The 126,909-nt window shown below is 40.2% G+C and overlaps 4 protein-coding genes and 1 pseudogene across 4 annotated transcripts; all 5 read left to right on the top strand.

Moving 5' to 3' along the window:
- Window positions 1–9,765: 9,765 nt before the first annotated feature.
- On the top strand, window positions 9,766–21,143 carry LOC102779738 (uncharacterized). Its single transcript, XM_087835864.1, has 11 exons — window positions 9,766–9,796; window positions 9,932–9,973; window positions 15,403–15,694; window positions 15,798–15,934; window positions 17,657–17,951; window positions 18,159–18,310; window positions 18,398–18,689; window positions 18,830–18,975; window positions 19,202–19,445; window positions 20,824–21,002; window positions 21,082–21,143. Exons 1-11 carry the CDS (start codon window positions 9,766–9,768, stop codon window positions 21,141–21,143), a joined length of 1,872 nt encoding a protein of 623 aa, XP_087691990.1.
- Window positions 21,144–24,940: 3,797 nt separating this feature from the next.
- LOC148104138 (uncharacterized) lies at window positions 24,941–46,583 on the top strand. The gene is made up of 21 exons (XM_087838259.1): window positions 24,941–24,971; window positions 27,904–28,195; window positions 28,296–28,432; window positions 29,545–29,839; window positions 30,188–30,339; window positions 30,423–30,720; window positions 34,304–34,329; window positions 34,707–34,953; window positions 36,049–36,194; window positions 36,307–36,360; window positions 41,091–41,123; window positions 41,271–41,312; window positions 41,620–41,911; window positions 42,012–42,148; window positions 43,042–43,336; window positions 43,543–43,694; window positions 43,782–44,079; window positions 44,230–44,375; window positions 44,656–44,911; window positions 46,234–46,412; window positions 46,492–46,583. The coding sequence occupies exons 1-21, from the start codon at window positions 24,941–24,943 to the stop codon at window positions 46,581–46,583; spliced, it is 3,600 nt and encodes a 1,199-aa protein (XP_087694385.1).
- A 3,213-nt stretch (window positions 46,584–49,796) lies between these two features.
- Window positions 49,797–58,270, top strand: LOC148104137 (uncharacterized; annotated as a pseudogene).
- A 207-nt stretch (window positions 58,271–58,477) lies between these two features.
- Window positions 58,478–65,148, top strand: LOC102787629 (uncharacterized). Its single transcript, XM_087838258.1, has 10 exons — window positions 58,478–58,629; window positions 58,738–58,883; window positions 59,099–59,354; window positions 62,473–62,534; window positions 62,647–62,725; window positions 63,176–63,373; window positions 63,526–63,671; window positions 63,929–64,184; window positions 64,830–65,008; window positions 65,087–65,148. Exons 1-10 carry the CDS (start codon window positions 58,478–58,480, stop codon window positions 65,146–65,148), a joined length of 1,536 nt encoding a protein of 511 aa, XP_087694384.1.
- A 7,474-nt stretch (window positions 65,149–72,622) lies between these two features.
- On the top strand, window positions 72,623–117,916 carry arhgef40 (Rho guanine nucleotide exchange factor 40). The gene is made up of 27 exons (XM_087835857.1): window positions 72,623–72,849; window positions 84,233–84,322; window positions 86,288–86,395; window positions 89,212–89,497; window positions 89,794–90,934; window positions 91,143–91,381; window positions 91,474–91,647; window positions 92,987–93,101; window positions 93,728–93,821; window positions 93,938–94,024; window positions 95,099–95,215; window positions 96,795–96,893; window positions 97,024–97,175; window positions 98,513–98,651; window positions 98,776–98,895; window positions 100,867–101,058; window positions 101,186–101,707; window positions 101,833–102,212; window positions 102,587–102,836; window positions 103,071–103,160; window positions 105,383–105,589; window positions 108,530–108,709; window positions 109,188–109,368; window positions 111,276–111,386; window positions 114,159–114,268; window positions 117,555–117,598; window positions 117,797–117,916. The coding sequence occupies exons 1-26, from the start codon at window positions 72,847–72,849 to the stop codon at window positions 117,579–117,581; spliced, it is 5,214 nt and encodes a 1,737-aa protein (XP_087691983.1). The 5' UTR covers window positions 72,623–72,846; the 3' UTR covers window positions 117,582–117,598; window positions 117,797–117,916.
- The last annotated feature ends 8,993 nt before the right edge of the window (window positions 117,917–126,909 follow it).

Genomic DNA, 126,909 nt, shown 5'->3' with positions numbered 1-126,909 from the left:
TTGCATCACACCACAAAAACACTAACCCTAACACTAACCCACTAACACCGCGGGCGTGATCTGCAGATGCCATGCAGGTGCGTCCACACGGCACCACAGACCACGCCGAAAGAAAGGGGACGAAAAGCGCACAACTTGAGCTGATCTCTATGTACGACCTTCACTGAGCCACCTCTCTCTGGTTTGATTGTGAACACAGGAATGTCGGGGTGGTTCTGCTTCACCACCAACAGAACCTGGTCACCTGACCGGAGCAGAGCACCGTGGCACTTTCGATCATAGATTCTCTTCCCTTTCTTGGATGCACCCTGTGCAGCTGAGTCTGCTACCTCTACAGCTGGCCTTAGGTTCTTGTGGTGATTGCTGACCCAGCCCCGCACATCTTTGCTCATTGTGGGCCAGTAATAGCTCCTCCTCATCATTCTGAGGGTACTCTTTGCACTGAAATGTCCCCCATGTTTATGTTGGCTTTCATATACTTTACGTTGCAAGGTCTCTGGGACAATGAGCTGCCTGATCTCTTCCCCATCACGGGGGTCTCTAACATGCCTATACAGCACACCTTTATAAAGCCTAAGGCGGTAAAACTGATGGTAAAGTCGCCTTGTACTAGGTGTTGACATGCACAGTTCAGCACGGCTTATTCCAGTGCCCTTCTCAACCACTTGGTAAACCGGCCTAACAATGGGGTCATCTTTCTGTGCCGCCTCCAACTGATCCCAGCTCTGCCCCCTACAAGCTTTCCTACTTGTATTCATCACTCTGAGGGGAATTTTTCCACCAACGGTCTTTGCGAGTATGTTGGCGACTAATGGTCCCCTTGGCATCCCCATTTCTCTCGTCGCCTTGGCCAGCGCTTGGAAGCCTAGCCTTCAGTTCATCAAAGCTCTTTTTCAAATCTTCTAGTTCAGACATCTTTACCTTAGCCTTCTTCAGCTCTATTCTTTATCACAGTGTAACAACTCCAAGCCAATAAGTTGATCCTGTTCGTGACGCCACTTGTGAGGGGCTACTAGCCCCGCTATGTAGGGGTGAAGAGGCGCACAGGTTGCCCTGAACAACTAAAGGGTGGTGGGATCTGAGTCCGTGACCCCCCCTAGTACAGTTGACCCTGATACTTACTTCTGTAAGAATGGTTTTAGCTGTCTGGCTGCTACAGGCACAGAAGAGGGGCTCCAGGATTCAATCTTGAGAAACGATGCCTGCCTGGAGTATACTATACTATCAGACATAAACACAGCTTAGTCTACCTTCCCTACGATTTTCTGTACCCCAACCAGATAGCTAGGGTGCCCCTACTCCAAGGCAACTTGGGTTAGACAAAAACATGAAACGGTCTCTTCTAAGCAATGTTAAACTTTAATTTGCTCAGATGGCCCCTTGAACTTTACCATCCATCAGTTATGATGGGCCCTGAAATCATGGATGGCAAGAAACAAAAAATGCAAAAGAAATAAAAAGAAATCAGGTTCAACGAATGAAACAGGCAATTGTGACCCCACTGTTGTAAAACCCTGGGTTTACACTAGCCACAGACGGGGATCCAAAAAAAATCACGAAACAAATAAAATAATGAAACAAAGAAATTCTCTTCTCCAGAATGATTAACACTGTATCACAAACATAACACAATTTACAATGTTCACAGGGTAATAGTCCCAGTTCCTACGAGTCAGTCCCAACAAAATGTCCTTTGAACATGTAACCATATACAGTCTTTTTTTGAGGTGTAACTGTAGTGAACAGGAGCTGACTGCAGGGTCCCAGTCCGTTAAGCTGACCAAAGCTACAGCAGCCGGAATGAGCAGTCCAGTCTCAGGTTCACGAAAGCAAGGAGAATAGAAACCATACCTTTGTCTCTCGGCGACAGTGCGTGGGAAAAGAACTGGGCTACTTTCATATACAGCGTAACCAGGAGGATGAACAACCAGGACGTTGTCTGGATGTCAGGGTAACCTATTCCTCGGTGACCCACTTTGTCCTCGATGTCGGGTCCGTAGAATACATCCAACCTCAGGCTAGCAACGGGCAACATTAAGTGTCGTGGCTAAAGTCTTCCCATCGGCTCGTCAGCTCCCAGCGAGACAGCTAACTATGCTCCCTCGCTCCGAACGTTCACTTAACGGCCAAACCCAGCCTAATCCAGCAGGAAACGGTGGAGGGTCTTAAAGAAAAGCGCAGCTGGAGTTCGCTCTCGCTCCATCTCCCCAGTCCCAACGCTATCTACCTCGACGGTGGCCTGCAGCAACACCAGTTGCGGCTCGCGGCTACACAAGCCAAGCTTCGCACACAGAGCGAAACTCCGTCTCAGCTTGCTGCAGTCGCGACTTCTGCTTCACTGACCTCAGGGATACCCCTTTTGGGCTCAGTCGAAATGTGAGGCTTTCTTAATGTGGCTAGCCGTGGCAACGCGCGGGAGACGGCTACTTCTCCTCTCCTCGGGTCCACACATCCACACCAGAGCGCACGCACGGGTTCTCTGACTTCTATTTGATTTGATTTCCTGTCGCCTTACCCAGACAGGCCACTTGAGGCACTAGATGGCAGCTACGACCATCTGCATGCATGTGCCCTTACATTTGCCACATTGACTTTTTTTTTGAGAGCTACAAATGTGGAATTTTCAATATATCTTCTAAAAAGAGTTTTACATTGTTTCTAAAACCTTTTTTCATTATTAAAAATTAGAAATAAAAACACAAAACAAAAAAGACACCCTTTTTTGAGGTTAAAGTTCTACATCCAAGCTTCTACTGCAAAGTGAAAAGTCTTGTGCCTTGCACTTCTCTCTTTTTAATTCATGGCTGTCAGTGCAAATTTTGCAAATATATTCCTTTAAGAAACACATCTCTATGTCAAATGTTGCACGTCCTTGTCCTTTCCTATTTGTATTACTGCCATTCCCACATACACATCCATGAATACTTTCCCTATTCAGGCAACACCAACCGGATAGGTCCCAACGTTGATTTGTTTAGTAGTTAAATATGAAGGCTCACGATCTAGGTTCAGGATTCTGGGAGATACTGAAAGGCACTACCCAACTCTCTTCTCATGAACAGTGAATTTTGCAAGTCAAAACATTCTTAGTAGACAAGGTCTTTAAGTCACAAGCTATGTGCCCTTGTATCTTCTCATTTGCATTGTGGCCCTTACCACACAGGAAAAGGCCACAATAGACACTTTGTAAACAGCTTTCACTGAAAATGTGATAAACCTGCTTTAACATAAAGGTTAGTTATTTAACCTCCTGTGCTGATTAACAAGGAATTATCTAGAAAGGAACAGATCCCTCAGAGCAGACGAGTGGTTCTGGCTGTCTGGACAGTCCATGGATTTCTTAAATTGGCCACAGGATTTTGTTCCTGACAACTACTCCAGTACCTGTGGAGGCATGGCCAGCACAGATAACTTGCTCTGGCAGGACTAGCCCTGTGAGGAGAACCTCAACTTCATCTGCCAATCAGGTTTTGCTTGCACTAAAATGATGCATGTGTGCATATGTTTTACAATACCTTAATCAGTTTACCGCATATTCCATCAGCTGCTGAGGATGGTGTGCTGAGGGTGTATTTTTGTTCCCCCAAGCATGCCTCAAGTCCAAAGTTACTTTACTCTTTACACTTAAATGTTTATTTGTTTAGCTAAGCTCCTAGACAGCAGTGGGAAAATCTTTCATCATTATACATTTAGACTTCATGCTCACAGTAATAGTGGGTATACAAATATGTGAACTTGCAGTCCTTGATAATATATCATATTTTTTCAGATTCTTTAGAAGATGTATATATGATGTACATATTTAGTTATAAAGTTCTTTTTTTATTATTTTAAAGACCCCAGTGATGAATTGTTGATTAGGATTGGGAAATTCAGAACTGAACAAACAAAACAGTAATACAAAATAATATATACAAGTGTGTGTACAAGAGTGTTTTTGTTTTTGCAAGCACATTTACCTTCTCTTATTAGTGTTTGGTGAAATCCTCAAAATTATAAATATAGCCTAACAGTGTGAATAAGGCACAATTATTGCACAGTTCAACAGAGGAAGGAATTGCAAGTTTAGCACACAAGGGATCAAGTATCAATGTTACGTAGCATTGGGTATGGCAAAATCCTCTAGTTTCAGGGAAACTGAAGGTGCTGTGTTTGATTAGCAACTACTAACACACCCAAACGGTTAGGCGAGGCTCAGTGGTGATTCACCTGGTTGTACTTGTCCTTCTTGCCTGACGTGAGACTGTTGTTCAACATGGGTTTTAAAGTGACAAATTAAGAGGTTCATTGGAATATGTGTATGGAGGATAAATGACAAGTAAAAGACATCTTTATAAGACAGTTCTATAAATACAATGAGAGCTATCTGAGATAATGAAAAGAGTGACACACAGGTGAAAAAAATGACAGCTGAAGACAATGAGGGCAGAGCAGGCAATCACAATGGAAACAAAGGAACAGAAAGTAAAACGAGTCACACACACCAAAAAAAGAGAAAATGAAAAGGAGACAAAACAACACTGAGTACTTCAGGACCAGAGGTAGCAAAAGTACAGTCTGTACTTAAGTAGAAGTACAGGTACTTGTTTTAAAATATATGATTGGTAAAAGTTGAAGTATTGAATCAACCTCTAAATTAAAAGTGAGAAAGTACAGGATCTTAAATATATTTAAAGTTAAAAAAGTAGCTCTTGATGACGTTTCTATCAGCTATTTTTTGCAAAAGTAACTGAAAATTGTGCTATAATAATGTAATACAATTATATTCATGAGAATATAAAATATTTTAAAAGTCTAGGTTGTAGTTGTAATGAATGAATTTACCTTGAATCAGTAAAATGAGAGGAAAAAGTGATTTTTCAGTTGTCTCAGTTGATTTCCATCCTCTACTCTGACTGTATATGGGTCATATTATTGTTATACTAGACCGTATAATGCTGGTGTAAAGGTGGAATTCAGTGTATGAACCTAAACATCATTAGCTAAAAGTCATATTAATCTTTACTACTGTTAATATAACCTACCACTGACCATGAACATCAAAACCATGACATCAGTCCAACACACCTTTCTTTATTTTAAATCCATCACAGTACAGAAAAGGGATTTGTTTATCCTGCACTAAAAAGCGAGGTTTTTCATGCAAACATTAAATAAGACAAAGTCACTATACCTCTGTTTGTTTTGCAGGATGTTTCAAAATATTTAAAAATAGCTTTGGGTTTCCAGTTTATCAATCACCACTGAGCAGTCCTTAAATAAAAACTCTAATCGCCCTCTCCTGGCCTGTTGACAGGGGAATTCTAAGAATCACCCCACAACTCTTCAGCTGAGATACCTGAGTTAGAAAACACAAACACTGCAGTTGTCTTTACTCGCGAGGACGGTCATAGAGCGCTCGTACTCCAGACTCGCGCTGTATCACTGTCTGCGTTCTTTATTTATACAAGCTTCATCTGGCAGGACCAATTCTGTGGAAAGTACCTCAACATCATCTGCCGGTCTGGCTGGGCTTACAGTACATCATGTTAATGCATGTGTGCAAGTATTGTACGAACATTGCCTACCTAATTCCTTTACCTCTTTTTCCCTTCAGATGCTGTGGCTGACGTGCAAAGAGTATACTTCTACAGCACCAAGAATGCATCAAGTAAATAGTAAAGGAGAATGACATACTAACAATGGAATGCTTAGTTTTATTTAGAAGAACTTTTTTGCACTCCTATAATTATGTAAACTCTTCTGCACAAAAAACATGTTTGTCTGGTTCATAACTCTTGCTCATAGTAATTTTACTTGTACTAAATATGTGTTCTTATTACTAAGTTAAATATCCCTCCGCAGCAAATGTAATACATTGCTATATTCAGCAATATATCACATTATTAACGGGTATCTCTTGTTGTGTTAGAGGCTTTAACATTAAAATGTAGATTACACTTGAGAAATGCAGCAACCAGTGTTGGTCAAGTTACTTGAAAAAAGTAATCAGTAATTAATTACTGATTACTTCCCCAAAGAAGTAATCCCGTTACTTTACTGATTACTTATTTTCAAAAATAATTAATTACTTAGTTACTTAGTTACTTTTTAAAAACATGATTTACAACCTGAATAGGTGATAAAGTGATAGATCTTTCAGCCCAATTCTACTTTTTCTACATAATCCATCATACAAAATGTAATCAAATGGAAAAGTCTCTTTTTAAAACTTGTTTTATTAGTTTTAATCTTTTAACTTTATGCATGAAGCAAAATTTTAATCATATGCACCATTCTCTGACTGGAAGAAATTAGTTTAACATTTAAACCTATTTTCTGTACATTCCAGCACATAATAAATATATATATATATATATATATATATATATATATATATATATATATATATATATATTGTGTTTACACTCACTCTTTCAGATGCAAGTAAAACACAGCAGAAAATAAATAAAGTCAAAGACTAGCGGTCCTTTTGCTCTATTTTCACCTGTAAAGCAGGAGTAGAGTAGGCGGAGGTTTATCCTGGTGCAGGTGTGCCGCAGCGGTCAGTGGAAGGATACCGCAGTTTCTCTGTGAGTTTGTCATTACGTCATAGCTACTCGTGCTTGCTTGGAAGTTTAGGGGGTTTTTTTCGCTGTAAAAAGAAGTTTTCTTCCCACGCACAGCGGACACTAATGTTTTTGTCACTTTTTACGGAATCAAACTCAAAGGTCAGTACTTCCACGCTTTAAACGCTGCACGCTCATACTCTCTCCCGCACTCGATATATTATCCATTGTTGATCTGCACACAGCTGTTGTCACGAACGTCACACTCGCTTACGTCACTGTCATGAGACATTCTCGCAAGAAAATCACGGTTTTAGTAACGCAGTAACGCAGCGTTCCTACGGGAAAGTAACGGTAATCTAATTACCGTTTTTGCAATAGTAATCCCTTACTTTACTCGTTACTTGAAAAAAGTAATCGGATTACAGTAACGCGTTAGCCCATCTCTGGCAACAACACAAATGGATGTTTTTAAAAGGTAATAAAGTTTGCATTTAAACAGCAGCGGATATGGTTGTGTGTAGGGCTGCACGATATTAGGAAAACCTGCAATGTGCGATGTATGTGTTACTGTGATCAATATTGTGATAACAATATGACTTGCGATAAAATAAATAGAAAAAAAACAAATAAAAACACCCCAAATATATAATTTCCGTTTTACTGCAACAGTTTTATTTAAAGAAAGCTGCTCTATTAGCAGTGTAACAACAAAGTGCACTTTAGCATTGAAACATAAAAAAAATTCTGAGGCTTGAATTCTGAAAGACATCCTTTCCGGTGTCTATAATTAGTTTTAAATAAACATAACTTAAATTATACTGCAAATTATCTCAATGCAGTTGTTCATCATTTTACCACTCACCAAGTAGTTATGATGTAAGTCAAAACCGGAGAGGAAACTTTACTAGATTAAACTATAGGTAAGAACTTGTTTGCTGTGGAAACAGACCAAAGAACAATTGTCTACCTTTGTGGTAGTACTGGCCAAGACTAATATTATCAACAATTAAGAACAATGTAGGTAGTGTATGTTTGTACTTTTTTGAAAAAAAAAATGGTTTCCTTATCTTGCATTCATCCTTCCTGAGTGGATGTTTTTTTATGGCAAGTTCTTGGTAAGAAAAAACAAAATGTTTACTTTTCAAGGTTTTAAACATGTGCGCTGACATGTTACTATGTTTCCTGATGTACTAAAAAAGTCTCTCTGAAGGTGAGCTACTTGCAGGTATGCAGAGATACCACCATGCCAAGAGGTCTTCCTTACTGTCTATGGCCGTTGATAGCAAGTGGCTGCTAAGCTCAGCTTCAACAGCTTGTGAAACATGCATAAAAGAGGAAGTAGGGATTGGAGATGCCTTGAAGAAACTGCCCCGTGACTTTTTTGCCTTCTTCAGGGGAGGATTGGGTGGATCATTTGTCTGGGCCTCTGGTTCAGCGGAGCTTCTCTCCTGGAACAGAGAGCAGGATACAGGAAAAGTAAACATTTTGGACTATACATGAATTGAAAGGTTTTATATAAAAGCACGCATGAATACCTTCTCTGCCACTGCTTCCATTTCTGACATCACTCTGGTCTTGATGTCTGAGAGTCGATCAGTGCTGATGTTGCTGACTTTAAATCTGGGATCCATGAAGCACGCCATGTCCAGAAGTTCCTGGGTTTCTGGATTTTCATACTTAGTAATCAGGTAGTCAAGGATTTTCTTCTTAATTCATTTTGTCAAATCACTGTCTTCTTACTTCTCTGCAAGCACCGACGTCTTCATCAGATGAAGCACTGGTTTTACATGTGCTCTGGCAGGTTAAGCTTCTGCTGTGCTTTTTTCAGAGCCGTCTTTGCTTTCCAGCTGTGGCAAAAACGTTTTTCAAAGTCCAATGGCTCGGGCATTGCGGGCATCATCTTTGACAGAATTTTCTGGAGAAAGAAGAGGAAACAAAAAAAACAGTCCTGTTTAAAACCTGTTTGTAAAAACTAATTGAAATGTATAACTAAAGTTGTCTAAAAAAAGTAACATTATCCTTATCAATATTGTCATTACATAAGTTGAAGCTAATAAAAATAATTTGATAGTAACGTACAGCACATTTTCAAAAAACGTTTTGCCTTGAATAAAACTTACTGATTGCTAGGTGCAGCCTGTGTCCAAAACACTGAAGTCTGACCCAGTTGTTTAGCTCCGTGGCTCTCACAACATTGGCACCGTTGTCTGTGGTGATGCACACTTGTCGGACTTCTTTAAGATCCCAGCTGGCTAGCACCTCACATAATACATGGGCTATATTTTCACTAGTGTGAGAGTCTGGAAAATACACAGTGTCTTGTGTGTCAAGTTCCACTTGAAAAACTCTGATACAGAGACGGCTGTTGGACTGCTGTGCTCTTTGTCTTAACATTAGCAACCTTTGTTTGGCTAGCCCTGTCTTTCTGGAACTATTCAAACAGTTCTCTCTGGTTGTCTTGAAGATGATGGTGGAGATTAGTCGTGTTTCCTCTGGTGGTTGCCACGAGTGTTTGGCAAGTTTTGCAGAGTACCTGTGTTTGGAGAAAGTCGTCTTTATCAAATCCAAAGTACCTCCAAATAAGTGAGGTACTATTTTTTTTAGACACAAGTTCATAGTCAGTAGTGTTCTCATTATGCTTCTCGCTCTCAGCCATTACAACTCTGACTCATTGCTGCAGCGTTGTTCGCTCCCCACCTACGTGGGAGACGGGCCTCTAATCCATTTGATTGGTTAATGCTGTGAAGGGCTCTATTTGACTGGTCAAATGTGTAAAGGGGTTTCTTTGATTGGTAAATTCTTTAAAGCACATGTGTAAACATTTTGAGGTACCCAATTATCGCAGTTTATGCCATCTTTTGCGATGGGCCGATCGCACAGGCTGATATCGCACTGACAATAGATTTTCGATTTATGATGCAGGCCTAGTTGTGTATGAAATTAGTGGATTGACCTTGAAATTCTGTAGCCAGTCTTGCTAACCTTTGCAGAACAGAAGAAACAGCAGATATCAATCTGGGTGTGTTTTTTGTTCATGCAAACTTTAGTGACTAAAATTTGCATTGTTTTTTTATCTCAACAAATAAGGGTGTGATTATGAGAGCTTAGTAGAAAGCTACAGAGGCACTAAGTCAATCTAGCTACCAGCTGGAGTGTACCATTAATTAGTATATGTAATGTCAGAATTAATTTGACTTGGATACTTCCCATAACCATGAGGGGCAGTCATATATGGAGCTTCACTGGTAAGTTAAATTTTCTTAAACTGTCTATAAAAAAAGGTAAAATGACAATAGATGGCATTTAATGCACACATCACTAAAACAATTCAAAATAATAATTCATTTTTTAAAATATTTTCAATCTCTATATGTTAACAGGCATTTCCATCATGTTAACATTAACATCTGGAGCACTGGCAGGTAACACTTTTTAGTAATTACAAAAATATAGCATATGGTGAGAACTGGAAAAAAAAGAATATTAAAAAGCTGATTTCAATGACAACCAATGGATTGTACCAAGAGAATCACAAATCAAATCAAAACTCAAAGCACAGCCAAGTGCTGGAGCAAGTTACCTTCAAACCAACATGAAACTGTCTCAGTGCATGGCAGTTGAGATCAATAAGATGAAGCTGAATGAAAATCCATATTTATTTATTTATTTTTAATAAAAGGGCAAATTAATCCTGATAAATCTGACAGCTCAGAACGAATGCATGGTTCTAGAAAAGGCCTACAAACCATTCCAATGTTGGAGTCGGACTGATATCAGTGATGATACTTTGTTTGATCTTTTAGCCTGCTTCACTTTGTCAGACAGCTTCTTTTTAAGTGATTTCATGATTCAGCAGGTCTGGCAGTGCTCAGGTCTGAGTGTGTCCACTGATACTGAACTCAAGTTTCTACAGTGTGCAGTTAATTAAAGTTAATTCATGACTGTCGAAGGAAGAGCCATTACTTTTCACACAGAGAGTGTTCTCTTAATACAGAGGTGTCAAACTCAATTGCACAGGGGGCCAAACCTCAAGGCACACTTTAGGTCGCAGGCCAGACAAGATAAACATTTATTGAACACACTAAAACAATGTTTTTGTAAACATAAATATGAATACAGACAGGAATATAATTCCAGAATAAATAAACTTAAAAAAATAAGCTTTAACTTTAAATATTTTGCTCTCCATAAAAAATATATCCTGTCAAAATTATGCAAGTTAGAAATATGAACATGCTGCCAAAAACCCCAGAAAAAAATAAATGAAAACATACACAAGGTTCGAGACGGGGGCATTGCTTCAGGAATATAACTAATGAACTCTGCGGGCCATTCAGTGTCGTACTTTCCCTTGAGTGTCCCATTAGAATGCAGCTCAATCTGAATCTGCACAGGTACAGTTTCCACATCAACTGTAAATGGTTTGTAATGCAGCTCGAAATTCTCATTTTTTTGATTCAAAGTCACCAAAGCGCCGCAAACTCAGTGCGCTCAGTTTATCAGCCAAGTGCGCATTTGGGAGCACTGTTGCACTGACTTGGTTCAACATTACTTGGCAACAGGGAAAGTGAGGCAAGTTGCACTGGTGCATTTGTGACAGCTTCACTTGAAATGCCTTCACCACATCATACATATCATGTCCATGAACTGACAGATTTCCTTGCTGAGCTCAAAAACTCTATTGAGAACTTTCCCCCAACTCAGCCAACAGACGTATGTATGTCTGATAAGGAATGTCGGCAAACTCTAAATCTTATGAGGGGCCGTACAAGCCAAAATTCATTCTTTCACTCTCACACACATACATTCATATCATATCATATCATCATATCATACATGTATGATAAGGAATGTCGGCAAACTTTTTTACACACACACAAATCTTTTTTAACATACAAATCCTGATTTACAAGTACAAAATATTTATGACCACATTTTGAGCCTATATTCTTTTGATAGTGTTTTCAGTATAAATTGTGAAAAAATAAACCTCTTGAACTTTTAATAAGAGTGTGTTACATGTTAGGAAGACAAGAAGTACAAAAACATTTGTAAACAGCAGCAGTTGCAAAAATCTTTATGTTTTGAAAGTAAACATTTACTCAAGTACCTACTCTATGCTTCATCAAATATTATCAGTGATTTAGAATAGGTGGATCATTAAATAAAAAACATGTTATTTAAAGAAGGATTTTGTTTTACTTTCTAATTATGTGCCACAATACATATATTTGCTTAGTTAATTATTTATTCCAAAATATTAGGATTCGTGCCCTATGGATCGGTTGAACAATTGACAATATAAACACTGTATTTTAGCTTTCTTCAGGAAGAAATTCTCAATATTTTGAGATCTTTTCATTCTTCCTATTCTTTTATCTCTACTGGTTGGCCCTAAAGTAATAAAGCAAAAACTTGTGTCACAAACAACAACTTGTATGTATGACCTTGACAAATTCTGGCCCTCATGGGCCCCTATCCTGCACGTTTTAGATGTTACCTATACCAACATAGCCAATTCAAATCAAATAATCCCTAAACACCTAGTTGTGTACAAGTCTGTAAATGAGTCTTTAAATGAGCTGTGTTGAAGTATGGAAACATCTGAAACCAGGAGGACCAGAACTGCACATCCCTGCATTGAACATGGCACAGCCGTTTCATGGGGTGATTTACACTCTATTCATAACATGAAGCTGGCAGATAGGATAAGTAATGAGATAATATTGATGTATAAAGAACAACACTGGCTGATGATGAAATACAGTCAGCTGGCATGGTGACACTGCCAGTATTAACCTGCAACCAAATCTGCAGCTCCATACAGCAATGTTACGACTTGAATTATATCTTATAACTCATAACTCTTATGTTAGCTCCCCCCAGTAGCCTATTGTCTGAAATATTTGACGGTTGCAATAATTCTTTAAGTGTTATTTTTTCCTTGGTATTCTAATTTCACCGAAGTTTACTAAACTCAACAAACTTAATATTACTTACCGGGACATTTATTCTCTCCTCATTTTCTTTCACCAAAAAATTGTTTTCTGTGGCGCCGTCTTTCGTGCTTGGCTCTCCTTTCTTTGCTAACGTGATGCTCATAGTGCAGAAGCCGATGCTGCATTCACTTTGAGAACATAATTGTACATTTGATATTTGATTGAATTTTATTATTTTAGCTTTGGGGTGGCACCTGTGGTGGGCAGTCTGGTTAGGGGGGGTGGCCTGTGCCCCCCCCGCGCACGCCCCCCAGGCCACATGCCAATGCGGGCCATGCATAATGATAATAATAAATCTAAATAAAATGATCTTGCAGGCCAGACAAAATTTTCCGCCAGGCCAGATGTGCGCTTTGAGTTTGACACATGTCTTAATAAATGAAATGAACTAACTAAATTGCTTTTTGCATTTACTTGTCATCTATGTCTGTTATTAGAATTTGTTTGATGACACAACACATAATTTAGATTATTATACAAAAATTATGAAATCAGGAGACAAATACTTTTCACACCATTATCACAGTGTGTTCACACCAAGCGCGATAGACACGACCAAAACGCGCCAGACGCACGTAACTTGACGCGTGCACATTCGCCACCCACAAACCTTTTTTTTTCTTAATAAATGGAGTTCTACTCCAAAATAAACTAACATGTCTTTATTCTCTTAAATAATTGGTCTTCACTATGTTCCTATATAGTAGTATATTTTTTCATCAGTATATTATGAAATTAATTCCACAGGTTGTGTGCCAACATTTGCTGTGTAGTAGAACTGAGACATAGTCATTGCAAAAACTTATTTCAAATAATATTAAAATTCTCAAAGAGAATAGCATTAAACATAAATATATAAAATATAACTCTTTACAGAGAGACAGGGATAAAAAGCTTAAAGTGGAAGAGCCTCAGGGAGAAGGAGGAGAAAAATAAGAACATTGTTTCTGTCCTGGAGAACCGGCTGCCTCATCAGAAAACTACTGATTGCTAGGGTCCAATGTTTCCAAATTTAACACAGCTGTGCTGTTTTCAAAAACGAATTTATAAATTTGAAATTTGACAAATTCTCTCGTCTGAGGCGGCATGCTCTCCAGAGCAGGAACAAGGCTGAGGAGGAAATGCTCTGTTGGAGACTGGCGTGGCCACAGCCGATTGACCGTCCTGGGACCCGTCCCTGGTCCGTCTTGGAGCTGTCCTCCTCTGTGGGCCTGTAAAACACAGCACAAAACACAAAGAAATGAGAAGGCTGCTACTAGATTTTCATTTTCAACATTGAAAGAAAAACCCAGGACATAATCAGATTGGTTGTAGATATTTAGTAAAGGTGATCACAAGGGAATCCCACCGAGTAAAAAGCTATCAGTGCTTGCTGTACATCTGATGCTACAATTACATACCTGTGGGTGCAGCAGCAGGAGCTCAGGGACCAGGGACTAGAGAAGCAACAGGGGATGCTCTGCTGCAGAATCAGTTGGTTCTATCAAGACAATATTAAATGTTAACAGGTTGAATACAATAGTCATAGAGAAAGAATATACAGTGGTCCCTCATTTATTGCAGCAGGGGTTCTCAGAATAACTAGCCCCTCGCCACGCACTTTATACACTTTTTTTCACACACACATGAAGATTAGTCACAGTTCTCACAATTGATTCTCAAAGTGCAAACCTTTGTAGACTGCAAAACGTAAAAGTATTATTATGCCGCGTTTTGTCTTCACATGCCTGCCACTTTTGTGTGGCTTTTTCCCTCCTGGTGCAGGTGTGTATTTCCGAATGAAGGTCATAGTTATGAGTGTTTTTGTGCTGTTTTTTTCTATTGGACGTGATGGTTATCAAAACCAAACATGATAAATTTGGCAAGCGCAGGAGACACGACACGGAGGAGATTTGTCAATCAGGCTGCAGAATGCAATGCTGTACGGTGCAAAAAAAAAAAAGAATAAAATAATTTTTAAAAAAGCGAGGCAGTGACGGATGAACAGACCACTGTGTTCTGTTTATTAATGAACAATAACATATATTCCTATATGACAACATAAAAGCAGAAAGGTATTTGTACATTAGTGGGAAAATAGCGGGACAGTAGGCGGGCTTGCTAGCATTTGTGCGGCTTCCCCGGGTCAGTCAAAAAATTAAAAAGAGAAATGAATGAACTTACCAGGTTGCCCGATCTCTTCACATATCTTCCTCCAAGCTCGGTCCTTTTTATTCCTGTCTCGGTACAGAAAGCAGCTGGTGTTGTACAGCTCTGGGTGGTTTGCTATGGCATTGATTAACCTTTCTTCCATATTGAATGAAGTATGAAGGGCTTTGGCTGGACCTTCCCCTTTGACCTAGGTCAGAGCCACGATAGACGCGATACACATGAATGCACAAAATGCAACACAAAAACTGAGGCACATATATTTATTCGCGAGTCAAACGCACCAGACACGCTGCTTTGGCGCGCCAGACGCGCTGCTTTGATGCACGTTTGACGCGTTGTTGCCATGCAAATCTGCTTCTGAATTTTCGCGGGTTCCGCGATCGCACATCACCGCGCTTCTCCATTGACTTTACATGTAAACCTGACGCTCTGGTCTTGTCTATCACGTTCGGTGTGAACACACCGTAATTACGCTCCTAGAAGAAATGATCACAAACACAGGTCAAACTACGAGCTGCTATTGTGACTGTACATTCAGTGCAATATGCGGTAAATTGCCTGTTGCAAACCACCACAAATACAAATATAAGAACTCCTAATTTGACACTCGACATGGATATATTTTATTTTATGCTCAATTCAAGAAGAAAATAACAATAATGCCCTCTGTTTTGATTAATAGTTTTTTTTTTTTCATTTAGGTCAACTTCTTTACAACCTGGCACTGAAAAAACCGGCTGTCCAATCTTCAACCAGTGGCCCCTGGGGCACTGCTGGTAGAGCAGTTGATGGAAACAGAGATGCAAGCTATCAAAGAGGGTCTTGCACACTTACCAGTGGACAATCTAATCCCTGGTGGAGAGTAGACCTGGTAAATGTGTATACAATTGGAGCTGTAATGATAATCAATAGAGATGAAATGGAAAACAGGCTGGATGGTGCTGAAATCTGGATTGGAAATTCAACATCAATCAGTAACTCTAAAAGCATCAGGTGAAAGAGCTTGATTTATAACCATAAGTCAGTAATCATCATATCAGTAGGGCTTTTTTATATTCATTCTTATACTTTTTCCATTTGACTGTTTCATACACAGGTGTGCCGTCATCTCTCACATTCCCAAGGGACAAGCGTTTTACTTTCCATGTAACTCTGTGAAGGGACGCTACGTCACTGTGTTCCTACCAGGAAATGCAAAGGCCATAAATCTGTGCGAAGTTGAAGTGTACTACGGTAAACACCTTTAATTCTTTATTTATTCTTTATTTTTTATTTATATCAGTAAGGGGTGTGACCAGGGGTGTGACCAGGGGTGGTCCTGACCCGTTTTGTGCCCTGGGCGAACCCTCCCTCTACCGCCCCCCTTTGAGAACACATTTAATTCTGATTAGTGGTGCAACGGATCACGGTTGATCCGAAATCCGAACTGATCCCACTCCACGGTTCGGTATGCACGTGATCCGAAGATTCGAAAAAGAAAAAAAAAAGTATGTGTATGGTGCGCGTGGTGGGTCTGTCAAGCGGTAGTTATGGTCAGCGCTAGCGGTCCAAGTAGCGGAGTAGAGGAGTTTGCAGCATTTAAGCAGCACTTTGTTGTCCAATCCGACCGGGCTAAAGCTATTACTAAAGCTAATGGGGAGGCCGTATTCCATTGTGCAAAACAAGGGGTTTAAACTGTGATGAACGTGCTTGAGCCACGCTATATATCGTCCACTTCAGTGTGACAAGATCGTTCCAAGCATGAATGAGCAGGAGAAGTTTAAAGTTATGGCTGAACTGTCCCAGGCATCTTCTGTTGCTCTAACTACAAATGGGTGGACCTCCAGCGCAACGGAAAGCCACGTGACCGTGACCGCTTGTTATATCACAGTGGAGTGGTAAATACAAAGCCCTGTACTGCCCTATAGATTACATTAGATTAGATGAAACTTTATTTATCCCTCGGGTGGGTTCCTCTGGGAAATTCAGTTTCCAGTTGCACAGCACCGACAGAAGTTGCAGAATGTGAGCAGAAATATACCATATATACACATATATAAATACAGAGAATACGAAAGGTATAAATAGAATAAATAGGAATAAGAATACAAGGGAACGGCACATTTTAAGTGAGTCTATTGTACATATATTTATTACTTATATTTTGCTTGTTTTATGTTATTGTAATTTTTGCACAACTCTGTTGCTTGTGAAGCTCGCACACAAGAATTTCACTCGCATGTACTGTACCAGTGTACCTGCACATGTGATGTGACAATAAAAGTGATTTCATTTGATTTATTACACCATTGGTTAATAACAAAAACTATTGCACAGTGAAAAGGCACTACAGCTTACTTGTTCCCCCCTCCTTTGTCCCCGTTTCCCCTCCCTCTCCCCTCCAGCGAGGAGTTAAACAGTTTGATGGCGTGTGGGACAAAGGACTTTTTAAGTCTGCTGGTCCTTGACTTTGGGAGAAGCAACCTGTTTCTGAACAGACTCCTCTGGTTGTTTATGGCCATGTGCAGAGGATGCAGAGGCTGCCCAGCATGGTCCATAATGTCCATATGCACCTTAATTTGTTTTTGTATAAGTGAATAGAATGAGTCTTCAGTTGAATGTTTTTTAATAGGCAAAAAATACTTAAATAAATAAATGGCGAGTCGAATTTTTGTCTTTTTTTTCTATTTTTGCTGATCCGAAAATTGATCCTATCATGACTTAAAACCGTGATCCGATCCGAACCGTGAGATTTTTGATCCGTTGCACCACTAATTCTGATGCTGATAAGGAAGACTATAAGTGACTGAGTAAAAGTACAAAAGAAGGCTTTTGTGTCAGGGTGTTTTTGATTACTGAACAAATAAATGATGCTTTAATCCTTATTTGTTTTGGGTTTTTTTGGGTTTTTTTTACCAGTAAGGGTTGTCAGAGCCCAACCAAAAGAAATTATTGTCTTCTTGGTTTTCCTTCAAGGATACCCATTACCCAATGTGGCACTCAAAGGAGAAGCTACCCAGTCATCTACACTCTCCTTTGCCACTGCGTCCAAAGCCATCGATGGCAGACGGAACTCGTTCTATAGCAATGGGTTCTGTAGCCACACGGCTGAAGACGAGACCAACCCCTGGTGGAGGGTGGACCTGCAGCGAAGCTTTACAATCACTGCTGTAAAAGTCACCAACAGAGGAGACTGCTGTGCTGAAAGACTGGATGGAGCTGAGGTCAGAATAGGAAACTCACTGGAGAACAATGGAAACAATAATCCCAGGTAATGATGAATTTATATCAGTCAATGTTCATTGTGAGGTTTTTTCTTTGTTTGTTTTATTTTAGAATAACTTGAACAGCAATGTTTCAGCAATTTCAATATACATATTATCCACCACAGGACTAGTTAATTACTTGATTTTACTTTCTCCTTAACTGGAAGTCCATAGTACTAACATAATACTGCCCCCACACTCTCTGCTGTCAGGTGTGCTTCCATCTCACATATCAAAGCGGGTAAAACCTACACATACCAGTGTGATGGAGGCAGCATGGAGGGTCGCTTTGTGAACGTGTTTCTTCCTGGACAGAAGAAGACTCTCACCCTGTGTGAAGTGGAGGTGTATGCTGCCCCAGCAGGTAGAGCTTTAAGTGACTGGATCTGATCTACTGAAAGACGTCTGCCTTTTACTGATTCATGTCCATTTTTTCCTTTCAACAATTTAGTGGAGCCGCTTCAAAATGTGGCCTTAAACAGAGAAACAGTACAGTCATCCGTTTTTGAGGCATATGGGCCTTCAAAAGGTGTCGATGGGTGCAGAAATGGAAACTTGGACTCAGGATGCTGTACACATACTTTAGAAGATCTGGATCCCTGGTGGAGAGTAGACTTGCTGGCTGTCTATAAAGTTAGTGCTGTCACTATCATCAACAGACAGGATGCTGTTATAGAAAGGATTCTTGGGGCGCAGATCCTGATCGGGAACTCGCTCGAGCAAAATAGTACCCAAAACCCCAGGTGAGATCTGATTTCTGAACATTTCTCCATAACCATTAAGTTTAATTTTTTTCTGTACTTAAACAACAACAAACTAATGTTTGAACATAGATTAGAAATCAAAACTGACATTTTCTTTGTTGTTTCTCTACATCCATCAGTTGTGGCATGATCAAATCATTAGCGGGTACACCAACATACACATTCCAGTGTAATGAAATGGAAGGTCGCTACGTCATTGTGATCATACCAGGAATTAAGAGATATATGACCTTGTGTGAAGTGGAGGTGTTTGCTTCTCTATCTGGTAGGGTCTTGGGATGTTATTTTTGGAAGTTCTTTGGTTGTTGTTTGTGCTCAAATTATGGTAACATTTTTACTGTTGTTACCCTTTTTTTCTAATATTTTATCTTTGCTCACAGTTAGCTTTCGGTGTCCAATTTTAATACAGAACATTGCAATTTAAGATGTTAGAATAAACGGAAAACAATAAAAAACCAAATATGGTTTCTAATAAGAATACTTCCCTGCAGTGCCAGATGTTGTCATTCCTCCACCTCCTCCCACCCCTCCTCCCACTGTGAGCCTGCAGCTTGGTGGCAGGAACGTGACGGTGGTGGGAGAGAGGCTCTGCTGGTCTGATGCTCTGATGTACTGTAGACGTTATTACTGGGACCTGCTCAGCCTTCACAGCCAACAGGAGCAAAGCGAGTTGGAGCAGCTGCTGGGCCTCATTCCTTTCTCTCTCACAGACCACGTCTGGCTGGGACTGCGCAGGTACTGATAGCTATAGATACATTTAGTTGATGTACATCTACAGATCAGTGAATCAGCATGACAAAATATAAATAAGATGGTGGAGCTCTCCAATCACAAGTGTAATAAAAAAAATCTATTAAAGAACTAGAAATAATGTCAGATGACCCCAAGGAAATCAAAGAAATAACAAAATCAAATAACAAAATCAAAACAAGAAAAGCTAGAAAGAAATGTGAACAATGTATGAAGAAAATGAAAATAACTACCAATTGTTCAAAGAAGAAATGATCTCTGATAACAATAAAATTTCTCTTATAGAGCGCTGAATCACAACAACAGCCTCAAGGTGCTTTATATTATAAAGTCGACCCTACAATAATAGGCACAAAGAAAAACCCAACAATCATATGACTCCCTATGAGCAAGCACTTTGGCAACAGTGGGAAGGAAAAACTCCCTTTTAACAGGAAGAAACCTCCGGCAGAACCAGGCTCAGGGAGGGGCGGCCATCTGCTGCGACTGGTTGGGGTGAGAGAAGGAAGACAGGATGAAAGACATGCTGTGGAAGAGAGACAGAGATTAGTAACAGATATGATTCAATGCAGAGACGTCTATTAATACATAGTGAGTGAGAAAGGTGACTGGAAAGGAAAAACTCAATGCATCATGGGAATCCCCGGCAGCCTACGTCTATTGCAGCATAACTAACGGAAGATTCAGGGTCACCTGGTCCAGCCCTAACTATATGCTTTAGCAAAAAGGAAAGTTTTAAGACTAATCTTAAAAGTAGAGATAGTGTCTGTTCCAAACTGGAAGCTGGTTCCTCAGAAGAGGGGCCTGAAAACTGAAGGCTCTCCCTCCCATTCTACTTTTAAATACTCTAGGAACAACAAGTAGGCCTGCAGAGTGGGAGCGAAGTGCTCTAATTGTGTGATATGGTACTGTAAATCTCAGATGCTTTGTTTTGTTGTGTATACTCATTTCCACAGCTGCCTTTCCCAGACAATAGCAAACCTGCTCTAACATAAGGGTGGCAGAAATTTAATTGACATTATTTAATCCACAAGAAATTTGAAAGAAATTTCTATGGATTGATTTGTACACTTTTTTTTTTACATTTTTTTGTAGTGAAATTCTTCTTATTTTGTTTTTTTTTTTACTCCGTTTGGACTGAAGTGTTATACCGGAAAGGCCAGCCTTGAGCTTGCAGAATAACAAAATGTATTTAGTGTCTTCCTGACCATACAAATTAGTAATATATATTGTTCTTTTAAAGATAAATATCAATCATGTAGCTTTTGTGAAACTCAATGTAAACAAGTGCTGCCTATGCTCTATCAATAGCAGTTTATCCATTCAGTTTAAATCTGTTCATATATTTTTCTCTGTCCAACAGATCCCTCAGAGGAGACGAGTGGTTCTGGATGTCTGGATATTCCATGAATTTCTTAAATTGGCCACAAGATTTTGTTCCTGACAGCTACTCCAGCACCTGTGGAGGCGTGGCCAGCACGGACCACTTCCTCTGGCAGGACCAGCCCTGTGGGAAGAACCTCAACTTCATCTGCCAATCAGGTTTTACTTGCACCATGTTAAGGCTTGTGTGCAACCCTTGTGCATTGCCTTAATTTAAATGTAACTCATGTCCTTTCAGGTTCTGATGATGCTGTGCAGAGAGTTTATTTCTCCAGCACCAAGGATCCAACAAATCCATAAAGGAGATGACACAGTATAAACTGTGATGCATAGTTATTTTGTTAGAAATAGTTTATATTTGAATTTGTTTTGCACTCTTTTAAATTCTGGCAAAAATTCAGTAACTGCATAGAACACTGTTTATCTTTTTCATATCGCCAATCCTGATGACGACACATCAAGTTGAAGTCATGTGTAAATAATTTCTGTCTAGACTTTTGCTGCTTGGTTTGTACTATTGCTCATGGGAATTATTATAATTATATTTATAAAAAGCAGGTGAGCTTATTCCTTTGCATTATATATAACAATAAATGCCTGCAAAAATTAGGTCTACGTTATAGTATAGTACACTATAGTATCTGTAGTATGGACCAAAGTGATGAACTTACTCTTGTTTTCTCTTCTATGATCACCTGGGTTGGAAAAATGTTGTTATGTGCAATAAAGATTAGTTTGTGACAAATTGTAATGTGAATGTGTTTTGTTTAACATTGATAAGATGGATTTAATGGATTGATGTGTGTATGTATATATATATATATATATATATATATCAAAATAAGGACAAATAATTACAATAAATCAAATCAATTTACAGTACTAACACGATGGTGAAAGGTTTGAATAAATAACATCAACTTGCATCATTAATGTATCCCCCATCTTGGTTCTTGTCTGCAGACTGATGGTAAGAAGGTAAAGAGCCTTCCAGGCCTAAAGGTGTATAGACGTCTGGGTGAGTCCAACAGATACGGGATATGATGTATGCTGGTGGTAGAAAGGTTTTAAAACTATTGATCTGAACCCTTTTGTTTGTTTGTGGAAGCAATCTGCTTAAACATACATGTGTCATGAATGTGAGTGTGCTCATGAATCAAAACAAATAAAGGAGTCCAGTATGTGATTTGTAATCCTCATAAGAAAACTACAGAAGTAACAAGAAAGTCTGCCTGTCATTTAAAGTGTATCACTAATCGCTGTGTTTAATTTAATATAATAAATATTGCACTAGCTTGGCCCTTGTCCTCATTTTAGCTTTGACAGCGTTTTTTAGTAGATAAAGGCAAATGGCTTAAACATGGACTGAGCTGTGGTTTGGGGAAGGCATCGGAGGGCACAGAACGAGAACAAACAGCTTGTGTAACCTGGGGGGTCATATGATTGGAGGCAATGTTTGGAGGCAAATATGAGTATGGGGCACTTCACTGGTATGTGAAAAATATCTTAAAATGTATTTAATGATGTAATTTTTATAGCAATAATATGAATAAATGTCATCCTAGTAATAGTATGGCTCAGTGGATAGCACTGCTGGATCACAGCAGTAGTGCTAGCACTGATCCCGATCAGGATCTGTGCCCCAAGAATCCTTTCTATGTCTGTTGATAGCACTGATGAGGTTTCTGGGTTGTAAACCTTGGTGGAGCCCTTCTTTGTGGAGTTTGCATGTTCTTTATTCGCCCGTTCTTTCACAGTTTTCTTTCAGGAGTTCCAGTTTCTCCTGGTGCTGAAAACATGCTTGATTGCTGCCTATGTCAGCCTAGCACACTATTACCAAGGAGAATCTCAATCTAAAGAGTTCACTCCCTCATTAAATAAATGCAAAATAAAGGAATAATAAAATTGATGCAGAACAGAGTGAATTCTATACCAGGTTGTTGGAATCTCAGCTGGAAATTCACCAGTGATAAGTGATACTGAAAGTAAAGAAGAAAATCATGAGATCTTTTTATTTACTGTAACACACGTGCCAAATACTGATTCGTGCCTTTTCAAACCTTTCTACAATCTTGTGGAACTGCTTTAGAATGTGCCTTTAAACAGTGAAATAGGCCATTCTATGGGCTCTCCAGAGAGAGGACACTATACTCATACTGCCGAAGATCTGGCTCCCTGGTGGAGAACAGACTTGTTAGCTGTCTATAAAGTCAGTGTTGTCACCGTCGTCAACATACCAGATGGTTTAATGGAAATTATTTTGGGGTCACAGATCCTAATCAGGAACTCACTTGAGCAAAAATGGCAACCAAAACGCACTGTGAGATATAATTTCTGACATTTATGGATAGAATTTATATTTTATAAACATTGACCTAAATATTTATCACTTATTTAAACAGAAACAAATAGTTTTGATTTCTTTTTTTAAATTTGAGTTTTGAATATGAATGAGAAAAAACAAAATTGCATAATTTTCTTTGTTTCTCTAAATCCATCTGGTGTGCCATTATTGAATCATTAGAAGGTACTGTCCATCTGGTGGGAAATGGGCCCCAATACAGTAAGTCTGGATCAGCTCTCTGTTTAAAAAGTCCTAATCCCTGATCCTATGAATGTTACCTAGCAGGCAATACAAAGTTCAGATGGAACTAGTGATGTGCGATCCACTGATTTCCTTTCCAATCCGATACCAAGTAAAATTCAGGGTATTATCGACGATACTGATCCTATACCGATACTTTGTACAAAAACTTTTTTTTTTTACTGTATCTTTTATTGTATCTCAAATTATAGTTTCATAATGATTACAGGACATCAGATTACTTGTTCTTATCACTTAATAATGCAGAATTATCATATAGAAATAAAAAAAAAACTGAAGCCATTTGAGCATGTTGCCTGGCTGCAGCACTAAAGGACTAAAGGATCTGTGAGAGACATCTGTATCACCCTAGCAGCACCTACCCCTCTCCTCTCCTCTTCTTCAGTTCACCTCAACATAAGCTCATCATATTCTGTTACATGATTTAATGTGAGGTGTTTGACGAGGTTAGTGGTGTTGCCACAACACCTCACTGTCTTGCCACATGTATCGCAAACCGTGTCTTGGTGTTTGTGGATGTAAAATACGTCCGCACATGACTCCATTTATACAGCCCTATTTCACACATGACTATGAAAGGCGGAAGAGGAAGTAGTTCCTTCCAATGTAGACAATCCGAATGTTATAGTTTCTTTCCACTCTGTTCATGTTAATGATAAACTACAAATTTACCCCAAATTACTAAAATATCGATATTTTAATATGAGAATCGATTCTAGAACATAAATGACTGGTATCGGAGGAATCGATATTTCAGTATCAATCTGCACATCACTAGATGGAACCAGTTGGGTTAGGGGCTTATTCAAACTAAAATGGTGTCATGTCTAGAGCAGGTGAGCAGGACTCAGAAGTGGGACTCGCATCTAAGAATTAGAGGGTTTATTCACAGATAAAAAGAAGAGTACCTACTGGGGAAACTGGGACCATGTCAGATGGATTTTTCGTCATGTTTTTACCTTTAATGTCACACAAACGGTTGAGAAGAGAATGTCCACAATTTAACCTTTAATTACAGGAGTAGTCTGAGCTGATGGTAGTTTTGTTCTAATAATTAAGAGAGGGGTTAGGAAGAGAACGAGCACACCTTGGCCATCAACTTTCTTATCTCTCCTGTGCATGTATAATTCAATAGGAGAGAAGCCAGGTCCAGTAGATTTTTAGCTTATGTGTCTTTGAAAGTAGTGATCGATGAAAGCAATTAAAATGTTAAATAAGGCGAGTGAAAAAATATAACAAATAAAATAAAATATTTAAACATTAAATCGTAGAAACATGCAGTGGAAGGATTTGGTCTGAAGAAGAAGATGTCAGTTTGGGTGTGTTGTCATTCATGCAAACATTACTGACTAAAAATTTGCATATTCTTGGTGACCAAAACAAGTTAAGGAGTTTAATATGAGACTGGTAGTAAGCCAGTTTAGCTGCCAGTTGGTGTATCAGTAATTACTGTGTTGTAATTAATGCCATAATACATTTGACTTTGAAAGCCATGAGTGGGACTCATATTTGGAGCTTCATTGGTAAGTTAAAATATCTTAAATTTTCTTTAAAAAAAGAAACAAAGTTAAAATAAATAATAAAATAAAATAATAAAAGATGATTGCATTTATGTACACATCAGTGAGATCATTTAAAAATAATTCAGTTATTTAAATGTTTTAATGTCTATATGTCAACAGGCATTTTCATCATGTTAACATTAACATCTGGAACACTGGCAGGTAAACCTTTCTTCTACGATCAGAACATTCTGGTACATATTTACTAAGTTCAAACTACCACATGTCAGTGACTGAACAAAGAAAATAAAAATAAATAAATAAATAAATTTGATTTTGAAAAGCACAGCTGATGATGGAGCAAAGTTACACTCGTAATAAAATGAAGCCGTCTCACCGACAGGGATGAATAAGATGCAGCTGAATAAAAATCTGTATTTTTTAATCTGTTGGAAATTGCTGGAGACTCTTTGAGTTCCTGTTGACTGACAAATCTGTTCTCTTGATAAATTTGACAGCTCAGAAGAAATGCATGCTTCATTCATATAAGGCCTAATAAAATTAAATAAAATAAAAAATGATTTTACAATCAGATCATGGCCAAAACACATAAGTTACTCTGTCACATATGTAACTGTGTGCATTACTTTTTTCACGCTTTACAATGCTACAGGGATTTATTAAAGTCAATATGACCTATTGGAGGAGTCACTCTTTTATACAATAAACTTTTATTATGTTATGTATTAGCTTAAAGCACTCATTTCTGGCAGACGATCAGCTTTTTGGCGCAACAAACAATCGGGGAAAACAATCGCATGAGTGCTGCTGTTTGACGGAGGAAAAATAAAGTAGTCGTGGTAAGCCAATCGCATGACCACTTTAAGATGACAAACCAACAAGGTGATATATACCAGTTTTTAAATTGTGTTGATTTGCCACGTAAAACCAGAGTCATGATAAACAATGTATACGCTGCGTTTTTTCCTGAATAGTTTCATCACGTTTAATGTCTAAGGACCACGCTAGCAAGCATTCTCTGCTTATGAGCAAAAAATAAAAACACAAAACAAAAATCAGGCCTTTCGTGTTGGTGGAAAAATGCACCATGTCGACCAATCAAAAAAGTATATGGCAACATGACATTTGGTTGTTTAGGAAGAGGGGGGAGTTTTAGGAGTGACGGCGAGAGAGAGAGAGAGAGTGTCATGAACTAGCTATGTGGAGGCAGATGAGGACCCAAACGCAAAACTCACGGAGACAGGAACTGAACTCAAAATCACTGCTTTATTGCAGGCCTTAACACGAAACAGAACTAAACTGGGAATACTAACAGAAGACCGAGGGAACACAGAAAGACACACAGGTTCGGGGAGGAGACATTGACGACGCAACACCAAACTGAGGGAGACATGCACATAAATACACAGAGGGTTAACGAGGGAAGTGGAAACACACGGGGAACACAGCTGACACAGATAAACATAATGAGACATGGCAGGAGTAAACAACACTGACGGGAGACTGTCAAAGTAAAACAGGAAGTACACAGAGGTGCAGACAGGAGGAGAGAGAGAGACAGGAAAGCACAGGCATAGCGGGCTGGGGAAACATGGAATAAAACACAAGGAGGGGAGACGAGGACTCACAGATACATAGAGGGGCACACAGGGGATACAAGTCACAAGGGGAAATCAAATAAGGAACAAAAAACAAAAATACATGAATACTAAGACTGCTTGGCCAACAAGGCCCAGGATCATGACAGAGAGTGTGAGAGAGAGAGCAGAAAAAGAGAGAGAGAGAGAGAGAGAGTTTTGAGATGTGTGTTTGGAGTGTGTATTTAATGTGTTGTCTTGTGTAGTTAGTGTGTAGTGTTGTGGATAGTTTTGTGTTGTGTGTTAGAACAATGAGGTGACTGCTGTCTATAGGTAAAAAACGAGTGATACACCTGCTGCTGTCAGACCTGCAGGTATCAGGCTGTGATGTTCTCCTTTATAATGGACAGAAATTATTTTTTCCCGAACGGCACAAATAATTTGTGGCATCTTATTGAATGCAGAACAGCTGATTGTTCTGTAAATAGTTTGAAATGGTTATAAAAACAGAGGTAAAAGGTAAAAGGCTGCAAATAACTTTGTTGTTTGCAGCCATTTACCTTACACACAGGCTGCTGAGTCAACTGGAGGCAAGGAGAAGGCACATTATCACATGAAAGAGCAAAACTGAAGTGGCCTGTTTACTGGCAAATGTGAGAGGAGACTTTGTGTTATTTTTGGTCAGCAGTGGTTTTCTCCTTGCAGTCTCCCATAGATGGCATTTTTTTCAGTCTTTTTCTTATTGATGAATCACAAAATCTGACCTTAACTGAAACAAGTGAAACCTGCAGTTCTTTGTATGTCGTTCTGGGTTCTTTTTTGACATGCAGATGAATGCATATGTACTCTTGGAGTATTTTCTGTTGGCTAGCCAACAGTAAGTGCTCTGAAGAGTAGAAAAGCTTTATATAAGAACCATTCCATTGACATTAAACTCAGCTTAGTACAGTTTATATTTGATCGAAGTTAACTCATGACTGAACAAGGAAGAGCCATGACTTTTAGGCACAAGGCCAGGTAGATTTAGTTAGCTTCTTTTCTCCTAATGAATTAATTCTTAGCTAAATAAACAGTTTCTTGTATTTACTCATTATTTTTGTCTATTGTTACATTTTATTTGATGGCACAAAACATGTAACTGAAATCAGAAAGGGCAGAAATACTTTTCGGGCTGACTCTACATACATTGCAATATGTAGTAAATTGCCTGTTGCAAACCTCCACAAATACAAATATAAGAACTCCTAATTTGACACTTGACCTGGATTTATATTTCATTTCTTGCTCAATCCAAAAATAAAATTTGAATATGTATCTTTGTTTTCATTAATAATCACTTTTTAAAAATCATTTAGGTCAACTTCTTTACAACCTGGCACTGAAAAAAACAGCTGTCCAATCTTCAACCAGTGGCACTGTGGGTATTGCTGGTAAGGCAGTTGATGGAAACAGAGATGCAAACTATCAAAGTGGGTCTTGCACACTTACCAATGCAGAATCTGATCCCTGGTGGAGAGTAGACCTGGTAAATGTGTATACAATTGGGACTGTAATGATAACCAATAGACAGGAATTGGAAAATGGGCTGGATGGTGCCGAAATCTGGATCGGAAATTCAACAACAATCAGTGAACCTGAAAGCATCAGGTGACAGAGCTTGATTTATAACCATAAGTCATTATTTATCATATCAATAGGACTTATTTATATTTATTCTTTACTTTTTCTTTAAATGTTTCATACATAGGTGTGCCATCATCTCTCACATTCCCAAGGGACAAGCGTTTTATTTTCCATGTAACTCTGTGAAGGGACGCTACGTCACTGTGTTTCTACCAGGAAGTGCAAAGGTCCTAAGTCTCTGCGAGGTTGAAGTGTACTATGGTAAATACCTTCAATTCTTTATTTAATTCTTTATTTTTTATTTATATCAGTAAAAGGTGTGACCAGGGGTGGTCCTGACCCGTTTTGTGCCCTGGGCGAACCCTCCCTCTACCGCCCCCCTTTGAGAAAAGCAGACAAATCAACAATACACCTTTTCCAATTAATATGTAATTAATATTATATTGAACACAGTCCAAAAGATTCAATAAACCACATCTGTGTCTACTGTCTGTCTACTGTTTACTATCATAGCCAAATTGCTAACAAACGAACCCCCCTAGAAGTTGATTCTGTTCATCTGGACATAACATTTTCAGTGGGAGAAACATTTCATCACTCATCCAAGTAACTTGTTCAGTCTCAGCTGACTGCAGGTTTCCCCAATCTTATAAATAGTACATTTGCACAATGACTGAAACTAGCCCACTGAAGGAACACTGTCCTGGGAGATCAGTTCCTTGATCATTAATATGCAAATCCTCATGACCATTAAAAAACCAATGATCAAAACTCATTGATCAAAGACCACTGATCAATGGCCATGAGTACCATTCAGAGAGAGTTGGGGAATCGCTGCAATCACAGCATTGTAAGATGGTGAAAGAGATGGCGCTCGGGCCAGCCAGAGAATCCTCATCGCCCCGCCCCTCTCCTCCATGTGCAGCAAACAGCAGGCGCACCAGGCTCACCACGCCAAAATGCAATGGCATGATATTGGGGAAGCATGCGTACGAGCAACTTTTTTTTGTTGTTAATGCCATGATGCCACCCCCACCACAATACTGCTCTGGGCTCCCACCGATGTCGCCCATATCAATAACTTCCACAGGTGGAAAACTCTGCAACTGCACAAAAAACATGTTTGTCTTTTTTAAAAACTCCGTTCTGATAATGCACTGACTTGGACTCATATACAACTGTACCTCTGATTTCTGTTTAAAATACTGCTGGCTGGTTCATAACCATTGCTCATAGTAATATGACTTGTACTAAATATGTCGGATTATTAATTTTTGCCCTTGACAACCGCCCATGTTGCCCATTTCAAAAACTGCCACTGGGTGTGAGAGCCCAACCAAAAGAAATTATTGTCTTCTTGGTTTTCCTTCAAGGATACCCATTACCCAATGTGGCACTCAAAGGAGAAGCTACCCAGTCATCTACACTCTCCTTTGCCACTGCGTCCAAAGCCATCGATGGCAGACGGAACTCGTTCTATAGCAATGGGTTCTGTAGCCACACGGCTGAAGACGAGACCAACCCCTGGTGGAGGGTGGACCTGCAGCGAAGCTTTACAATCACTGCTGTAAAAGTCACCAACAGAGGAGACTGCTGTGCTGAAAGACTGGATGGAGCTGAGATCAGAATAGGAAACTCACTGGAGAACAATGGAAACAATAATCCCAGGTAATGATGAATTTATATCAGTCAGTGTTCATTATGATTTTTGTTTATTTATTTGTTTTATTTTACATTAATTTGAACAGAAATATTTCAGAGATTACAACATAAATATTATCCACCACATGCTGCTCTAGTTCAGGACTCCATGCAATTCATGATCAGGGATTGTAACATCTATTCCTTTTACTGAATCAAAAATAAAACAAACAAGCAAATGTTTCAGAGATTAGAGTCTACATATTATCCACCGCATGCTCATTATTGCTCTTCTAGTTCAGGACTCTATTCTACCTCCTTAACATGAAGTCCATAATACTAACATAATACTGCCCCCACACTCTCTGCTGTCAGGTGTGCTTCCATCTCACATATCAAAGTGGGTAAAACCTACACATACCAGTGTGATGGAGGCAGCATGGAGGGTCGCTTTGTGAACGTGTTTCTTCCTGGACAGAAGAAGACTCTCACCCTGTGTGAAGTGGAGGTGTATGCTGCCCCAGCAGGTAGAGCTTTAAGTGACTGGATCTGATCTACTGAAAGACACCTCCCAAGTACTCATTCATACTTGTTCTTTTTAACACTTTAGTTGAACCGCTTCCAAACGTGGCCTTAGGCAGACAAACAGCACAGTCATCAACTTGGTATGGGCCAGTGTTTGGGCCCTCAAAAGGTGTCGATGGGTGCAAAAATGGAAACTTGGACTCAGGATGCTGTACACACAATGATCAAGACATGGGTCCCTGGTGGAGAGTAGACTTGTTGGCTGTCTATAAAGTCAGTGCTGTCACCATCATCAACAGACAGGATGGTTATATTCCAAGGATCCTTGGGGCACAGATCCTGATCGGGAACTCGCTGGAACAAAATGGAAACCAAAACCCCAGGTGAGATCTGATTTCTGACTAATACAACATTTCTCCATAAACATCAAGTTAATTCTTTTTCCTAATTAAGAAACATATATATATATGCTACAAACATTTCTAGTTATTTGTTTCAATTCAAGTTGTTTAAGTCCAATAAATACCTTTGTACGAAGGTAACTGATGAAACGCAAAACTGAAAAATAATCATACAGAATCATACAAAAAGGCCTTTTTCAGGGAACACAAAATATGCTACCAATTTAAAACTGTTCTGCAGAAATGGAGGTTGATCAAGCCTTGACTGGTGATACTAATTCCTACAGGTTTTCCAACTTTTCTGGATTACTTACAACTCTCTTTGTCTGCATAAAAGCAGTGTTGGAACATGCTGTGGTACCATACCCTTTTGAGGATCAGTTAAACGGTATTATTGTGCACAAAGTAGTGTGTGGCTACAAAAATGGCTAGAAAAAGACACTTAAAAATAAAAGAGAGACAGACCATCATAATATTTAATAATGTAGGTCTCACCTACAGAGAATGTCAAGGTGGCATTGAGTACAGTTTCCTTCACTATCAAAAGACACTCAGAAGCCGGGGCAAACTCTGACAGGAAGATGTCTGGCAGACCCACAGAGGACAAGTTTCTGACAGTTAACAGCTCGCGTGATGGGCAGCTCACAGGAGAACAGCATCAAACAAAGCTTAATAGTGGTTTTAGCAAGCAAGTCTCAGTTTCAACTGTGAAAAGAAGACTTTGATTTAAAGGTTTGACAGGACAAGTTACTAAGATGTCAGAATAAGACAAAGAGGCTTGCCCAGGCCATGGAACACCACCACTGGTCTACCGAAGACTGGAAGAAGATATTATGGACTGAAGAATCAAAATTTGAAATATTTGCTTCAACAAGCAGGATTTTTGAAGAAAAAATGGTAATTAGATTACCGTTACTAAAACCGTGATATTTTTTTTTTGCGAGAGTGTCTCATGACAATGACGTAAGCGACGTAATTCGTGGCAACAGCTGTGTGCAGATCAACAAAGGATAATATATCGAGTGCAGTAGAGAGTATGACCGTGCAGCGTGGAAGTACTGACCTTACTTTGAGTTTGATACCGTAAAAAGTGACAAAAGCATTAGCGTCTGTTGTTCACTACGTGGAAAGAAAACTTATTTTTACAGCGAAAAAAACCCCCAAACTTCCGAGCAAGCACCGACAGTGTTGCCAACTTAGCGACTTTGTCGCTATATTTAGCGTATTTTCAGACCCCCTAGTCGCTAAAAAAAAAGACGTGAAAACGCATATCGCTTTTACTCTCAACAAGCAGCGGGTGCTGTAACGCAGTCAGTTCTTCTTTTACTCTTTTACTCTTATGCTGTTTTGTGGATCACAAGGTTTAAAACTACTTATAAACACACACACACAAAGTAACTCCACCAGAGTGCCTATTTCGGGTCACTTTTGCCGGTCCAAGCCCGGGTAAAGGAGCAGGGTTGGAATTGTGACATTAAAAAAACAATAATTGCTAAAATAAATTTAATTTGTAGTTCTAAATAAATTCTAACTGCATTTAGGACGTTTTTTACTCACTTTGTCTCTTCCACGATGTTATTTCTCTCTCCAACAACATAGATTACAATTACATTAGCATGACCAATTATGCAAATTAGGTGATGACGTCATTTAGCGACTTCTAGCGACTTTTAGGACAGCCAATAGCAATTTTCCTTACTGAGGAGTTGGCAACACTGAGCACCAAGTGCGCCACCACGTAATGGGAAATTTACAGACAAACTTGTGGATTCTTCCACTGACCGCTGCGGCACACCTGCACCAGGGCAAACATCCGCCTGCTATACTGGTGAAAATAGAGCAACAGGACCGCTGAGTCTTTGATTTTATTTATTTTCTGCTGTGTTCTACTTGCATCTATTTTGAAACTGAGTGTAAACAAAAAAAAAAACTATTTTACTTTTTGTGCAGGAATGTGCAGAAAATAGGTTTTGTCACGATTAGCGGAGCGGACTCAGGCGCAGACCACAAGTTCCTTCAAATCAAAAGTGAATTTATTTACAGTGTTCTCCGCAGTGAAATATATATACACACAACGGTGTCTGGGGAAAAGGGGCCGGGGTTCCAGGGTCCGGGAGTGAAAGGGGCAGGAGTCCAGGGAGGGGAGATTCCCATACAGCTCTCGCAAACACACACAGCTCCTCTTCTTTCCTCTACCACTCTTGCTCACGCTCAGTGACAGTGCACAGGGAAACGGGTCCGGGGAGGATGCTGATGGCTCAACGATCCAGCGACGAGTAGAGCAGACTCGCCATCTTAAGTAGGACTCTAATTCTCCTAATCAGCGGCAGGTGTGCTGATCATCCCCAGGTGCGTGGGCCAGGGGCGGGAGCCCATACTGAGCTCCGCCCCGGCAGGAGAAAGAGAGAGTGGGAGAGGACGAGAGAGAAAGAGAGCAGAGGCGAGAGAGGAGAATAAACAAAACAAAACATAGCGCCTGACTGCTGTCAGCTGGCGAGGTGCGGGGACCATGACAGGTTTAAATGTTAAACAAATTTCTTCCAGTCAGAGAATGTTGCATATAATTTAATTTTTGCTTGATGCATAAAGTTAAAAGATTAAAACTAATAAAACAAAATTCCTCCTCCATGGAGGAGGAAAAAAATAACTCTTCTAATGACATAATAAAAATAATGTAAAGAATTTCCAAGTGATTAAATTGTTTTAATTCTGTTGTTCCAACTTAATATACTTGAGTTGGACCAACTTAAATAATAATGATGAATCAACTTACTTACAGCAGTTGAGTCCAACTTAATTCAACCGAACTGATCCAACCCATGCAAATTACGTTAACCCGACAAAGCAACTCATTACTAAAGGAAAGTCATGTTTTAATGTGGAAATGCTTTGCATAATTATTTTAAGTTTATTCTAAAAGTCATTTTTTTTGGCTTGTTCGAAAAGTCTAGAGTCATACAACACATAAATTGTATGGCTTTATAAGAATTTCCACTCCATACATCCATTTATTTTAATCATGGTTGTGGTGGGCTGGGGCCTATCCCAGATGAGATAAGGCCAGAGGTACACCCTGGACAGGTGGCCCGTCTATCACATTGCTAACACAAAAAGATTTATTTATGGATAATTTGGAATCACCAATTAACCTAACTCCAATAACTGCATGACTTTTATTTGTGGGTGGAAAGCAGAGTATCCAAACAAAACCCGCTGCAAACTCTGTCATATTGGGGATTTCAACTCTGGACCTTCTCGCTGTGAGGCAACAGTGCTAACCATTGCACCGCTTACCTGTCATTCCAGACTTTTTTGAGGTCTGGAATGACAGCAAAGTGGTGCCATGGCTTTATGGCTTTAATTTTCTTTATGTTTTTGTCCTTGAAAGGTTTAACCACAATAAATAGCAACAGCATACACATTGTGTGATATATATATATATATATATATATATATATATATATATATATATATATATATATATTGTGTGTGTGTGTGTGTATACAAATTCATTAATTAAAGAAAGCCACCATTTTTCATCTTTTTTTCTCTCTCAATCCATCAGTTGTGGCATGATCAAATCATTAGATGGTACACCAACATACACATTCCAGTGTAATGAAATGGAAGGTCGCTACATCAATGTGAATACCAGGAAAAAAGGCTTACGCAACCCTGTGTGAAGTGGAGGTGTTTGCTTCTCTATCTGGTAGGGTTTGGTGTGTTAGTTCTAGAAGTTCTTAGTTCTTAGGTAGTAGTGTGTGCTAAAATTTTCTATTGTTTTGCCTTTTTCTCATATTTGCTATTAAATAGGACCAGATTAATTTAATGCACTTTGCTCTTTAGCTTTCAGTGTCTAATTTCACTACAGACTATTGTAATTTAACATATTAAAATAAAAGGAAAACAATAACCACCAAATATGGCTTAAACAAACTGAATACTAAGAAAAAATTTATTCACTACAGTGCCAGATGTTATTACGACTCCTCCACCTCCTCCCACCCCTCCTCCCACTGTGAGCCTGCAGCTTGGTGGCAGGAACGTGACGGTGGTGGGAGAGAGGCTCTGCTGGTCTGATGCTCTGATGTACTGTAGACGTTATTACTGGGACCTGCTCAGCCTTCACAGCAAACAGGAGCAAAGCGAGTTGGAGCAGCTGCTGGGCCTCATTCCTTTCTCTCTCACAGACCACGTCTGGCTGGGACTGCGCAGGTACTGATAGCTATAGATACATTTAGTTGATGTACATCTACAGATCAGTGAATCAGCATGACAAAATATAAATAAGATGGTGGAGCTCTCCAATCACAAGTGTAATGGAAAAATCTATTAAAGAACTAGACATAAATATCAAATGAGAACAAAGAAACAGAAGAAACAACCAAATAAATGGAGAAAGAAACAACAGGAAAAGCCAGAAAGAAATGCAAACAACGTACGAAGTGGATGAAAATAACTACAAATGGTTCAAAGAAGAAACCCTGTCTGACAAATGGACTGATTCTTATACAGCACTTTTTTATTCTCCTGAAGTATTCAAAGTGCTTTACACAGCATGCTACACTCACCCAAGCACTTTCTTCTATGATTGTAAGTGCTTACTAACTCACATCCATAATCTGCCGGGTGTATCAAAGGGCAATTTAGGATTAATATCTTGCCCAAGGATATTCGGCATGCAGACCAGAGAGAGCCAGGGATCAAGCCACCGACTGTACGATAAGTATATAAGTAGATGCCCTGCTCTACCCCAAAATGCCTGCAAAAAAGGAAAATATTTACCCATTTTGTGATCATTTTTTTAATTGATGATCATAGAAGCTATCTTTTTACTGTCAGTAAAGCTGACATATGACTTAATTTTACACTGCTGCAAAATACCAAGAGGTCAGATGGCCCACCTTAATGATTTGAATTTAGGAAATATTCTTAGAAAATCAAGATCTTTAAATCAAATGCTTTGTGTTCTTGTGTTTTCTCATTTGCACTGCTGCCTGTCCCAGACACCAACACAGCTGCTGTAACACAAGAAGGGCAGTTCATTTATTCTGTATTATTTAATCCACAAACAAGACTTTTGAAAATTTTGAAAATTACACTGGAAAGGCCAACATTCAGCTTAAAAAAAGTTTTTGTGTCTTTGTGTCTTTCTGACTAGATTATTTAAAAAATATTAATATAAATTGTTATTTTAAAGATAAATATCAATCATGTAGCTTTTGTCAAACTCAATGTAAACAAGTGCTCTCTATTCTACAGAAGCATTTGCAGTCAGTTTACATCTGTCCATTACTTTCTCTTCAACAGATCCCTCAGAGGAGACGAGTGGTTCTGGATGTCTGGATATTCCATGAATTTCTTAAATTGGCCACAAGATTTTGTTCCTGACAGCTACTCCAGCACCTGTGGAGGCGTGGCCAGCATGGATAACTTCCTCTGGCAGGACCAGCCCTGTGAGGAGAACCTCAACTTCATCTGCCAATCAGGTTTTACTTGCACCATGTTAAGGCTTGTATGCAATTATTGTGCATTACTTTGATTTAACTGTAACTCATGTCCTTTCAGGTTCTGACGATGCTGTGCAGAGAGTTCATTTCTACAGCACCAAGGATCCAACAAGTCCATAGGAACCAAGATGACACAGTATAAACTGTGATACATAGTTTTTGTTAGAAATAGTTATGACTTAAACCTGTTTTGCACTCCTTTAAAACAATTTTGCCAAAAATTCAGTAAGTGCACAACACACCATGTTTTCTTTTTCATATTGCCAATCCTGATGAAACACTAAGGTGAAGTCATATATAAATAATTTCTTTGTAGATTTTTCCTTTCTGATTCATAGTAACGCTCATAGCATTTGTAGTAATTGTATCTATGCAAAGCAAGTGAGCTTACTCCTTTACATTATATATGGAAATATGTGCCTATAATAACTAGCTCTAAAGTTATGACTGTAGTGATGAAATGTCTTGATAAAGCCAGAACTGAAGTACAAATTCTCTGAATTATGAAATATTCTAATATCAAACAGTTTACGTGTAGAAAAGAGCACACATTTTTAAGCACTTTTTAACACTACACACACATTCCCACATAACAAGCAGGTCTGGCCCGGATCTGGTATCAAGCCGGCACTGCTGGCTGACTTCTGGCATGATAAGACGTATGTCATCCAGATATGGGCCAGGCCTGGCATAGATGGCACTGTCTATGCATGATGGCATGTCATATCTGGCCCAATTATGGTTTGGTTTATGTGGCCCAGCCCCATACAAAGCAGGCCTGCCTCTCGCATCAAGCTGGCACTTCTGACAGACTGGTGTCATGGCAGAGTGCATGTCAACCAGATGTGGGCCAGGTCTGGCAATGAGGCACTGTTTATGTTCCTATTTTCCTATTTTAGTTAGAAAACCCAAATGCCATGTTGCAATACTATACTGCTATGGTAGCCAATGTTTCAAATGCAGGTTTGAGAGGTTTGTGAGTTTACACTTTATCCAAAACCTAGTGAGGGTTTACTCATTTTTACTGCTGGGTAGCTGTAGCTCAGGAGGTAGAGCAGGTCACCTAGTGATGGGATGGTTAGTGGTTCGATTCCTGGCTCCTCCAATCTGCATCTCATTAGTGTCAATATGTGTGAATGCAGTTAAGAAGCACTCAGTCTAGAAAAAGTGTGTGATTAGGAGTATGTGGCATGTTGTGTAGAGCATTTGTAATCAGGCCATTCACTGTCCGGACAGAGTATTGTCTTGTTACTTCTGCACTATTATGTTCTGGCACATGTTTCTATTACATAGCTTGATTAAGGTACACATTAGGCTGACATCTGGGCAAAAGCTGAAACTGTTCTCGGCCAGCAGTGTGTCAGCAACTGGCCCGTGGCTGCACACAACTTGCACATGGCCCACGTACCATAAAGAGTGACGGCCCTTTGGTGGCCCTGATCAGGTTTGCCAGAGGTCCACACATGGGCCAGCACAGGACCACCAGTGTGTCTGCAACTGGCCTTGTGCTTGTGCACCTCTGGCAAACCAAATCTGGGCCACCAAAGGGCCGTCATTCTTTGCGGTATGTGGGCCATGGGTAAGCACATTGTGTGGGCCAGATCCAGACCATACCAATTTTGCTATGTGGGAATTGGTTTGAGCCACCAGTGCTTATTGCATACGAAGAGAAGAAAGAGGCACAACCATGTAACTTCTGAATAATTTATAATACCATAGTCATACAGGGGTGAAAATGGGCCGGTGGGGTTTGGGTTGTTTTTTGTTGTTGTTGTTGTTTGCTTGTTCTGTTTTGTTTTATTTTTGATTTTTATGGCACAACACCAGAACAACCGCAGATGTCTATTTGTTGTGCTGCTTCAGAATCTAGCTAGCCCTATAGAAGAGGAGTGAGAATAAAGGGAGTAATGTTTTTTTAAGTGGCGGGTAATTTTGAGTTCAATGTTTCTATCAACTCTACAAACATCAACAAAAACACAAACTGTTTGGGTGCATTTGTCACACAACTGGAAACTGGAAATTTAAAGCCTACATTTAACTCCTCAATTTTAAGTCAGGTATTGTAAAATGTCCAGCAAAACAAACCATACTAACAATGTACTAACGTATTGTGTTATTTAAAGGTTGCATGAAAATACTCTGCAGTTTAGTGCAGAATAAACAGGTTAGTTTGCTGTACTGTGATGGATTTAATATGAATTTTAGCTGACAATGATTAGACTCATTCACTGAATTCCACCTTTACATCAACTTTAAAGAGTCTAGTATGAATGTACTGTGAGTATACAGGATGGATATTAGCCAAGACATCAGGTTGCATCTTGTTGAATTTAGTTTTATAAATTAACAAAGAGCATTAAACCTCAGAGCACAGCACAGGTCATTTGATCACAGCCTGTACACTAAGAAAATCTACTGGAATTTATAATAGTTTTGTTTTGTTGTTGTTTTTTAAAGTCTCCTTCTTTTTCTATGATTGTGTTTCAAGCCAAACATATTCATTAGAATAAAAATTTAGACTGAAATAAAGTTTGTGTACTACTTCATAAAGAAGGCTCATTTACTCAGTTTATGTTTATGCAAAATAGAAAGAGGCCCCTCCCTGCTCACATTTCATACACAGTGATGATTTGAATTTTGCAAATGAAGATTTTCTCAAAAGATATAGTCTTTAACTCACAGGATATGTCCTTGTTTTTTCTTTCATTTGCATTCCAGACAGGCATGACTAGACGTGTTGCAAACAGTTTTTCCTTATGTATACTGAGGTAAAACTGTAAAATCTTGCAAAATATTTAAATAAATTGTCCAATTTTCAGTTTTGATTTATTGCTAAATGTTGATATTATTCAAGTATTTTAAAGTATAGTTTTTACAAAAACATTTTTATATGAACCCATTTCACTACATGCACTAAACAAGTTCAACAAATATTATTTTACAAATATTACTAATTTAAAGTCAGTGTAAAAGGCAAACTGCTTTTGACGTAATTTTGAACAGATGCAAAATACTGAGAGGTCAGATGCCTCTTAATGATTTGAATTTAGCAAATATTCTCAGAAGATGCAGATCTTAAGTCAGGTGTTGTTGTGTTTTCTCATTTGCATTGCTGCCTTCTCCAGACAGGTGTGTTTGTTTTTTAGTTTTGACTGAAAACACAACAAACTTGCTGTGACATTAGTGGGGCAGGTATTTTATCTACATCATTTAATCCACAAAGATGAACGTGAAAGAAATTTCATTCAGATTTTTGTTCAGATAAGCAAAAATGATAAAATCCCATTTTTTTGTAGTGAAATTTTTCTTTTCTTTTCTTGTTTTTTAACTCAGTTTGGACTGAACGATTCATGAGTTAGAAAGATGTCTTTTCAGTGTCCTTCTGACCAAATTATTAAAAAACAGTAACATCTAATATTATTTTAAAGCTAATTATTAACCATGTAGCATATATGAAACTCAGTATAAACAGGTGGTGCCAGTAGTACATCAATGGCAACATTTTCATTCAGTTTAAATCTATTTTGATGTTTTTATTTTAAATTCTTAAATTGGCCACAAGATTTTGTTCCCTGTGAAGTGAACCTAAACATCCTCTTGTGATCTGACTGGGCTTATATCATGTTAAACGCATGTATATTATTATTGTACTGTAGCTTGCCTCCACCAGTGTGTGAATGTGAGAGTGAATGGGTGGATGACTGGACGTGTAAAGCGCTTTGGGGTCCCTAGGCGGGACTAGTAAAAGCGCTATACAAATACAGGCCATTTACCATTTACCATTATACATACTTAAATATTGTAAAAATCCAATTTCAACAGCACATTTCAGTTTTTCTACATGACAAGTGTGTAAAAGTACAGAAAAATCTCTGGTAGCTCACTGCCCAGATGTCATATACTTATAAAACCTTATATTTTTATTTGACTGATGAAAACTTTCATTTTTTAACTGCAATTTCTGTTGTACACAGTAAAAGGTTTTTTTCTGTCATTTAACTGTTTATCTAATACCTAACTACTTTGGTGTAGTATAAATGGCTCTTGAGGAGCTTTTTATCAGCAGGAAAAGTTGTACACCTATAAGAAGTCCACAAATGTATGCCATGCACATTTTCCAAAACCATCCAGCAGACCAGATTGGAGTCTCTGTCGGGTCAGTTCTGGCCCCCAGGACTTATGTTTGACACCCCTGATGTAAACGATGCTGTGGAAAACTGTAACTGCAGAGTTGGACTCATATACAGCTGTACTTCTGATCCCTGTTTAAAATGCTGCTGACTGGTTCATTACACATAGTCATAGTAACTTAAGTTTTATACACTATGTGTGCTTATTACTTTATTATATATCCCTTCACATTTTTTGTTGTAAATTCAGCAATATATTAAATGTATAAAAGGTATCTCTGTTTGTGTCAGAGCCCTTAGTGTTGAAATTAAATATTACACTTGAGAAATGTAAGTGTCATCATCTTCAATCTGGCTGATAGACTTTGAGGTAAGCATGTGTCTTTGAATGTAATGATCAGTGAAATGAATAAAAATGTGTAATACGGCAGGTGAAAATGTAGAAAAATAAAATGTTTAAACATTAAATTGTAGAAACATGCAGTGGAAAGGTTTGGTCTGAAGATTAAGATATGAGTTTGAGTGTGTGGTCATTCATGCAAACATCAGTGACTAAAAATTTACATATTCTTGGATACTGAAACAAATGCAGGAGTTTAGTATGAGACTGGTAGTGATTAGAAGAAAACCACAGAGAAAGCAAGTCAGTCTACCTGCAAATTACTGCGTTTTATTAATGCCATAATACATTTGACTTGGATACTTTCTCAAGCCATGAGTGGGACTCATAGTTTGAGCTTCATTGGTAAGTTAAAGTATCTTAAACTTTCTTTAAGAAAAAATAAAGTTAAAATGAAGATGATGGAATTTAATGTACTCATCAGTGAGATCATTGAAAAAAATAACTCCTTTTTTAAAAAAAAAAATCTTTTAAATGTCGGTATGTTAACAGGCATTTCCATCATGTTAACATTAACATCTGGAACACTGGCAGGTAAACTTTTCTTCTGCAATCACAACATTCTCGTCCACATTTATTAAGTGCAAACTATCACAAGTTTGCAAAAATTTAAAAAATAAAGATTTTTCTTTAGAAAGCACAGCCAATAATTGAGCAAAGTTTCATTCTTAATAAAATGAATCCGTCTCAGTGCAGGCAAATACAAATATAATAACTACTAATTTGACACTGGACCTTGATTTATCTGTATCTATATCTTTATATGTATATTGCTTATTCCGAGCAAAAATGTAAAAATAGCCCTCTCTGTTTTCATTAATATTTTTTTTTAATCATTTAGGTCAACTTCTTTACAATCTGGCACTGAAACAAAAAGCTGTCCAATCTTCAACCAGTGGCACTGTCGGTATTGCTGGTAAGGCAGTTGATGGAAACAGAGATGCAAGCTATGAAAGAGGGTCTTGCACACTTACTAATGTAGAATCTGATCCCTGGTGGAGAGTAGACTTGGTAAATGTGTATACAATTGGGACTGTAATGATAACCAATAGACAGGAATTGGAAAATGGGCTGGATGGTGCCGAAATCTGGATCGGATATTCTACAGCAATCAGTGACTCTGAAAGCATCAGGTGACAGAGCTTGATTTATAACCACAAGTCATTATTTATCATATCAATAGGACTTATTTATATTTATTCTTTACTTTTTCTTTAAATGTTTCATACACAGGTGTGCCATCATCTCTCACATTCCCAAGGGACAAGCGTTTTATTTTCCATGTAACTCTGTGAAGGGACGCTACGTCACTGTGTTTCTACCAGGAAGTGCAAAGGTCCTAAGTCTCTGTGAGGTTGAAGTGTATTACGGTAAATACCTTCAATTCTGATGCTGATACATAAAACTGCAATTTACTGAGTCAAAGAACAAATGACAGCTTTCATGTCAGGGTGTTTTTAATTTCTAACAACATTACAATGTCACGTCTGCCATGGCAGATGAGTGGAGGTTGAAAGTTAGGACGCAAGACGCAGGCAGCTTCAGATGCAGGTGAGCTTTATTAAACTGGTAAGTGAAACAAACAAAAACTTAGCAGGCGAGAAACAGAAACAAAGAAATTTATACTGGGAGAAACAAACAAAACACTGAACTGAAACCGGGATGCAGGCAGATGCGGGAAGATGACACAGAATGAGGCAGGGAAAAAACACAGACGAACCAGAAACGAGGACGAGATGACACACAATATAAATACACAGACAGGAACACGAGGGAACAAGGAACAGGTGACAACCCCGGTGGAACTGATTGGGCACAACGAGACAAGGAAGCAAAACAGAATACACTAACATGAGACACAGACCTTCAGAGTAAAACAGGAAATATACAGAGATGCAGACTGAAGGGAACACTGAGAAACACAAGGGAGTGTGCAGACATGAGACACTGGGTAAACATGGAAAACATAACAAAATGAAACACGAACCACGGCACGAGAGCTCACACAACAATATAAACACAGACACATGGGGAGACAGAGGGCAGAGACACAAGGCGGAATCCAGTAAAATAAACAACCTAGGAACCATGGAATAAATCATGAACTAAAAAAGTAGAAAAACACAAGAAACCTAAGAACGCTGGGTCAAAATAACCCAGGACTGTGACATGCAATTATTCTTTGTGTTTTTATTATATCAATCAGTAAGGGTTGTCAGAGCCCAAACAAAGGAAATTATTGTTTTCTTGGTTTTCCTTCAAGGATACCCATTACCCAATGTGGCACTCAAAGGAGAAGCTACCCAGTCATCTACACTCTCCTTTGCCACTGCGTCCAAAGCCATCGATGGCAGACGGAACTCGTTCTATAGCAATGGGTTCTGTAGCCACACGGCTGAAGACGAGACCAACCCCTGGTGGAGGGTGGACCTGCAGCGAAGCTTTACAATCACTGCTGTAAAAGTCACCAACAGAGGAGACTGCTGTGCTGAAAGACTGGATGGAGCTGAGATCAGAATAGGAAACTCACTGGAGAACAATGGAAACAATAATCCCAGGTAATGATGACTTTATATCAGTCAGTGTTCATTATGATTTTCTTCTTTTTTTGTTTTATTTTAGAATAACTTGAACAGCAATGTTTCAGCAATTACAATATACATATTATCGACCACAGGACTAGTTAATTACTTGATGTTACTTTCTCCTTAACATGAAGTCCATAATACTAACATAATACTGCCCCCACACTCTCTGCTGTCAGGTGTGCTTCCATCTCACATATCAAAGCGGGTAAAACCTACACATACCAGTGTGATGGAGGCAGCATGGAGGGTCGCTTTGTGAACGTGTTTCTTCCTGGACAGAAGAAGACTCTCACCCTGTGTGAAGTGGAGGTGTATGCTGCCCCAGCAGGTAGAGCTTTAAGTGACTGGATCTGATCTACTGAAACACATCTGCCTGATACTGATTGGTGCCTGTTTGTTCTTTTTAACAATTTAGTTGAACCGCTTCCAAACGTGGCCTTAAACAAACAAACAGTACAGTCATCCACGTGGTATGGGCCAGTGTATGGACCCTCAAAAGGTGTCGATGGGTGCAGGAATGGAGACTTCAATATAAGATGCTGTTCTTGTACTGTAGAACAGCTGGGTCCCTGGTGGAGAGTAGACTTACTGGCTGTCTATAAAGTCAGTGCTGTCACCATCATCAACAGACAAGACTGTTGTCCTGCAAGGATTCTTGGGGCACAGATCCTGATTGGGAACTCGCTGGATCAAAATGGTAACCAAAACCCCAGGTGAGATGTGATTTCTGATAAATGTAACTTTTCTCCATTAACATTAAATTCAATATTTTTTTGTTTATTTAAACAAATATAAACTAATGTCTGAACATAGTTTTAAATTCTAATCTATCATTTTCTTTGTTGTTCCTCTACATCCATCAGTTGTGGCATGATCAAATCATTAGCGGGTACACCAACATACACATTCCAGTGTAATGAAATGGAAGGACGCTACATCATTGTGATCATACCAGGAAAAAAGACTTACGCAACCCTGTGTGAAGTGGAGGTGTTTGCTTCTCTATCTGGTAGGGTCTTGTGGTGCTATTTTTTAGAAATCGTTGTGGTTTTGTGTGCTTAAATTATTATTGTAAGATTTTTACTGTTGTTTTTTTTTTTTCTTTTTCTTGTATTTACCATTGTTCATAGGACCAAATGAACATTATGAACTTTGCTGAACTTTTAGCTTTCAGTGTCCAATTAAACTACAGAATATTTGAATGGAACATGTTAAAATGAAAGGAAAACAATAACAACCAAACTGGCTTAAACAAACAGAATCCTAAATCCTAAAGTATGTCCCTGTAGTTCCAGAAGCTGTTACTCCTTTACCAACTCCTCCACCTCCTCCCACCCCTCCTCCACCTGTGAGCCTGCAGCTTGGTGGCAGGAACGTGACGGTGGTGGGAGAGAGGCTCTGCTGGTCCGATGCTCTGATGTACTGTAGACGTTATTACTGGGACCTGCTCAGCCTTCACAGCCAACAGGAGCAAAGCGAGTTGGAGCAGCTGCTGGGCCTCATTCCTTTCTCCCTCACAGACCAAATCTGGATGGGACTGCGCAGGTACTGATAGCTATAGATACATTTAGCTGATGAACATCACAGATTAAATAATGAGCAGGACATAATATAAATGAGATGGTGCTTCTCTCCAATCACAAGTGAAATGGAAAAATCTGTTAAAGAACTAGACATAAATATCAAATGACAACAAAGAAACAGAAGAAACAACCAAATAAATGGAGAAAGACACAACAACAAAAGCCAGAAAAAATGCAAACAACGTACAAAGTGAATGAAAATAACTACAAATGGTTCAAAGAAGAAATAACTTCTGACAACACAATGACCCCAAAAAAGAAAAAACCCAGTCAAGAAAATATTTACTTGTTTTCTGATTATTTATCCAATTGTTTGTCATAGGGGATGCATTTTTTCACAGTCAATAAAGAAGGCATATTATGTAAATTTAAACTGCTGCAACATACTAAGAGGTCAGATGCTCCGCCTCTTCTGAGGAAATATTCTCAGAAGATGCAGATTGTTAGAGTCAAAATGTTAAATACTCTGCCAAAGTTGTATTTTTACTCAGTTGTATATGTATTAAATTTTTATCCTATTGTATATTTTATTTTATTTTATTCCATTCTATATATAGTATTTTTTTTTATTCTATTCTATTCTGTACAGTTGTGTACAGTATATTATTCTTATTGTTTTCCTGTGTTCTTTAATTTTTGCTATATAACTTTGCACTGCTGTGACAAAACAAATTTTTCAGATGTGGTACTAATAAAGATTCTTATCTTATCTTATCTTAAATGTTGCCATTGTGTACTTAAATTTGTAAGTCTCAGTTCAAACTGTATCATCAAAGACATTGCTTTGTTTCTGTTGTCCTCCCCAGCCTGTTGAATGGTGAGGGGGGCTACAGTGTAACTGAAGGCACATCCTATGTGAGGGTTCTGTTCTCTTATTTAGCGAGGATGTTTACTTCCTGCATTTATGACCTTACCTGTGCTTGTGTATGGTGAGACCATTAGAGGGGTTACGCCATATACAGGTTGATGGAGATGACCCTTTTGTGAGCAGGTAGTCACACAGAAACGCAGACCCAACACAGATCTTTAAGTTAGATGCTTTGTGTTGTTGTGTTTTCTTATTTGCATTGCTGTGTCAAAATTACATTTGGATTTTTTATTCACTTAAGCAAAATTATGCTTAAAATGATAAAATTCTAATTGTTTTCTAGTGAAATTTTTCCAGTATATTTAACATATTTTGTTATTTTGAAGATACATATCAATCATATAGCTTATGTTAAATGTCAATAGCTGCATTTTCCAATCAGTTTACATCTGTTTGTTATACTTTCTCTACAACAGATCCCTCAGAGCAGAGAAGTGGTTCTGGATGTCTGGATATTCCATGAATTTCTTAAATTGGCCACAAGATTTTGTTCCTGACACCTACTCCAGCACCTGTGGAGGCGTGGCCAGCACGGACCACTTCCTCTGGCAGGACCAGCCCTGTGAGGAGAACCTCAACTTCATCTGCCAATCAGGTTTTACTTACACCACATTAAGGCTTGTGTGCTTTTATTGTGCATTGCTTTAGTTGAACTTTTCCTCATGTTCTTTCAGGTGCTGACAATGGCGTGCAGAGAGTTTATTTCTCCAGCACCCAAGGATCCAACAAGTCCATAGGAAAATCGATGACACTGTATAAACTGTGATGCATAGGTTTTTTTTGTTAGTAATAGTTTATATCTGAATATGTTTTGCACTCCTTTAAACCATTCTTAGAAAAATTCAGTAATTGCATAAAACACCACGTTTATCTTTTTCATAAGTTAAAGTCATGAATAAATGATTTGTCTTTAAATAATTTCCTGTGTAGTTTGTAGTAATGCTCATAGCAATCATAGCAGTTGTATTTATACAAAACACGTGAGCTTGTTCCTCTGCATTATATAAAGCAATAAGTGCCTATAATAGTGCCTCTAAAGTTATGGCAAAGACTGTAATGATGAAATGTGGTAATAAAGTTTGGATTAATAAACAAAGACAGTGGTATATTATAAAATATAACAATATCAAACAGTTTGGTTTTTATTTGTGCAGAAGAACACAAGTTCTTAAGCGCTTCACACTACACGCACAGCAAAGTGTGAAAATGTTATTTTTTCATTTGTGGACAATATAGCATACAACACACATGTCTGTAATTACTAAATTCTCTCTGACACTATATTAAAAAAAATCATTGCAGACCTGCTGTCTGACAGTATAAATAAGTTTTGTCTTTAAACAAATTAATTAGAAAGATTGTCAAAAGGATTTCCAGGGATTTGGTGGCATTTTCATATTAAGTCCTGCAACAATTTAAAATGTACCCAAATCAGTCGCAAAGTAACAATTTAAGATACAATTTAAAATAAAGCTGAATAAAGCAGAATAATCATACTGAATAATTAGTATGATTATTCTGACTGAATTAACTGAATTCCACCTTTACATCAACTTTAAACAGTCTAGTATGAATGTACTGTGAGTATACAGGATGGATATTAGCCAAGACATCAGGTTGCATCTTGTTGAATTCAGTTTTGTAAATCAACAAAGAGCATTAAACCTCAGAGCACAGCACAGGTCACCTGATCACAGCCTGTACAATAAAAAAATCTACTGGAACTCGTAATAGAAATTATTATGAGTTATGATACTTTTCCGCATGCTGAGCCACTACAACTGATTTTAAGATTCCCTCACCTGCTGAATCCCACTATAGCCTCTTCCATACTAATTTTCCTGTTTTGTTATCTTGTTGTTGTTTTTTTAAAGCCTCCTTCTTTTCCTATGATCGTGTTTTAAGCCAAACATATTCATTAGAATTAAAATTTAGGCTGAAATAAAGTTTGTGTTCTCATGTACTATATATGCACCACCTCATATATGACGCCATTCTTGCTTTTCAAAATACTAAGAGGACTTTCTCTGCTCTCATTTCATGCACAATGAAGATATAGTCTTTAACTCAAAGGCTGTGTCCTTGTTTTTTCTTTCATTTGCATTGCTAGCATTTCCAGACAGGCATGACTAGACGTGTTGCAAACAGTTTTTCCTTATGTATACTGAGGTAAAACTGTAAAATCTTGCAAAATATTTAATTTAATTAAATATCCAATTTTTAGTTTTGATTTATTGCTAAATGTTGATATTATTCAAGTATTTTAAAGTATAGTTTTTACAAAAACATTTTTATATGAACCCATTTCACTACATGCACTAAACAAGTTCAACAAATATTATTTTACAAATATTATTAATTTAAAGTCAGTGTAAAAGGCAAATTGATTTTGACGTAATTTTGAACAGATGGAAAATACTGAGAGGTCAGATGCCTCTTAATGATTTGAATTTAGCAAATATTCTCAGAAGATGCAGATCTTAAGTCAGGTGTTGTTGTGTTTTCTCATTTGCATTGCTGCCTTCTCCAGACAGGTGTGTTTGTTTTTTAGTTTTGACTGAAAACACAACAAACTTTCTGTGACATTAGCGGGGCAGGTATTTTATCTACATCATTTAATCCACAAAGATGAACGTGAAAGAAATTTAATTCAGATTTTTGTTCAAATAAGCAAAAATGATAAAAAAAACATTTTTTGTAGTGAAATTTTTCTTTTCTTTTCTTGTTTTTTAACTCAGTTTGGACTGAACGATTTATGTGGAAAAGCCAACCTTCAGCTTTCAGAGTTAGAAAGATGTCTTTTCAGTGTCTTTCTGACCAAATTATTAAAAAACAGTAACATCTAATATTATTTTAAAGCTAATTATTAACCATGTAGCATATATGAAACTCAGTATAAACAGGTGGTGCCAGTAGTACATCAATGGCAACATTTTCATTCAGTTTAAATCTATTTTGATGTTTTTATTTTAATTTCTTAAATTGGATTTTGTCCACTGTGGGGTGAACCTAAACATCATCTGCTGATCTGGCTGGGCTTATATCATGTTAAACGCATGTATGCAAAAAGTTCAATTTCAACAGCACATTTCAGTTTTTCTACATGACAAGTGTGTAAAACTACAGATAAATCTCTGGTAGCTCACTGCCCAGATGTCATATACTTATAAAACCTTATATTTTTATTTGACTGATGAAAACTTTCATTTTTTACTGGAATTTCTGTTGTACACATTAAAAAGGTTTTTTCTGTCATTTAACTGTTTACCTAATACCTAACTACTTTGGTGTAGTATAAATGGCTCTTGAGGAGCTTTTTATCAGCAGGAAAAGTTGTACACCTATAAGAAGTCCACAAATGTATGCCATGCACACTTTCCAAAACCATCCAGCAGACCAGATTGGAGTCTCTGTCGGGTCAATGCTGGCCCCCAGGACTTTTATTTCACACCCCTGATGTAAACGATGCTGTGGAAAACTGTAACTGCACAGGTATCTCTGTTTGTGTCAGAGACATTAGCATTGAAATTAAATATTACACTTGAGAAATGCAAATGTCATCATCTTCATCAAAGTAATAAAGTTTACAATAAAACGGCACATATAGTTGTGTGTGAATCTGGCTGATAGTCTTTGAGGTAAGCTTATGTGCCTTTGAAAGTAATGATCAGTGAAATGAATAAAAATGTGTAATAAGGCAAGTGAAAATGTAGAAAAATAAAATGTTTAAACATTAAATTGTAGAAACATGCAGTGGAAAGGTTTGGCCTGAAGATTAAGATATGAGTTTGAGTGTGTGGTCATTCATGCAAACATCAGTGACTAAAAATTTACATATTCTTGGATACTGAAACAAATGTAAAAGTATGAGACTGGAAGTGATTAGAAGAAAACTACAGAGACAGTAAGTCAGTCTATCTGCAAATTACTGCGTTTTATTAATGCCATAATACATTTGACTTGGATACTTTCTTAAGCCATGAGTGGGACTCATAGTTGGAGCTTCATTGGTAAGTTAAAGTATCTTAAACTTTCTTTAAGAAAAAATAAAGTTAAAATGAAGATGATGGAATTTAATGTACACATCAGTGAGATCATTCAAAAAAAATAACTCCTTTTTTTAAAAAAATATCTTTTAAATGTCTGTATTTTAACAGGCATTTCCATCATGTTAACATTAACATCTGGAACGCTGGCAGGTAAACTTTTCTTCTACGAACAAACATATTCTGGTCCACAAAGTGCAATCTTGTGTAGAATAGCACAAGAATTTTGTGTGTCGTTGCACCCCTAATATATATTAGGGGTGCAACGATACACAAAATTCACGGTTCGGTTTGATACTTTGGTGTCACGGTTCGATATTTTTTCGATACAAAAAAATGTTCATGCCTTTTTAATTTGTCATTTATTAAAATTATAAATATATATATATATTTTAACTCAAAAGTACAGTTTTTAAATTTAATGTTGCTGAAACAACAAAGTAATAAAAACAATAAATCTATCTGATCGAGAAATCACTCATCTTTGGAAGAGAGAGTTTATTACAGAGAAATGGCTCTTTCCAAAATAAAAGCTATACTATACGCTTCTTCTGGGGTATACTCTCAGCAGCATATTAAACATATCAGGTCCCCATAAGGAGAATCATGTGCTAAGGGCTGTCTAAATGACTCGGGTAAAGTTTGTAGCATGCGTGCTTGTTGTTTTTGTCTGCTTCCACTTGTCTTTGCATTAGGATGATGTCGGCATAAATGTGCAGTCATATTTGTTGTGTTCCCACTAGTGCTGTCAGCGTTAATCTCGGTGAAATTATGTTAACGCCACAACACGGCAAATCTCCGTTAACAAGCTACCGCGGATCGCCCCGTGCGTGGGGCTGGACGGCGTCAACACGTTAACGAGCAAACTGCGCTAACGCACTAGTTCCCACCCATGTAATTGAGCATTGCGTGGCACATCCGACATAATATTTTACTTTAGTCCATGACGCGCTTACCTTCAGGGTCATCTGTCACATGAAAACCAAAATAGTTCCAAACGCCAGATCTGAATGAGGGTGGGGGAGGTTCAATTTGCCATGTTGCAACGAGAGCTTAACTTCTGTCTCGCTAGCTTGCCCTGCGCTCAGTGAATCTGCGTTCGACTACTCTGCCTAGGCTGCACTGTCGAACGCTGATCCACTGAGCGCTCAACACAGACAGCATCATCAGAAGGAAAGTTGATAAAATAAATTAAAAATTTTGTATTGTTCGATACATATGAGTACCAAACCGAAAGTACTGTATCGAACGGTTCAATATCGATACGAGTATTGTTGCACCCCTAATATATATGTATATATATATTCAGTGTTGGGGAGTAACGGAATACATGTACCGCCGTTACGTATTTAAAATACAAAATATGAGTAACTGTATTTCGTTACAGTTACCGTTTAAAAAGTTGGTATTTAGAATACAGTTACTTTGTTGAAATAAATGGATTACACGGCGGTACTTCCCTGTTTCATATTGTCACGGGTCAGGACTGTTTGGGTTTTGTTTGACAGCTACGTTCTGTTGTTCCAGGCGGCAGCGTTACGGTTGCCATGGTTACAGGGTGACGCTCTCTCTCTCCTGGGTGAGAGAGGCCTTTTTGTTGTTGTTGTGCTAAGCTAATAGGCAGAATGCTACCGGTATAGCTCTAAAGAATGTAGCATCATAGGCAGTGTAGTCCGTGCTGCAGGGAGAATGGACTGCCATACACGTTATGTGTCTGTGAGCGAGGGAGGGAGAAAAAGGAAAAGTACGAGCTGTCATGAGCAAAAACGGGAGCTGGAAGCATGTAAATATAATAATAACCACTGCAGCCAAGAGGAGTGCCTGACGAGCCCAGTTGTAAGTAAGCTATTAAGCTTACTGTAAGTAAGATGTAAGTAAGCTATTAAGCTTACTTACAGTGGGGCAAAAAAGTATTTAGTCAGCCACCGATTGTGCAAGTTCCCCCACTTAAAATGATGACAGAGGTCAGTAATTTGCACCAGAGGTACACTTCAACTGTGAGAGACAGAATGTGAAAAAAAAATCCATGAATTCACATGGTAGGATTTGTAAAGAATTTATTCGTAAATCAGGGTGGAAAATAAGTATTTGGTCAATAACAAAAATACAACTCAATACTTTGTAACATAACTTTTGTTGGCAATAACAGAGGTCAAACGTTTACTATAGGTCTTTACCAGGTTTGCACACACAGTAGCTGGTATTTTGGCCCATTCCTCCATGCAGATCTTCTCAAGAGCAGTGATGTTTTGGGGCTGTCGCCGAGCAACGCGGACTTTCAACTCCCGCCACAGATTTTCTATGGGGTTGAGGTCTGGAGACTGGCTAGGCCACTCCAGGACTTTCAAATGCTTCTTACGGAGCCACTCCTTTGTTGCCCGGGCGGTGTGTTTTGGATCATTGTCATGTTGGAAGACCCAGCCTCGTTTCATCTTCAAAGTTCTCACTGATGGAAGGAGGTTTTGGCTCAAAATCTCACGATACTTGGCCCCATTCATTCTGTCCTTAACACGGATCAGTCGTCCTGTCCCCTTGGCAGAAAAACAGCCCCATAGCATGATGTTTCCACCCCCATGCTTCACAGTAGGTATGGTGTTCTTGGGATGCAACTCAGTATTCTTCTTCCTCCAAACACGACGAGTTGAGTTTATACCAAAAAGTTCTACTTTGGTTTCATCTGACCACATGACATTCTCCCAATCCTCTGCTGTATCATCCATGTGCTCTTTGGCAAACTTCAGACGGGCCTGGACATGCACTGGCTTCAGCAGCGGAACACGTCTGGCACTGCGGGATTTGATTCCCTGCCGTTGTAGTGTGTTACTGATGGTGACCTTTGTTACTTTGGTCCCAGCTCTCTGCAGGTCATTCACCAGGTCCCCCCGTGTGGTTCTGGGATCTTTGCTCACCGTTCTCATGATCATTTTGACCCCACGGGATGAGATCTTGCGTGGAGCCCCAGATCGAGGGAGATTATCAGTGGTCTTGTATGTCTTCCATTTTCTGATGATTGCTCCCACAGTTGATTTTTTCACACCAAGCTGCTTGCCTATTGTAGATTCACTCTTCCCAGTCTGGTGCAGGTCTACAATTCTTTTCCTGGTGTCCTTCGAAAGCTCTTTGGTCTTGGCCATGGCGGAGTTTGGAGTCTGACTGGTTGAGGCTGTGGACAGGTGTCTTTTATACAGATGATGAGGTCAAACAGGTGCCATTCATACAGGTAACGAGTGGGGGACAGAAAAGCTTCTTACAGAAGACGTTACAGGTCTGTGAGAGCCAGGGATTTTCCTTGTTTGAGGTGACCAAATACTTATTTTCCACCCTGATTTACGAATAAATTCTTTACAAATCCTACCATGTGAATTCATGGATTTTTTTTTCACATTCTGTCTCTCACAGTTGAAGTGTACCTCTGGTGCAAATTACTGACCTCTGTCATCATTTTAAGTGGGGGAACTTGCACAATCGGTGGCTGACTAAATACTTTTTTGCCCCACTGTACATCGACTGTTCACCGTGTTCGTGTTTTCCTCCAAAAACAATAAGTTCCATTGGAGCAGCCTTTCAACGCCTCTCTCTGTCTCTCGCTAGCAAAGTTGACCCAGACAACAAAGTAAAGCTATTTTTCGGCTACGAGCCCAACACAGAACCCACCGTATTATATATGTGGGTCATGGCCCCCACATATAAATTGCGCGCATCACTCTTTTTCCATTTCCATTTCTGTAGGCTGTGATGCTACAGGGATTTAACACAACAAAGTTTTAATTATGTTATATAATAACCCAGAAGTCTCTGTGTATATGCTTTTTTATTGTGACTGTGACTAAAAATCTGAAATAATGTGCACCCATCAGCTCACTGTAAAAGATAACATAGCTGTTGTAATACATAAAAAACACATCATCTTGAATGTGTCTTATACTGGGATGCGTACATGTCCATACTCACCTGACACTGATTTTAATTATAACTGATGAACAGAAATACAATGTTGTGAAAAAGTATTTGACTCTTCTTTAATTTTTTTTTAATTTTTGCACATTTGTCACACTTGCATTTTTCAAATCCTCAAACAAATTGTATTATTAGACAAAGATAGCCACAATAAGTACAAACTGCAATTTTAAATGATTTAATTCATAAAGGGAACAATGCTATCCAAAACTATGTAACTTCAGAGTTGTTTGAATGCTCAAACAACTGTGAAGTTGGTAACCGAGATTCTTGAAATACATTATTTTTATTTGTAGTGTGCTACTTTAGATTTTTTTTTTTCCCAGTAGGAGGTAGAAGTTAGTTTGGAGCTATGCTAAGTTGCAAAATCTGCTTAAGTTATATTCATTTAACCTCTGTTTCCTCCTGTCTAACCAGCTCACTCCCTTACAGTAAGAAATTAGTACGTAGCTGCCTTGAGACCAGGAGGGCCAGATTCAAATCCTGCTCATGGCAACATTTCTTGTGGGGCAGGTTATTTGTCAAATTTGTTTGATGACATGAAACATGTAACTGTGTTAAGTATACAGAAAAAAGGAAATCAAGAAGGGGACAAATGCCTTTCAGAGCACTGTATATTATGTTTGACTCTAAACATTCAAGGTGAGCAATCAGTGAAGAGTTGCAACATATATTCAAAGCTTTGGTTCTGCTCAGCGGTAGCTGTTTTGATTGATAATGCATTTTTTTAATTATTTAGGTCAACTTCTTTACAACGTGGCACTGAAAAAAACAGCTGTCCAATCTTCAACCAGTAGCACTGTGGGTACTGCTGGTAGAGCAGTTGATGGAAACAGAGATGCAAGCTATCAAAGAGGGTCTTGCACACTTACCAGTGGACAATCTAATCCCTGGTGGAGAGTAGACCTGGTAAATGTGTATACAATTGGGACTGTAATGATAACCAATAGAGATGAATTGGAAAACAGGCTGGATGGTGCCGAAATCTGAATCGGAAATTCAACAAAAATCAGTGACCCTGAAAGTAACAGGTGATATATACCCATAAGTCAGTTATCATTATATCAGTGGGACTTATTTATTTTTTATTTTTATACTTTTTCTTTTTGAATCTGTTATATACAGGTGTGCTGTCATCTCTCACATTCCCAGCGGACAAGCGTTTTATTTTCCATGTAACTCTGTGAAGGGACGCTATGTCACTGTGTTTCTACCAGGAAGTGCAAAGGTCCTGAGTCTCTGTGAGGTTGAAGTGTACTACGGTAAACCCCTTTAATTATTATGTTGATACATAAGACTGTAATTTACTGAGTCAAAGGACAATGAAGGCTTTTATGTCAGTGTGTTTTTAATTTCTAAAAATATTATTATGATTCTTTATTTTTTTTATTTATGTCAATAGAGATTGTGACAGGCCAACCAAAAGAAATTATTGTTTTCTTGGTTTTCCTCCAAGGATACCCATTACCCAATGTGGCACTGAAAGGAGAAGCTTCCCAGTCATCTACACTCTCCTTTGCCACTGCGTCCAAAGCCATCGATGGCAGACGGAACTCGTTCTATAGCAATGGGTTCTGTAGCCACACGGCTGAAGACGAGACCAACCCCTGGTGGAGGGTGGACCTGCAGCGAAGCTTTACAATCACTGCTGTAAAAGTCACCAACAGAGGAGACTGCTGTGCTGAAAGACTGGATGGAGCTGAGATCAGAATAGGAAACTCACTGGAGAACAATGGAAACAATAATCCCAGGTAATGATGACTTCATACCAGTCAATGTTCATTGTGATTTTTTTCTTTGTTTGTTTCATCTTAAAATAATTTCAACAGCAATATTTCAGAGATTGCAATATTTATATATTATCCACCACAGGACTAGTTCAGGACTTCATGTTACTTCCTCCTGAACTGGAACTCCACAACATTAACATAATACTGCCCTGTAAAATATCCCAACTCTTTGATCTTTGGGCTGAAAGAAGAATAACACTCGATGCATAAATGCTCAATCAACAATTACTTTAATCAACACAATTATCTTTATTCCATACAATACTTTGAGCATTTCAAACGTCCGAACAGGAGATGTGCATTGGAGGGTGTCCGGCAAAATCTCGAAGTGTCTGACCATTTCTCACATTCTTAAAGCTTCGGCCCCCCTTCCAAACTAAGCATCCACATTCTTTCTCTCTCTGTGAGCCTAAGTTATGACCTTGGCTTCCTGTGCAGTATGTTTTGTTCTTCCTACAATCAGAAAAGCAAGGCCATGATTCTCTGCAAACAGTATTTTCTTTATAAATCAGCATTATGAAGTACCATAGAACAGTGTAATTCATTCACAGTAAATCAGCAGTCTAATGTAATACAAATGAGTCTAATCAATATAATAATGCAACCTAAAACTATATAATGATTTCATAAGCTTAAATCAGAGGTATAATGTAACATAAAACCCTTTAAGCTCTTGTTAAAAAGAGATCACTTACACCTTCCAATCCAGTGTTGCGAGGTCCAGCTTTGAGCTCTAAGGCAGGGGATGAAACAACATCCGCATGTCGTAAGTATTGCAACGAAAACAGAAAGTGAGACCGTGATTGACATAATAAACTCTTCCATTGCCTTTTTTTTTTTTTTTTTACATTTTTTAAAATGATGTTCTGAGCCTTCCCAGGGCTCTAGTTACAGAACCATCTGGGGCTATATTGTTGGGAATGAAAGTGCAGCACATCTCTCCAAACGTTACACACACACACCCTCTTTTTACCCACTAGGTGTCAGTTCTCTTAGTTGTCATGCTTCTTTTCTCTCTCTCGACCCTCTGTCCCCCTTTAATAGGTGGACCATATGTGGGATAACTGCTGTGTTTGGGAAATTTAGATGCAAGAAAAATAATGTTCTTCTAGTCTCGTGACTTTATGACCCATAGACTTATTCTAAAAATAACCTATGTGTGTAAGCATGTTTGCAATGACCCCTCTGCATTCTAAGTCATTTCCCACAATATATCAGTCACACCGAACAAAGCTTATGACCTTCAGAAGACTGATTTCCAACTCTCATGAGCTCGTTTGCAATGTGTGTATGAAAATAATTATAAAACATTCTCAATCCTAACATTTTCCCTCCTTTTACACATTTAAATGTGTAAAATGATTTAGTGTGTGTTTGTAGATGTGTGTGTGTGTGTGTGTGTGTGGCCTGAAGCGTGCCCTGGGATCCTGCTCTCCTCCTTTTCAGTCTGTTTGCGACCATTGCTGCTGCTGCTCAGTCCTGTCCATCCTGGCTCTGTATCAAGCACAAACAGAAAAAACAAAAACCAAACAAAAAACAGGCAGGAGTGTACGAACAGGAAAATTATGTTCTGTTTGCTGTGTTACACGGAGAGGGGGGACGGGGACGCCAGGCCCTGTGTCAGCCCCCCCTCTCCTTAATGATATAATTAACTCACATGTACATGTACATATTTAAATTCTTAAGATTATGTTTAAACTCACAAAAGAGATTTTCCTTCCTTCAGTAGGTCATTTGTATTGTTCAATGAGCAGAAACCATCTCACAATTTGACTATCTTATCTAAATGTATTGTTTCATCACTGGTTGGTCATACCAGTCTTTCTTTTTTTCTTTTTTTTAAGTTAACCTTGCTGAAAAATGTTCACGTGTTAATGAGTGTAAGCTGATTTTCATTGCATGTGTGCATTAGTAGGCGGGTTAATTCTATGTGTGTTCAGTGGAGCTGCAGATCCAGCAAAGCCTCTGTGCGTGTTTTTGTTTGTTGCGATGTTCCAGACACTTTCCCAACCTCCACAAGTCAGTTGGCCCCAAATTTCAACACAATTTTATGTGCTCTTAAAACCTTCATTTCTGTCCTCGCTGCTGTACATTTCACAGCTGCTGATTCTTGCTGGGTGTGGTTCCCATTATGTTAATCTATCAATTTGCTCCAGCTGCTGTGCTCGTGGTGGAAGGTTGATCAAGGTCCGTAGCCACCTGTATTAACACACTGTGACACTTATCTAATATCATTTTCATCACTGCTCCATAGACAAGCAGGTAACACGCCCACCTTTACAGCGTAAACTGCACACAAGTCTCGCAACACATTCCTCTCTCTGCTTGTCAATACTGATCCTGAAGGTTGACCCCGTAGGAAATTGGGTAAAGGCTGCCGACCTTTTGCCAGCGCCATCTTATCCTTCCGACCATACATACATTACACAGCATCACATGGGGAAGACAGGTCAGAGAGGTATAACACACTTTCTGCTGTCAGGTGTGCTTCCATCTCACATATCAATGCGGGTAAAACCTACACATACCGCTGTGACGGAGGCAGCATGGAGGGTCGCTTTGTGAACGTGTTTCTTCCTGGACAGAAGAAGACTCTCACCCTGTGTGAAGTGGAGGTGTATGCTGCCCCAGCAGGTAGAGCTGTAAGCGACTGGATCTGATCTACTGAAAGACATCTGCCTGATACTGATTCATACTTGTTTCTTCTTTTCAACAATTTAGTTGAACCACTTCCAAACGTGGCCTTAAACAAACAAACAGTACAGTCATCAACTTGGTATGGGCCAGTGTATGGGCCCTCAAAAGGTGTTGATGGGTGCAGAAATGGAAACTTGCACTCTGGGTGCTGTACACACAATGATCAAGACATGGTTCCCTGGTGGAGAGTAGACTTGTTGGCTGTCTATAAAGTCAGTGCTGTCACCATCATCAACAGACAGGATGGTTATATTCCAAGGATTCTTGGGGTACAGATCCTGATCGGGAACTTGCTGGATCAAAATGGTAACCAAAACCCCAGGTGAAATTTGATTTCTGATAAACATGCATTTCTCCATAAACATTTTTTCCTTATTAAAAAACTGAACATTATATTTAAAAGAGTTACACTGAAACTTTCATCCATCAGTTGTGGCATGATCAAATCATTAGATGGTACACCAACATACACATTCCAGTGTAATGAAATGGAAGGTCGCTACATCATTGTGATCATACCAGGAAAAAAGACTTACGCAACCCTGTGTGAAGTGGAGGTGTTTGCTTCTCTATCAGGTAGGGTCTTGTTGTGCTATTTTTTAGAAATCGTTGTGGTTTTGTGTGCTTAAATTATTATTGTAAGATTTATACTGTTGTTTTGTTTTGTTTTTCTTGTATTTACCATTAAACTACAGAATATTTGAATGGAACATGTTAAAATGAAAGGAAAACAATAGCAACCAAATATGGCTTAAACAAACAGAATCCTAAAACAAAGTACTTCCCTGTAGTTCCAGAAGCTGTTACTCCTTCACCAACTCCTCCACCTCCTCCCACCCCTCCTCCACCTGTGAGCCTGCAGCTTGGTGGCAGGAACGTGACGGTGGTGGGAGAGAGGCTCTGCTGGTCTGATGCTCTGATGTACTGTAGACGTTATTACTGGGACCTGCTCAGCCTTCACAGCCAACAGGAGCAAAGCGAGTTGGAGCAGCTGCTGGGCCTCATTCCTTTCTCTCTCACAGACCACCTCTGGATGGGACTGCGCAGGTACTGAAAGCTTTAAATACATTTAGTTGATGTACATCACAGATTAATTAATGAGCAGGACATAATATAAATGAGATGGTGCTTCTCTCCAATCACAAGTGAAATGGAAAAATTTATTAAAGAACTAGACATAAATATCAAATGACAACAAAGAAACAGAAGAAACAACCAAATCAAATAACAAAGGAACAACAATATAAACAAGAAAGAAATGCAAACAATGTACAAAGTGAATGAAAATAACTACAAATGGTTCAAAGAAGAAAAAACTTCTGACAACACAATGACCCTGAAAAAGAAAAAATCCAGTCAAGAAAATATTTACTTGTTTTCTGATCATTTATACAAATGTGTGTCATAGGGCAGCGGTCCCCAACCCCCGGGCCTCGGACCGGTACCGGTCCGTGAGTCGTTTGGTACCAGGCTCAGGTGTGAAATGTATAGTTTTCATGGTTTTTATCGGTTTTCAGCCTTATTTTGTTATCGTTTTTATCGTTTACTCGGTTTTCCTTGGTCTTTTCACGTGTGTTATGAATAAATTTTCTTTTTTCGGTACCGGTACTAGTTTTATTTTGTTGTATTTATCCGCGACACCTTAAAGGCCGGTCCATGAAAATATTGTCGGGCATAAACCGGTCCGTGGCGCAAAAAAGGTTGGGGACCGCTGTCATAGGGGATACAGGTTTTCACAGTCAATAAAGAAGGCATATTATGTAAATTTAAACTGCTGCAACATGTCAGATGCCCCGCCTCTTAATGATCTGAATTCAGGAAATATTCTTGGAAAATGCAGATCTTTAAGTTAGATGCTTTGTGTTGTTGTGTTTTCTCATTTGCATTGCTGTGTTTACTGGGCAAAAACAAACCTGCTGTCTCATGAAGTATGGCGTTATTTTGTGCCACTATTCTGAGCGCACTTAAAAAAAAATTGCAGGCGCAAGTGTTGCATTTTGAGGAGAAATTTATTTTGAGCGAAGAAAAACTGAATTTGAGTGAACAGAATTCATTGCTGCGTGCAGAAAATGTATTTCAGTGCTATTATTCACACACGCACAATAGCAGCCCCTCTCCCTCAGTTTTTGCATTTGCGCTCGCTCGCAATGTGTTGCTTGCGCTCTCAACATTTCTGCCCGTGCGTGCTCAACTCTTTCTCTACACCGTTTGTGCCACAAAACCAGCCAATCACAGACTTGGATGCAAAAAAAATCTGATTGGCTGTTTTGGTCTCCAATCAGCTCCAAATGATGAAATGCAATATCCCAGAATCCATTTTGTCCAAAACTCAAACGAGGCAGTTGCGGAGAAACACGGTGTGGCGGAGTTTGAAATATTATTCTTTCTGGGTGAGAAAATAAACTTTTAAGATATTTTCATGCCAGAATGGAGCTGTGTAAACTTCAAATATCTGCTCGATTTATCAAGACATCACATATTTGCATAAGTGCTCTAATGTTTTCGGAGATGCCTGTTACCCACCAGCTGACCGCATAGCTGGACTGGCCATTGGGCATACCGGACATTTGCCCGTGGGCCGATGGTGATTTTTCATGTTTATGTTTGTTTGTTTTTGTAACGGTATAAACAATGAAAGGTGGTGGATTAGCCAATTGGTCATGATCAACTCTGGGCTGGAACAATTACAATACATCCGTATTGAAAGGAAAAGGAACGCGATTTGTCCCAAACTTCAGCAACGATGAAAAAAAAGACACAAAGCTGAAGTTATTCTGTCTTTGCTGCACAGCTGCCTCTTCTCCCCTCATTCTCCCTCCCTCCCTCTCCTGTTGCTACTTCAATCATGAAACTGATCAATGATCAGCTGATTGTCTCTCTTGTTTGTTTATCGCCCACTTTACGCCAGAAAGAGGAAACCAGCAGATGCGCTAAACAACAGCAGCTTGATCAGCTGTTTTTTAATATTACTTTCTAGTATCAGCTGATGTTTGCTAGATCCACAGCTGTAAATGCTGCTCATGATACCGGTTTTGATATGTGGTGAGAGGAAAACATTAAGGTGATACAAATCATACATATATACCAACAAGACAGTGTACGTCACTGTCACAACAGTGTTTGTTTTAGTTCAAAGGCTTTATGGTTTTCCTATAATACCTGGTGGTGTAGTCGGTGATTTTTTTGTCAGTTCAACCTTATACATTATGTTTAACCCGAGTGCCCACCCGGTCAGCTGGTGGGTAACAGGCCTCTCCGAAAACATTAGAGCACTTATGCAAATATGTGGTGTCTCGATGAATCGAGCAGATATTTGAAGTTTACACCACACCATTCTGACATGAAAATATCTTAAAAGTTTATTTTGTGACCCAGAAAGAATAATATTTCAAACTCCGCCACACCGTGTTTCTCCGCAACTGCCTCGTTTGAGTTTTGGACGAAATGGATTGTGGGATATTGCATTTCGTTATTTGAGCTGATTGAAGACCAAAACAGCCAATCAGATTTTTTTTTGTATCCAAGTCTGTGATTGGCTGGTTTTGTGGCACAAATATAACGGTGTAGAGAAGGAGTTGAGCGCGCATGGGCAGAAATGTTGAGAGCGCAAGCAACACATTGCGAGCGAGCGCAAATGCAAAAACTGAGCGAGAGGGGCTGCTATTGTGCGTGTGTGTGAATAATAGAAAACACTGAAATACATTTTCTGCACGCAGCAATGAATTCTGTTCACTCAAATTCAGTTTTTTCTTCGCTCAAAATAAATTTCTCCTCAAAATGCAACACTTGCACCTGCAATTTTTTTTTTACGTGCGCTCAGAATAGTGGCACAAAAATAACGCCATAATGAAGGGGGCAGTTTATTTAATCCACATTGTTTAATCCAAAAAGACAAAAATCTAAACTACATTTGGATTTTCTGTTCACTTAAGCAAACATGATAAAATTCAAATATTTTCCAGTATATTTAACATATTTTGTTATTTTTAAGATAACTATCAATCATTGAGCTTGTGTTAAATGTCAATAGCTGAATTTTCCAATCAGTTTACATCTGTTCGTTATACTTTCTCTACAACAGATCCCTCAGAGCAGACGAGTGGTTCTGGATGTCTGGATATTCCATGAATTTCTTATATTTTCCACAAGATTTTTTTCCTGACAGCTACTCCAGCACCTGTGGAGGCGTGGCCAGCACAGACCACTTCCTCTGGCAGGACCAGCCCTGTGAGGAGAACCTGAACTTCATCTGCCAATCAGGTTTTACTTACACCACGTTAAGGCTTGTGTGCTTTTATTGTGCATTGCTTTAGTTGAACTTTTCCTCATGTTCTTTCAGGTGCTGACAATGGCGTGCAGAGAGTTTATTTCTCCAGCACCCAAGGATCCAACAAGTCCATAGGAAAATCGATGACACTGTATAAACTGTGATGCATGGGTTTTTTTTGTGTTAGAAATAGTTTATATCTGAATTTGTTTTGCACTCCTTTAAACCATTCTTAGAAAATTTCAGTAATTGCATAAAACATCACGTTTATCTTTTTCATAAGTTAAAGTCATGAATAAATGATTTGTCTTTAAATAATTTCCTGTCTAGTTTGTAGTAATGCTCATAGCAATCATAGCAATTGTATTCACACAAAACATGTGTGGTTGTTCCTCTGCATTATATAAAGCAATAAATGACTATAATAATGTCTCTAAAGTTATGGCAAAGACTGTAATGATGAAATGTGGTAATAAAGTTTGGATTAATAAGCATCCATCCATCCATCCATCTTCATCCGCTTTATCGGGGGCCGGGTCGTGGGGGCATCAACTTGGTATGGGCCAGTGTTTGGGCCCTCAAAAGGTGTCGATGGATGCAGAAATGGAAACTTGGACTCAGGATGCTGTACACATACTTCAGAAGATCTGGATCCCTGGTGGAGAGTAGACTTGTTGGCTGTCTATAAAGTCAGTGCTGTCACCATCATCAACAGACAGGATGCTGTTATAGAAAGGATTCTTGGGGCGCAGATCCTGATCGGGAATTCGCTGGAACAAAATGGAAACCAAAACCCCAGGTGAGATCTGATTTCTAAAAAATTTCTAAAAAATAGAAAATATCTCCATAAACATTAATTCAAATATTTTTTCCTTATTTAAAAAATGACAAACTAATGTTTAAACATAGATTAAATAATCATTGTTTTTTTTGTTTCTCTACATCCATCAGTTGTGGCATGATCAAATCATTAGATGGTACACCAACATACACATTCCAGTGTAATGAAATGGAAGGTCGCTACATCATTGTGATCATACCAGGAACTAAGAGATATATGACCCTGTGTGAAGTGGAGGTCTTTGCTTCCCTATCTGGTAGGGTCTTGAAATATTATTTCTAGAACTTGTGGAGGTTTTGTGTCCTTGAATTATTATTGTAGGATTTTTACTTTTGTTTTCCTTTTTCTCATGGTACATAGGACCAAATTAACTGCATGCACTTTTAGCTTTCAGTGTCCAATTTTACTACAGAATATTGGAACATTTTAAAATAAAAGGGAAATAAAAGGAAAACAATAACCACAAAATATGGCTTAAAGAAACCAAATACTAAAAGAAAAAAATCACTACAGTGCCAGAAGTTATCATTCCTTCACCGACACCTCCACCTCCTCCCAGCCCTCCTCCGCCTGTGAGCCTGCAGCTTGGTGGCAGGAACGTGACGGTGGTGGGAGAGAGGCTCTGCTGGTCTGATGCTCTGATGTACTGTAGACGTTATTACTGGGACCTGCTCAGCCTTCACAGCCAACAGGAGCAAAGCGAGTTGGAGCAGCTGCTGGGCCTCGTTCCTTTCTCCCTCACAGACCACGTCTGGCTGGGACTGCGCAGGTACTGATACAGTAGTTATTGCAGTAGTCCGCAAACTATTCAGTTCCCCCAAATTGGTCCTGATGGTCTACAACATAAGTATGTTTGGATGCGATAAGATGCAAATGTCTTCTAAAACAAACAAAATAACAAACAAATGGAAAAGTGCTGTATAATTGCACAAAAACTACCAATTTTGTTGTGTTTTTTTTTTTCATAATTAATGAATAAGGTTTGTGATCTACGTTCAAGGTTCCTGCACAATACTAAGAGGCCAGATGCACTACCCTGTACTCTTATGACGCATGATGTCTGTGACAATTTGCAAACTTTGCAAATCAAATTATGCAGATGCAGATCTTTGCATTGCGTTGTGCGTCCTTCCATTTTCTCATTTGCATTTCTGCCATTGCTGCAATAGTAGGCCACCTTGCAAACAGCTTTCACTGTAAACACAACAAACCTGCTGTACCAAGGTTTTTTTCTTTTTTTAAAAATGATTGTCATTGTTCTTTTAGGCCTACACAACATCAAGAAGATAAATATGGATCATCCAGCTTATGTGAAATTCAACAAGCAGCTTTTAAACACCCATATGCTCCATAGACAGCAACATCTCGATAAATGTAAATCTGTTCAGATCTGTTCATCTGTTCTGTCCAACAGATCCCTCAGAGGAGACGAGTGGTTCTGGATGTCTGGACAGTCCATGAATTTCTTGAATTGGCCACAGGATTTTGTTCTAGACTGTTACTCCAGCACCTGTGGGGGCATGACCAGCACAGAGCACCTCCTGTGGCAGGACCAGCCCTGTGAGGAGAGCCTCAACTTCATTTTCCAATCAGGTTTGCTTACACCACAATGTTGCGTGCGTGCATTTACTGGGCATTGCCTTAATTTAACTGTAACTCATAACCCTTTAGGTGCTCAGGACGGTGTGCAAAGAGTTTACTTCGACAGCACCGCGATTGCCACACGTTCATAGTAAAGGTGAATATCATCATGTATGCTGAAATGTATATTTTTAAGATAGAGATAGATTTGATTAGAAACTTTATTTCTTAATCTATCCTTTGCTGAGGCTCCATAAGAAATGTGTGCACGAAAGGGAATTTGACTTTAAAAACATGACTAAAGCTGTTAATGCAGTACTTCTGTTAAAACCCCTGAATGAGAGCTGACAGACATCAACTCTGCTACATCTTGATTGTCTGATTTAAAGTGCAGAGGCAGACTTATAGGAATTGTCTCATTGTGTAAGCATTTATGGACACAAATGTGTTGGAAGCTAAACTTTGTTCTGTATTATGTCAAGACCAAAGCAATGAAATGCAGATCACACTTCAACAATTCAGAACTGATCTACAAATTCATCAAAGCAATAAAATTCTCATTAAAACAAAAGACACGTTTGCGTATTTTAATATTGACCTTGAGGAAAAAATATTGAGACTCTTAATATGCTAAAATATTAAAATAGCACACATGCAGGGCACACGCTTTATCTTGTGAGTGCTTGGTTTAATACTCATTAAGGGAACATCTGGGTAAATAAATCAGCAACTCCCACTTGCTCACATTAGAATATTTTCTATAACAGTTTTAGTGCTTTAAATGAAGTCATGGGAAGTTGAATATGTTCAGCGTTACAAGCCTCAAAGTGAAAAGGGGCAAGCCAAAGCTTTGTTTTTTGTGTTTTTTTAAATCAAAGTATTTTTCCTTCCTGTTTGAGCCTCAGAATTTTATATGAACAGGAGCAAGACATGTTAAATTTTCAGGGTTGGAAAACATATTTAAATTCTAACTAAATCAGTTTTTCACAATCTAAACCTGCAACCTTGTTTTTTCCCAGCACAATATTTTTTTCTGCAGCCAACTGTGAGAACAGCATTATGGGACATATCGATGTTTAAAAGCAAAATATCCATTCTGCAGAGAAACAGCAATGAGCTGTGGTACCCTGGATGATTGATCTGTTTTCTGATGGCTGGTTCTTGTGTGACGCGTTGACTTGGGAATGAAATGACCCGGTTCTAAAAGGACACAATTACACAAAGGGAACATTGTGATTGTAGGTCAACAGGGCACGTGTTTCTGTTACATTTCTTTAGGTGTGGTACAATCCTGTAGTTTCAGGGAGCGTGCGACTCCCATATCTGAGTAATGTGTTAACGGCAGCATGTGACAAGTGTCTAATATAAACCAAGTAAGGACAGACACACCCAAAAAATTAGGACAGGTTGAATCAGTGTAAAGTTGAGTTTCGCCTCACCTTCGATTCACCTGGTCTTACTCGTCCTTCTTGTCTCGTGTCTGTGTCTGGTGCAGGCTGAGTCACTCGTTTGAAACTATACTTGTGTATCAAACTGTGCATTGTTTTATTTCTGCTGTTAAATTAATTCTTATTTAATGTCTAAACTGTTTATATAGAGCAATAATATGACAGAAGAGTCCCATAGAAGAGTCTATGGGAGGATAGATTCTGACCAGTGATGATCCAGCCCTGTGCTGATCCTGCTAGCATCTCTGACGCTGATGCAGCCAGAGATGTTTTTAATGTTTTTAAGTTTGGGTTTTTTGTGTCTGTGTCTGGGGGGAGGGTTCACAGCTCGTTTTAGTAACCCCGCTCCTTGGCATCGTCTGCCTTCCATTCTTTGTATTATAATAATTGCAAGCACATGGAGGGCGCTGTTGTAGTGTTTCAGATCAAAGCTGACCCCGTTTCTCCTCACTCGGTTTTAAACATCAAAACTTAAAGTTAAATTTAGCAGCTGCAAAGCCACTATTGCGGTGCTACTTTCAGTGAAATGAACCAATAAAAAATATAAGAAACTGTGAGTCATCTCAAAGCTAGAAAGTGATCCAAAACTTTAGGCAAGGCTGACTTTTGATTTACCCCATTCTGACTGAATATACTTACAAAACGTTACAGTAAAACTCTTTAATTAATGTTAGCATGATTTATAGGCTTATAAATCATTATCTTTCTTTCTCCTACAGGTCTGTTACATGGCATATGACATGAATCATGTCTGTAGTGCACCGAACATGTGCAGGCATTGCTGCAGTTAATATTTAAGGGAGTATTCACAACAATTTTTTCTGTTAGCGCATCTGCCACTGAGGTTAAAGAACCTCACTCAACCGCACTTGGGGGAAAGTTTGAGAGGGGACTGTGGTGTTTTTGTTAGGTGAGAAGGGGAGAGGGGGGCTGCTGGGCAGAGGAGGGAAAATGTTCAGCTCAGACGTTTCCAGGCTAAGAAATCCAGCAGGAGAGTGTGGAAGAGAGGAGCGCTGAAATCTTACTAAATAAATAAAGGATTTGCAGCTTGATTAGATGTAGGTCGAGAAAGTTTTGTGGAGATTGTGTAGAGGCAGCAAATCCAGGAAAGGAGAGGAAGATTTTGTAGGAATTCCTGACTGACGTCATTGTAAGTAATGGTTTTCTCATAGCTGACAGGAGTAGCGCTCACTGCGGTCTTCTGCTGCTGTAGTCAATCTGCTTCAAAGTTATAACATGTTAGTGGTTCAGAGATGCTCTTCTGCATACATTTGTTATAAAATCAAACCCCAAAAATTTGGTTATTTGAGTTCCTGTTGCCTTCCTGTCAGCTCAAAGTAGCACATCAACCAGGCATTCTCATTAGAGAACTGATGTTCACTGGATATTTGATCTTTTCCCGACTATTCTCTGTAAACCATTGAGATTTTTGTGTGGAAAATCAGTAGATCAGCAGTTTCTGTAGTATTCGGGCTAGGTAATCTGACAAGAGCAATCATTCCATGTCTCATCAGTCCACAGAACTTTATCCAAAATCCACGCACTTGTTTGTTTTTTGTCAAATGTGAGACGAGCCTTTGTGTTTTTCTGGCTCAGCTGTGGTTTTGTACTTGAGCTCTCCCATAGACAGCATTTTTGTCCAGTCTCTTTCTTATTGTTGAATCATAAACTCTGACCTAAACCGAGGCACGTGAGGCCTGCAATTTTTTAGATGGAGTTCTGGGGTCTTTTGTGACCTCCTGGATGACTCATTTGGTAGTTCGGTCATTCCTGGGAAGCTTCACCACTGTTCCAGGTTTTCTTTGTTTGTGGATAAAAGCTCTCACTGTGGTTTAGACAGTCCCACAGTTTGAGAAAGGTTTTGTAACCGTTTCGAGACTGATAGCTGTCAATAACTTTGTTTTTCACGTGTTTCTTTAGATTGTGTCATGATGTTCTACTTTAGCCTGCTTCACTTTGTCAGACAGACTCTAAATAAAGTCCTGATTCAGTAGATGTGACAGTAACCAGACGTGGGTGTGGCTATTGAAACTGAACTTAGCTTTTTTAAAAATGTGGTTAATTACAGTTAATTCCTGGTGCACATTTGGTGCGTGTGTGTGTGTGTGTGTGTGTGTGTGTGTGTGTGTGTGTGTGTGTGTGTGTGTGTGTTGGCTCTTGAGACAGGTGAAGACTGCTTGTTGACTTGTTTAAAGAAGTTGTCGTGCGGGGATTGGATCGGATCTTAACCTCCAGCCGGATGCCACCTCGGCCCTAAGCTTGCCTCCTCTTCACCCTACGACGGACTGAGTTCTACATTATAAAGTCTTTGAAAATAGTGAAATAAAAGGCTATCTTATGTTAAATGCTTAAATGCTTAAATTGCACTGTGCTGGTGGTTTTTTCTTCACTGTGGTATGAGCGACGTTTGAGACTTTCAAACCACACATCCACAAACTCGTGCTGCATTTATATCCTGGGGAAAAAACAGGATTTTCTGTGTACTGCTATGTCCTTCATAAATAAATAGATTTTTTTTGTCCTCTTAGCTAAAAAATATACATCTACCAATGACAAAGTTAGTGTAATAGATTAATACATGCTTTAAGTTGCAAACACAACTCATCCCATAAATAACTCCTTGGAATAACTCCGTGGAAGGTTCTGTAGGATGTTTCTGCACCAAATGGAATCTGGCTGTGATTCCCAAACAGTTAAATCAGGATTTTTGTTGAATTTGAACTGAAAGCGTGCAGGTCGGTTACTTCCCAATTGTCTGTTCTGAAATGTTTTTGTAGTGATGCACAGAGGCAGAATAGGGCAAAATGTCATGGTCTAAATATTTCTGCTGTGATTGTTTTATATGATCCAGTTCTAAAAGGGCATGCTTTGAAACAGTTGCACATAGAAATAATTGTACACGCAAATCAAAAGGTCAAATTCTTTCAATTGTATCTAGCATTAATTTAGGTGTGGCACAGCCATGTAGCTTGAAAGGAACAGGTGAGTAATACGTGTTGACAAGTGTGTAGCATAAACTGAGTGACGACGAACACACCCAAAGTTTGAAAATGGCCTGAACTGGTTCTGCCTGTCCTGCTTGCCTGGTGTCTCTGCCAGGTGTAAGCTCAGTCACTCCTTTGAAACGATACTCCTCTAATTTGTAGTGCATTATATTATTGCTACTATTGTTATCATTATCGTTATCGTTATTATTGAGAAAGGTTTTGTAACCGTTTTGAGACTGATAGCTGTTACATAATACATAATTAGTATTAATTTTATTTCATCTATAGATCATTAAAGTCTTTCTGGCCTGCACACATAACACAATTACGTGTGTTATTAAAAAGACTAAAAATATCTCCTCACTGTTTTTATTTTAGTTTTCTAGTCCAGAAAGTTAGTTTTCCTTTTCTCTTTTTAATGTCTAGTTTCATTTATATTTATTTTCATAAGCTAACAAGTTTTTTCACATCAAGTTTTAGATTTCAGTTTAGTTTTAGTTAGAAGAAATACTAAATTATTGAATTCAGGTGTTCCAATTGCTTTAATGGTCACAAGTGTACAAAATGCAGACTGTTTCTACAAACGTCTGTGAAAGAACGGCATCGCTCTTAGAAGCTCAGATGTGAAATTTTCTTGCTACTAAATATTCCACAGTCAGCTGTTATTGGTATTATAACAATGAGGAAGCAACTGGGAACAACAGCAACTCAGCCATGAAGTGGTAGGACCCGTAAAACCACAGAGCGGAGTCAGCAGTTGCTGAGGCATGTAGAACACAGAGGTCACCAACGTGTGGGGTTGTTTTTAAGGAGTTGGGCTCGGCCCTTTAGTTTGAAAGGAACTCTTAATGATTCAGCATCCCAAGACAATTTTGGACAATTTCATCCAGCCAACTTTGTGAGAACAGTTTGGGGATGGCCCCCTGCTGTTTCAACATGACTGCAAAGCAGTGGGCAAGAAACGGTCCATAAAGACGTGGATGAGTGAGTTTGGTGTGAAACACTTGAAAGCCTTAAAAAAAAGAAAAAAAGAAAGCAACTTTGGGATTAATCAGAGCACAGCCAGAACTTTTCATCCCGACATCCGTGTCTGACCTCACAAACGTGCTCGAATGATCTAAAATTCCCATAAACACACTTGTAACCTGGTGGAAAGCCTCTCCAGAAGAGTTGGTGGTGTTTTAGCTGCAAATATTAAATGTTCACATTAAACAATATGGATTAAAAATGGGATGTCACTCAAGTTCATGTGCATGTGAAGGCATGTGAGAGAATACTTTGGCAGTACAGTGTTGCTTTGCTCCTCATCGTTGTCTGGTTTTCCATAATTGCAATATCATACACACAACACAGGGGGGCGCTGATGCAGTGGTTGAGATCGTTCCTCCTCGATCTATAACACAAACCCTTACAGTTAAATTAAGCACAGTAAAACCACCAGTGCGGTGCTTTTTTCAGTGAAAAGATCCAGTAAAAACACATGAGAAACTGTGAGTCATCTCAAAGCTAAAATGTAATCCAAACCTTAAACAAAGCTGACTTTTAATTTAGCTCATTCTGCTCATCCTCAAAGTGAATAAACTTGGAGAGAAAAAAAACATTATAATTTATAGGCTTAATTAATCACCGGCAGGTCTATAGTAGTTTATATATCCAGCATTATTTGTTCTGAATGACTCTGAGTCAATAAGTTTATATAGAGAGATTCGTGTTAGGGAGAACTTTAAATTTAGATGCAGCATGATTTGAATTAAACTCTTATTCGCTTATCAAAGTGCTGTAGGCTGGGCCCACGTGGGTAATGTTTGGTCTACAGGCAGGGCTGCTTATCTGCCATACGGGGCATTTTCCCGGTGGGCCAATGTGCACCGGCTGTACAGCAGCCTATTGGTTCATTTTCATTACTGACACTGGATTGCCCAATCAAATCTCTTAATGCAAACCGGTTCCTCCCGCACCTTCTCAGCTTGTAGAAAAAGTTAGGTGGAAGTAGTGAAAAGCTGGAGGTAGAAAGCTGAGAGAAAAGCATAAAGACTAAAAAATAGATGCTGCAAAGTGTCTCAAATTAACGACATGTTAGCTGAACAGAAGTACCAACAACTAACAAGGCCTCACGGGGGATGTGAGGAAGAGACAGAGGAAGAGGAGCTACAAATGTATTCTCCACTCGTGAAAATGTGCTACATGATGCTCTGTGCTGAGTGTGCATAGACGGAGGGTTTTTTATTCATTTAAAAACTCAAATATAAAACAACTCTATTGCCACTTTACTTCGTGTGCAAGTCTGTGAAGTGGCAGGGAGATTTTCCAGTCAGTACTTGAATAATGCTGTTGTATATCATGGGGTTTGTGGTTAAGAGACTGAAATAATGTTGTGCATGTTTCTCATCGTATCCACGTTCCCAAAAATACTTCTTTAACTTCTGAGCCTTTGCCTCGGGTTTGATAATTAAAGGCTCCACCTTAAAACGGGTGGATTGTATTGAAATCCCTGATTATTCACTCTGAATTATTCTTGGACATTGCAATAGGCCATCTGACTAATTAGTTTGCTTCTGAAGGTAGCATTGTAAAGTTTATCCAAATGAATTGAGGTTTGCAAATGTGAAACACCTACATTGACTGGGAGCTGAGCCCCCCTAAAAGTTTGAACTGTACATAGGATGGGCCCTAAACTGAGTCCGCTCGGTTCAGCTGCCAGTGTGCTACCTGGGAATGTTCATTATTTGTTGACTCACTTCTGAAATTGCACTGGCATTTGCTTATGTGTCAAGGGGAGGGCAGCTGGGTGGGATTTCTCCCCTCAATGATGCACTGAACATGTGCGTACACTTCCATTTAATATCTGAGTGTTTTCGATGAGAAGCCCACACTTTCCATGAGATTACATTTGATTGCACACAGACTCACTTAACTTATCTGGCCTTAGAAGTACAGAAGCTCACAATAAAACATCAGAGGTTTCTAGTGGCTGGTGGCTGGGTGGGGTAACGGTTTTTCATTGTGCATTCATTTAAGTTACCACTGGGGGGAAATGGAAAGTTTGAGAGGAGAGAGAGGGACTGTAGTGCTCTTGTTAGGTGAGAGGAGGAAGAGGAGAGGGAGGTGTGGGGTGCGTGGGACTGCCGGGCAGGAGAGAGGAGGGGTGGGGGAAGCAGTGCAGCTCGGACATTCCCAGGCTGGGAAATACAGCGAGACAGTGTGGAAGTGGAAGGGAAAGAGAGGGGAGGAGAGCTGCTCCTCAAGCGCCGAAATCTTACAGAAGGCGAGCTTTGAAGGGGACACGAACCTGTAAAGTAAAGGAGTTGCTGCTTGATTATTGTAACTGAGACAAAGAAAGTTTTGCGGAGAATGCGCAGAGGAAATGAATTCAGGAAAGGACCTGAAGACTACGTAGGAATTCCTGACTGAAGTCATGGTAAGTCCCCTGTTTTTTTGTTTGTTTGTTTGTTTTTTAATTTTTGTGTGGAAATCTTTACTGGCATTGACCAGTCGTCATTGTCACAATGTGTTTGTGTAACTTTTATGCCCATGGATATAAATGATCTTGTTTTACTTCTTGAATGCATGACTAGTTGCATAGATGATCACACATGTGCATTTTAAACTGAACAAGAAGAAGGATCCCTAATTCATCTCTGACAAAGGCTTGCTCTTGATTTGAGAAGATGTTTAGTCAGCAGTTACAACGCTCAGCTTAGAGCCTGCAAGGATCCCAATGGCTCTAAATCATAATGATACGATTTAAGATGTGTGACGTTGGTGATTTTTGTGGCCGACTTGCGGAGGGAGTAAGGGACTGCCTCTAAAGTGAAAAGAGTCCTCTGTTGCATCTCTTGGGAGTTTGACTAACCATCTCCTCCCACTCATGGTCTGATCAGTGACATACAGAGGCAGACAGACTGGGAGATGGCAAACACATGCAAATGTGTCTGATGAGAAGTTAAATCAAGAGGATACAAAGTTAACAAAGAAAGTCTGTGACTGTATTTCAACTTCTGCGAGTTGGGTGGAGCAGTTTGGCAGGGAGAGGAAGAGAGAGAGCAGAAAAAAAAGGGAGAGCTGTGCAGGGAAGGAAGAGAATAAAAGAGAAGGGTAGGGTTACTTTTTTTTTTATTTTTAGGAGACTTGGAGAGCAGCGGTGGTGGTTTCGGTGATGCTGCATTTTCCACACTGGACCTGGGAGAAAAAGCTGGAGAGAGGGGAAAAAGGGGAGGGAGCAGAGAAAGGAGGAACAAGGGATGGCATGGACCTCAGGGAAGGACGAACATGTGCTGTGCAGTTTTGTTCTCCTCAATCCCCAGTTGGGACAGTTTAGAATGGAAAACAGTAACAGATGTACACACGAAAACACAGAGTCACAGTAAAGCGTTACGTGGAGAGAAATCAAACTTTTCCCACAGTATTGTGCTCATAAGAGTTTATGTAACAAACAGCCCACCAAAAACTTGATTGTGCATGGACACTCACTGGATACTCTATCAGTTGCATCTTTGTAGCACTGGGTTGGAGCCGCTTTTGCTTCCAGATTTGCCTTAATTCTAAATTGGTGCAACAACTTGCTGGAAACATTCCTTACAGAGTTTGGTCCGTGTTGACATGACGGCATCACATGGTTGCTGCAGATTTGCTGGCTGCACTTCCATGATGTGGCTGCCACTCCACCACATCGCAAAGATGCTCTACTGGATTGCGATCTGTCTGACTGTGTGTGTCTGACTGGAGTCCATTTGAGTACAGTGAACTTACTGTCATGTTCATGAAACCAGTTTGAGATGCTTTGAGCTTTTCGACATGGTGTAGCTTCTGGCGTAATCTTCTGCTGCTGAAGAGATGCTCTTCTGCATACTGTGGTTGTAATGAGTAGTTATTTGAGTTACTGTTACAGTTTGAAGAATTCTGGCCATTTTCATCTGACTTCTGACATAAACATTGTCACCTAGAGAACTGACTGGATATTTTCTCTTTTTCAGACTGTTCTCTGTAGAGGCTGTGTGGGAATATAACAGTACATCAGCAGTTTCTAAAATACTCTGACATTCAAACACTTAAATCACCTTTCTCCCCCATTCTGATGCTAAATTTAAACTTTAAAACTCCCTCTTGTCAAAGTCAGTTTCTACCATTTGCTTGGCTGATTAAAAATATTTACGCTGACCAGCAGTTGAATACCTAACAAGGTGGCCAATGAGTGTACATTCCCATTGAGGGGCAAACAAGGCTGCTAACAAACACATGTACATAGGCGCTAACATAAATCAGCAAACACAAAGTGACACACACTCAAACACATACAGCAGGGCTCCCTTGTGAAAATTCCATTCCTTCTGCCCAGAAAGCTCTGATTTTGAAACTAATGGGATGTACCAGTCCTTGAGTTTGGCAAGGAAATCCATCAAAAAAAAGGAAAAAAAGAAAAATGTGTACAGTATTATGAAAGCTATAGCAAACCATTTTCTGTGTTTGTTTAAACATGCTTGCAGTGCCAGTTCAGTGGAGATAACTGCACTAGAAAGAGCCAGACAGGACAGAATCATGTTGTCAATCACAGCAAACAAAGTTTCCTGTGATTGTTCAGAGTTTCTGACACGTAGAGTGCATACAGACCGAGGATGGCTACTTTTCGGCTCAGCAGCTTGCTGTTTGGGCCATTTTTATTGGACATTATATCCAACTTCATAATCACAAATCTAGCTTTTTCCGCGATAATATAAATGATAAAAATGGTGGTCTTTTGCTTAAATATGTATTAATATTAGACCAAAGAACATAGAGCCTAAAGCTTAAAAAGTCTGCAGTTTTCCTGTAGTGAGCATTTTAGAAACGTCCAGCTCACTGTTTCTGTTTGTCGACCTAGAGCCACACCAGAATGCTCCAATAAAACCCACTGCATGCTTTCTGCACCAAATGGCAGACAAAATGTTAACTAGGTGGTAACCAAATGGTGTTTAGCTGCTAAAGAGACTCAGATTTGCATTTTTGGTGTGGACGTGGAAAGAAAAAAAAGAGGTAAACGGGTGTTTATGTTAACAGGTTTCTTTTTTTGAACATTTATTATCCCCCAAAGTGTTCATGGCTGACATCACAGTTTACAAAGGATTAGAATAATGCCGATATATTTTTAGACTTTCCCAATAACAGAAAATTGCTGTTACTATAATATCTAGCTAGCTATTTTTTATCTTAATAAGAGTTTGTGTCACATTTTTTAATCTAATTTTGCTCTTAGTCTGAATTTAAAACAAAGTAGTTGCCAAATCATTTGACATCCTTTCATTTTCACTCTTTTTCTAAGTGTTAATAAATGATAACAAAACACTGACACAGCAACTCCTGTTTGTACATTACTGGAGGGACAGTTAAGCTGGTGAGCTGCCATTCTGTTGCACTGGGTAAAAAAGGACCCTTGTGGGATCAGAACGATGCCACCTTGAAATGAAACCAAAAAAAAAAAATTCGGTTTCATTTCAAGGTGGCATCGTGCTGATCCCATATGTGTAGAGCACTCACCATTAGACAACATAGTAGTTACCACCCCCACTCTGCTGGCACTGCTGTGCTGCTTCCACCTTCACAACAGTGCTGAACTTGTTCAGAGTAAATGACTATGCTTGAGAAAATTCACAGTCCATGCAGCTATGAATCATTTAGCATGTGATTTTTAAATGATGATAGTCATTGTTGATATCGATGCATTTGCTTTTGGGTGGCTGTAGTTCAAATGGCAGAGCCTACAATCATTCACAAATTAGGGCAATCCCCAAAGAGCCGAACCCCTACAGCCCTCCAGTGGATGGTGGGTGCACAGAGGGATGGATCAATGTTGCTTCTTACGGCTAAAGCGAAGCCACCAAATACTCTCCCCTGTCCCACAAGGGTTCGCTAGATCTCTAGTTTATTAGATCTGTAATTGATTAGATCATTAAGATCTCTTAGTTATTAGAGATATAGTGAAGTGATAGGGTTGTCTGAGTCTTTCTTGTCTGGTCCCTCCACTTTGCCATGGGAGACCCTGGTGAAGAAAGAGCTGAGCATGAAAGTTTACCAGCCAGCCTTTGTTCCTACCGTCACCTAAAGTCACAGGCTCTGGATAGTGACTGACAGAATGGGATGACAGATACAAGCGGCGGAAATTAGTTTCCTTCAAAATTTCCTTCCTTCAGGCATCTGATCAGGACACCTTTATGCCTCCTAGGTGCGGTATTCCAGTGATTCCTACCAGGGCAGGTCCTGGGGCAGACCCAGGACTCACTGGAGAGTTTATGTGTCTCGATGGGTTTTGGAAGGACTGGGTGTCTGCCTGGATGAGCTAGAAGAGATGGCTAGGGTGATGGAAGTGTGGGCTTATCTGCTCATACTGCTGCCCAGGGCCTCGAACCCAGATAAGCAGCAGAAAATGGATGGATGGACACTTGTTTGACTGATACATGCGTACATCCCTAAAATGTTGGCTAATTTGTTAATGTACAAATTGGGAAATTGAGAAACAAAAGACTGCCAATTAGTTTTCTGTCCATCTTTCAGTTGAAAGACTGGTCAGCTGTGACCCCATGTGCCTGCAGAGATGGCTAGAGTCATAGTTCAACAAACTTTGTGCTAACCCCTGCCCCTCGCTCAGCAGACATCTGTGCAGACTTCTCAAACATATACAAAAATGAGGAAAGGCATGAAAAACAGGGTTTTTTCCACAGCAGTATCACTATGCTCATAAACTGTTAACTCTGGGATTTTCTACATTCCTGGAAGTCTAATGATTTTAAAAAAAATGTATGAAACTCCCATTCTAATCATTTATATTTGTGATTTTTTTATGTTGCAGTTAATGAATTCAGGACAGCCCACACTCCTTCAGCACTTAAATAGTCTAGAACAAACCATAAGAAATCCCTGGAAGCCGATTGACCTACAGTAGGTCAGATCAGATCTGGCTGTACAGGCTTATTTAAGAAAGCAAATCAATGTTGGGCCTCCCCCCTTTCCCCCCTTTCCCCCCTTCATTCTCCTTTTGTCTGTCTGCCTTTTTTCCCTTGCTGGCTTCGCTTCACTTTTTCTTTTTCCTCATTCTTTCCCTGTCAGCATCTTTCTCATGTTTTCTTCCTAATCATGTCACTTTCTATCTCTCCTCCATTCACCAAAACCCCCTCCCTGTTCAATCGTCTTCCTCTCTTTCTCTGTCCTTCATGTACATCTGGTTTCTATCATGGTTGCTGCTGCTCTTGTTTGCCATCGATCTCTCCCACTGGTCAGCCTCCTTTTTTTGTTCTCTTTTTTTCCCCCACTCTGTCTGAACCCCCACTCACTGCAAATGTGTCTGGTCTTCTCAATGTCTCTCTTTCAGTCTGTTTCTCAACTCGCTCAGTCATAAGCTCCAAAACCACTTCTCAGGCTCTTATTTTTCTCTCTCAGGCTTATTTTTTTGAGTTCTCACTCGTTTTTCTACACCCCTTCCTGCATATCTCCATTGTTCTCTCTTTGCCAGTCATCGGTGTGGAAGACAAGTTGCCGTACGGGAGAGAAAGACAGGAAGTCTGACTCAAGAATGACAGACCCCAATTTCGCACAGTGTCCACTTTTTGCCGTACAAACATGAGGACACAGATGCACACTAAACAGACTGTCCTGCCTTGAAAAATCACACGATTTTATAGAGGACTCAACCATGTCAGACTCTAAATACCAAAACAAAGTGAGCAATATGTCACCCATCATTTTGTAAGTTGTAGTTAGAAGACGGGGTATTTGTGTTTGTGGTTGCTGTTCATCAAGTGAAAGCATTTTGAAATAACACAAAACAAGCTGGTTTTTGACAAAAAAAGAGAAATTCACTGACTGGTCACGACCATTTTTGTAGTGCTTTTTTCCCCAACTGCATACGCTACATTGCCATTCGTAATTTATCAAACCTCAGTTTTTTTTTCAGTACTCTTACATATTTCCTATTTCCTATTTCCACAGCCACTTTATTAGGTACAGCTGTTCAACAGCTCGTTAACTTGGATCAGCCAATCAAATGGCAGCATTTTGGAGACATGAGCATGACAATCTACTGAAGTTCAATCCAAGTATCAGAATGACGAAGAAAGGTGATTTAAATGACTTGAAAAGTGACTTGGTCTGAGTATTTCAGAAACTGCAGATTTTTCCACACAACCCTCTCTGGGGTTTACACAGAATGGTCCAAAAGGAGAAAATATCCACTGAGGGCAGTTCTTTGGGTGAAATGGACTTGTTGATGCCAGAGGTCAGTGGAGAATAGCCAGGCTGATAGAAAAGCAACAGTAACTCAAATACCCGCTTGTTAAAAACGCAGCATGCAGAAGAGCATCTCTGAACAGCAGCAGTAGACCGCACTAGTTATCACTTAAATTAGCTACGAAAAGGAAACTAATTCTAAAATTCACACAATGTCATGGGGTAATAGTGTGGGGGATATTTTCTGGGGCACTTTGGGGAACTCTGGGGAATGTTTGCCACAAAGATGTGGCTTCAGAGGAAGACAGAAACGATCCAACCTGGTGAGTGTAGTGCTTTATGAACACAAGTATTGGTGGATATATAGGATTCATCAGGCTTTACAGTGCAGTCATTATTTGATATAGCCTCAAAAAACTGACTCGCAAAAATCCTTCTGCACATACAGTACATGTTCGAATATATGCACGACCACTCATGCTCTTCTGAAATAAAAGCTATTTTCATTTTCTGTTTTCCATCAATTTTTGGTTTGCTTTGTTTGGTAATAACTTGCCATGGGCACAGTCATCAGCAAGTTGACTGCATTTGTTGAAAACGTAGCATTATATAAAATAAGACCTGTATTTCAAGGTTAGTGTCGGTCCAATTGAAGAGTAATTGGATTATAGCTAAAGTCCCTCAAAGCAGAGGCAGCAGGTTTAACATGAATGTCTTCTACTGTCTTGGATTCCAGCAAGAAATCAGATTTACCGAATGTATCCTTGTTGCTTTGCTTTGTGTGTACCAAAAGAGTTATTAACTGAAATAGATGCTTTAAAGTTAAAAAGAAGAGTGTTCACCCTTTACCCAGAAACATTTCAGTGATTCTACTGGAAAATAAGCAGTATTGATTTTTTTAACGAGGACTTTTTCAGTCTAGTGGAAAAGCAGCGCCGCTCTTTTCCTGCCTCTGTTAGACATCATTTCCACTGTGCATTTTTAATAATTGTGCTTCCAGACAGAAATTCCATTCTGTGGATGTTAACAGTGGTATATCCTGTTGAAAGCTGTCTGCTCAGGCCTGTGAACACAGAGATTCAAGCCTGTTTTAAAAAAAAAAAAAGGTTGCTGGTGGTATACAATTGCACATGGCACATTCAAACTAAATATTATTGTAGGCTAGCTAGTCGGCCACAAAGTCAGCTAGTGAATTCAGGTTGTCCACTAAATATCAGTTAATGCCCAAATAGGTAATATGATGCTCATATGTCTTTTTTTTTTAGCAACATTTAAATAAAGAGTATGAGTGGTGCATGCACACTGTGAATGATTCATCTAGCAGAAGTCCCCCAAAGGCCTCTATTGCACCAGATGGACTAAAATAGCTAAGTTGTTCCAATTTGCGTCTTTTAGAGAGTCTTCAAAGCACAAAAGCTTTGCAAATAAAAGACTAAGCACACTTACTGGCTAATATTTACAGTGAGTCTAATGATACTGAAATGTTTGTGTCTTACAGGAAGCACACAAAAAAGAATTAAAACATTCAAGATTTTCAGCTGACATCTTTTAGTTTTTGCTTTAATTTAGTGTTTTGTTGAATTGTCTAGTGGGGATGTTTGAAAAGGGCTTCAGTTTAAGAGGAAGTTACTGCTGGGTTGCCTTGCAATCCTCTGAACCACCTGCTGTGCTTTTACTAGACTCAATATGTTCTGTCAGTGAGCCAGAAGGCTGTCTGAATCTTTGTTTTTTTTTTACTACCGTTACACCTACTATAGCATGCTCTGTAAAATACTACAGTCCACAGTTGACCATCGTGAACAAACTAATACACACCCTGTGTTATACAAAGACAATTTGGGCAGCACAAATCCTGCACACAATTGGTCGTACTGTGTTTTTTGCAATTAATAAATAATTTTTTATAATTTTTTATAATTTATTTAAAAAGTGGTTACATCAACATCAATCATGCTCAAGAAACCTGTTCGAGAAGATTTGAGGTTTGTGACACGGTGTGTAATTCTGCTGGAAGCAGCCATCAGAAGATGGGTCCACTGAGGTCATGAACGGCGATGCACGATGTGGCTTTTAAATAGTGCTGTCATCGTTAATCTCGTTAAAATGATGTTAACGCCATAACCGCATTAACGAGTTACCGCAGATCACCCCGTGCGTGCGGCTGCACGGCGTCAACATGTTAGTGTGGTGATCTGTGGTAACTCGTTAACGGAGATTTGCCGCATTAATGCGGTTATGGCGTCATTTTAACGTCATTTTAACGGGATTAACGATGACAGCCCTACTTTTAAATGTTGTTTCGAAGTGGCCCAAAATGTGCCACACACTATTATACACCACTGTGCCTACCACCTGAATGTTGAAGTAGCTTGTGTGATCTGTAGCTTCAGTTTCTTGTTCTTTGTTGATAGAAATGGCACCCGGCGTGGTCTTCTGTTACTGTGTTCAGAGATGCTCTTCCGCATACTTTGTTGAAACAAATAGTTATTTGAGTTACTGTTGCATTCCTATCAGCCAGGCTATTCCCCTCTGACCTCTGGCATTAATAAGGTATTCTTCAACCAGAGAACTGCTGCACACTGGATATTTTCTCTTTTTTCAAATCATTCTCTGTAAACCAGAGACATGGTTGTGTTGGAAAATTGTCCAGTTTCTGAAATACTCAGACCATACCACATTTAAAGCCACCATTCTTACATTTGGTTTGAGCTTAAGCAGGCCATCCCGAACCTTGTCTACATGTCTAAATGCATTTAATTACGCCCATGTGGTTATGCTGATTAGATATTTTATGCGTTCTTTGTCTTACAATATAAAATGCCTTGAGGTGACTGTAGAGATTTGGTGCTATATAAAGAAAATAAATTGAATTGAATAAAAAATAAAAAGCTTGAACAAGGGTACCTAGTACCGGTGAGTGTATTCTTCAGTGTTGTTTAAGGTAATAAAACAGACTATTTGACTTGCATTAACTTGCCTAAAAAGTTTGAAATTCTAATAACCTGACACTTTTCCATTTTTTGAGTCAAATAAGACTGAAAATATGACTTGAGTCTACTAAGATTTTCTTTTCTGGAAACTACATATAAAATGACAGTCTGTTGGTGATTTAGTGGTTTCATTCAAAGAAAATCAGTGAACAAACATGTCCTCTGAGCGCTCTGCCCGTGGAAATCTAAGCTGTGCCTTAAACCTGCTTTTCTTTTTTCTACTGGCCTCTGGTTGCATAAAGAGGTCTCACTATAAATACATCTACAGCAAAACAGCACTTTTTACTTTTACTTTTTATTTAAATTGTGCAAAATCACAACTGCAGTCACCTCAAGGTGCTTTATATCAAGCTACGGCCCAGTACCGGTCGGTGAATCATTTGGTACCGGACCACGAGAGTTGAGGCTCGGGTGTAAAATTTATGGTTTTCAGGGTTTCTTTTTTATCGTTAACTCTGTTTCCCTGTGTCTTTTCCCGTGTTGTAGTTGTGTGTCTTATTTTAAAAGAAATATTTATGCATTACTATAGCGACCAGAGAGCATTAAGGGGCAGAGAGGAGGATGTTACTCTCAGTGTTGTTGGCCATTTCAGGAGGGCGCTGCTAATAAAGTTACACAATTTCACAAAGAATTCACATTGATTATTATATTTACCAAATGCCACAGTTTTTGTCTTGGTCGTATCATTTTATTTTGTTGTATTTATCCGCGACACCTTAAAGACTGGTCCGTAGGTGAAGACCCTACAATAAAACAGAAAAAAACCCAACAATCAAATGACTCCCTTTGAGAAAGCACTTGGCGACAGCTGGAAATAAAAACACCCTTTTAACAGGAAGAAGCCCGTGGCAGTGGCAGTGGTGGCAGGAGGGGGGCTTCTGTGCCAATTCTAAGTCTTTTTACAGCAATAAATGTTCATTTTATAAAGTGAACATTATATTGTTCAATTGTACAATTGAGGATGGGTGTACCTCCCAGCTGACAGGGCTCCGTGGTGTAGTGGTTAACATTTGCTCCTTGGTTTGAGACCATTAGGAGACACAAACTGAGGGAGTCACAAGCTAGTGTACTCCTAGTGCTGGTCCCAAGCCCAGATAAATGGGAAGATTGTGTCAGGACGGGCATCTGGTGCAAAATCTGTGCCAAGTCAAACATGCTATCCATCCGCTGTGGCGACCCCCAGGGAAATGGAGTAGGAGCAGCCCAAAGTACCACACGCTATTATATAAACTTGCAGCATTCCTAATTTTAACAGTCACGTGCACGATTGTGATATCCAGTTTCAAAACACCAACATGCATGACATCGTGGTGACTACAGCCATGTTTGTATGCAGTCTGTGTCTGACTTCTCTCTGGTTTTCAGACTCGAGTTTTTCACCCACTCTGTACAGGGGTTCAACTAAACAGACTGAAATGAGCTTTCTAGCCAAAAGACTAGTTAGGAAACAGAACCGAACATCTGTCCAGAGCGGCCCTGAATAACCTCAGCAGAACAGCACTCCTCCCAGTTATACTGTTGACTTGTTGTGACCATCTCACATGCACTTTGTTTTTCATTTTCAGCATTTGAAAAGCAGGATACAGTAATCACTTTCCACACCATTTCTTTTCCTTGTTGCTTTTAGTTAATAGCACAACTATTGCACCACAGTTGCAAATAAGATATGACTTTATATTTTAATCTTTCTTAAACTGATTGCTTCATTTTGTGAGAGCATTTCAGTCAAAAAGTTGTGTAAGAGGTACATTTCAAATGGTATCCTTCTTGTACGACTCATTCTGTCCTCCTTTGTGGCTAAACCTCAGCTCTCCTCTGCACACAAAAACAAGCCCAAAAAGTAATACTGAAATACAGTTCAACCTAGGTCTTCTTCCATAAAAGCCCCCACAACACCACCAGCTCATTCATTCCTGGCTCTCGCTCTCCACTTTTTTCCACACACTCTGTTCTCCCCTCCTCAGCCTATGTTTTTTTTTTACTTATTGCTTTCTGTCTATTGCTTTGGTTTTTGCAGATATTCAACACGCTATGCGGGCTGTTGCAGAGAATCTCAATGTAATTGTTGTCAGATGACATTCAGAGAATCGGCGGGAGGTGAAAGAGAGAAAGTTGGGTTAAAAAAAATAGAGATGATGTAAAAAATAAAATAAAATAAGAAGAGAAGCTGCTGGAGGATGCAGTGAGGAAATGTTAAAGTAGAGAGCGAAAAAGAGAAGTTGGAGAGGGGGGCGGTTTACAGGTTACCATGCCAACAAAAATAAACACAGAGTGTGTTATGTGCTCCATGCTGTCACCCTCCAACTCACTGACCTGCCCGGTGCTATGATGTGTGTGTGTGTGCAGCTAAGTATTAGGGAGTTAACACACTGAAGTGAAGTCACCTTTGTTTTGGGGGGTTTCTACATTTACTGGGCCTCGGAGGAAATGCTTGACACTCTGGAGGCCATACAGCAGGAAGCTCAGAGCCGACCATGTGTGTATATTTATGTGTATGTGTGGGCGTCAGCAAAAACAGACACGAGCCGGCTGTTCAACACAAACGGATATTACAGTTGATTCAGTGTCCGGTTATGAATTAAACCCCTTTTTTAACCCTTTTTTTTTAATCTCTCACAGGGTTCAGAGGCAATGGAGGACTGCGTGCAGGGGGCGCTCTCATCGCTTTATCCTCCTTTTGAGAGCACAGCCCCACCCCTCCTCTCCCAGGTAGACTTCACTAGTGCGCGCAACTTCATCCCAGTGCACGTCTTCAGGGAAATATACAAGGGTTGTGTAGACAAAGACAGTGTGATGTACAAACCCAATTCTGAAAATGTTGGCTGTGTAAAACGTAAATAAAAACAGAATGCTATGACCTCCTAAAGCTATATTTATTCACAGTAGAACACAGAAATTTTACTATTTCATGAAAATATAACATCATTTTGAATTTGATTGCAGCAGCACCTCAAAAAGTTGGGACAGGGTCAACAAAGGGTTGTAAAAGTAATTGTCCACATGCTGTTGTAGTAAATGAAAGACATCTGTTTCTTAAATTGTAGGAAATAACAGTGTAAAATGTGTAGGCCATTGCCTGTACTGTCATGTAATTACAAAACAGACAGCTTCTGTAAATGCACAGAAATTTCTATAGTCAGTATTGGTGGGAAAAAAAACCTTTATGTACAGGTTTCAGAACAACACATGCTCCCATCCGGACTACTTCTTTTTCAGGGATGGCCTTGTATAGTGCAGCAAACTGCATCTATAAAGATAGTGTGCCATTGTAGTTCAAGGGTTCAGGTGCTGAAGAGCCTTGCCTGCAGTCCAGACGTTTCACCAACTGAAAACATTTGGAGCATCATGAAATGAAAAACACAACAAAGAAACCCGAGGATTGTTGAGCAGCTAGAATCCTCCAGTAGACAAGTATAGGACAATGTTCCTCTCCCACGATTCCAGCAGCTCGGTTTACATTGTGGTAAACATGGCGGTGTCCCAACTTTTTTGAGAGATGTTGCTGTAATCAAATTCAAAATGAGCTAATATGTTTTGCTCATTTTAAACATTTAAAATGTTTTTATATATTCTATGAATAAAATGAAATTTGCCAAATTTTGAGTTGTTTTTGCAGTTGGGTTTGTATGGATAGCACAGACTTTCCATCTAGTTTCCATTCCCAGAGAGACAAATTTTTAGTTTTTAGTATTTTTAGTAACCAGCTTAGATATATATATATATATATATATATATATATATATATATATATATATATATATTTCTTTTTTCAAATTGGACCAAGTAGTCTTTTGTTACCTAAACTTCACAGAGAAGGTTTTAGTTCCTAAATCTATCCAAGAAGTCTAACCAAGAAGTATTTAGTACCTAAACCTAACCAAATAGTCTTTGGTGTTCAAGTCTTACAGAAGAGACTTTGATGCCTAAATCTAACAAAAAAAATCTTAACTAACTATCCAACGAGGTTTGTAGTTTCCAAACCTAACCAAGTTCGAAGTTAAACCTAATTGTCAGTGAGCTTAACTAAAAACACAAGCTTGTGATTTATTCAATGCTGCTACTCCAGTATTGCCATTAAGCACATGTTTTCCATATCTTTGCTCTACCAGAAACCCTATTTGAAACCCTACAACAAGAAAACCTTGACTTTTCAATAACACAAGCAAATCTAGTCAGTTATAACCAAATATTCTTAGATTATAGCACCCCTAACTATATATAGCATTACTTTAGCTTTCGGTGCTTTGTTTCCTTAAAATTCTGGATACAAACAGATTTTTTAGCAACGGCTTGATCCATTGAGAGTTACTCTACTTACTTTGTAATTGGTTTTTTTTCCAAGTTGTCACATAGCTTCCAATCAGTTTTCTTTCTTGCCATGGAAAAAGCTGTTTGATACAACAAGGGGGATCAAATTAAACAGCCTTGGTGATTTTCTTGCTTTAACTACTGATTATATGCTGTCTGGGTTGAGCAAATTCTTCCACTCAAGGGGAAATTAAACCCTCTACAAATCCACTGATAGACAAAAAATACACACACACACACACACACAAAAAAAAAATGTTGCTAAAGTAAATGCTGTTTAGTGCCTAAGAATCTAATATTCAGAGAATAGCTTAATTTTCTATTCACTCCAAAGTGTTTTTACCGAGTCTTGCATCCATTGTCCAGGTCTTCTCAGTCCTGGAGTCGACCTATCAACACGACAGCCTTCGCTATCTCCTGGACTACTTCGTACCTGCAAAGCACCTCCTGCACAAACTCCAGCAGCATGCCTGTGTGAGTTCTAAACTGCAAACACACACAAAGCTGAATACTTAGAAACAGAATCAGCCATCACACGCAAGTATAGTCTGAGAAATTTACCAGCTAGCTTCTTGATTTCTTTAAAATGGTCCTTGGGTCATTTCTCAGGTAACTTACTTATTGGAACTGACAATTTAACTCAGTCAAGTCGTAGTTCATAATCTGAGCAATGCCTTGTCAAATTCAGCGATGCAGAATAAGCCCAAACCTGTTAGGTGAGTAATAGATGCGACATCGCCAAATCTCTTAAACAGAAGTTCTAAAGTGCAGATAAATGTAAGTCAATAACTTCTATTTACAATTATGTAGCATACCCATGATAAGAAACCAAATTATTTGATCTCTTCTGTTATCAGCGCTGTAACTGTGTGGCATCCGTGGAAGTTTTAGCCACAGATGCATGACGAGATGCTTACTGTCTTGATTTCATTTCAACATGAAGTTTAGTAAAGTCCAAGTTATAAAGGTCAAATTAAGCTAAGTCAATTATAAAATTCATTTAAAATTGACAGACAAGTTATTAAAAAGTACTTTAAAAGACAGCAAACGACTAAAGGAACCAATAAGACTAAATTTATTTGCAGTTTGATGGAGACAAAGAACTGCTGGTATTGATCTTGTTGGCAGAATGCAGCACAAATTAAGCCTCAGTCTAGTCTTTAACATTTCTCACTAAATCATTTCAGAACAGTGGAAAACCTGTCTGATTGTTTTTTGTTATTTGGGGTTTCTACAGAATCTGGCTTTAAAGTCTGTGGTTTCCAATATAAACTGGGGTTCGTATTCTCAACAGTCAAGTAGCTGGTGACAGGAAGACTCCAGAACTTAAAACATGTAGGGTTTGATACACGTAACCTAATACCAGTTGTTCACTACATTATGGAGGCTCGAGTCTGCCCCTAAACTTTAGCTGCTCGGTAAAATTTGTGAAAGTCTCTGGTGACATTTGAGATTCCCAAACAAATGAGGTGGTTTTCCTGCCTCGGAAGCTCCAGAAGTGAATGACATGCAGTGCAGTCTTGTGTGAAAAAATAGTTTATGTTGTGATGTCTTTAGGATCCCACATACATAAACACAAACGCATATAAATAATATGAGACAGGATACACTGTCCAAACCTTGTGCAAACATGCAACTTCCACTTTGTGTCACTCTCTTGCTGTTTCTGCCACACTTAGCCAAACCGAGACAAAGAAATAAGGCGGGATGTCTATTTAACTCGAATCCCTGATGTTTAATTGAACAGCATTCTTTATATTTAACTTTCTGAGACACACAAAGGTAAACAATTCGCAGTGTTTAGCGCAAGATTGGTAGCTAAGAACGTTCTCATATTTCCCTCCACAGTTTTCCTAGACTTATACACACACACATATATACACACCCCCATACAGCATTTGTGAGCAAACTATGTTTTCATTGTCGCTGAGTGGAGCTGCCTGGGATGGGAGTTAGACTGTGAGTCATGACAATAATGCCTTCCATATGTGAGTGTGTTACTTGCTGCGAGAGAAAGAGTGAGTAACAGAGAAGCGGTGGGAGTCGAAGGAGAGAATGAACATGACTCCCATTCACTGTGCCTGTGCGAAAACAGAGACGATGGTGGAGTTTAGCAGGCAATAGTAGACTGATTGAGGAATTTTTGAGTAATGGGAGGTGGGGAAGAAGGAGCAAACACTGGGGCATATTGAGGGAGAAGGAGGGGGTGGGCCAGAGGACACAGAGAGTTACAGATTCCGGACTGGCTCGAAATAGGCAAACTTTTTAAGAGAGGAAAAGCTGCACATGCTTTTTAATGCTAATATTCACCCTGACAGATATCAGATACTTGCTTCCCCAAAGCTTGCCACAGTGACAGAACAGGCACGAAAAGAATCTAAGGGAGGCTTAAGGGGAAGAAATTGAATAAAGGACAGAGGTAGAATAAGGGGAGATGGAGGAGAGGCTGAGGAAGGAATTTAATTTGATCACGTCTCGTGAGTCTGGAGGGCACAGAGAGAGGAGCGAGCAGCCCTGTGTCAGTCGATTAGACGTGACTGGGAACAGCAGAGAGAGGCTCTGGATGAGTTTTAGGCTTCAAGGCTTTAAGAAAGGGGATATAGATTGGACACACCACTGATTAAGGTGGGAATAGTGCTTGGATTAAGGTGTATTACCTAAATAGATCAGTTGATTAATCGTGCAGAGGGTCCCAGAAGAGGCCCACACTGCTGTGCTCGAAATCACAGAATTTGCAGTTAAATTCTTTTACTATTCATTGGAGGGTTTTCTGTATTTAGGACTGATTGAAATTGATTCTGTCGTTCTTACAGAGCCACCTGATGTGTTTTCCACTACTAAAACAGTTCTGTTTTAGTAGTGGCTGCCTGTTGCGAGGAGCTGGTCATCTGCAAGTTTCTGTCTGACTCATTGACTCTCTGCTAACTAAGTGGTTTTACACTTAGGACACACGTCATGTCTGACATTTGTATGTGGCACTGGCTTTTGGCCAGTTCAGCTTGTGAAAACCGTTGACTCGTGTGGTATCAGTTCTAGAATTTCTGCTCATTTAAATAACTAAGCCAGATACAACCATGCAGGCGAACACCAATGTGGGTGTGGGTTGTGAATGGGAGAGCACAATCGTGCACACTGAGGGGACTCTAATGGTTCTAAAAGGAGGTCAGTGCATCACACAGTCGAAAGGGGTTCAGAAAGATGACTTGTTCAGCAAAATCTAACATTATCTGAATGAAGGTTTAATTTTCTGTTCGTACATTTAACACTCTCTCTTTGTTTTCTTGTGTCAGTCTCAGTACCTGGGTTGCTTGTTCCTTCACTCTGGCTGGCCTCTGTGCCTGGGCGAAAAAGTGGTTGTCCAACTTTCCACTTTGGACTGGAGGCTTCTGCGCAGTAATGACTTCTACCTACAGGTGGTTCCCTTCTCTACACGTTGCCCAAGGCTGGCACTAAAATGCCTGGCTCCTGGGGGACGGACTGTTCAGGAAATCTTGGTGCCCGAGTCACAGCATCCCCTTGTGTTCACCACTGAGTGGCTTCACATCATCAACAAAGAGCGAGGTCACAAGAGAGAAGGTAAGGGACAGATTCCTCTTATCTGACCGTTAGAAAAGATCATTGGGGAACTGAAGATTGGGTAGTACAGGTGGGTTGCTTGAAGAATCATATTTTTTACCAGGTGGAAGGACAGAAAGACGAGGGCTACATATATAAGGGTGATGATGGCAGATGGGGAGAACTTAACAGCAGAGCTAAAGAAATGCAACAAAGCTCATTTTAGTCAAGTCAAACTGATGTTGGTGTTTTCTTATTTTTTTAAATTACCCTGTACTTTTTCTTCATAAATGGATTCCTTTCTCTTCTTTACACAGTTGGAGGAGGACTTGACACCTGTCTGGTCAGTACATGCGATGGGGTGGTTAGACTTCCATGGAAGGAGGTAGTCTACCCAAAATTTATCCACGACCCCTCTGAAGAGTTGGGCCTAATGTCCAACCGTCTGTCTAGCGAGGGGGGTAGCAGCCTCGGAGGCTGGGGTGGCTCATCCTCTGGGGAATTAGACTCCTGGTCCTGGGATGAAGAAGAAGATGAGGATTTGCAACCGGATGGCTTGGACTCTGACTGTGTGCTTCCTCGACGAAGGCGCAGTGAAGACGGCCTTGGGCGGACATCGAGACAACCTCAGCTCGATGGGGATTATGTCGAGCTTTTGGAACCCAGGGGGGGTCCTGATGGAGGAGTCGATCCAAGGCAGCGGTACCAAGAGATGCATGGAATCTGTAAGACCAAGACGCTACCTCTTTGCAGGAGAGGAAAGGCTATCAAGGTTCGCAGAGGAAAAGCATGGGGATATGGGCGAACGGAAAGGTCAGGAAGCTTTCGGGCTATTCTTGGCATCAAAGGAGACGCTGTGGCTGCCAAGGGTGAAGCATTACCGCCACTGCCTGTGCCAGGAGTTGCCGAGCCTGGCCGAGGGAGGCGGTCTTACTCCTCCTCAGTCCATGACTCTGATGAAGGAGATAAAACAAACAGAGACTCTGAAGGCCTGGAAAGCCGCCGCCTTTGTTTTGATGGCCCATTCAAGGAAAGGAGACCTGGAGTGGGCAAGGAGAGAGATAGCAATGGTCACACACAGCTATGCAAAGATGACCACAAAAGTAAAGAATCCAAGAGCAACAACAGCTTGGACACAGGTGAAATCCATGAGTTAACAAACCACAAAGATGGACACGTTGTAGAGGGCCACTCTGATCACGGATCACATTCGGACTCTGTTTTTGAGGATGCTGATAAACCACTGAGCGGAGACAGTGAGGCTAATACCCCAACATCAGATGCACCACAGAGACCATTCGCTGCTGTTTCAAAAAGTGGTGAAATTACAAACACTGGGTCTAAAAAGAAGAGTTTGTCAAACCAAAAATCCATGGATGAAAAGGATGAAGGAAAAGTGGAGGACAGAGTATGCCCCAGAGGAAAAGAGGTTAAAACGGCAGGATTCAGAGCACCAAGGTACTGAAATATCATACTCTTTCATCTTATTTATGTTCCTTTTTGACACTTCTTTATTAAAACACAACTTCATAACACTTAGGTGCAACCTTATGAACACAGAAAGGCCTCAAAAAGGCAATGTGGCATGACCGTGACACATGCCTGTAAGTGCAGCTATTAATTTTATGCTGTGCCTCATTAAGATTTTCCTCTGCTTTGTGTTTAGGAGGAAAAGGAAGGGAAAGGGGGCCAAAGGGAAAGCTAAATCTGGGGGTCGTGTAAAGGAGAAGGCCGTGAAAATGCAGGTTAAAACTCCTCAACCAAGCCCAGCCACCTGCACTGCTTCAACAAAGCTGCCGACTGCCAAGGAGAGCCAAACGGAGGAAGCAGAGCAGGCTGACCAATCTGAAGGTGCTTCTGCTGCAGATAGCGAGGCGACAGACAACACAGTGAAAAGCAGCGCAGGTCTGAAGAAAACCGTGTTTGTGCACGAACATTTGTTCATGTGTGCTTAACTGTCCTCAGACTGTTTTGTATATTTTTCTGTCCCTCCACAGAAGCTGAATCATCTCTGCCTGTGTGTAACGGACAGTCGGGCACATCTTTTTTTAACCACTCTAATGAGGAGGCTACGTCACCTGACAAACAGAATGGTGATGCTTCAAAAGAGCCCGCCCTGCTGAGGGAACTGGACGCAGACCTTCTCCAGTCTGGGAAGCTCAAGTTGACAGGCAAGCTTCTTTAGGGCCTTCTGCCCTTCTGCAGCTCAGAACATTTTAACAAGGGCCTGTTTAGATATGTGCACTGGACATTTCTAGGGTTTATTTGACAGAGATGCATATATGAATGCAAATGGCAATGTAAGCAAGAACATATAACCAACAGCCTTTAACACACAGATGTCTAAGTCATTGTTGGTGATTACCACAACATCAGCTCTAAGTTTTGGGGAAAAACAAAAAGGACTATTTGACAGTTTTGATGCATGTCTGTTAGAATATTTATGTCCAATGGCACTGATTAGTGCCAATGTGAGAACACTGCAGGCTGGTGTATTCCCAGCAAATGGTCTGCTGTTAGCTGTCTGTACACTCCACCCAGGCAGCCCCCAAAACCAGAAGTATTTCCAGTAATCAGATGATTCCTGAGCTAAAAATCTACTTTTACACTTATCAGAAAAGTCAGCTTTGGACCATGTCCTTCCTGGGTTTTCCCACATTATCTGGGTGTTATTTGTGAAATTGCTTCAGTGAAGCCTTTCTAATTACTTTTGTAAAGTAGTAACTTTTTTCTGTTTTGTTGCCTTTCTAGTCTGCATAGCTGGCTTGTATCTTTATCAAGTATCAAAAGAAATGTTTTATTTTCTCTGGTGCTGAAACAAAACCTGCTTTATTTCCAAAGTTTACATCATGGTTATCCTAAGTAATTCAATTCAATTCAGTTTTATTTACACAGCGCCAAATCATAACAACAGTCGCCTCAAGGCGCTTTATGTTGTACAGTAGATCGTACAATAATACATACAGAGAAAAAGCCAACAATCATGTGATTGAGCAAGCACTTTGGTGACAGTGGGAAAACTCCCTTTTAACAGGAAGAAACCTCGGGCAGAACCAGGCTCAGGGAGGGGCGTGGCCATCTGCTGCAACCGGTTGGAGAAAGAGAAGGAAAACAGGATAAAGACATGCTGTGGAAGAGAGACAGAGATTAATAACAAGTATGATTCAGTGCAGAGAGGTCTATTAACACATAGTGAGTGAGAAAGGTGAAAAAGAAATACTCAATGCATCATGGGAATCCCCCAGCATATACCTACTATACCTATTGCGGCATAACTAAGGGAGGATTCAGGGTCACCTGATCCAGCCCTAACTATATGCTTTAGCAAAAAGGAAAGTTTGAGGTCTAATCTTAAAAGTAGAGATAGTGTCTGTAGTAGATATCAATAACACCAACAAGCTTACAGCACAGAGAAAAACCAAATGGATTTGTGTGCTTGTAGCCTCAGTGCATTAGTTTGTCCTCTTGGCTTCCCCACTCGATGCTTAACCTGATGCATATTGACCACAGGTACAGTGGACAGGCTGGGGCGTGTTCTGGTTTTCACAGAGGCCGACGCATCAGAAGCGGGTTTCTCTGGGGAGGAGATGGCCCGTGTCTTGGCCTGTTATCACACAATCACGCGGTAAGTGCGTGTTCCTCCTTTGATTGTTTATTTTAGTCGTCCGTTGTCACCAGAGATTTATGGCTTTTAAATACAGGGGGATATTGCCAATAAATGTAACCATCAGCTCTCTGATTCCCCCGATTCTCTGAATGTATGTTTAAAAATATTTAACTGGCTTTTTTTTGTTCACATTTTTATATTTAGGCTTGTGTGGTTTGTTTCCTGTTATACCACCGAGACCGAGCCTGTTTAGCGAAAAGTGCCTCATAATTATGTTCGACTCGACTCGCTTCTTGACTTTTCCAAATACAACATAAGGTGGTGTGAGGGAAACACAGAGTGTGCCAGAAAACGGAGGACAAACATAACAAACTGACTCAATGTCTGCTTCACAAACACATCTGAGCTTGCCAGTTTACCTGGCACAATAACTGCTCATCAGTACTTGTGGCAAGTCAGAACCAAAGCTTCTCAACGGCTTTGGGTAGAAATGATGTGTTTCTATGCAAATGACCAATAAACTCTTGTTTAAGAACAAATGTTTGTTTCAACTTCATCGTTTGGTGAAAATACCTAAATAAAAATGGCTATTACACTGGTTTACACTTATTTTTAACATCTCTCTGTTCATCCACCCTCAACAGGCCTGCAGCCAAAGAAAAGGGTTTAACAGTGTTAATGGACAGCAGGCGCGCCCCACCCTCCGCTCTCTTGTTCTCTGCTCTTAAATTGTTCCAGGTGAGACAGCACAAGTACGCTGGTTAACTGGAAGTGCTAAATGTTTGCATGCACGCTTTAATTAGGCTGCAGATGCGATAGTAGCTCGAGCACATGTGTTTTTGTGTTCGTGCCAGGGGTCGGTCCCCGGTGGTCTTGGATCCCTTCTGGTGTTGGTGGAAGAGCAGCAGGAGTCCCCTTCTCATTCCCTGGAAGGAGCAGAGGTGACCTCATGCACATCACATGTTTAGACTGTATTACTAAGCTCCTCGTGGTTAAGTCGGTTATACTTCTTTTACTTGCAGATCCGTAAAATGAATAAATGTGAAGTTATGAAAGCGTGTCAAAAGCTCAGTGATAAATAGCACGAGAAAACATTAGCAGAAAGCAAGTTCCTGTAATTCTATTGCCTATTATAATGTCAACAGGAAAAAGTGTTCATATAGGAAATGCAAATTGTGCGAGAGGAAATAACGTTCCATAAATTGTCCCTGTTCCTCGTTGCAATGCGATCAGTGTCAGAAGTGCTTAAGCTGGAATGCACATTCACATTGAGCTTGAATCTATTAAACCCAATTTCCATACGTTTGGAACATCTACTGCTTTCAGATAACTCGGTTTTACCACTAATTCAGCATATTGCTTTGCACAGATCAGCAGAACTCTTTCTTGCGCACAGGCACGGGAGGATCGGTCATGCCACGTGGTTTGTGTTTCAAGCAGGCAGTGTTCAAACTTTGGATGTCGACGACAAACCCTCCCAGAAGAAGATGTAAACACTGTAGTTAAATAACAACGTCAGCAGCATGTTGAATTTCAGTAACCAATTATGTACCTGCTCAGAACGTAAAAAATAAATCATAATACAAGTTAGATTTTTCTTTTTTTTTGTAATTCTCTCCCATTCTCAGAACCTCTAGCCATAATTGCCATTTAATAGAATCGCAAATAACAAAGAGGTCAGCATTATTCTCTCACTCAAAGTGGCCGCACGCCCTGATATCAGAAAACTTTACACTTAATACGGTTTAAACAGGTGATTTTTGAAAACTTATGATTGGCACAGCAGGTTTGTTAATGTTTATAAACTCTTGGAGCTTTTCACTTGGTCTGTACTCAGTAAACATTGCCAACACTAACACATTCAGATAAGAGTTTATATGTTCCAGGCTTCAGTGTGATTTAATGTATTATCTTTTCTTTTTTTGTCTAATTTCCTTAAAAGCTTTTATTCTTCTCAAACATACAATAAGAAAGTCACTTCCTCTGCCCCTTACTGTTTCTCCTCTCCTGTGCAGGTCCACACAGTGCGAGGAACGAGCGTCCTTCAGCAGTATGTAGACAAACAACAGCTGCCCAAAGAAGTGGACGGGGACTTTATCCACTGCCACGCGGACTGGCTGGCCTTCAGACTGGTGAGGAGCTCTGTTTTGTCTGTTAGATTATGCAAACATGAAAAAACATCCTTGAACTTTTCACATTTGATTCTCCACTATAGCATTTGTGTTTTCAGTGGTTCATCCACAGAGTGGAGGTATGACGAAGTTTAGACTTCAGTGTAAACAGGAACATTAATCAGTCAGCTGCAGTCTTTAAAGTGACTTTGGTGTATCAGGGCAGCAATAATAACAATTAGACAGAGTCTGCTATTAGTTTGTGATTGAATCAGGTCAAAATGGCAATTGAATGCAATTTGTTTGTGATAATACGGTCATTAACTCATGAATCAGTGAAAATTTCAAACCTGTTGCCATCTCGATGAACAGAAATTCACACTAACGGCTTGTATTCAGAGTCCATCCAGAAACTCAGAGATCTGAAACAGAAATTCATAAATTCCTCCACAAATCATGATGTAGTTGCTGCAGAGTGGCAATTTAATAGCTACTTGACATAAGAGCTGGAAAACCTTTCACAGGAATATAACCAGAATACAGCTAACCAGCTCCATTTTGCAAAGAGACACGTCACAAAAAACTTACACCTTGATTGCAAAACCTTCACCGATCCATCATGTTTCCTCCTATATGTGACCCATGCCATCTCCTTGTAATCAAAAGCTGTTGACCAGAGATTGTGGGTGTTGTATGCTCAGCCTCCTGGAGACTAGTTAGTTGCCACAATGAGTTATAATCCAAAAAATTAAAGCTATCACTGGGCAGCCACAGATTTTCTCTTGTCACAAGAGGGTTGCTGTCCTATTTTTACTCCCGTGTGCATCAGCGTGTGTACATCAGGGATGTCAAAGTCATTTTTCACATACAGCTCACTTTGATCTTAAGCTGTCAGACCACTGACCTAACCCTAACGCTTTCTGTCAGGAAATAATGAAATTTTGATAGCATGTCTCGGTTTTTTTCACATTATTAAAACATGCTGCCGTAGTAAATGGATAAAAAATTTGTCGTCACGACTGAGGTTTTGTTCTTTAATTATAAAACAGAAAGTTTCTGTTAAGTCACAGGAAATGCCATTTTTGTATGTAGCTGAGGAATTATCTAAAGCAAAAAGTCCTTAGTGTATTTTTATTGTTATTATTTTTAAACTTCTTACAGACAGCTTGGAATGAATGAGCTCAAGTAAACCACTCAAAGTCCGGAGTTCTTGTAGCTCGTAACTTGTTTCGAGTTTTGGGTACCTCCAGTGTAAAATATGACCTCTGACAGTTGAGGGAGTATTGTGGGAGAAAGAACATCTAGGAGGGAGGGAGGCGAGATAAAAGGATGTTGGCTGGGAAAGAGTGGTCGTCTGCTGGTGGTCGATTATTTCAGACAGGCATGATGAACTAGGTGAAGAAAAAACACAGCCCGTAAGAATCTCAAGGACCCTTAATGGCTTTCCCCCCACAGTTTATGTTGCTTTATCTAAACAGTTGAAAACATTTTCCTATCCTCTGGACTTTTTCTGACCTCTCCTGTGGATTACAAAAAAGGTGGAATGAAAGAGAGATTTCATGTGTTTGTGTGGATTTCTGCTTCTTTTTGTCCTGTTTAGAGTCTGGAGAGTCTGACAGAGCGCTGTGAGAGCGCCCTCTCACTGCTTGGAGAAGCACTGCAGTCTATGGACGCTGAGCCAATGCCAGACAACATAAAGGTCCATAACTTTAACATGATGCTCTTTCTACTCGTTGTGTGCGCTAAGATATATTTGTGTGTTTTAGTAACTTACCAGTCTCTATAAAAACACACACAAAAGCTACAATACACATGCTTATCTTTTTCAGGCTGTTCCTTTGAGCATTGACAAGCACAGGCAGCTCATGGCCAGCGTCCTGGCTGACCAACGGTTAACTGAGCTGCAGCAGAAGGGCGGGGCTTGGCTTGCTGGATTGACAAATAGGGCATCTGGACTGGCACAAAAGTCACCAGACTGCAGGTACCAGACACCTAATTCATCCAGTATTTGTAGGACTACTGAATTTTTATTTTGTGGATTATACTTTTTTCTTTCTTTCTTTCTTTTTAAAATCAAGTAACAAAATCCAATAAAAATATTGGGGCTAAAAACCCTGGAAAACGAACACTCCCGGTTATTTAGTGCTAATTAGCATATGCTAACACGCTAAACCACGATATTAAAGTGGTTTTTAGCCATCTGTCAGTGTTAGCACCATCATGTTGAACATGATTTGGCTCCACCATTGATTGGCCACACCTTCTCTGAGCTCTGCCAGCAGTGTTAGTTCAATGTCTTGTCATCCTACAGAAATTATTGGATTTGCATATAAACTGAAGCCTCAGTTTCCTATTCTTTGCTGACAGGACAAACACCCAAGCCTTCCGCCTTCCTATCAGCTCATTAGTAGTCTGGCTACTTTCCACTGACCTCTGACATCAACAAGACGTTTTCTTGCAGAGTTTAATTCTCTGTAAAATCTTAGAGATGTTTGTGTGGGGGAAATCCCAGTGTATCATTAGTTTCTGACACTCTCAGACCCGTCCGTCTGGCATTAACAACCATGCCATGTTCACTAAAATCAGCCTTTTTCTTAAGTTTGAACTTTGTTGGGTTCCTGCCATGTGATTGGCTGATTAAATTATCATTTTAATGGGTAGCTGAGCACACATATGTAACAAAGTAGCTGGTGACTTGCCACATGAGTGTCGTGCCACCCCAAAGTTGTGCTTGGAGCCTATTGCCACACTTTACCAACAATGAACTGAAAGCTATTTCCTTCTAACATTCAGTAGCTGTACTGTGGGCATTTTATGCATTCCTGAGTTATTTTTTAGTACAACCTAACAACACACAATGTTATGATTCTGCAAAGATGCTTTAATATACATTAAGCACAGGACTTGAAGACTATATTTTAAATCTTCTTCTCTTTTCCTTTCCCATGCTTTTTAAATTTTTGATTGAAGGGTTATTTTGTCAGGATGAGCTTTAGGGTTAAAAATAGTCTTCCTGACAAAAACAGAGTTGTTTGTTTTTGGCCATAAAATGAAAACCAGCTGGAGAAGAAAACACATCAAATAAAGGACACAGCGATGCAGCTTGTTTGTGCATGACTGCAGCTTAGAGATGATCTGAAGACTGTTGTAGCTCTTCTGTTCTTACTGTGTAATGAGTTTTGGCTTAAGCTGTGCAATAATACAAGATGGGTTTTTTCTGTGCTGTACATGAGACGTTGTTTTATAATTAGATCATTTCTGTCAGCATGATTTTGAAGAATTTAAATGAAAACCAAAATTTCTTTCTTCTCCTCTCAGAGCTGCTCTCGCCGTAACTTCTAAACTTTATGACAGCGTGGACGATGCACTCCATCGGCTTGTCCGAGTGTCCAACCAAAGAGGTCGTGACCTGGAGGCTCTGGGGCGTCTGGCGGGGTTGGTGGACAAACTGGAAAAGGTATCTGAGGAAGATTTACTTTACTTTAAAATAACTCATCTTCATCTTCAGTAATTTCCCCTCTTATGCGTAACAGAGCACCTCATGTCCTCCACTCACCCAAACCTCCGCCTTTAATCCACAGTGCGATAAAGAGATTGAGCAGGTTCAGTCGCAGCTGGAGGACTACAAGGATCCTCCTCTCTCCCTCAGCAGACTCTCGCTCAAACAGCAGAGGTTCAAGACGTTCAAAGAAACGGCCAATGTGAGTAATGCAAAGATGAATGTGCTTTTTGTGTGAAAACATTTTCACGTGTCATGTTAAAGTATGCAGGTTCACTGGGCTCAGTGTTATGGAGCCAGTCTTAACCCTTTAAAGCCCTGATTAAATAATTGCCACATTTTTTTTCGGGGGGAGGATAAAGGATGAAGTGTTTTTTAAATCTTCTGACAGCTAAAAAACAAAAATCTGAAATTGCATATATGAGTCTTAATTGCATCATATTTACCACATCTGGCATTTTTGGTGATTTATTGATTATAAATACGCTTTGTAATTTACTAATGACATTTTTCGGTGGGGGTTAATCACATGGATGCTGTAGAAGTCTCTAAAACTCACCAAAACTGTGTGTATCAAACGTAAAACACAAGGCGTTAAGAGGTTGACGCTAAATAAAAAAACAACTATGCGCAGTACATAGATTAGAAAGTTCCCCTCTTTCACATCATCTTACAGTAGCAACACTGTTGCTGTGGCTGAGTAATTTATTCATTTGCATAACGGCGTCAGTCACTGATGGCAGTGACTGAGACTCAGAAGGATTGACTCGGTGTGTGATCTGAATGAAATTCTTTGAATTTACATATAAATACAAGTTTATATTAGTGTTAGTAAGTTGGTGTGGATAGGTTAATTGGAAACTCTAAATCGCCCATAGTCGAAGTGCGAATGGTTGTTTGTGACTATGTGTTAGCCCTGCGACATCTAATCTATTAAAGATTAATATCAGTCTGTACATGCTTCAGATAGCTTTTCTTCAAATTCTTTAATTCTCACTCGCTTTTGCAACTTTGTACTTTTGTGCTACTCGCAGCAACAACTCCACCTCATTTTTAGTCCATTTAAAAACTCGATGCTTTTCCTCAACATTTTGCCGCCATGTTTCAAAGAGCCGGAAAGTAAAGAAACGGCAGACAGAAATGAGGCATGTCGAATCGTCTTGCGCTTCACGCATGTGCAGTACTGGAACGTAAGCGTTTTCGTCCGTTTTTGACACGCAACTCTGTGAAAACGACTGAAAAAAGTGTGGACGTGGAGCGTTTTCAAATTTATCCTTGCTAGTGTGGACAAAGCCCAAGACAGCTGAGATAGGCGCTAGCCCCCCCCGCGACCCTGAAAAGGATAAGCAGTAGAGAATGGATGGAGATCAGGTGTAAAATCAAAGGAGTTGTAAACAAATTGAGTTCCTGCAAACATTGTGGCTTTAAAATGGTTTTGGTAACAGGCTGTCTCTTTTCTCTAATGCTTACAGCGATGTCTAGCCCTGATCTCTTGACAGCACTTATGTGTTGGCAGCTGTGACTCATATAGACTTTGATTTAATTGGTCTTCTAAAGGTCATTTAGATTTCATTCATGATATTCACAAAACGGTGAAATATGACTCCCACACACCGTCTCATGTACCGCTAATACACTTATTACATCACAGTGTTTTGGTCCGACTGACCTTCTTCAAGTACAAAGGGAGTGTCCAGTTTTATCTGCATGTAAATGACTTTTGGTAAGTAAGCACACATCATGATAACAACATGGAGAATATTTACATACAGTTTAAGCGTCCGCCCTCAGAGTTTTTGCTTTCACTTTGTTTCTACAGTTCATGTAAGCATCTTAACATCGCCCACAAAAAAATCCCTTCTGTCACGTCAACTCTGGGATAAGAAATCTTATTAGTCGTCCTTAAGACACATGTGTTACTGTGAATCACCCACTGTAGGGTTTGAGAAGTCAATAACTGAAACTATAAACTGCGAATAGATGTGCTTTAAGCCCACTGTGCCTTTCAGTGGCATATTTGTGTCATTCTCATGGAAACGAGCTAATGAAAAGTTTACCCAGCATATTCCCAAGAGATGCAGTCAATATTTTTCCATCCATGATTTCCCAAGTGTGTCCTGTCAGTCTTCTACAGTAAATACATCTTGACAGCCCATTTTCCTGCATCTTTCAGGAGCTGCACAGTGAGACTCTGTCATTGCTCAGTGATTTGGAGGGCTGGTGTGAACTGGACTGGGCAGGCCTGAGCGACGTCCAGATCCGACTCCCTCCGGTCAGGGAGAAGCTCAGGGACATGTCCCACTGTCTGTCTGACTGCTGGACCACTCTGGACAACACACAGAGGTTGTTGTCCACTCTGACCGAGGTACGGCACAGGAAGACCTCTGCAACACACACACAGGAAGTTCTAAACATACAGTCATGGTTCCAAAGTGTTTTAATGCCGAGCGGAAGTCCTAATGACTTCCCTGACTTTCCTGTCTCTTGTGCAGGCCACCCAGTGGTGCGATGCAGTCTCCTCCACCTCCTCCTCTTCCTCTTCTTCTACCTGCCCTCTCGCCTCCCTCCCTCCAATACCCCCGTCCCGTTTCCAGGACGCACGGTCTTTAGCTATAGAGCTGGGTGGTGGGGCACTGCTGGATCTCTGGACTCAGACAGTTGAGCGATACCAGCGAACAGTAGCACAGGTCAAGCCCCGATTCCTCCAATCTGACCGGACGCAAAATCAGGGACAGGGGAAAACCAAAACCCCCTCTGCCAGCAGCCTCTGGGACCTGATGGGCCCCGAGGGAGAGGGTGACTCCTGGGGGCTGGGAGCTGGAGGAGGGGAAGGGGGATTGCAGTCCTGGGGATCCCTGGCATCACTGTTCAGACCGCAGACCTGCTCCACACTGAAGATAGGAGAGGAGAAAGGGAATAAGAAAGAGGGAACGGCAGGAGGAAGTGGTGCGGGAGGAGGTGGGGCCGGGGGAGGGAAGTTTCTATCGAACCTTCTGAATCCTGCAAAGAAGAGCGTGAGTTTGATTTCTATTTTATGATAATGTTTTCTGTTCTATGATCTGAGGTGTGTTACAGTACTGTACTGTTGTAACTGAAGTGTGTCACAGTCACACCAATGACCAGATCAATTCCCTTACAGCCCACAGAGGCTCCACTTCCCTTCAAGCCACCTCGGAAGCGTCACCCGAGCTTTGACCTCCAGGCTCTCCTGGCCCCCCGTCGAGGTACAGCCACTCCCAAACCCGCTGAGTCGCCGGTGGCTGGGGCGAGCCGTAACTCCCCCATGTCCTGGCTGGGACGACGGGCTTTGGCCGACCCAGTCATTACTACTAGCATGGCTGCAGCTATTCCAGGATGGAGCGGTGGTGGTGGTAGTAGTGGCGGAGGAGTGTTGATCCGAGGAGTGGAGGTCAGCAGCAAGGAGGTGGTGGATCACACGGGGTCACCGCGCCAGCATGTTCTGCTGGGGAGGACAGACAGGGAGACGGGGACGGATAGGGCCGGTTCAACTGCACAGAGGTGTGTGTTGGCCTTCTTTTTCCATGTACTCCACTTTCCTCGTAAGAAAATCAGTCAGAGATAGTCAAACATAATAAGTCGCAGCAAGAATGGAACAGGCTGAGATGAAAGAAAAAGCGATGCATAGTTTTAGGGATAATTTAAGTACAACTGAAGGCTCTTTCGCATTGATTTTATCAGTCAGGATGCAATCTTAGATAATTTTTTCATTACTGAGTCTTTGATCTCAATCCGTTGCTATCTTCGCTCTCGCTTCCCCTTACCTCCCACTTGTCCACTTGCTTCCATGTTTGTTTCTCCTTTATAAGTGTACTCATGCATTGCTCGCTCTGTTTCTTTCCTCCCCTCCCCACCCTTTTCCATCTCCACCGCAGTAAGCTGTACCTGCTCTGGTGTAGGATGCTAAGTTCAGAGAGGCAGTACGTGACTGTGCTAAAGGGGGTAGAAGAGACGTACCTGCCCTTACTGGAGCTCTCAGACACCCCAGCTTCCATCAGGGGGAAGGCAGACTCGCTGTTTCCCAACTGGGCCAGCCTCACCACCTTTCACTCGCAGGACCTACTCCCTGCCATGGAGGGCGCTCTTGTGCAAAGCCTGTTGCAACAGGACTGCTTCAGTAAATTTGTAAGTTGCAAAATGCCAAGTGAAGCTGTATGACTGCATGCACTGCTCTTCAGTTTTACATGAACCTCTGAGGGGTTGTTTTATATGTTTGCATATAGAAAATGTCACAGATTAGTTAGAAGTCAGCATAATTTGGTTAAAAATATCCATTAAATCCCTCTCTGTGTAATTAATCTGATTAAAATTTACTTTGTTTTAATCTTTCACACAACTTTCTCGCCTATCACCACACAGCGGGACCAGTTTCTGCAGTATTCCCAGTACATCAGGACCAAACCAGACCTGGATTCTCCACTGGTCACACAAGCAGCCGACTTTTTCAAGGTAGGATTCATCGTGCCTCTTAAAAAAAAAAAAAAAAGTAAAAACCAGTCTTGTTCCTGCAGAGATTTTACTGAGAGAGTTGCGGTTTTAACTCTTATTCAACCAGTTCATCTCAGTAAACATGATTTCAAAGCGATAAAAGTGTCTCTTAACAATAAACCCTTATTTTATTTTTTTATTTGGTTATTTTCTTTTTTTAGAAAACTGGTTACACAATGTAAGAGCGTTGCTATGAGTCATTTTTTTGAACACATCACAGGCTCAAGCCAATTAAAGCCGCTTTATTTGTTGGTGGCGGCAATTATGAACGAGCTGCATACAGTAAAGTTAATTACAAGTTTAATGCACACTAGAAAAGCCAATTAAAGGCAGATTACAGAGAAAGTCATTGGAGCTGCCGAGCTACAATTAACAAAAACGAATACATCGACAGCATCGTGAGATTATTATGAGGACTATATACAGAGAGATCAAAGAGCTCAAAACCTCTGAGGCGACGCTCAAACCCAGCATTTCTAACGAGTCGCCACCAGGAGGCAGCACGTGCTCAGGTCACCCTGAGCAGCAGCAGCTGTAAAGCAGCTTGATAACAGGGATATGGCTATCATGATGGCAGGGGACATTAAACTGGTGTTCGTTCTGAATGATGATGGTGCTGATGATTGTTTCTGCTGCGTAGCTGCTTCTTCAGGGTTACTGGGATCAGCGGATGAAAAGAAAATGGAAGAAACATTAAAGCAGCAGCTACGAGTTGGAACTTTCATACTTGTTGAGCAAAGCCATAGTTGCCTTGATTACACGTGTCTAAAAAAGAACCGTTTGCCAAAACATGCCAAATGATGTCGCAATCATCCACAGAGAGTTGTGTTAACTGTGACTGTAACTATCTCAGAGGAGCGGCTCAGCCTGATGTAGCATGTTTGAGAGCTGATGGTAGCAAAGACTTCATGGCATGTGGTGGGCAGGCTGAGCGTGGACCAAAGGAGAGCCCATACACTTTTTTATTTAGACCCTGAGCGTTTTCTTTAAAGCAGCGAGATAGGGCGCGGGCCTTTATAAGGGATCCAAATCAAAAAGTGATTCCTGCTGAGAACTGGTTACAACTTGTCCAATCCATCAGAGCCTCATGCCTCCAAGCTCAGCAGCTCTGATTTATTATGTTTTTCTGTCAGTTGCCTGTTAGAGAAAAGGTTATCAAATACTTTTCTATGCGCTGTTTAGACTTGGAGATGATAAAATAGTTGCAGTGGTGCTGAAAACTTGTGGAAGCTTTTATTTTTTTTCAACCAAAAATCAGAATTAGGAATCAATGAGGAAATCAATAAAGAACTGGATGTTTAATAATCGTAGAGAGATCACTAAAATCATATCAATATCCATCTCTAGACCGGCGAACTGGCAAATCTTCACTGGTTGCATGTGATTTATATATTATTAAGCTTGTTGGGCTGAAGGGCGATGAGCTAAAAGTGTGCTTACATCCGCGGTTCACAAGAATCGCTGCTCATCCTGCAGCATCGCTCACAATCTAATCACACAGTGGACACAACGATCACCTAATGGGTCTTCGCCGAAAATGTGCTTGAGCTCAATGTCACCTTTGCCGATTTATTTTTCAGGCAAATCCTGTGAAGTGTGATGGGCCACAAGCCGGATGAGCTGCTGTGTCATTGACGTTCCGGTTTATAGGCGTATCTGTTAGAATTTGAGGTGTAAGACACGAGCTGGCCTCTTTTACTGTCTCTTTACATCATCCGTTTTGACAAAGACCAAAAGTCACTGTTGTTGTCCTTATTTTTGGGTGGGAAAATCCACATGTTCTAAAAAAGAAAACTTTTTCAGTGTCAGAAAAATAAAAAAATGTCACTGATTTTCCACTAAGTAAAGTCAAAGTAAAAAAAGCGCAGACACCTTTTGGGCCATTTAGGTCAGGACATTGTCTGAAGCTGCCCTTTCTAAGATATAGGACATAACAGGAATCGGTTGCTTTAGATGTGTTCTGAAAATGCTCTGGTTGGAGGAGGTGGGGGTCCCGGCAGAGGGCGCAAGGTAGGACATGTGACATCCATGGGCGAAGCTTCTGACTGTGTTTAAGGTGAACACAACTTATAGTGAAGTGTGTAATAAAATACAGTGAACACAGCCCAGCTGAACATGATGGGGAAACACCAGCAGACTTGCTAACGTTACCTTTTTATTTGTCCTTTCCTCCCCTGTTTCAGTCAAAACTTCCCCAAGCCTCCCCCATCTCCCCTCTGGCCTTCCCTCACTGTCTGCAGGCTCCCATTCAGAGGCTGGAGCAGTACTGCGAGGCGCTGGAGGAGCTGGGGGGCATAAACCCCGCCTCAGACTCCGCCCTCTCCATCCTGAGACACGCCCAGCGGCACGGCGAGGACCTCAGGGCCAGTGACCTCATCGTCGGATGCCCGGTGAGAATGCTCGTCCCAGTTTATGTCTCTGCAACTGTCAAGTCCCACTTTCTTTTCTTAGAGAGAAAGAAACTAAAATCTTGTTGAGGAGGTCAGGCCAGTGGAAGTGACTTATTTCTCTTTTACCCCCAAATACATCACATAAATGTATTGGTGTTTATTTTCCACAGAAACACTAGAAACACGGCTTACATTAGCCATGTTTCAAGAAGAACACATTAAAGAATTCATGGAGGCACATAAATAGAAGCTCATTTGCATTTTCTTACTACTACAAGATGTTAAGAGGTTTTGCTCATAAAAGGAAAAGCCCATTTATTGTGAACTACAGTCTGCGGCATCTATTTATAGAAAGAATCAGGACAATGTGTGTGAATGTGTGAGCATCTAAACTCGCATACTATGACTGAATCCGTCAGCATTACTTTGGCTAAATGGAGATCTTCCATCTGGATATGCAGAGATCATAAGGTGTGGGAGCAGCAGCAGCATATCTGGTACAGAGCGGAGCAGGCATCAGTAACAACAGACATGACACTGATGAAGTCAAACACAGCATGAGGAGGAGGAATTGGGGTAGAGGTGGGCTGCAGCTTGCAGAGGCAGCTGCAACTCCAGGCAGGCTAAAGCAAGTCAAACATTGCATTATGTATGAGATTTGTCAGTGTTAGGTGCCTGACCACTTTTTCCTTCAAGCCGATGATATTTATTTGCTAATATATTAATATTGGTCTGCAATGGTTAATAAATGACATTTTAAAAAGTGAAGAAGAAATCGGCGAAAGAGCCTACAAATGTGTTATGAGTGTTTGTGTCGCAGTTTTTCCACCAGTTCAATTCAATTTTATTTATATAACAGTTGCCAGAAGATGTTCTAAGGTAAAGAACAAGCACTTGGCAACAGTAAGAAGGAAAAACTCCTTTTTCTCAGGAAGAAACCTCTGGCAGAAGCAGGATCAGAGAGGGGCAGCCATCTGCTCCACCCAGAAGCCGATCTGGAGCTTTTGGGAATGCCAAAAAAGGAACAAGCAGCTGATTCGAGCAGAACCGCCTCATTGTTTTCTTTGCCTGATAATTTTTTTTATATATTAGCTATTTACCAATATAGAGGGTACGTGCTTTTAGGAGTATTGATTTTGCATAGTTTGTCCACTAGATGGCACTGTGCAACTTTCCCGTTAGCAGCACATGTTTGAAACACCAAAAACACAACAAGCTGCTGATGTGAGCAGAGTCGGAAGCTTTTCTTCTGTGCGATGGTAGCTATTTTTAAATGTATCAGTATCGGTATTATAAAGACAAATAAGATTTCAAAATTTTAAGAAAAGGCTGATGTTTCATAGTGTGTCCACCAGGGGGCACTCTGCATGTTTCTACTAAAACAGGGTTTTAATATTAAATATTGAGCTACAAATAACACATGTCAGGGAAATCTGTTTAAGTTTAGTGTATATGAAAGAAAACGATATTAGCCGATGTATCAGAATATCAGATTTTTAAGTCATCGGATATTGGCAACGTTATCTGTCTTAAAAATCCTATGTGAGTCGGGGTCTAGTAAACCTAGAAGCTTCTCAGCTGATGTGGTTTTCCACTGAGATCAGTTGTCATCATCTGATCTCAATCCAGACTGAGTTTAACCTGAACTATGAAGCTGAATCGTTCTTATTTCCTAGTCCTGAGAGCTGCAACAAGGACGTGGCAAGTGGGAGGAAAGACTGTGTTCTCCCACTGGGAATAAACAAAAACCGAAAGACTTATCAAAAGTCCAAAAACACTAACATCCCTGCGCCCTACACCACTGTACTCTGACACAGCTGTAATATTCAGTGGTAGTCGTGACAAATGTTTGACTCACACACACACACACACACCTCTCATCTCTCTGCATTCTGAACGAGGGGAAAGATTACAGCAGCACAAACACTTGCGCTGAGCTACTTCAAAATTGCGCTGCAACACCTCTCCAAGTAAAAATGATTTAAGTACAGCTGTGTGCGTGTTTGGGTGGGTGTAGATGTGGGTGTTCATAAAGTGTGTGAAGCATCACTTATATCATGACCCACTCATTTCTAGAGGTTTAAAAATAAGAATCCACTGTATGTCAGTGGCCGCTTGTAAAATTCCAGACCTTTTAAATTCATTGTCCGCACGCTTGCGGCTGACAAATCGTTTGCTTTTGCCTTGTTTGTTGCTCTTTTGTGCTTTTGCATAGCTAGCATTGACAATTATGTAATTTCTTTTTCGCCTATTATGAGTGTCTGTGTGCCTTTGACTTCCAACAGCATCTCAAAGTCGCAACCCTGTAATTGACATGAACAAAAAAGTCACTTTTTTCTCTTTTTTTTTATTACAAAAGATGTGATTCAGCTGGCCAATTAGAGCAAAGATCCAGCAGAACGAAGCATCCATGTGAAGAATATGTCACCATGCAAGGCACTGTAATAATAATGCTTCTTTGTCCTTCGCAGTTGAATAGAGAATAAAGCTTTTCAGTCTTTGTAGTCAAAGTGTCTCGCAACTCCAAACAGAAAATTAGAGTAGGTGCAGGAGGGAGGGTTTGAGACTTTGTAATACGACGACCGTTTAATTTGTAACTCCTAGTTTTTGTGCTAGTGATGAGCAGAATCAACCGAGTGTTACTCCTCTGAGCGAGTGGGGAGAAAAATTGAATCTGTAAAAGTGAGAATATTTCACTTTGTTAGTGTTTTATGGATTCTCAGATATAATGATGCTTATTTATTTTTATATCTGTTTTCAAGATAATTAATGAACCAATTCAATCAAGATTGGAACCTGGCAAAGAGACAGGATTTTAAAGCTCAGGCCTGAATTTCCTCTTAAGATTGAAATGAAGATGGTATCTTTTGCTGAGGGTTGGTCCTGGGCCTAAGGCCAATATAAGTGTGTCCTAACACGTGTGTTTGTGTGTGTTTTCAGATCCCTGTGACGGAGCGCGGCGAGCTGGTGCGGCAGGGTGAGCTGACGGTGAGCGGGGGAACTCGGAGGAAGCGGGCGGGCGTGAGGAACGTTTTCCTTTATCAACACGTTGTAATCTTCACTAAACACAAGAATCCCAGCCCGGCACGCACCGCCTACAGTTACAAACACAGCATCAAGGTGAACAGCTCTCACACACACACTTCTCCTTCACACCATCTCCGGCACTTTGTCTTATCTGTAAAATCTGCTTTCTGTCTAGATTCTGTTGAAAGCAAACTAAATTTGAGGTTTCTAAAGTTTTTTTTGGGCGCTGCTTTATCTCCCCCCCTCTTTCCTCTATAAACTCTTTTTAACTCTGTATTTTTCTTTTGAATCACAACATCACCTGATGGAGATGTGCAAGCACAGATGACCAGTGCATACCGATGGGGCATGAAACCTTCTTTTACCTCTCGTATTCCTTGCACAAAGCCAATGTGACTTCCAGATGTGCTCATGTGAAAACAGAGCAGGCAAATCTCTGGTGAATTCCCGGTCACGTGTCCTGCCTTTCCCCTCACCTAAACCAAATGAAGCATTTCCAGCAGTGGGATTGTGTCAGAAGCAGACTTCCTGTCATAGAGTTTGTGTGTGAATTTAACACTTCTCCATGCAGACGAATGAGATGGGTCTGACTCAGAGCGTCGGCGAGGAGGGAGTGAAGTTCGAGGTGTGGGTCCGACAGGCCCCGAGGACCAGAGACTGCATCACCCTGCAAGCACGCGACAGGGAAGACCGAGAGGCCTGGACTCACGACATAGCCCATCTGCTGTGGACACATGCCATCAACAATACAGGTAAAGACCTTTAACTTGATAAGCAACAGCTCAGTATTCCTTCAGCAGCTTAGGAACAATGTATATTTTAACAGTGCTGTTACAAAAACTGAGAAAATTTTCCTTTTTCCTAATTTTCATTTTTTTTGTTTGCTGTTTTGCACCGTTTCAGATCATCAAACAGTTTTTAATAATCAACAAAGATAAGCTGAGTAGATGTAATATGTATTTTTTGAATGATGATTTTATTTCTTAAGGGGGGGAAAAGCTGTCAAAATCTATCTTGGCCCTGTTGTGCAAAAATAATTGCCCTCCTTTGTTAAGTCTTGAATTAACTGTATTTAATCACATTTCTTAGAAAGCTGAGTTCAGTTTCAAAAACCACAGCAGGGCCTGATGAATCAAGAAATGACTTCAATAGAAGTGTAGCAGGCTAAAAGGTCTCAAAAAGCAACACGTCATGTCCTGATCGAAAAGATATGGCTGATAAACAAAGTCATTGATTATGTCAGTCTGGAAACTGTTACAAAGCATTTTGAAGGTTTTGGAACTCTATGAACCACGATATGAGCCATTATTCACAAATGGTATAGCAAAGTAACTCCAACATCACATCAAAAACTCATCCAGGAGGTCACAAAAGACCCCAGAAGAACATTAAAGAACTACAGGCTTCACTTGCCTCAGATAAGGTCAGAGTTCTTGATTCGACAATAAGAAAGAGACTGAATGAAAATGGCGTCCATGGGAGAGTTCAAGGAGAAAACCACAGCAGACCAAGAAGAACACAGAAAACATTTTGATGATTCCCAAAACTGTTGGGAAAATATTCCGTGAACTGACGAGACAGAATTGTAACTTTTTCGAGGCTTGAGTCCCGTTACATCTGCAAAAAACTAACACAGCGATTCCTAAAAACCCCATCATACCAGCAGTCAGACATGGTGGAGGTAGTGTGATGGTCGGGGCTGCTTTGCTGCTTCAGGACGACTTGTTGTAACTGATGGAACCATGAATTCTGCTCTCTACCAGAAAATCCTGAACAAGAACGTGTGACCATCTAAGCTCAAGTAATTTTTTGGAGTGATTAAGGTCATGTCGAAGCATTTCAAACTGTCTGTTAATGCTCAAAAGTCCTCCAATGTATCTGTATTACAACAATCCTGCAAAGAAGAGGTGCCAAAGCTCCTCCACAGTGATGTGAAAGTCTCGCTGCCAGTTATGACGAAGACTTGAATGCAGTTCTCGATACCAAGGGTGGAACAACCAGTTATTAGGTTTAGGGGGCACTTACTTTGCCACACAGGGTCGTATAGGTTTGGATAACTTTTTTCTCCTTAATCAATGAAATCATTATTAAAACTTGCATTTTTCATTTACTCTGGTTATCTTTGTCCAACTTCAAACATAGTTTGATGCTCTGAAAACATGTAAGTGAGACAAACGGCACTGTTGATCTCTAGGTCTCCTGTATTTAAGCAGACTATAACACTGTTCAAATCTCCTTTCATTTTCTGGACACTTGGTTAAAATCCTTCAGACTGAGCTTGTACACATAACAAAGGTGATGACTATCTGGTGGCGGATGTTTAAGTAGAGATCGTGTAAAAATATCCACTCTGGCCCAGTTTGTTGTTTTGATTTTTCCAAAAAACAAGGAAGTATCGGCCGTGAATGAAGGCGTTCTACCTTCCTTTATCCATAAAGCCTTCCGCCTCAGCATTGCTTCCTGCCATCGGCTTAGATTGCAGTATCACGCTGAATAAGTTGCTCGGCACGTTTTTAGGCGTGGTTACTTTTTGTTCAGATGGCATTGTTCTAACAAACACAATATTCTGAGCTAATAATAAAATAAAACTGGTAATATTCTACGAGCTTGCAATAGATGAGGTAAACATGAAGTTATTTTTGTGCCTTTGCTCTCACAGAGTTGTGTTTGAAGGAGTCACTGTGCATGGGAGTTTCCAGTAGGCTTCTGTTGGATGCAACAGGAACTCCAGGCTCAGAGTTGGACTCCATCTACAGTCTCAGCGACAGAAGTAAGTTTAAAAAGGAACAAACCTGTAGATGTTGTGGCGCCTTGGACTTAACAAAAAAAGGTGCATGTAGAATTGGGAATGATAATGTAATATGATCTCATATTTTGATTTCCCGGCTGTGTTAAATCGTTGTTGTGGAAACTGAGCTTATCTGGAGCGTTAAAAAGTGAGCATGTGATCTGGCGGAGGACGTTCTGTTTGAGTTAGGTGCACTCCTTAGTTTGAGGCACGCTGTTCCACATCTCGGCTCGCAGATAAAGGAAGCTGAAACCATTTTTCAGTACAACCTGTGTCCTCGGGAATTCGCCCAGTTTTATGTGACCAGATTGGATTACTGGATTGTTTAAATTTGCTCTCCGAGCTGAAAGTGATGTGGCCCTGAGATTACAGATAGGAAAGAAAACGGGTCCTGGGTGTATCTCCCCATGTGACAAGGTAATAATATGGTACACACTTTATTTTTTTCTTATTTTCTTTCTTTTTCTTTTTTTTTTCTTTCCAATCGTGCACCCCTGGGCTTCTCTATGAATTTTTGATATTTGTCTCACACTGAGAAATTTTGAAGAGCTGTGACATGCCTGCGGAGAATATACGGCGCAGTCGAAAAGCTCAACTGTGGAAACACGTTTTACTTGTGCCATGATCAAATCCCATCACAGCCCTCACTGCTGTGTGTCTGCCTTAAACTGTTTTCAAAGCGGTGACACAAACTGTCTCACTTCCATAAACAAAATGTGCAGCCTGGCGCTCTCATGGGTGCGTTATTGAAACTGCTAGGCTAGGTTCATGTAGCCAATTTGTCCTGATCACTAACTGAGCTGGGCAAAATTCCAACATTATCCTTTAATGATCTGGATTTCAAGTGATTGTGCGGCTGAGGCCTAGTAACAAAACAACAAGTTATAAATACAAGTCCCAGATTCAGTTTTTCCTTCAGGTAAAAGTTCCACTTAGAGTGTTAAAAAGTAAAGAATTTAATAAGAAACATTTTGTCATTGTACTTTTTTTGTTAATTAAAGGGATCCTTTACAGGGAAGAACTATTTCCAAAGGAGCCCTCTTGTAATCCTATCCCACTTTGAGAACAAGTTAAAACTACCTGCGAATTAATCAGCACTACAATAATGCATCCAGTTTTCAGCAATACTGTGATATTATCATATATACTCACTGAACATTTCATTAGGTACTACACTGTTTAGTTACACATAAATATCTAATCGGCTGATCAGATGGTAGCAGCTCAATGTATTTAGGCGTGTAGACGTGGTCAAGACAACCTGCTGAAGGTCAAAATGAGCATCAGAATGAGGAGGAAAGGTGACTTTGAACATAGCATGGTTGTTGGTGCCAGACAGGCTGCTCTGAGTGTTTCAGAAACTGCTGATTTTTCCATACAGTCATCTCTAGGGTTTACAGAAAATGGTCCAAAAAAGAGAGAATATACATTGAGCAGCAGTTCTCTGGGTGAAAGTTCTTTGTTGATGTCAAAGGTCAGAGAAGAATGGCCAGACTCCTTTGAGCTGATAGGAAGGCAGCAGTAACTGAAAAAACAAACAAACACTCATTACAATAGAGGCAGAAGAGCATCTGTGAATGCAAAACACATCAAACCTTGAAGCAGATGGGCTACAACAGTAGAAGACCACACCAGGTGCCACTCCTGTCTGCACAACAGAAGATTATAAAAATGTTGCCTGCTGTCCGAGTCTCCGTTTCTGTATTCAGATGGTAGGGTCAGAGTTTGGCTTAAACAACATGAAAGCATGTCAACGTTTCAACGCTGTGGAGCATGATTTGTCGCCACACTTTGAGCCTCTTGGTGCCAACTGAGCATCATTTATACTCCACAGCCCACCTGAGTATTGTCGCTGTCCATGTCCATCCCTTTATGACAGCGTGCCATCTTCCTGCTTGTAGGGCCAATATGAACTCTCTCCACATGTTTATTGGTCTGCAAGACTGTGTAAAAGTTACCTGGATTAATTTCAGAAAACTTGCCGGAGAGGTAGAACACAAGCAGAGGAAGAACTCCAGTGGATTTTAATCGGTCTTTAAAAAAGCTGTTCGGTGTTTAAGCAGTAAGAGAAGTGTGCATGGAGGACAAAGCCTTAGAGACAATGGATACATATGGGGTGGTTAGTAACAGGTTCACAGCATGCTGCTGAATGAACAACGCAATCTGATACTAGTAATTGTATCACATGTCAAACTGGATTTTTTTAAAAAGGGTGCAGGCACATAGTTCCATAAAACAATAAAAAATAAATAAAATCACAGTACCTAATCTAAAGTACAGTCCTTTAGATTCCAGGGCAATCATTCAGCCTCCAACAGCCGTTGTTGTCTCAGAGCCAAAGTGATTTCTCATTCATGGCCCAGTGTAATGCACATACTGCTCACCAGGTGTCTCATTGAGTGCAGCAGTTCAGAATTTCAATGCATGAATTGTCCTGTGGGACAGAACACAGCGTTAGAAATTCATTGAACAGGATGGGAAAAATGCCATCTCACTCTGACTCCTCTCTCTTTGTTTCTGGCGTACGTGCGCTCCATCTCTTTTTTCCTTTCAGGAAAGCGTTATAACACGAGCGCCGTTAAACCGCGAACGTGCACAAGGTTAAAAACGCAGCTGTTCCATGCATGTGCATTTTACTCAGAACGCAGGAAGGCGTTATTATTTGTGCTTCCACCGGCAAAATGTGATTGTTTTAACTGTGTCTGGCACAGGCCTCTGTCACACAGCCCCACTCTCTCTGCCTGTCCCCTTCAGTCCACAGTAGCTGTTCAGACACTTCTTCTGTCGGGAGTCAGAAGGAGGGGGGATCTCCAGCGTCTGGGAGGGACCCCAGGAGAAGCTCTGGATCAACAAGCTGCTCACAGGTGGGCTAAAAATAAGTATACACGTGTAACAAGCCCAAAAGATAACATGTGATTGCCGAGGTGAATAAAAGCTGTTTTTATATCCTGTAATTACTCAACACTTCACCAGTGTTTTAATATAGACATGAAGTGAGAAATGTGCTTTTCTGCTCGCTGGAAACGAAAGCGTCTTTTTTGATGTTCTTAGGTTTTCTAGAACCTTTTTAGGAAGGGGAGCTTTGCTGAAAAAGTCCCTTTTTAAAAGCCCAGGCTTTAGTTTGCAGAGCTAAATATGGTTGTAGGCAACCCTTCTAAACTCTTACAAACATGACTTTGTCATTAGTATCAAGATGTTAGCCATGAACGCCCACAGAGTTCTGTTTCTCTTTGCCTTATTTCCTTTAATCTGTGGGCTACTGCCGGCTGAAGACATACAAATTACTCCAGAGCAGGGATGCAACGATACCAATTTTTTCAAACCGATACGATACCGATACTTGGATCTGAGTACTTGCCGATACAGAGTACAAAAACCGATACTTCTACCACACACACACACACACACACAAATGCAATGAATTGGAAGACAGGTTTTATTTTATTCTCTGCCGATAAAAAAATAATCTTAATAAAAATGACCACAAAAAAATTTCAAGTGAAAAATAAGCACTTCTGTTAAATTATTGCGGAGTCTCCACATTGTAATTTAACAAAATATCACTGAACTATTGGCACTGTCCCGAGCTTCTGTTTATTTATTATATTTCATATCGCAGCTCAAGTATGCTGAGAAGACGGTGCAATCCTATGTTTTCCACGACCGGCATTGGCTGGTCATCCAGAGAAATAAAATGAGTCAGAGCCTCTGTTATTTTAACTGCCCGTGGATTTTCTCTTGACATTTTTCTTCGCTTTTCCAAAACCTGAGTTAAAGTTGGCTGTTCCGGTCCACATTTTGTTTAGCCTAGCTACAGCAGCCTCCAGTTTCTCTTTTTTATCTGGAGCCGCCAGTCTCACTCGCCTAACCCTGTGCCTGTTTAGCGCGGGATGTCCCCCTAGTGGCCAATCTAAAAAACTACAACAGAAATTACAAGCCACCCTCTGATTAATGAAATAAGTTGGTATCGGTTCATGGTATCGGTTAACTTTTACGAGTATGAGTACACACACATTTTACAGTATCGGCCCAGATACCCGATACCAGTATCGGTATCGGTACATCCCTACTCCAGAGCAAACGTTTTTATTTCTAAGCATTTTTTAAATTATTTAGCGAAGAGCTGTTTTTAAAGGACACTATAGAAGAAGAGACTGTATTCAAAAGATGAACGTAGCCAGCAGATTTGCCTTCTTTCTAATGGTAAGCATGGACGACTCCTGGTAGCTGAAATAACTCTGACTGTGGAAGAACATGAGAAAATGACCCATCTTATCATTTGTTTAATGACCTTATGTCAACATTATTCTGATGGGTTTGTGGCCTGAATGGCTAGTTTCCGGTCTTATTTAATAAACCATGATGTTCATTATCTAAATTAGTTCTAGATTATAAGATGATAAACCAGAGTATGGCTTCTTGTGATTGACAGGTCACTAAACTACTCTTTGCTTGTGACACCTGATTTTGTTTTTTTACGTTTTGCTAAGTGCTTTAAAACATTAGTCTACAAACATTGATTTTGCAACAATCTTGAGCCACTTTACTTTACATCTCTTTACTTTACTTCCCATTTTCTCGACTATCTTGTAACTTTTAAAGTGATCTTGAAGCCGGACACTGACCTATGACTTATTCGAGCGTTTAAAAAAAAAAAAAGGCACCTAATCAGTTTTGTGTCTACACATAACACATAAATAAGCAATGAGCCAATTTTAAATCTTTTGGGACCTTTTACTGGTGGCCTGTTACAAAAAAAAATTCCAATTTCTTTAGTCGAATCTATGAAAAATGCCAGGGATATAGAATCTTTGCACCAACAAGGTGATTCCCACAGAGCTATTAGCTGAAACTCTGACATATCTCACCATGTTTTTGTGCAGCATGTGCTTAGAAATTTGAAGTAACTGGACAAGTCGAAGATGAAAGACAAAAAGACCTATAAACTATCTATAATAGATGAATAGTAAAGTTATTTGAAAGTCATGTGCACTAAAGACCTGACACAGCACCTGAGAGATGCATCTGGGCTCAATGAAGCCTCACAGAAATGTCAAAATACACAAGAACTGGACTGGAAATCAGTCCAGTTCTTGCGTAAATGTATGAGGGGGACGCTCGATCGTGGCTTGAGGCCACATTCCAGCGATTGGTGACAAAATAGATGGAATTATGAACACAGCAAAGTACCATCAGATTTTGATCTGCCATGCAATGTCATCTGAACAACATCTGACTGGTAACAGCTTCACTTTTCAGCATGACAGTGATCCCAAACACACTTCCAATGCCTTCCAAAACCTCGATAGTGCATCACTGTGTATTTTTCTACCAGCCATGACAGAGCTCAGACCTCAACATTACTGAAGCAGTGTGGGATTAAAGACTGACAGAGAATGAAACGAAACACAGCCAACATCTGAATAAAAGCTTTGAATGTCTGCAGAACTATTCCTGAAGACTACTTAAAGAAACGACAAGAAAGCTGTCTAAGAGTGCTCAGACTGTGCTAAAGACTAAAGGTGGTCGTACCAAATTTTGGCTTTCAAGCTCATTAGATTCCATAAACCCTTACATGCTGCATTTCCATGCACAATAACACGTTTCAGTAAATCATTTTCAATTCAATCAATTTCATGGTTCAAGACTTTTGCACAGCACTATGTACTTTGAATCATTTGTATGTAACATAGTGGTGATATGGTGAAGAAAGTCATTCATTCACACTGAGCTGATCTGTGTTAAAAAGGCATCCTTTAAACCAGTCAAAGCATTTCTGTATGTTTGTAAAGTGAAAACTCTGCATGAATCTGGCTGTAAGCAAACAGCAATACCTGCCTGCCATTTCCATGGTAGAGTTTAAATGAATTTGCTCAGTGTGCACACACACAAACACACACACATTCTCACAATCTCCTTATCTAGCAAACAGAATATGACAGATTAGCAAACAGACAGCGCTGGGAACAGATTGACAGACAGACGGACACACGCAGCCCAAACAGATAGGGCAAACACGCAGACAGCGATATGCACATATTCAACAACAGAGGGAGGATTTGCCGCGTGCGCACGGGTGCACGCACATTTTTGGTGTGTACGCACACTTAAGCGCCGAATGTAAAAATGCGACTGTTTCTTCCTCCTCAGAGCCAGTCTCCCTCTACAGCTGTGTGACTGTCATCTCAATAAGCGTAAGTTTACTCTGTTTATCACACGTTTCTTTTTTTTTTTCTGCACTCTGCCGCTTTACATTCGCTGCTCATGTCGCTGCATTCCCACGCTGATCGCATTTATTTTACTCATTCCTTATTCTGGGGATTTCTGCACATGTCACTATTAATATTTTCTTCTTCTTTTGTTTCTTCTTCTCTTTCTGTCGCTTCAACCAGAAACTGGACATCAGATTTTTTATTTTTTTGAAGTTTTTAAACATGTCTGTTTCACCTCTGGGCAAGCCAAACTGGACTTTGAAGAGGAAGAAGACAAAATGAGAGAGAGAGCCCTCCTCATCTCCCCCCCCCCCCCCCCCCCCCACCCTTATGAACTTCTCCCACATGCTTTCTCTCCTTCCCCTTTCCCCGTTCGTCTCTTTAAAATAAATAAAGTGCCAGCAGATTAAGCGGCGCAGCACAGCACTGCTTTTCTCCACTTTTAAAACCTCCCAGCTCTGATATGACCCCCCACCAAAGAAAATCTGCATCCAAAAAGGATCAAAACTGTCCTGTTTAAATCATGACAAGCACCAGCGGGACTCTCTGCGCTCCGCCATTTTGGATCTGCCAGTCTCAGTTGCTGGCAGAGTCATTGACACCAAAGGCACTTCAGCCACACAGTGCGGCCATTGTCTGCCCCACGACTCCCCACTAGGCCAAACCACTTGGTCTGAACCACTGACTGCCTCGGCTGGCTGACTGTACGCATCACATGCTCCAGCATCTGATAATAAACGGGAAGTAATATGCAGGGCGTAAATCACCGTTGGATTGCAGATTTAGAATGTGTTATGTTCTTTATCATTTTCATAATGCAGAATGGAGTACTGTACGCTTTTTTTCATTTTCCCTACCTGTGTAAAAATGCGTGGCATAGCCTAGGTGCGATTGCATCTATGTAAATTGAGCAAGGGTGGTGTGAGCATATACACACGCTCACATTCACACACACAACACACAATGTCCCTCAACACATGTAGTCACTCTTATTGTTACAAGACAGTGGAGTACTGTTCACATTCTCATGCCCGCACACTCGCTGTGACCAGTTTCGAGCCTGGTACAGTGACTACATCAACGACAGGCAAGGTTACATTTGAAACGCATGCCGTGAGCTTTGCCTTGATGAAGACCAGGAAGGATTTACAGCATCATATCAGACTGTTATACATTGTGTTAGAGTGTTTCCTTTAAGCTAACGTGTTGTTTTTCTTTATTAACAGTGGCCACAATTTAAAGGCGAAATGGTATTTAGTCTTCTTTAAAGTGTAACTTATATCAGCAACATATTGGTGCCTTAAAAATGTTCTTCGGAGTACTGAAGAACATTGCTGTGTAAAATGCCATATTCTATATGCCAAAGGTATAAAATGGGTGACTGTGCAATGATGATTTCTGTACATTTAGTACGGGCATTCCTCATTGGAATGCTGTCTCCATAAAATGGAGAATGGTGGGTCTGTTTGTTGTGCTAATTTGTGGTTTTACTGCTTTTATTCTTGTGGCTAGAAGACATGAACTACATCTAATTCTTTTCAGAGAATTAATTTAATCTAATCTCTTAGCTTGTTACTTAAAGGAAGACATTTTCCTAAAATATCCCAAAACTATTATTTTCATGTTTGCCCCCCCTCCACCCCTGGTAGAAAATTAGAATTTGGAAAGTCTAGTTCAGATTGGTTGACATGGGATTCCTCAGAACTGTATTTATGTTCCCAGGGTCCTATGTTTGGCAATTCTATACTCATTTAACACACATCAATCCTCCTGTTGTGTTTGGGTTCATATTAAGCAAATTTGGGATCCTATTGTATGACTCTGTAGGACTCTGGGAACATGGTATGACCCTGATTTCTTTATCCTGAATTTTAAAGGTATGTTGTCTGTATACAGAAATGAGAAGTGGGAGGAAAAGCTAGACTCAATACAGATACCTAAAACGCTGACAGCGCAGCTAAAGCTTTTTTTTTAAAAATATATGTTCATGCATTTTTCTAAAGAATTCTTAAATCTGGAAGTCATAGTTCCAAAATCATGGTGTTCATATACTTCTGAGGGGGAATGTGGAAGTTTGTTGTTTTTTCTTGCTAATGCTGTTAAAATATGATCCAATACATGATAAAAAATATTGCTTTATTTGATTTTGTCTTATAACACTTACTGATAATGACTGTCAGGTGATTACTTTAGCATAAAGACTGGAAACAAAGTAGCTAGCATAGTTTTGTCAGCAGGCTTAGGCTAATGTCAGCTAACCTACTGCTAGTTTGTATTCAATAGGTATCTTCCAGGCAACTACTTTGCAAGTTCTTTAAATGAAAGAAAATAGAAACTAGTCGACTAGCATAAAAGACAGAAAACCTCAGAAATAATTTAAAACTCTTTACTTTAAAGTTTCATGCTAAACATTAGCCAAACAAATATTTCATTTTCATTCTAGGAGATACAATAAATACCTAATCATGTTCCTCATTAATCAAATCATGTCTTAAATGTGGCTGAAATGTGCACTGTATATAAAATTGCAAACACACACAACGTCAGATGAGTTTGCAGAGTTTAGCTAATCCAAGCGGTGCTAGCAACAGTAGCCTTGTTTTTTCCAGGCAGGCGTTCAAATACCAGTGGCCAAATAATTGGGTCACAGTACATGCATGGCACAAAGGTTTAGGCTTCAGACTGCCAATAAACACTCAGTTTGAGACAGTTTTGACTACTCGGGCCTCTGTGATGTCACAGAGAGTGGATCAAACCTTAATGTGGTTTTACATTGATCATTTGCTTCCTAAAACTTGGACACAGAAGAATTCAGCTATCAGGTTAGTGTCAAAGGGCAGCTATGTCTAGTCAACTAGTTGCATAAATTCCTAATATTTAATATTGAGATTCAAGTCAATTTTCTTATCTAACTTGTACCATGAACAAAACAGTTTTTGTTTTCTCTAGAATGTCACATTTTTCTTTGAGATTGAAACCTCAAGACTAACAGAAGAAAAAGATTAGACAAGCTTCCACTTCCTGTACTACTCTGTGGTGACTCGTTGTTGGTGGGCCCATACACAGAAAGTTATGTCCTCATTCTCTGAAGTTGAAATGAATTATAAGGAAATGTGCAAAAAGATGCACAAGATACACAAAACATACCATTTTATCTCATGACATGGCCCCGAAAGGTTTCAGCATTTCACTGTGTTGTTCATATTTCATGACGGCAAGCATTCAGGCAGTAAAACCAATAAACATGCACTCGCCGCTTTGATTGAGTAGCATGTGTATCAGACAATACCATGCTTAAGGTACAATATGAGACCGGCAGGTAGCGAAAGCCGGCAGCAGCAGGAGGTCAAGCTCATGTCTGCAGACAGCAGCAGCAGCGGTTTTTCGCTGTTATCAGATTTAGCACGTTTCATATCTGCATCCAAATTCACAAATTGCAAATGGCTATTGAGCCGTTTCTGAATCAATATGTAATTTGTTGGCTCGGAGAAGTCTGTACACTTCATAGCCTTTAGCTGTTTGGTACATTGCATTATATTGGAAGCAATGTAATGAACACCATCTTTCATTCCTACTGCAGCATAAATTGTCATATGCAGAATCTCTCACTTTTGTATGGCACTTTGTAAGGCAGTATTAATGTATAGAAACTTCTCTCTTTATTTTTTTTCTTTTTGTATGAAACACTTTACCTGATGTTTACATTTTTTTGGAAGTAATGTGGATTGTTTGACATGCATGTTGTACTTACTTGATTTTTTTTTTTTTTTTTTTAAATAAAACTGAATTAAAGTTCCCAGCCTCAACAGAGGGGGATCTGAAGAGCTGGGTGGGTGGGTGGTTTGTTGCGCTTGAACCTTTTGCAGCAGGGTGTAAACCTCAAAATGAGGCCTGTAACCTTGTAACCCCCCTCCAAAAAAAAAAAAAAAAAAAAAAACTTGCAGTAATGAGTGCCGGGGTCGCCTCTGAAAGCCAGCTGTGCTGCTGCCTCACAAAACCCAGAATGATTAGATAACTACAGTGCAGCGCCATATCAAATAGTTCCAGGGATCAAATTCTCGAAAGGAGGGGAGTGCACTTTGAGAGCATGAGTGTGTGTCCATCTGTGCATGTGAGGGACACAGAGAGAGGAATGAGAGATAAAGGCTGGGTAAAGAAGGAGGAGGAGCAGGAGGGGGGGACAGGAAGGGGCAGAACTGAGAGAGCGAGAGAAAGGGATCGACAGAAGAGAAGGACAGGAGACAGTAGGTGGGAATGATGGGAAATGAGCGAGGGCGAAGGGGCAGACAGACAGAGAGGCACAGTCAAGGGGAGAGCAGGAGCACGAGAGCGGGTGGGTGGGGGGGGTAACCAGGCAGGGGGAGGGAAAAAAAGAAGAAGTGGAAGAATAGAAAAGGGGGGCTTATAGAAAGAGGGAGACACAAAGTAGAGTTAGAACTTTTTTTTTCCTCCTCCTCCTTCTTCTTCTTCTTTCTTTCCTAATGTAGAGAACCAAGAGCGAGGGCCGAGAGAGCTGCAGGAAGGATGAAGGAGAGAGAGTGAGCGGGGTAAAAGGGGGGATGTTGACAAAGCAGCGAGACTGTGGCGAACAAAGAGAACGTGAAGAGAATGAGTCGGGGGAAACATCAAAGGGATTTTTCAGGCCCGGTTACCGGGACAACAGACATTTGCATGCGATTAGCTTTTTACATCATATTAAGAAGGGTTAGGGTGAGGGAGGGAGGAGGGGAGAGGGTGATGGAAGTAGGAGAAGGGTGGGGGGACTATAGATCATACACACACACACACTGTATGAGATAGTGTTAGGGGGGAAAAAGGGGAAAAAAAGGACGTTGGTCATCTCACGCGGATAAACTGACTTATAGGCAGCCAGCCAAGCGTTTCTTTTGTAAATGAGAGTGCATGTTGAGGGGGGGGGCAGATACAGTAATATGCCAGCGCAGACATTTTGGCAAAGGGAGGTCAAAGCAGTCAGTTTTTTTTTCTTTAAAAAATAAATTATTTCTTTTGATTTTTCTGCTCTGAGTAGAAGTTCGACACCAGTGATTTCAAGCACAGAGGAGGAAACTTTAAAACCTAACAAATGATTTCAGGTGTAACGGCCAGTTTTGGTTTTGTTATTGTTAGGATTTTCTCATGAAATTCAACCTTTCTCATCCTCACTTCTTCAAAAAACCATGTCCAAAATGGGCAAAACATGTCACGGCAGTCAACAACATGTTGCATTCGTGCCAACTAAAGAGGACAAATGTGCAGTTTTTTGGAAAATGTTTCCAGTTGGTCTCACAGATTACGCTTTTTTTTTTTTTTTCCAAATGTTGCTGAAACATTTAGGCATTTAGGATGCAAGAGGTCTAAAATTGATACAAATTGCCCTAAAATCCCAAAACAACAACCGCATATGCACGTGCGGGCTTTTGTGCGTTGTGTTTACCCACGGCGTCTAGACACAGGTACGCAGTGCACTGTCCATGCAAACACGTGGGCATCGTCACACATTTGTCACAAAACACTTTGTTGTTCGCACCCGTACGCCGCATACATCACTCTGCCAAAAAAAACACACCTCACACAACCTTCCCCGCAATCATAAAAGCCATTAAACATGTTTCTATGGGCACACACCCTCCGGCATTTTACACATGTAATATTATCCCACCATATCTCTCCTCCACCTCCCTCCTTCATTCCTTCCGTCCCTCCCTTCGCTCCTGTCTCTCCATCAATCCACACCCCCACCCCCTTTTCCTCTCCATCTCCATCCTTTTCTCTCTCCTTTTTTATCCATCCATCTTCCTCCCTCTTAATCTCCTCCTCTCCCTCCTTATATCTCACCCCTCCCTCCCCTTTTTTTTTCTTTTTATTCCCTCCCTTTTTTTCTCTTTCTCTGTGGCCTGCTCTGCTCTCTCTCTGAGTGTGTGTGTGTGTGTGTGTGTGTGTGTGTGTGTGTGTGTGTGAGATGCTTCAGTGCCCTCAGTATTGTGGCTGCATTGTGCCAGTAGGCGTCGCCGCGACAGACGTTGTCACGGCAGCATTGTGATGGGGGGGTGAGATGGTGTGTGTGTGTGTTGGGGTGAAGTGGGGGGGGTGTATTACAGTATCAATACCCTGACACTGCGACAAAAAGGACAGCAGCCGTAGCCACATATCACTCCACCTCTGCACTCCTCCTCCATCACCTCCTTCTCTCCCTCCCTCTTTTCCTCCTTGTGACCCCCCCACCCTCCCTGCGCCTTCTCCCACCTCTACCTCCTCCTCCTCCTCCACCAGCCCCCAGATCAATTCCTCCTCCCCTCCTTTCAATTGATTTGCCAACATATCTCACTGAATATGTACATATTGATCCCCTCCTCCTCCATCACCTCAGCCCCATCCCTCACTCTTTTCTCTTTCTCTCCTTCTCTTGTTTTTACTCAAACATCTATCAGATTTCATCCCCACCATCTATGCGCCCCCTCCCCATCATCCCCTCCACCCTCGCCACCTTATCTCACTCCATCTCTCTCCCCCTTTTGCTCTCTGTTTCTCTCCCTTTCCCTCTCTCTCTCACACACACACACATACTTTCCTCATCTTTCATTTCATCTCCCCTATTCTTTACCTCTCTCTCCTTCTCTGTGCCATCTCTTCTGCCCACCCCCCACCTCCCCTCTTCACTCTTCTTTCCATTGCACCTCCCTCCTCATCTCCCTCCCTACGGCTGTTTCTCTTTTTTTTGGTTTTGTTTTGTTTTTGTATGTGTGTGTGTGTGTGTGTGTGCATCTCTGTCTCACTCACTCTCTGCATATTAATTGGTGTATTTCTGCTGCGGCGGAGAAAACAATCAAAGCGTCAGGGGCGGGTGATGATGCCATTGTGGCAGCCGCAAACACATACACATATGTAGTGTGCATACACACACAAACACAAACAGATAGAGAAAAAAGGGGGAGACGAGCACACACTCATACACACAAACACGCATACATGCACGCGCAAGGCCGAAATGCACGGAGTACAGTTGTGGGGACATCAGCAGACGGAGCTTATATGCACTTGTATACACATATATAACCTGCTGACGTGCAAAACGTGCTCATGCACACGCTCGTATACACAAAGTGATTTACTATGTGCACACACTGAGGCAGGCATGCACGGCACATATGCCACAGACTTTAGTCAGTCACTCTCAGATACACAATAGCGGGCTTACAATGGCTGATCCAGGAGATATGTTCTGCGTCAGCAAAGACATTTGAATTTCCCAGCCAACATTTACCTTCAGAGCACAACACGTTTAAACTGTTAAAACCAAGGACTGGAGCTGAGAAACATTCACACTTGTGATTTCTTCTGCACGTCATGCGGAAAAGTAGGAATGGAGGTTACGCCTAAATGCTTTTTATACTACAGCTCTTGTTTGCTGAAAAGAAAGAATATGAACGCACCTGAAATGTAAAGAGAAATACTTCCCAAAGTGGCTTTTTTTTAATGTCATATATTTTGAATATCGCTCTGGAACTCTCTTTGAGAGCTCGCGGATGAGGCGCGTGGGCTTTGTCACTCTGCATGCACCCTGGCCCACGTACTGTAGATTTGACTCTGGCTTATTTGTTGTTGTTGTTGTTGTTGTCATTTGCCCTTTAACTGTTCACTCTCTAAGCCACAGTGCAGCTTGCAAGTGAACATGAGAGCACACTGCAGAAAGAAAACAAAAAAACAAAGTCTGTGTTTAAGTCAGCATTTGGGAGCTTAAAATGCAGACCCAGCCGGAGCAGATAAAGCTGTGGGCAAAGATCTCCTCAAAATATTTGAGCTAAATCAAGACCTGTCAAATAACTTCTTATTTCCAGCCAAGCAATAATAGGATCTTACTTTCAGTGCAAGTTGATATAGCTCTAAAAATGATGGCATACAGCACCCTTTCCATCCCATACAGTGGCTGAAAGTGTAATGAATATATATATATATATATATATATATATATATATATATATATAAAGCATAGATTCCAGAGACTGCAACTAATTTAAAAGCGGCTATTTGTGATAAACCCACCAAGAAACAAAGAAGCGGTCTTACTTTTAAAGTCCCCTCGATTCCAAATGATGTCTTGCTTTTTTGTTGCTTCCCTTTGATGTTTGACTGTGTGGAATGATGTCAAGCTTTGTGCACAGTATGACACATTTATCTGCTGAAGGGGAAAAAGTTTCTCTTTGCTTCAGTTCAACACAAACAGGATTTGGTGACATCACAAGAATGGAAACCGAATGCAGCTTACAGTGCTGTGATGTTTAGACCGGAAACCTCCAGTAAAGATACACTGCATATGTCGTCCTGTGAAGTAGGACACGTGCTTTGTTCAGCGGATGATGAGCTGTAAATCATCTTTGACTGCTGTTTCTTTATATTTAAAGACTGAAACACAAGGGTTTCAAAGTTATGAATAAACAGTCTCAAGGGTTTAAATTCATGTGGTTGTTCGTGGTGGTTGGTTGTAGGTTGTGAAGGTGTAGCTGCTGTATGTGTACAATCTAACTTTATAAGGGAACAGAATGTCCAAAATGCCTGTCTTTCTGGCTTATTTTGGAGGTTGTGTGCCAGCTAGCAGCACTTACTATTTCAGTCTCAGTGGAATGGCAGCACCATGCTTTAAATCAGGGGTTTTTAAACTTGTGCAAATATTCAGTGTTTGTATTTTTTCTGCTTAGTAACCCAGCTTTATTTGATAATGTTAAGTAGGTTTAAGACAGAGAAAAGTTAAAACCTAAAGAGAAAGCTCCCTTGGTCACAGTCAGTGCAACTACTTTGCAGTGTGACATAATGTAGCAGCACCGGATGAATGAAATGTACAGAAGGGCATTCTTTTAGAGTTGTTAGAGGCTGCATGAATTGTTAACAGAGGCCACCGCTGGCCTGCTGCACTTTGAGGACTGTGGGTTTAAATGAAGCTTGAATAAAACCCGCTTGCTCTGTATCAGCGTACATCAAGAGATCATCAGCCTTGATTCTTTTGGACAGAATTAAAAGCTGTGCATAGCTGTGCTCATTCTTTAAATGTTTCAAAGGGGTCCAAACAATTACCTTTTCAATATTCAAGTCTATTTTATTTATATAGCACCAAATCACAGCAACAGTTGCCTCTAGATACTATTATACAGAGAAAACTACAGCAACCACATGACTGAGCAAGCGTTTTGGCAACAGTGTGAAGGAAAAACTTCCTTTTAACAGGAAGAAACCTCAGGCAGAACCAGGCTCTGGGTGGAGTGGCCATCTGCTGCAACCGGTTGGAGATGAGGGGTCAAAAA

This window comes from Neolamprologus brichardi, chromosome 3 (assembly GCF_056152115.1).
Source record: "Neolamprologus brichardi isolate AB-2024 chromosome 3, ASM5615211v1, whole genome shotgun sequence".
NCBI classification, from domain to species: domain Eukaryota; kingdom Metazoa; phylum Chordata; class Actinopteri; order Cichliformes; family Cichlidae; genus Neolamprologus; species Neolamprologus brichardi.
The sequence above is the reverse complement of the archived record's forward strand: the minus strand, read 5'-3'. Positions and strand labels throughout refer to the sequence as shown.

Bases quoted from the DNA above. Each gene is read 5' to 3' on its own strand.
- LOC148104138 (XM_087838259.1), top strand. From the start codon at position 24,941: ATGAGTGGGACTCATATTTGGAGCTTCATTG. The intron at 30,721-34,303 runs GTGAGATCTGAT...TCAATCCATCAG, and splicing joins AATGGAAACCAAAACCCCAG to TTGTGGCATGATCAAATCAT. The intron at 44,912-46,233 runs GTACTGATAGCT...TCTCTACAACAG, and splicing joins ATCTGGATGGGACTGCGCAG to ATCCCTCAGAGCAGAGAAGT.
- LOC102779738 (XM_087835864.1), top strand. From the start codon at position 9,766: ATGAGGGGCAGTCATATATGGAGCTTCACTG. The intron at 9,797-9,931 runs GTAAGTTAAATT...ATATGTTAACAG, and splicing joins TCATATATGGAGCTTCACTG to GCATTTCCATCATGTTAACA. The intron at 18,690-18,829 runs GTGAGATCTGAT...TACATCCATCAG, and splicing joins AATAGTACCCAAAACCCCAG to TTGTGGCATGATCAAATCAT.
- arhgef40 (XM_087835857.1), top strand. The intron at 90,935-91,142 runs GTACTGAAATAT...CTTTGTGTTTAG, and splicing joins GCAGGATTCAGAGCACCAAG to GAGGAAAAGGAAGGGAAAGG. The intron at 95,216-96,794 runs GTGAGGAGCTCT...TGTCCTGTTTAG, and splicing joins ACTGGCTGGCCTTCAGACTG to AGTCTGGAGAGTCTGACAGA.
- LOC102787629 (XM_087838258.1), top strand. From the start codon at position 58,478: ATGGTTCCCTGGTGGAGAGTAGACTTGTTGGCTGTCTATAAAGTCAGT. The intron at 58,884-59,098 runs GTAGGGTCTTGT...ACTTCCCTGTAG, and splicing joins GGTGTTTGCTTCTCTATCAG to TTCCAGAAGCTGTTACTCCT. The intron at 62,726-63,175 runs GTATAAACTGTG...CGATGGATGCAG, and splicing joins ATAGGAAAATCGATGACACT to AAATGGAAACTTGGACTCAG.